The 108,589-nt window shown below is 39.4% G+C and overlaps 2 protein-coding genes and 1 long non-coding RNA gene across 11 annotated transcripts; 2 read left to right on the top strand and 1 right to left on the bottom strand.

The window, feature by feature from the left end:
• Positions 1-19,826: 19,826 nt before the first annotated feature.
• On the bottom strand, positions 19,827-42,535 carry HSPH1 (heat shock protein family H (Hsp110) member 1). 2 transcript variants are annotated; one of them, XM_048936970.1, is made up of 18 exons: positions 42,369-42,533; positions 42,010-42,067; positions 38,807-38,947; positions 36,967-37,089; positions 35,731-35,830; positions 32,377-32,510; positions 31,655-31,899; positions 30,538-30,766; positions 29,581-29,687; positions 27,987-28,120; positions 26,009-26,214; positions 25,119-25,250; positions 24,243-24,380; positions 23,731-23,856; positions 22,706-22,813; positions 22,472-22,591; positions 21,235-21,396; positions 19,827-20,693 (listed from the first exon to the last, which is right to left on the bottom strand). In XM_048936970.1, exons 1-18 carry the CDS (start codon positions 42,473-42,475, stop codon positions 20,493-20,495), a joined length of 2,571 nt encoding a protein of 856 aa, XP_048792927.1. In that variant the 5' UTR covers positions 42,476-42,533; the 3' UTR covers positions 19,827-20,492. The 2 variants fall into 2 exon arrangements, with proteins under 2 accessions (XP_048792927.1, XP_048792936.1); XM_048936979.1 differs by lacking the exon at positions 25,119-25,250 and having other exon boundaries at positions 42,369-42,535.
• A 274-nt stretch (positions 42,536-42,809) lies between these two features.
• Positions 42,810-54,090, top strand: LOC125689600 (uncharacterized). 7 transcript variants are annotated; one of them, XR_007375356.1, is made up of 5 exons: positions 42,810-42,902; positions 44,874-45,043; positions 45,137-45,210; positions 47,279-47,383; positions 49,771-51,812. It is a non-coding gene; the product is annotated as an uncharacterized LOC125689600 (long non-coding RNA). The 7 variants fall into 7 exon arrangements; XR_007375357.1 differs by lacking the exons at positions 42,810-42,902; positions 49,771-51,812 and adding exons at positions 42,913-43,430; positions 52,626-54,090; XR_007375352.1 differs by lacking the exon at positions 42,810-42,902 and adding an exon at positions 42,913-43,430.
• Positions 54,091-58,265: 4,175 nt separating this feature from the next.
• B3GLCT (beta 3-glucosyltransferase) lies at positions 58,266-105,376 on the top strand. Of its 2 annotated transcripts, none has more exons than XM_048936991.1 (15): positions 58,266-58,551; positions 65,037-65,098; positions 67,732-67,771; positions 71,739-71,848; positions 77,348-77,424; positions 79,763-79,874; positions 84,642-84,778; positions 85,359-85,422; positions 90,766-90,897; positions 91,833-91,902; positions 96,335-96,448; positions 98,055-98,154; positions 99,103-99,222; positions 100,919-101,063; positions 103,768-105,376. In XM_048936991.1, the coding sequence occupies exons 1-15, from the start codon at positions 58,464-58,466 to the stop codon at positions 103,933-103,935; spliced, it is 1,539 nt and encodes a 512-aa protein (XP_048792948.1). In that variant the 5' UTR covers positions 58,266-58,463; the 3' UTR covers positions 103,936-105,376. The 2 variants fall into 2 exon arrangements, with proteins under 2 accessions (XP_048792948.1, XP_048792959.1); XM_048937002.1 differs by lacking the exon at positions 58,266-58,551 and adding an exon at positions 61,205-61,247.
• Positions 105,377-108,589: the final 3,213 nt, after the last annotated feature.

Genomic DNA, 108,589 nt, shown 5'->3' with positions numbered 1-108,589 from the left:
GTAGAGGGAGAGATAACATTGCTTTGTAGAGGTGTGCAGCATGCTACCTTCAGATTTATTGACCTTTTTTGTGCCTGTGCTGTGCTAAATAGTGGAAAGAAGAGCACAGGTGGTACAGGGAGTTTTAAACCCCATAGGAAGTTCGGGAAAGAGGAGGTACTTGGATGAAGACAGCTGGTATCTGAGTAAAAGCTGCAGGATAATATTTAATAAAGTCCAATCTGGGGCCACCAGGCTCAAAAGAACTGTGGAGCATTCACAGATGGTCCAGCAGAGGATTACTAAGGTGGTCAGGGTCTATAGCACACAGCCTAGGAGGAGAGTTCAAAGAGGCTAAGGGCTAAGTTACCCTTGCCTAAGGCAGCCTACCACTGCCTGAAGGGCTGCTGCAGAGACCTTTGGGCCAATCTCTTCTTGGCAATGCCAGGCAATAGAAGCAGGGACAACAGCCAGGAGTTGTGGCCTGTGACTTTTGGGTGGAACATAAAAACTTCACCAGGAGAGTAGTGCAACACTATCAGTGCAGTTCTGCAGAGAGGGGATTCCCTGATCCTTGGAGATTTTCAGCACTTGGCTAGACAGCATCAAGGTCTGGCTTTGGTACCAGTCCTGCTCTGAGCAAGAGGCTGGTCCAGAGGTCCCTACCAGCCAACACATCTAAAATTGCAGCCTTGTCTGAGTTTTCTATATCTTCTCTCATACCTTTAATACTGAATAAATGAAGAGTAGGGACTGATCCCTGCTTCCATGGATAAGGGACACAGTCTCCTACCTCCCCTGTTTTGAACTTGTTTCTTCTGGAGCAGGCTGGCTGCTTATCTGTCACATAGCACTGGGCCCCATGTGTCACCTGGGTCCCATACAGTGCCTCTAAAATTTACAACATGGTTACTGTTTGTGGAAGATTTTTGCAGTCCTAAGTGCATGCAGTAACATGAAGGCAGCATTGAAGCACATAGTGCTGTAGAGTGGCAAGGGGGCACGTGGAGCTATGTGAAAGCCTGCTAAAATGGTGTTGAAGGATTGTACAGGAAAATAGGGGACAAATAAAGTGCAGTCATGTCCATGGGCCCTTTAGGAAATGATCTTCCTTTGAACTGTCCATTAAACCATCCCCAGGCATCACCTGGGAAAGAGCTGGTTGCAGTTGTGCAGACCAGAGCCAGGAGGGAGCTGGTGGTAGAGCAGAGGGGTCATCAGAGAGCTTTTGTGCTGGAGCTCCCTCTGCTCTTCTGGAAAGACCTAGTATTTTAAACTTGCCCTAAGTATCTTTCCTTACTCATCTGAAGGGTCTGGCACCACCAGTGACATCTCTGGGTCGGCAGGACACTTTCTTAGGGCAAGATGGAAGATAGGAAGAGGCAAGATGGCTCTCCATTACCTGTTGGAGGAGGTGTGGGAAGGGCAATGGAGGAGTATGAGCCAGACAAAAACATATCTGAGTGTCTGTGAAATTCAAACTTCATGCTCCAGACTCTGCAACAGGCAGATCTGCCCTGGCAGAGAACCCAAATCTTCCACCTTCATTTCGTGATGAACCAAAGTCTGCTGCTCAGACGAGTTGTTTCCAGACACCTGCCTGTGCCAGCCAGGCCACCAGCCAACAGTAAACCCATGGAGCTGAGAGAAAACTCTTTCTTCTGACTGAGATTTGCCTCCAAGGGATGGAGGAGAAAATACAAGGATGTGTGGGTGGCAGGTAACACTTTTAGATGGAGAATTGGGATGCCGGAGTCTGCAGGATTGCCTGAAGTGAAGAAAAGCTTATAGGATGAGCAAGCTCTGGCAGCAGCTACAGACAGACAGGTGTAGGATAAACACTGGATTGAATTAAGGGGAGGAAATCTCTATCGATGAATGTGGGCTGATTTGTCTTCTGAGCAAAGCCGGGTCTCTGTGGGGACACAAGAAGAATACAGGGGAATGACAATACTTAGGGCTGTGCGACACCCGAGCATGCGTGGTGCAAGTAGCAGATTTCTACGTCTGATTGCTGTGAATAAACACCTCTCTCATCAACCTGGTGTTATTTATTCCCTTTCAGGAAAGCAGGGTGAGAGAAAAGGGGAGATAGATAACAGATATTGGTATTCAGGAGCAGAGTGAGAATTTCAGTGCGTGCCTGCAAGTCAGGAGGCAAAACTCAATATAAATGCTAAGCATTGCATGCTCTTATGATGATGATTGCATAAATATGCATTGTGGCTGCTGGCGTGTGGAGTCTCTCTGATCATTCTAGTGCTTTGCCACAGTCTGGATGTACAAGAAAGAGCTGTCAGGAGCCAGCCAGAGACTCCCCCAGCAAGAGAAGCAGCCAAGGCTCGGATGGCTGCAATCTGGCGTTTCAACAGAGCTGAAGTCACATCTGGCTGAGATCTCTCAGTGCAGAGGATATTCCTCTCCCTCCTCATGCACTGGGAAATGAGAATCCAGGGCTTTTTCTCTATTCCCACTGGTGGTGGGGGAAAAAAGGGATGGGCAAGGCTGGGGAAGTCAGCTGAAAGTCCTACCAGCAGAAGCTGTGGTTGGAGCTGATGGAGATAGGCTCTCCAGAGATGACTGTACAGCTCTACTTGGGCAGCTCCTCCAGTGGAAAGATTCAAGACAGACTTGCATCTATTCCTTCTGCTCTCCTTGACAACCTTCCCAAAGCTTTCCTTTGCTCAGCACCCAAGTGTGTGGCTGGTCCATTGGCTGCCCTCACACTTCTTGTAGTACCTGCCCAGAGGCCAGGTCACTCAGTCAGCTCCAGCTCTAGGCTGGTTGTACAGTGCCAACAGTATGACAGCAGTGATCTGAATTCATCCTTGAATGACACTATCTGGAATAAGTATTGATAATGAAGTGCTGCTTGTTCCTTTGCTTACCAGCAGTCTGTTCTTGACTATTACTGCTCAAGGAGCATTATCTATGCAGTAAATTATTGATGAATGCAGCTCTGTGGAAATACAAAACTGCTGTCTATCATTCTGCTGAATAAATAGTGGTACTTGGAGCACCCGCAGCAAACCATGTCTCCCTGATTCGAACAAAGGGAGGGGAAAAGTAGTCAGATGCTCTTCCCCTGGATGGCTGCAGAGGCACAGACGTACCTTGTTTCTCAAATCTATTAGATTTTACTAGGGACCACATACAATTTAAGAAGTGTAAAAAGTTCCCAGCAGATATTGGAATCCTTATCTTGCAATGAGAAGACAGGTGGGTTAGAACGAGGGTGCTCCCTTCAAGTTCAGTGTTGAATCCTCAACCTCTTCAATAGGCGCAGGAAAGATTTTCGTTCAGGAGGGAGGTACAGATGGGGCCTCCTTTGTATAGAAACTGTACGTTTGTTTAAGAAAACAATCTCATAGGAAAAGGCAAAAAGCATCTGCTAATTAATGCAAAGCTGCCCCTTCTAGAAGCATGCACTCCAGGCACCTAAATAATTCATTACACAGCATTACTGCCTGCGTGACTAATAGTGTTGTGGGTGATGCTTTTTTTTTAACACTGCTTTCTTTTGTTACGCTGCAAAGCTGAGCAAGGAAAGACTCTGGAACATCTTCAGAGACTGAATTCTGCATTCCAGGTATGACTTTGTCAGGGAAATTGGTTTTTTTTCTCACCATGGCACTGATTGGAAAGATGTATGCTTGTATCACCCACAAAAATGGACAGAATCACACGCTGATTGGAGAGAAATGCTGGAGCAGGAATAACTTTTTGTATGCATTGTGCATTGTGTTTCTATTTAATACTTCTATTTGGCACATTCTTCTCAGTGATCATCGTATCTGGTCAGCTTGGAGCGGAACTTAAGGTGTATTTAAGGTTTGTGTAATATCAGTCCTTCACTGACTCTGAAACATGCATGTTTTACTGATGCCTTGGACTGACAGGCTCTAACAGCATCCTCAGAGCATGTTCTGAGCACAGGCAGCTCAGGCAAATCAGGAAGGTTGCTCTGGGGTCCTCAGACTCAACAGTGAGTACAAACACCCAGAGAGAGCCAAACTCAGCATTCCCAGTAACTGAGTGCACTAGGCAGGACTGGCTTAAGCAGTGCTACAGGCACCTGTGCTGCTCCAGCCCTCCTGGGCCATAGGGATGCCCGAAGTTGCTCCAGGCCGAGGTGGAGGGATGGAAGCTTTCTAGAGTGCCTGTCCAGCCTGTGAATGCTGGTGAAGTGTGCTTTTTGCTGATTGTAGATTGACTTTCTGTCAGTATGATTCCTGCTGTCTGGAGGAAGAAACAGCTTAGGACGAGGGAAGGAAATATGAGCTATGGTCAGGGATTGGAATCTCCACCTTCTTCAATAATAGGGAAAGAGGCAGTAGCTCTCAAAATGGAAAGATGTTTTCTGCTAGAGGAGGAAAGCTGGCACCCACAGAGAAGGAGAGGTGGCTGTAGGCTGGGCAGCCTGTGCAGAGGGGGATGTGGCACAGCAGAACAAGCAGTGCTATCTCTTTCTTCAGCACCCAAAGGGTTTGTAGTTAGGCAACAGATTCTTCTCTTGCTGCCTTGGGACTGGAGTCTTGGTACTGGGGGGTGCTTGCGGGGGTTCTGGGTGAGGGAGAGGGGATGATGTATCTGCCTCTATTCCTGGATGTGCTCCAGCTTGGGATGGTCCAGCCCAGCCCAACAGGGCTGCTCCTGCTTCTTGTCTGCCTCCAGTGCTGCTGGGATGAACCCCAAGTGCACCCTCAGCTCAAGGTGCCTGTTACAGGAAGCTGAGACCTGTGGTCCCATAGGACCCACAGCAAGAGCTCTCTGGATGGGTTTGCCTAGGCTTCACTATGATACATGGGAATTGCTGCCTTCCTTTCTGCACAATCCATTGCTCAGACGTACAGCAAGCACTGCTACCAACCTCCACCCTTTGCCATCCTCCCCTGCTCAGACAGGCTCCCAAACACATCACCCCTCCTGTCTAGACCAGTAACTGGATGACAAGCATGTCTATATCCAACTCGACAGCCAAAATCTTGATCCCCCTGCTCTGAGTGCCTTTCAGATAGACTGTCTCTATCAGAGAGGTGTGATGGAGGTTTCATCCTGGATGTGACCAGAGGGTTGCTTTTGGGTAGCCAAAAACATTGTCCCACATCTATACTTTGTACACACCTGATCCAAAATTTAACCAGATCCATAGCATTTTTAAAGCAGTTTGCCTTCCTTTTACAAACTTCTCACCAGCTGCAAACTGTGTTTGTCTCCACAATAGCTATATTTCTAAGGAGCCTGAAATTACCATAATTTGTTTCCCAGTACAGAGAAAGCCCAGGGTTTATTTCCTGGCTTTTGTTTTCCTTCATTATTTAACAGCAAAGATGCCATTGTATCCAGATGACTGAACAGTAGCCAAGCAGATTTGCATTTTATTAAATAGTAGAGTTAGGCTGCAAACAGCACAAGAGAAGAAACTCAGCTGTCACAATTTCTCCAAGTCAGGTGACAGGATCCATCCCAAGGTGCCAATGCAGAGCTGGATTTCTGGACTGCTGGAATTGTAAACTCTGTGTGGATTTAAGAAAACCATTGTATTTCTAGATAAAATTGTCCAGAACTGTAGGCTCACATTAACTTACTTATTATTCAGGGGGTTGAAGCTAGATGATCACTGTGGTCCTTTTCAACTCAGGACATTCTATGTTTCTATAATTAATAAATGATCTTTAAGCAAATCAAATGGAATCTTTTTCAGCAATGTTACATTTCTTCTATTGTCAGGAGCTGGAAAATAAGGGCTACAATTCAATGGGTGTAGAGGAGCTTAAGCAGGTAATGAAGAAGTACTTGAATCTACATAACACAGTAAGTGAGCAACAGTGTTAAAACGCCTGAAAAACAAGAGCCCAGTTTGTTAATACCTGGCTCTGCCCTATGGATGTAATCCTGCGGGCAGGAGAGATATTCAACAGCCTCCGTGCTGTAGAAGCTGGTGGATTTATCCAGAAATCCTACACAGTAACATTCAAAAATATGTACAATGGAAAGGCTATAATTGAAGCATATTGTTTGTGTCCATAGCGGCCATTTTTTGTGATGGTGGAAAGATGGAAAGAAGGCTGTTTGCTTTGAGTGAAACAAGAACACGTTGAAAGACAGTTCATGAAAACAGACCAAGTTGAGAAAGAGGAATTCAGGGGGATGGCTTTGGGGATCTTTAACTTTCTTTTTCTTTAATCTGGAGAACTTAGTCAACCAGGAAGAGGAACCACAGCTTTGGAAATCAATCAGTGGGATTTAAGTTATGTGTCAGTGGGGTTTATGTTATGTGATACTGAGGCAGTATTAAATGACATTCAAACAAGTACTGTATAGGTCCATGTTAATACACTTGATTGCAACAATCAGACTTTGTGAAGGCCAGAGGCAAAGGTCAACCCCACTGGAAGAAAAGTTGATGTGAAATAATTGATTTGTCTGAGTTATATGGGGTAAGCAAAGAGTTCATACTGAGTGAAGCACGGTGACTCTTAATTCTTCGTATCTTGAATGGAATGCAGTCTACACTGTGCTCAGCCTAAAGGAGATCTCATAAAGCTTGTCTTTAATCTCAGCAAGGTGTTTGAGTTCCTTAGAGGTGTCAGAGGTTAAACACTTATTGAGTTCAGGCTTGGCAGCAGCACCTTGTCATTCCATGGAATATGGGGACTGCATTGACCTCTCTTGCTGTTTAGAAGACCATTAAGAAGTCCAGCTTCTTTCTTAGAGCCTGCAATGGTAAGCACTGGTGAGCATGGCTGCTCTTTTTACCAGTCCCCCTTCAGCATCAGCACACTGCTCTCCCTCTTTTCTGTGTCACTTTCCACACCATTGCACCTCTCTGGCCTTGACAGCAATAATAGACCTATATCATACTTCTTCCACAGTCACCCAGTAGAAAACTGTATCATTAAATAAGTTATTCTCTTTTTGTTATAATCTTAATTTTAATTAGCCACATCTTTAGTTTTATAGAAGAGGAGGCTGAGTGTAGTCAAGCACTGGGAGAAGCTGCCTAGGCAAATGGTAGATCCCTTATCTCTGGAGGTATTTAAGACACATGCAGGTGTGGCACTAAGGGACATGATTTAGTGATGGGAGTCTCTAAGCCAGTTTGACAGTTGGATTTGATGATCTTGAAAGTCTTTTCTAATGTAAATGATTCTATGATTCCATTTTATGATATGCTTAGGTGCTTATTTAGCTTGAAGATGAACATAAATGGTACTGTAGGGTTGCATTACGGTGAGTGAACATGAAAGGCAGCTAATGATTGTTGAGAATCTGTCTCCAAAATATTTGGTACCTAGAAATGCTCGTTGCAGCTGATTGACTACACATCTTAGCCAGGTGGCTCCCAAAATTCCTCATGCCTGGCCACTCACTCGTTTATCCTGCTGGTGATTATGGGGGAAATGTGTTACATCTCCTAGAGAGACAAATTAGTTTGATTTCAGAATATTACAGAAGCATCTTTCAACTAAGGCATAATACATATGTGTACATTACACACAGTGTGGAGGTCAAACTCTTGTGATAAATTACTAGTCACACAGCCTGGTGAAGTGGTTTGATCCCAATCCCTGGGGCCATCTATGCAGTCTCAGGGAAGCCAACTAGAAATAAGTTTAATCCCGCTCCTTTTCACTTTGTCAGGTGAAAAAGTAGGGTGGGACCCAATGTGATAAAATATCCGTTAACCACTGAGTAAGGTACAGAACAGTTTGCTGTTGCAATAAAATATTTATAACTGCTCATGTTGTTAAAGGAAACATACATTTTTGTGCACCTTTTGTCATTAACAAGTCATTGTGAATGTTTCACACTTTATTGCCAGGTACTACTAAGATATAGAGTGAGTACCAACAAAGGGCTGCACATTTTAAGTGGTCGTACTGCAAACAAAAGCAATTAAGCTTTTGGGAAGCTTAACATTGTTCATTTGTAAACAGGAGTAAAGGTGGGACCTTTGCCAAACAGGAGGTTAGCTAAGTGAGATGATAAATCAATCAACCTTGCAGTACATGTCCTTGTGGAGCTACACTGAAGGGGACATTTCAGCAGACGCTTTAATGCAGCTGGGCTTTGGTGACAGATAAGGTTAAAAGAAACTAGGGTCTACCTGAACACAGTGATGCTCTTGCTGACACAAATGCTGCCAAGAACACTGAAACACTGATTTATGATCTGAGTAGCGTCACCCCAAAAGCTCGGGCAGCTTAAGCCATTTTCTTTCCAAGGTTCAGATGGGGCCATGCTTGAATGGCAGGTGTGTAATTCCCAACAACCCATGGGATTTGGCCTTCCTGTGAGTTAACCGTGCGTGGGACAGTTTGTGTCTTGCTTTGATGGCTGATACTGGCCCTGCTGGTTGTTTGAAAACCAATGGTTCGCACATATTTGTTGATTTTATTGGTACTCTGGGTTCTGCCTTTGCAAATTGCTGAGCAGCTTTGTGAAGCTGATGTGTGCCTTCAGCTCTCACTGCTGTAATCGCTGGTCCTTTGATAACGAGTATCTACAACATGAATTAGCCATCTGCTAAACACTGCCCCATTATATTTGTGCCAAATCCCTGCATCCTTGTTTGTCCAAACCTGCCTTTGAGGCAGTTTCTTGGCTCTTTCTTTTGTTTTTAGGACTGTGTCCATATTTGGCTTATGTCCTCTGCGGGAGAATTCCCAAGGTAAGCATTTACGTTTCAAACACAGTGCAAAAACAGGTGAAAAGGTCTTTCGTGTTGCTCAGATTAAATGCTAATAAAATTCTTGTGAATTGGCTTTCTTATCTTTTTTCCTGTACGGTTGGCAGGCTAAGTGATGCTCGTTGAACAGCCCAGCTCTGGTGAGGATCACCCATTCTATTGTTGCTCTGGTTTCTTTGTGTTCGCCCTAAAACTGGAGGCATAACAGCTGCAGAGACATGCAACCAGATGAAAAATTTCCTTTTTCACGAGGAAGCCAACTTATGGTGCTTACTGTCTGTGCACGCTTCTTTGAGAAACCCTATGGCAGTACCTGGCCAGTTCAACTTGTTCCTCCACTGCCCACTGCCTTATTTATGCTAGTCACCAGCAGTGAGCTATAAAGCTCTCAATTGCTTGTCACTTTTCTGAGAGCTGAAGGATTGGACTCAAAGCAAAACACGTCCCACGGTGTTGAGAGCTTTAGGATTTCAAATCCCTCTGCTTTTGGCTGTTTTCATGGAGTGTTTTCTCAAAATGCTGCTTTGCTGCCATCATAATCATTTGGGTTATTTTCTTTAAAATCGGAAGGTGGGAGGAGGAGGGGGAGTTTTATCATCTCCTTGGACAAGTTTCAAAATGCAACTAGCAGGAGCAGACTGTACGAGACAACTTACGCCTGGAAGAGGTTGCTGAGGCCCAGGGGAGTCTGTGCAAGCTGGGTTGATTCTCAGTGTGTGTTTATAGGAGGGATGCTTGAGACCTCTTCAGTCTGAACGAAAAGGGTGATAAGTGTAACAGAAAAGTACCTTGCTGAGTCTTTCCCAGCACCAGTGAAGAAGTGCTACCCATCATAGAATCACAGAATCATTTGGGTTGGACACTTAACTGGGCTGTTTTGTCAATCAGTGTGAAATATTTTGGAGGCAGATTCTCAACAAGCTTTAGCTGTCTTTCATGCTCACTTATCATCAATGGCTGGGGTGCATTCCAGTGCTATCATTTATGCCTAACTTCAAGTTGAATAAACACCCAAGTCTATCACTGAATCATGGAATCATAGAATATTTTAGGTTGGAAAAAGGTCTTCAAGATCATTAAGTCCAATCATCAACCTGACTTACTGAGTCCCACCTCTAAGCCATGCTTCTTAGTGCCATGTCCACACAACTCTTAAATACCTCCAGGGAGAGGAACTCCACCACTGTCCTGCATAGCCTGTTCCAATGCTTGACCCCAGTCTCCACGAAGAAATTCTTCTTATTTTTCAATCTAAACCTCCCATGAAGCAATCTGAGACCATTTCTTCAAGTCCTATTACTTGTAACCTGAGAAAAGAAACCAACACTCCTCCTCATACCCTTCTTTTGGAAGGTTGGTGGAGAACCTGTAGAGAAGCATATTAGGGCTCTGTTCAGGTTGGTCACTGTTTCTCCAGGTCCCCAGGTCTCACTTAAAGACCCAAGGACAAAGTTTCTTGCACTACTGGGTAGATTGGTAGATACTGGTAGATTGCTCAGGCATCTCCTACACCTCTTGGGAGCTCCGAGGGTGCAGGTTGCCTTGAGGGACAGCCTGGAAAGCAGAGTCCTAATTTGTTGCAGAACCTCATTTGATGATCTTTTTTTCCCCAGAACATGGGAACAGCTGCCTAAGGCTGAAAGTCTGCCAAGGGGTCATCTTGAGTGCACTGTTCTCTCTGCTGTTGTGACTTGAGTGGAGATTGAGTTATACGGGTAAAAAATAAAAATAAAATACATTCCTGAGCTGCACTGTCATTTGAGAAGCAGGGATGTGGGCAGGAGACTGAGGATGGGAGGCTCTGTCACACCTTTACAGCATCTGTGCCCATTGAAAGAGCTTAACTTGTTCTTATTTATTCAACTCTGTGTTTCCTTTCAACAGACACAAAAACAGAAAAGAAAATAGCTCTGGAGACTGCACCTTCCCGTGAGCACATCTTTTATTAAATTTCCTTCTCTTTCTCTCATTCTTTGTAGTGGAATTATTATGGCTCCATTAGAACAGTGATTTCCACCTCCAGCCATGACTCGACAGCTTTAGTAATAGGTAACAATTTTGCTGATCTTTAAAACCAGCAGGAACTTTGTTCAAGATAACGTGCATCCAATCTACCCTCCCTGTTTCCAAGCCTGCAGCCATTCCATGTTGCTGCAGCTCCACCAGCAGTAGTGGCAGTAGCCTGGAGTTTGAACGTGTCCTTTGATGGTGGAAGCAGGAGCAGTATTCAATTTTTCATGTTTTTTTTCTCTCTTTGAAGGATTCCATATAGTACAAGCACAGCTAGGTTTTCTACAAGGGAGAGGGGGAGTTTAGAAACACATCAAGGCTGGGTTGAAAGGGCATTAGCACTGTTGTACTGGACTGGATTTCTGATTGCTCTGGCCAGCACTGGCAGCTAACCCAGCTAAAAGGGTTGTGAGGAAACTGTGCTGCTCAGTGCCCTGCTCCTGTCTGCCAGACCTGCATCCTTGGCCGTTCTCCAGCCACTTTATTTCTTCCTGACTGCATGCTGGCACTCGAAACTTCAAGAAATCACAGAAATATAGGAGCTTTGTCTCAAACTGCCAACTGGTTCTTTTTATCTCACTGGCAATTACGCAAGACAGAAATCTCAGACTGATTAGTAACTGTATGATTTGTTCACATGTGAGTGATGTTGATGACAGCGTGAATCAAACAGTTTTCTAAATGATTTAGATGTGTACGTCTAGCCTTGGGCTGAGGAACCAGGGAATTCCTCTCAAAACCAATCTGCAAGAAAAAAACATGCGTGTTCAGTTTGCTTTCTTTCCTGTGTCTGGGGCCATGGTGCAGGCATGGTGCAGCTCTTGTTAGCAAAAGCCTGAAGTGCTCAGCAGATCCATGGCGCCATTTCAGGAAAGCACAAACAGCTGCTGAACACTGAGCTCAGTGGGAGCCATGCGGATGTGCTCCCTTGCTTTGATGGATTGAAGACACAGGAAGGTTTTTAAAATCTTTGGTCTTGGGAAGTCAATAGCAGAGCTCCTATTGATTTCAATGTGAAGAAAGCCCTTCAGAGGGTAAGTAAATGACTATAATTCACCTCTACAGAGATCAGCAGCACTCTCACAAGTTTGAAATGTGAGATGCTGAGCATCTCCAGCACTGCAGTGAGCTCTGTGGCACTTTGTCACGGTGTGCTTTATCACCAACCCAGACCTTCCTCCTGCCTGTCTTCATCTGCTCCCAGGAGCAGAGCACGAGGAGTCACATCTCCTCCAGGTCACCTTGGGTTTCCATGGTGACTCTTTGAATACAACTGTCTTATCAATCGGAGCCTCTGTAACTTTCAGAAGCAACTATAAAATCTCTTCTTGTTTCTATAGCAACCATCTTTAAACCCATATATTTGCTTTCTCTTGTCTTAGCTGAATTGTTGGAAATAGAGAGAATTAACTGCTGGTGAAATATTTCTTACATTCTTTTCCCTTAAGCTTTCATATACCATCAGCCAGAACAACATTTATGACGAGACTACAGTCCTTTTGTTTTACTTACTAAGGGATCCTCTTTGCTGCCTATGCAGAAGAATACCATGTCTTTTCAACCACCATTTTCACAAGGAATGTGCAAACTTGAAATCTGGAGAGTGTTTCCCTTCCAGTTCTCAGCCCCCATGCCACTCTGTTCCCATGCGCTCAGAAGAACAAGTTGTGCTGCTTTGTTATCCTGGATCACTTCTCGTGAGGATGTGCCAGAGCAGTAAGCTCAGTGCAAAGTACAGTCATCACCTAACTGCAATGCTGTGACTTAGTCAAATATTATTATCTATACGATATGAGGAGTGTGCACAAGGTTAACGGCCCGTCTACACTGCAGGCCCAATAAATGTCAGAAAGGTTTGTGTTTTTTTTCTTCCCCAGCCTAAATGTGATAACTGCAGACAAAGCTGCTATCGCACGGTCTATGGTTTCATCCAGCAGACAGCAGGCAGACATAAAGCTATCCGAAATAGCTGACACTGACACAAAGACATCTACCACCTTCCTTCAACGTCTGACTATCAAATGCACTGCTACTAGGGTGGCACTTCTAGCATCCCACTGGAACATCATTTATTTTCTCCTGTTGGTTTTAATGCCCTCTTCTCTGCTGGGTATTTAGCTGCATGTCCCAGCTGCACATCTTCCATGCAGCTGCTGCCAAGAACACAGTCTTCTTGTTTGTGCTGCTCCCTTTTCCACTGAACTGTGCCTGTCCAGGGCCCACCATGGTCTTTCCCTGAGATGAATGGCTCCAGTAGGAATGAAACTGGAGCTGTGGCTCCAGCACAGTCCTGCAGGGCAGGACCAGGTCCTGCAGATGTGGTGCTGGCTGTCCCCTCCTGTGACTCCCACTAGGGTCTGACCCAAGCAGCCTTGCATCTACCCAGATGCTAGACATCTGGAACCACATTCATTTAATAGGGCTTCGGGTACAAAAGCCCACTCAAACTCATCCTCTGGCCCTCACTGTAACACTGCTGAGACAGCTGAGGTCTCAGTGATGGTGACTTTTCCATGCTATTTCACAGGAAAAAAAGAGCAGAAACATGGGGACAGAAAGCTTGAACTCCTTTCCAGATTCTACATTTTCTGTGTCCTATTTTTCTTTCTAAAAGCAATTAAACAGTGGGATTTTGAAATAGGAAAGCACCTGTTGAAGCTCACCAATGCTTCTGGAGAAGTACCAATCAACTGTTTGACTTTTGATAGCAGTGGAACCAGGTTGCAATTAATGTATCTGTTACACTTCTGCAGGCACACTGCTGAAGCATGCAGCAAAGAACTCAGTCTTTCAGTTTGGTAACAGGAGGCTGAAATGGACACCTGAAGACGGTCACAACAACAGGTATGCTCCAGAGGCAGGTAAGCAGTTTGCTAACTTCTGGAAGAAAGAGTGGAATGCATCTAAATTATACAATATTGGGTCATGCCCAGCACTGCGTGAGCCTTGTCCCACAGCCAGATGCACCTGGTGGGAGTTCACACTGTATGGTTCCATGCTTTTCTGTGGGATGGTCCTCCCTTGAGACATCCCTGAAGGATTAGTCAGACTCGCACGCCTCAGGAATAAACGGGTACTGCAACTTCTGGAAGAAGAACTAAAATAAAGCTGAGCAGAGCTGCAGCATGGGACCAGGGGGCCGCCCGCATGGCTGAGCGGGCCCAGACTGTCCATGAGGAGCATTGGTCCTGTCTTCTGGAAAGGGGACAGCTGGGAAGGGTCTGCCAGCTGAGTTCCTCATGTTCATCCCCTGCTCACCTGCAGAGCCCGGGGCTGCAGGAAGGTCCCTGCCCCACTCTGTAACACCAGGGACAACCTGGTTCCCCCGCATCTGAGAAGGGCAAGAGAAAATGCCAGCAGCTGTCTTGCTCATGATAGGGTCCTGCAACAATCGTGAGATTGATCAGATCTGGGCTGATGAGCTGGATGAAAACAGTATTCCCTGGATCATGGATTTCACTTATCTTAGCTGATTTATCTGTCTCCTTGCTTTCACACATGCACACAAATGCATGCAAGTCAGATGTGTCTCTGAAAATCAGGATATCTGTGGCAGTGTGTGCTACGTCACAGACCACAACCTTGCTGTTTGTACAACAGCAGCCACAGAGCTGAGAGCCCGTTGCACTGAAAGCAGAAACAAGAGACACATTGGAACAGGCTGTCCAGGGAGGTAGCAGGATCAGCATTCCTGGAGGTGATCAGGAAAAGGGCAGGAGTGGTACTGAGTGACATGGTCTGGAACGACCACAGGCACTGGTTAACAGCTAGAGAGAATGGCCTTGTAGAGCTGTTAGGGCTGCAATGATCAATGAGTATGTGAACAAAAAGTGCACTAGGAAGAACAGAAAATTATTTTCACAGCATCTGTCTGAGGAGAAGGGGCCACAGCTGAATGTTTGAACTGTGTGTAAACACTACATCTACGGTTGGAGAAGTATGTTGATAAATCAAATACATCCTGAGCAGGCCTGAGCGTTCTTTTAGGCAAAGTGGGGCTGTTCAGTGGGACAGAAGAATAAATGTGTACTCTGCAAGTAGAAAGACTGCACATAAGTGAGATGATTTATTTGCACAAAACAATATTGTTTTAAATGAAGCTCTGAACTCAATATTTTGATATTCATAAAGAATAAAACAGAAGTAATTTTACCACCACAGGAACACACTGTTTGGACTCAAAACCAACAATGGTTCCCAGGCTTCCCTTCTGAGCCCCAGGAGGTACCAGCAGGCATCTTCCCCACAAAAGGGGTTGTCAGCATAAAGCATTCATTTGCTGAAAACAAATAGACTGGCTCCAACAAACTGAAAAATGGTGGGAATGGGACTGAATCTGAAAGAAAAAGCTCATAACGAGCGCCTGGCCATTCTGGGATGCTTCTTCAGCCTGCTTTTTTTCCTAAAAGAAAATGAAAATACAGTTCATTTTATCTAAACTTGGAAATAAAAATCAGAAACCTATTTACTATTTGTAAAGTGACATCCCTGAGCAAGGAACACGTGTGTGAGGACAGTGAGGACAAACCTGCAGCTATGGCCAAACCAGCCCAGCCTTTTTTGCCTCTTTGGTCCAGGGCAGGCAGATGAGCTGAATCACATTTCGAAAACACAACCCTCTTGGCAGAGCGATCCACTCAAGACTGCATTTCAGATGCATTATCAAACAAGAGCAGTAAGTTACAGCACAACAGATAAATATTTGATAAATGAGTTTTGTTTTGGGGTGTTAGTTGGGAAAATACCTCAGCTTTCCGAAGTCTTTGTGAAAGGAACATCAGAAAAATGCTGAGGAATATTTTGGCACTGCCATTTGTTTTTCAGCAGGCTCTTGCTGCCTCTGGAGCCTATGCAGCAGGGTTGACCTGCAAGCTTGCCTGCTGGTGCTGGCACACAGTGGTACACAAGGAGTGAAGCATTTTCTCTGCTACAGACACGCACCCCCTTTTCAGGTTTCTCAGACATCTGAGATGTCTGTGGAGCAGCTGGGATGATGTGTATGATGCAATTTACACCCATTTAAACTGCCTGTAGATATGCTATGGGTGTCTTCCCACACAAACTGTTTGAGGCACTCTGTTCATGCGTGCCTGAGCAAACGTGATAAGAGAAAATAAGGATTTTAGGAGAAAATAAGGATTTAAACAAGCATGGTTCTGCTCCTGATTTGTGGCTGTGTATAACATAACCAATCTAATCAAAATCCCCTCCTTTTCTCCATGTTAATCGCTTCTCTTCTCTTACATGTTCTCACCAGCTCATCCTTGGTTATGCTGTGGCTTCTGGTCAGGACAGCCCAGTTAGTCCCTGCGTAGTATTTCAAGTAAAACAATTTAATGGCCCATTGGCTAAATGCTGACAAGCCTACCTGGGATGCAGTAGGAGGTAAGGACCAAGCAAAATCTCAGTATTATCTCAGCTCAAAGGGACCCCTGCATTTTAGTGCAAGCAATTTACTGACATGGTAAATAGCTCAAACTGTGTGAAACCTACTTTAATGCTTTGTGGCATTAAAACGTTCCTGATGCAGGGATGTTACTTAGGTTTCAGTTGCTGGGTTTTGTGTGTGACCCCACAGAAAGCACTGCTTCTTTGCAATGTCACTAAGGGAAATAATTTTTAGTGACATGCTTTTGTGCATCGAATTCAGTAATACAGATCTATCCTCTCTATTGCTGCAAATAAGGGTCACTGGCAAGAACATAAGAAAGCCACATCACAAAAAGTCTTACACAGTGCAATCTGAATGGTGTGAATATCCACAATGCACACAGGCCCACAGACAGCAGCTTTTCAGTGGAAACATGGTTACCGAATTATCAGGTCTGCTCACTGCTATGGCCCAGAGGTCACTGAAAATGGTCACTTCTCAAATCTCAACAACTGACTTTGCTGATACCATTTTTACTCTAGACTCATCCAGCTACATCTTGTCCTACCTGGAGGTTCAGCTCCTGGCAACAAGCAGAGGGTTTCAGCATAAGCCATAGATGCAAAACGTTCCCAGCCGCTTCACAGAGTAGGTCTACTTTCCAAACATCCCTTGGGAGAATCCCTTTCCATCTCATTTCTCTGCAGGTCAATCCCAAGATGAGAGTCTGTATTCTGAGGTCTATCTTTAAAGCCACCCATCAGAGCTGGCAGTCTGGCACAGTGGTGTGAGAGACAGGCAGCATGAGATAGTAGTGTTGTGCCACGGTTCCTGGCAGAAGCCTGGGCACCCACCTGCTGCTCTGCTGTGGTAGATTCACAGTGAAACACAGAGGTTGCTGCCTTGCAGGATGGGTTCTGTCAAACCCTAAATGAATTATCTTGAACTTTCTTACTTTCTCATAAGCATCTTCACAGAATCACAAGGTTGGAAACGACCTGCAAGATCATCCAGTCCAACCATCCTCCCATTCGTATCAGTACCACAAGCACTAAACCATCTCTCGTAGCTCCTCATCCAGGCGCCTCTTGAACACTGCCAGGGATGGCGACTCCACCACCTCCCTGGGCAGCCATTCCAGTGCCTGACCACTCTCTGAGAGAAAAAGTTTCTCCTAATATCCAACCTAAACCTCTTCTGGATCTTACTATCTGAGAAGGAAGAATATGGTCAATCAACACTTAAAATTGACTTCCTTCAGCTAGGACTAGAGACCAGATTTTAAAACTTCTCAAAATCTGAAAATGAGGTGTTTTCCTCTGGGAAGCTTCAGCCAGCCAAGTTGAACACCCCATTGTCCCTAATGAAATGCTGATGTAGTCCGAAAGACAGCCCATTCACCTGGTGCTAGGAGTATCTTGGGGCTACAGGTCATCCACTCAGACCAGAGACCCAGTGTTTAGAGGAAACCAGTGCTTAACTTTCATGCACAGGCAGAGGTTCTACTTTGTGCAGAATAAACAAAACAAACACGAATACACCTCTGGTTGAATATTAACAGATTAATACAGAATCATAGAATGAATCATAGAATGGCTTGGGTTGGAAGGGACCTCAAGGATCATCAAACTCCAACCCCCCTGCCGTGGTAGGGTGGGGGGGGAGGTTACCTCTGGTAAGGCAGGACCCATTATCTATGCAGTACATATATCTGCTATTCCAGAGAGATCATCTCACTCTGACTTCATCGTTTTTGTGAAGCGCATCCATCTAGAAAGCAAGATCTGTTATTTACTGCTTCTTTCACTTTTGCAACAGAACATCTCACTGAAGGGAAGACCCCCTGATCAAGTGTTAAAAGAGTACACTGAACGCTATTAGCAATGCCAGAAGAGTAAAAACAGTTTTAACAGTTGTAAAGATTTTGTGTAATAAGAAATTTTAGAGAATGGTATAGCAAGTAAATATGAGAAGGCATACACAAAAATATTCTATCAAAAGGTTTTCAAAACCCTTCTGTACAGCAATCAAGTTTCCTTCCTTCAGATGGGAAAAAAGATTCAGATCTCTGTGATCACTAGCAGGCTAAGGCCAATAAATCTCAGTGCCAATAAGATTAACCTGATCAGCTAGCTACTCCTTGCACTGCTGAGTGTTGTTTCAGTACCCTGCAGCATGAAAGAAACCAAACACCCTCACCTCCCTGTTGCTGATACTGAGATGAAAAAGGAAACAAGTGGCTTTCACATGTGTCTGGTAAAAGATAAATTGGAAAGCAAGATATTCACTAAATTAGAGGAAGGGAGAAGCAGAATATTTAAATCACTGATTTCTGCCTTCATTATCTTTTTTTCCCCTACTTCAGACTAAAGCAGAAACAGCAAGTATTTAAATAAGCCATTTTAATCATTAGGGATCAACCGCTATTAGCTGCTGTGAAATGTGTTCCAGAAATCTGTGAAAAAACACATTTGTCTGTTCTCAGTACAGACTCCTTTTATAAAGGTTCATTAGAAGAAAAATAGAGCAGTACCTTCTCTAGAGGTAACAGAACGCATGATAATTCACTCCAGGGCCAGCAAAGCTGCTTTTTGTAGATCCAGGACTCAGCGTTCTGACAGAATTCTATTTAAAATGTCTTCACAAAGCATTTCTCTGATCAGGCTGTTTCCTGCTGTGGCATCCTACTGGTTTTGCAATGAAAGTTCTGGTATCTTAATGCTGCCAGAGCAACACCTTCCATTTCAGCAAGTAATGAACTAGCAGGCAGGAGCCTGTTAACCCTTGATGCTACCATTACACTGGCATCAGCAACACACTTCATCTTCCACACTTAAAGCTGGATTTTGAAATCTGACTACGTTTTTCTTTAGCTTTAGCAAAAGGATGGGGAAGAACCTAAGCGTTCCATTACATAAGCTACCTACTGTACACAATCATCCAGCAGATCCTTATAGGTTAAAGACGTGCAGATAACAGAAGGCTGTAACAGGGACCTGTGTTTTGATAATGCAGTTGCTTATTATCTGTGCTGAAAATTGGTCACTACCAGGTGAAGCTGCAGCATTGCTCCTGTTCCTGGCTGTGATTAGTCCTAGGGTCCAGCTAACAGTCCTCACTACAAGAAAAACGCTAGACATGAGCAAGACTGGCTGGCTCTAGAAAGTACCAGTCGTGTCCTGTGCTTCTATTCCCTCCTTCAGTAGCTCCAGTTTAAGAACAGACCTCCTTTCCTCCTTTAGCTCTGTTGCTGCAGATAAAATGCTCCTGCTACACAAAGTCTTTTCAAAACCTACATGATTAGTGACACTGACCTTTCAGCACCCAGTATCATGTACTTACACATGGAGTCTGTGCTCCAATACACCAATACAGGTAGCATCTTTGGAATATGATTCCAAAAATAAAAACCCTTACCTCCCAACTTCAGGTGCCTGATTCCTTAACACAGTTGAGTCTGAAGCAGGATCCTCTGTGAATCTGTGATTACAGTTTTTAACTATGCTTATCGGGTAACGCTTTCAACTCCCTGCATAACTGTTCCCAAGAACACAGAGCCATTTAGGCTGGAAAAGACCTTCAAGATCATCAAGTCCAATGCCAACACAACCTCACAAGTGCCATCACTAAGCCACGCCGTTTCTACACTAAGTGTTACCTTCTTTTTTTTTAGAACTTGTGCAGGAACAGTCATGGCCTTCATTATCTGTCATCAATAGTGGAAAGGACAACATGTCACAAGTACCAAAAAACAGCTAAATCCCACAAGTCAGGAAATACCAGTAAAATGAACTTTATTTTAAAGCCCATTAAAAGGCTTCACAATAACACGAACAGAAATAGCATTTCCTTCATTTTAAGCACCCCACATGAAAAATGTATTGTTTAGCAAGAGACGAAACGTAAGCGTTTCTGCATGCTGCTAACACATTCCATCATCTTATTATCTGATAAATGCTTTGGACTGCAATAATCAAAAACCTTCGAACAGAAAAGTTTATTCTGCAAAGTCCTTACGAACGGGACAGACACTGGCTTTACTGACATACCCAATCAGATGTCCAGATGAAAGAAAACTACCTTGGCATCTACAAATGCCTACGAAGGTCTCAAATACAACCTTTTGAAGGAGCAGTATATTTCAGAGCAAGTGCTTCTCTTCATCTTTAGTGATGCAAATGGTTAAATACTGCACAGAAGCTTAGTAGGAACTCACAATTCCACAGGAATCTGAAAGTTACCAAGGCAATTTTCCTTTTAGGATAGTCATGACCAACACTATTACTATTCTTTCCTCCCATAACACAACATATTCCAGACAAGTTTTAAGAAAAAATATAAATAGTTCCCAAAACAATGCATTCCCAATCCCGTGATCATGTACGACAGCAAAAATATCTTCTGTCATGGGATGAAATAACTTGCTGCAAGTGCAGTGGTTTAGTCCAAGTCCATGCTAACAGTGTTTTGATCACCTGGATGACATTCACCATTTTGTTGAGGCATGTCTGAATTTTTGTCATCTTCTCCCATGTCTTCAGTTTTATAATCGCCCTGTTCATCTAATGGGTTTTCTTCCTTAGGAGAGTCAACTTTTGGTTTTGGTTGTGTCACAATGGGCTCACAGATATTGTTCAACTCCTGAAAAAGAGATGGGGAGAAAAAGATGTGGTCAGAACAAGTGTTAAGGACAAATAAGCTTCACTAACATCAAGAGTCCTATGCCTAAAATGTTGTTTCAACTTGCTTCTTCATTTCCTGAGTCCAAAGTGATGAGTACACACTGTATTCTGAAATAAACTGATCTACTTCCTGAAATTCTGTAAGCAAAAAAAAAAAATTTTTTTTTTAATTAATATGTGGCTGTGGTGTTTTCCCTTAAGACCACCTTGTACTTTCCAATAAAAACTCCAACTGCCTTTCAACATTAAGGTGACTGAAAGACATGTAAAACACCAATAGCTCCACAGAATTGTAAACAGCATAGCACAGATCCTCTGCTTTCTGCTGAACCTCATTTAGTTTACAGTTTCTTACCCCCCTCTAAGAACATTGGAAAAGTAAGATGAAATACGAAAAGGAGTTTAGAGAAGAAGCAAACCAAGTCAGTCTGGCTCTCTTTTTTTTTTTTTTTTTTTTTTTAAAGTAATAGCCTCTAAAATTAATTTCTTTTGATATTTACCTGAAGCTTTGCCTTGATTTCAAAGGAACGCACAGCTGGATCCTGATCTAAGCTCTTCTTAGCCTGTGCACTCACAGCATTGTTCATCCACTCTATCACTTCGCTCACACACTTCTCTACTTTCATCATTTCCATTTCATCAATATGGATGTATTTTTCATCCTGCACAAATAAACTTTTTGTATTAGTTGATAAAGTCACAAAGTTGCATGAAGTTCCTGACAAGAATATCCCAATTTATCATCATCTTTACTAACTTTCAAAAATAAATGGTTAGGCAAAGACTGAATCTGTTACAGCAAGAGATAAGAGAATGCAAAAATTGGAGTAAGTTTTCAGTTGTCCAGTATTTAAATAGGAAATAGTTCACAGAGGGAACACAGACTTCACAAAGAAGTCTCAAAATAACAGAATGTTCTTAGCAAGGTTGCTTAAAACACCTTTCAGAAGAGCATTCCTTTAGATGCCACAGAAGCAGTCAATTGTTAACAGAAGAAGGACCTGCACTACAACATGACCTGTGACTTAGGCTGAGAATTCAGAAGATGGATTCAATGTACTTGAAATATCTAATATCACTGAATGCAGTATGTTTAAGATTGTAGCAGTACTGAACAGTTTCAAGTCATAATGATATTCTCATAATGCAGAGCTTCAAATAGATACGATTTTCTCTTGTGAGCCTCAATCTCAAACTAAGTAATTTTGAGCTGCCCTATTAAAACACTGAAGCTGATACCCAAGGACTAAGTTTACCAAAAGCAGGCATGCTGATCTAGAAAGTCATCTTTAAACAACAGTGCCGAAAAAGAAACATGTACATAGAAGCGCTGAATGCTTTAGTGAATCCTGAGTTACTTTTACAGTAAGGCTTCTCATCACTGCACAATATCCAGTTCTTCTGGGACTAAGAATGGAAGAGCACACCTCTGAAGAAACTAGATCACCTTTTAAAAGGTCAAGAATTAGACCATACAGTCTGACCTTCTGCCTTTTTGTCAAGTAATTATTATTATTATTATTTTTTTTGCTTGAAAACATCCAGAAGTATCAAGCAACTGAAGATACAATGCACTGTGTGAGGTTTTGTTGACTACTGGGAAACATTTGTGGTGTTATATTTGTGACCTATATAACAGTAGAGTATAACTCAAATATGGAACCTCTGCCAGCTGGTAGGCCCCAATGAAACCCTACCTGGTATTAAGCAAAAAACAGGTTCTTTGATGCCACTTACTTTGTTCCTGAATTCCCCAGCTATTGCAGCATAATACTGGAGCCTGTGTCCCAGTTCTTCTAATAGCTTTGGTCGCTCCTCTGCTTCTTGATAGCGCATTTCAATCGGGGTACCTAATTTCTAGAGAAAGCAATTTTTGTGCATTATACATTTCATTAACATTCATCAACTTTGTTTCTTGTGGTGCATTGGAAAGTTTGCAATTTGGGTTGTTTCACATCCTAATGGACCTACCTTTAAATCCTCTAGTTTGTCTACATACACCTGCTTAGCTTCGTCCTCGCCCTCTTCATACAGCCAGCCTTCTGTCTCTGTTAGGAGTGCAGAGAAGCCTTGCAGATCCTATGTGTCAATACAATTCAACATGTCAAACATCAAAACACGCTACAATTGATCGTGCTTCTCTTTAGTAATAGGGTACTGGTAAATACAAGACAAATCACATTTCTGCTGCAGCTTTCACCTAATTAAGTCAACTAACATCAGATTTTAACTGGGAGACGTGCGTCTACAACATTGGCAGCATCAGTAACTACTTGCCTGGATCTAGACCAACACCTGGGCTATGGTTTTTAGTTATGAATACAACACAGTTTCCCTTGCTATTCACAATCTTTATTTAGAAGCAAAACAGGATTTTGTTGTAAAAGGAGACAAGGGAGTCAAGTCCTCAGGGATATGCACTACTTGCTAAACCTGAGAACTTCAGTTCTGCATCAGTATCAGTCATAAGCTGGAAACAGGCTAAAGGAACTGGGCTTGCTCAGCCTGGAGAAAAGGATGTGGGAGACCCCTCACTGCAACCTTCCAGTATTTAAACAGGAGGGAAATCAGCTTTTTGCACAGGTACATATGACAAAACAAAGAGGAATGGTTTTAAATTAAAGGGAGGGAAATTTATATTAGACATCAGGAAGTTGTTTTTGTTTGTTTTTAACTGATTGGTGAGGTGCTGGAACAGGCTGCCCAGCGAGACTGTGGATGCCCCAACCCGAGGTGATTAAGGCCAGGCTGGATGCCTTGGGCAGCCTGATCTAGTACCTTCTTATCTAGTGGCTGGCAACCTTTCCTATGGCACAGATATTAAAGCCTGATAATCCTTGAGGCCCATCCAATCCAAACCATTCTATGATCATATACAAATGAATCTTAATCTATTCCTGCTTCCATGACAAGTATATGATGAGAAAAGTTAGACTAAGGAATACAGAATAGTTATTATCAGTGTTTTCAGGGAAGCTCCTGAACCTATAACCTACCTTTTCACAAACAAATTTCTCATATGGTCCAGACAACTTGTCCCTGAACTCATACACATATTCTTCCACTGCATTCTTTGCATCATTTCTTTCTTTTTCCAGTTTGTCTTGCATAATCATCTTACCCTGTGTGATCATGTAAAACATTTAATTAACACTTATGTTCAAACAAGTATTCTGTAAAGCACAGCTGCTATAAAACACAGAAGCAATGTGAGCTACAGCTTCTGGCATTCTCAAAGCTGCAGTGGACTCACCTGAGAAGATGGTGCATCATTTTCTAGATTCTTATTCTACAGATCAGTGCTCTGATGTTATTGTTATAAACAGCACTTCAGCACACTGCTTATTAGCATTTGTCAGTTACATGTTAAAGTTGGAGAATTACAAACCCACTCAATTAGTTGAGTCTACACTCTAGGTTTATATAAAAGATCAGAGGTTGCTCTGAAAAGCAGAGCAATTGTTAATAACTGCAATGAAAAAAAGCAGTCCAAACCACACTAACTCACCTCTGTTTCAATATACATATTGAGGAGATCTTTTCCTAACTGCCAAACCAAGTTAGCTTCGATAGGCAGTTCCACATTCTTCACTTTTATCTTGGGTTTTTTGGCTTCTGGAGGCTGATCGCCTTTCTTTTCACTTGTCTAAGTTGGAGAGAAGAAAAATAAGATACATTCCTGACTGACGAATTAACGCTATGATAGAAACATCCATAGGGAAGAACGGAGATGGTGTTCTTGGAGAATCCTCAACATGTACTTGCAAGGCACCTGTCCTCTCAAGGAAGTCCGCCTGCTATCCTAACCTGGCTACAGTATTTCACAGACAGTAGTGAGCAACAGGAAGGACATTTCCCAGATTTATCATCTATTTGCAGGTTTTCCAGAAGCACCCATCTATAGCTTAGCGCTTCACTGGTGATGCTGACAGCACCGGGATTTTAATCTAAAACAGTTTCTCATCTTACACAGATCAAAGAGCAAGCTACTAGCAATATCACACAGGCACATATTCCACACATTGATTATCTCCCTTTCAGTTCATAAATTCCCGACTCAAGCTTCTCTCAGCAGACCTAATGACTTTGGCCTCTAACAGTTGTTGAATAGATTGGAAATATCCCCTTTCCAAACAAATTAGCTGCACAACTCCACGTAAAGAGAGGCAAGGGTAGAGAGAACTTGCATCTAGCAGGAATTCTGCAAAATTTTTTATGAAAATCACCACAAGATACACAGATTATTTTTGACATTTGAAAAAGGTATAAAGGTAGGAAAAAGGGTTTTGAGTACCAAGTTCTTCACTTTTCTCCTGGAATGTTAACAATTTTAAATGCCACCATCAGAGTATAACAATTTCAACAGAGTTAAAGGGTCACTCACTTTCTTGACATCTGGGATTTTGTTTTCTTCAGAGGGAGGTTCTGATGAAGGGGGAGACTGTGACGTTTGCTGACCATCAGTTTGTACCTGGGACTGTGTTCCAGCCTCACTGTTCTCTTGCTGGTTATTTTTCTGAAATGAAAGCCCAGGCACAAAGGATGTAGAAGGCATGTGCACTGGAATTTATTCGAAGTTATAGGGCACCACTTCTGACACACAATACTGTACCAAGTGCCCTACAAAGCATTCTGTGCACACGCAAACACACGCGCTTTAACTAACTCTGTAAGAGTGCTACCAGTGCCAGGCTGGCAGCACAATACTCGCGTGTGTGCATTCTACCACCTTCTTTTACAAAAAGTGGCTTTGAATTTATCAAGTCATAGCTTTTTAAGGTTTTTTTCTTCTTAAAAAAAAAAAATATTAACACAAAATCCACCATAAAAGTGCTGCATTATTCCCCATTGCTCCCCTTTCCTTCCATGCTGTAGAAAAGGATCCAATTTTCCCTTTCACAAGGTTTCAAAAGTTCTCTAATGCAGAGCATTAGGCACAATTCTTCTTGAGACTGAGAGCATGGAGGACTCCCAGTTTAAATCAAGTTCTCCTAACTGGAACACTGATAATTATGGCTGTAAGCAATCCCACCCTCAAGGAAACCCACCTACTGCCACATCACATGATGCCTGATAATTGATTTTGAAATCCACACAATTTTTCAAGATAATACTTATTTCCTCCTTTTCTTACAAAGGTATCTTACTAATAACTACGCACACCTCAAAATTAACCTCATTTTGCTTCCTTAGAAGGTACTTCTCTTCCCAAGTATGTACCAGCAGAACAGTTTCATCAGTAAGGATATTTACACACAAGAAAGGCCAACTCACATCACTTGAATTTTCAGCAGGCATCTGGTCCTGAGTTTCCAATTCAGTCTCAACACCGACATCCTCACTATCTTCACTTTTAACTGGTTCTACCATGGATGCAGTGGACACGCTGAAAATGCCATGAGTATTGACACGGACCTTCACTTTAACTTTAGACTTCTCTCCATCTTTCTGAGCTGCCACATTCTGGATAACATACCTACCTGAAGTCAAAAGAATCTATATTCACTGTGTGTAATAGACTAGGTAACATTACAGGACAGTAACACTATGGGACAGGAGAAATACTACCTTCTTTGATACAAGCACTTTCTAAATATTTGACCCTGCCAATAATATATGTGCTAACCGCATGGTTCCCATATTAAATGAACACTGTGAAAAACAAAAGGGATGTTATTGTTCTACCAATCTTAGCTTCTAAATAGTGATGGAAAATGTTGATTTTCATCAGAGAGCAGATTCTCCTGTCACTAGTAACACAGAATCAATACAAAAAGTAAAAGCTCACTCTCCCTATGCTCGTGGTATCTGTGATACTATAATGGGATGAACAAAAACTAGAAAGATTTTGCCTAATTGAAATATTGTGGTGCATGCCTTTTTAGTTGTCCAACAGAGGAACAGGATTTCTAAAAGTGTAATAAAATAATAATGCAGTTTTGCCTTTCAGCTTTTAACATCCATATAAAGCCTGCCATTACCTTTCACTCTAGGGAGAACATATGAAGAGTGGGATTTCTGATACTCATTTACGAGCAGGTATGTTTTTCTGCCCACTGCATGGTTCTGTGTACATCATCACAACAGTGACCTGGAGACCACTCTGCTTCCCTGATATTCTCACAGGCTGGATACACACATGCTCACATGCACTGCTTCATCAGTAGATCTGATCTTCCTGCATATCAGCTTTTATCAGCTTACTCTATAGGCCAAAGAATATAATCCCCTGCTGGGTAAATCCAATCATACTGAAGTTGTGATCTGCCCTCATTCAGTAGTCTCATCAGAACTCCTGACTCACTCACATGAGCTACTAACACTGTTCTGAGCAAAGACTTAATTGGTGAGTAAGCTGAAGCCAATCAGATTTTCAAAATCCATGCTTAGTTTGCTGCACAGAAGTTAGCCATCTCATTTGTTAAAGCCATAGAAATTTAACTGGCACAAATTGCATTACTGGCCTTTAAAGGCAGAGTCAACATGAAAGCAAGTCTGCTGTTTCTGTGACTACAAAATATTGTGCTGGTTTCTAAGAAATGGAATTTGAACTTTGTGACTTGCTGTGAACCAACCACAGAATTCACTTCAACACAGGGAAAGTTAGCTCATTTTTTCTGTTGATAACGGGTACAGGTGACTTCATAGCATATGACATAGAAGCTGAAGCACTGGTAAATCAGATTGCAATGTTTTAGACCTATGTATTCTCCCAGTCATCTCAAGAATATTTATTAAGTTCATCTTTAACACGGCAATTCCAGTGTAACTCTCATCCAGGTATACAGTTAACCAACAGAACAGCTGCACCATGAAATGCCTACCCGGTCAATAAATCAAGGGTAAGACAAAAAAAAAAAACAACAACAAAAACAAAACAGAAAATAAATCATTTTTTTAGTAAGAGATTTTATCATTGCTTCCACCACCCTAAAAATACTGAGGTCTAAGTGCATAAGGATGCTTTAGTAGAAAAGAAAACATGGTAAGGAGTTCTCTCACAAAAATAGTCTCAATCTAGTCCTGGCTGTACTGTTACAGTTCCCTTCATTTCATCACTGGACTAAAACAACTTTTGAAGCTAATCAAATTTGGATTTTGTCCATCTATGGAATGAGATATTTGTTAACAACTGAGTCCTCCAGAGACTGAAAGCTACAGTAGTATAAACACTATTATTACAGAATTGATTTAAGACCAACACTGATATTAAACAATGTAAGACAGCAATATTTCCAGCACAATTACTTACCAATTTTTGACTCTGGATATGGGACTCCATTAGGATCAGAATAAAAAGCTTCTAACTCAAATGGACCTTTCCTATAGAAGGTAAGAACTTTGGAGAAAGGTGCTGCATGATTTCTGCTGAATACCTCATGAACCCTACAATCAGAAGAAAACATCACTTAGCAGAATATAGAATCACTCAGGTTGGAAAAGACCTTAAAGATCATCAAGTCCAATATCTGAGGTGAAAGACTGATTTAGCATCAGAAATCTTTAAAGAAGCATTGGCATATTTGCCCTCTTTAAAAATTCAAAGAGGCTTTGCAACCATACCACATAGACAGAATTACTGCTCTGTCCTGTAATCAGAAAAAAATCCTAATCCTATTTTGAGTCTCAGAAGAAAAGTTCAGGTTTAGGTGGCAACTGGTGACAGACCATCAGTAGACTTCCAGCATTTGTTTTTCCTTCCAAAGTTTAGGGCTACTGTTGAGTCTGGAATTGCATAACTGAAATGATGATTTGCACCCTTCCTCACTTAGCCTCAAAAAGCAAATTACAGCCCCATTACTACCTTACTCATTTACCTTCTGTGGCTCATTTGAAAACCCTGACACCGGATTATTATTCATTCCTGATATGACAGAGACAGCCAGCTTTAATTATGTTCTTTGTCTAAGTTCTGTCTACTGTTACATGCCTGTCTGATTCTAATTCATTCTAATTCCCAACTTTTTTTTTTATAAAAAAAAAATAAAACAACAGCTCCCCTAACTACAGAAAGTTACTGTATCCCATCTACAAATTCCGTGTGAGAAAACAAAAGCTTCACCTAAAACATGAACCCACAGTTTGCTCCTGTAAGCCTGCGAGGGAACAAATAGGTTCTGCATTTCCATGAGATTACATGAGATTAAAGACAAAAGAAAAATTTGAGCTGCAAAGAGCTTGTAGGGAAAAACAACAAAAAAACCCACACACACAAAAAAACAGTATGAAAAGTCCCCCCCAGCACTCCAGACTCTCCAAAAGAGAATTTCAGACCTTTCAACATCCTAGAAAGGAAGAACAACTTCTTTCATGCATATCACCACTAATAACATAGGTCAGAGACTTGAGGTGCTGCAATTGCAAGCAATTACTCTTAAGAAGCCCCAAGAGTTAAATCCTTGCTTCTGTTTTCAGCCAGATAAACAGTATCCATGCAAGTACACAATGTTTACATAGCGTACAACCTTCCTGCTGAAATAAGAATCTGGGTAGATGTCAGCAGAAACTAGCAACAGAAAAGCCAAAGAAGTGGTACTGGTACTTCCGGAACTTTTCTTGTTCACTTTATATTTCAAAACCTACCAAACAGATAAGAGTAATGCAAGACAACATTTGTTGGCAATTCAAAGTTATCTTTAAATTATTTTTATGTGTAAGGGTAATTATGACTAAAATCTTTAAACTCATGCCTTTACAACAGAATCTCCACCACCAACCCTCTCTGCTACACGATCTACAGACTTTCTGCATCAGAAAGCCAAGATCCTACTTTAAATGCAACCCAGAACACTGCCCTTGAACTGAAAGGTCAAATGCTTCAGAGAACAGCAGTTTGAGCTACCTACCCTTCAGTGTCCTCTGCTTCAGTGTTCCACAACAGAGAGATTGGGAATGGTGTAGCATCTGTCACAGAGAATTCTCTCACTTTAAAAGCTGGAGAAAGAATTGCACACTAGAAGAAAAAACACACACTTTGCAGTTGCTTAACTACTCTGGTACTTGTCCCCGTGAAATTTAAACATCCGTAAACAAGCAAATGAGAACTGCAGTGACTAAAGTAGGTGAACTGCTTGATTTCAGTGCAGTGTAATAAGAAAATAACTATACAAATATGTTCATATTGCTTAGGTTAGCACAACTTTCAGCATTATTCTTACTGCAGCTTGTGAAAAAGGCAGCAGTCTAAAGGAACAGTGGAAATGTAAAAGAACAGAAGCTCTGCATTACTTAGCCCTGAAAGAAGCCTTTGCTTTTTATGTCTTGCTTCTTCCCCTGCAGACAACTGACTGCCAGTAATGGAAAGCAATTGGTGAAATAGGATAAAGGAAAGTAAGTGAAATAAAAGAATGCACAGAGCAGAAAAGATGAGCGAATGAGTGGTTTGCCTGTAAAATGCAGTTCATTATGATCTGTAAAAATACCTTACGGATGGCAAGGGGGAAGGGAATAAAGTCAGTTTCATACTGATATTAGAATCATACTTGATACCAGAAAATGCAAATATGTAGTGTTTTTGGCTCTTCCTTCATATATATATTCTTGCACACTTTGTTGATAAAAACACTCCCAGCTTGTCTGTGATTATTAAATTTCTCTCATTAAATGGTTTGCTCTTCTGAAGAGTTGGCTGTTTAAGAACACACCCAACAGTTGGCACAGTGGCATTTTAAACTACTGCACCAAAGAAGAGTCTGATTATAAGACTCAGTGAACATGCCCTTTTGAATGCCTTTAAGGGAGCACTTCAGCTGTTTCTAAGGAAATGTAATTCTTCAGTTTTTCAAGTGCTGCCAGTACCATACCTGCAGAGCACAGCCTCTAGCTATGGCTTCATCTGCATTCAGTGTTGTACTGACATCTTTGCCAAAGAATTTAGCAATCCTCTCTTTGACAGCAGGAATGCGGGTTGCTCCTCCAACAATCTCTACAGCAGTCACATCTTCCACTTTCAGTTGTGTTTGTTCCATCAACGAAAGCAGAGGCATCTCTATCCTTTGCAGCAAGTCAGCACACAATTCTTCAAACTGGGACCTAAGGAAAGAAGTGTGTTAAACCAAACCTGCCCATTACACCACTAAGATTTCATTGTTTGGTTTTTTTCCCTTAACTGATTCTGACTGGGTTTGTTAACTACGCTGTAAGGCAAACAGCCTTAAATCTGAGTCCCTGTGAGTAGGCTGAATTGACAGCAGGAGACAAGGCAGTACACAAACAGCTGCATACAGATTTTCCTATGCTGCTATCAGGGTAGCACAGTAACATAAAGGTCCTGTTTGGGCAGGTGTTGTGTGTATGACTCTCAGCACAGGTTACAGATTAGAGAAAGCACTCATACTCCCTTTACAAAGAAGTTACTTTACCTGTTTTCTAAATAACGGGAAAACAACCAACCACATGACCCACTCAGAAATTAGAGGACTGACTAGAAATGAAGCTGTGCCTGTGAGTACATTCCAGGCATAAATAAGTCACCCCCATGGTACCATTTCTGTCCTTTATTTCTTTCCTAATACCCACGGTTCAGTAAGAGCAACAGGGGAAAAAAAATAAGACAGCAACAATTCAAGTTTTCTTTTAAGAACAGTAGGAGATTTAGGTTACCTAAAATATGCTGCAGACCTAAATATATGCAAGCCAACCTCCCCGCCCTGCTTTGCAGGCATCAACCTGTGATTTTAAAACTGTGCCATTCTACAGAAAGAAACCAAGGTTCCTATATACACATTATTACACTGAAACACTGCTCTGGTAGCTGAGCATTGTATCTTAGCTTTAGTGGTTGTATTTCTAAGTTGGAATAACTATTCAACACCCGCACTTAATTGTAGCACAGTTAAGTCTCTATTGAAATGGAAATAAACACTTGGTTATACAGTTGCTTGGGGGCCATATATCTTAAATATCTCCCATAGTGCTCACCTGTTCATTTTTCCAGATACATCAGTGTCGTTCATGAAGCACTCAATGTTTAGGGGAATGTCTGTGCTATTTGAACTCATTAGTTTCTTCAGCTTCTCACACTCCTGATACAGACGAAGAAGAGCTCGAACTTTTGATTTTGGATCCAGTTTGTACTTTGCTTTTATTTCTGCACAAAAGTAGTCTACTAGCTTTCCATCAAAGTTCCTTCCACCTAGGAAAGGGTCAAATGCTGTGCCCAGTACCTGGTTTGAAAGAACAAAATTATTCAGTCTAACACTCAACAGAAACCAAATAGAACAGAAGTCATCCAATATTGGCAAGCCTTTGTTTCAAAAAAAAGGTGGGGGACAAGCCAGCCTACAATTCTATGCACAGTCTTAGTATTTAAATCAGCCACATCTGTAAAAATCAGCCACATCTTCCATTCTACAATGGAAGTAACTCTAAGTAAGTAGGTGACAAACCTGAGCATTCACAATTTTAATCCATCCACTTCACTTGGATGATAGTAGTTGCACTGTATACCTTACACTGATGCATTGCAAAGCCATCTCCACTCTTTATCTAAAACCATACTAATGATGGATACTGAAAAATCTATACCTTCTATCTCTTTGCCACTTTCTATGTATGAGATTATTTCAGGATTTTAAAAATAAGACAGGTTTAAAGGCTAGCTTAGTGTCTCAAAGCCTTTTAATTTCAATTAATCTTAGTACCTTTAGCTTACTCTTGTTGAACGCGCAGGCAGATACTTGAAATGCAGAATGTCCCATATCAACAAATATGACTATTCGTGGCTTCTCTTCAGGAGCTGGAAGGTCTTGTTTATAAATTCCATAATTCAGAGCCACTGCATAAGCAAATATCAGATATCAGTGTAATCTCTATTGAGTCTCCATCTGTATGCCAACATATCCTGTAAACATTAAGCTATAGGATCAAGAGCAACCAGACAAAACCACATATGCAAAGTCTTACCCACGAGGAAGGTTGGATCCATTAACACATTGTAGGATCAGAGAAGCAAAAAACCTTCCTCAGTCATGTATATGCTCTATCCCTAAACGTGTAAGCATGTAAGACCAAGAATCGATTAACCTGTTTTAAATACTGATCTTTTTCAATCCGTTTCTTAACAGTTCACCTTTTAGCTTCTCATAGTAATCAAGGATGCAGCATTTGAATTTACAAAGTAATATCTCCCAGGCATGAAGATTATATCTGAGAATGGTATGAATGGTCAGAAGAGGCTATAAAATGGAAGAATTTCAATCTATGCACAGTACCAGGCAGGGACAGATTGCAAAGAGTACAACAGAAGCTAATGTGGCATGCAAGCATATGGTGGTCATATCAGAGGAAGAACATTACCAGTTTTGCTGCAGAATTCTGATCTGTAGCAGCGGCACAGGTAGGTAGGAGTTTGATGCAATAATTGAAGAAAAACTGAATAGAGTTTCATCTACACAGTTACATAGGAAAGCCTCCAATTTTGACGTGAGATAGAATACACAAGAACATGCATTTGTACATGATGAAGAAATCCCAAGCTGGAGGTCAGGCTACTGGTCAGATTATCAGGCAAGAGAATTATAGCATTAGCAAAGGTGCTAAGGAAGGCAGGAAACACATGCTCTCAAGAGCAATGTATTATAGTCACAGCCTTATATTAGGAAGGAGGGGCTGGCATCCCTGGTCACAACAAAACTAAACTACCTAGAACAAGGACAGCTGGATTCCCACTGAGTTTTGAGATTTATGGATTCTAGTATCTAGTGAAGTTCCCCTACAGCTGGTACTCTCATTCTCATCACTGCAGACTTAGGAAGGGTCTTAAAAAAAAAAAAAAAAAATTAAAAAATTCTGGTATCACCATTCATTAATCACTCCCATAGCTGAGTCATTAAGAGGTGCTTAATTAAAAAGAAGAAACTCTTATTTCATGGAATATATTGAAGTGCTATAACCTTGAGATGTAAATTTGATTGTGGCATGACTAAACAAACTAACACACAATGTATTTTTGAGTATGTTGAATAAGTTACCTTTGTTTCCAAGCCAGGCTTCAATGTCTTTATTGACAACCTGGATGAGGGCATTGAGTGCACTCCCAGTAAGTCTGCAGATGACACCAAGTTGGCAGGAAGCATCGATCTGCCTGAGGGGAGCGCGGCCCTCCAGAGGGATCTGGACAGCTGGGCTGAAGCCAATGGGATGAGTTTCAACAAGGCCAAATGCCGGGTCCTGCACTTTGGCCGCAACAACCTCAGGCAACGCTACAGGCTTGGGGCGGAATGGCTGGAAGACTGCATAGAGAAAATGGACCTGGGGGTATTGATTGATGCTCGGCTGAACATGAGCCGACAGTGTGCCTGGGTGGCCAAGAAGGCCAATGGCATCCTGGCTTGCATCAGGAACGGTGCTGCCAGCAGGAACAGGGCAGTGATTGTCCCCCTGTACTCAGCTCTGGTGAGGCCGCACCTCCAGTACTGTGTCCAGTTTTGGGCCCCTCACTGCAAGAAAGACATCAAGGCCCTGGAGCAGGTTCAAAGGAGGGCAACAAAGCTGGTGAGGGGTCTGGAGCACAGGGCTTATGAGGAGCAGCTGAAGGAGCTGGGAATGTTCAGTCTGGAGAAGAGGAGGCTCAGGGGAGACCTCATTGCTCTCTATAACTTCCTGAAGGGAGGTTGTACTGAGCTGGGGGTCGGCCTCTTCTCTTGTGATAGGACTAGAGGTGACAGGACGAGAGGGAATGGCTTCAAGCTGCACCAGGCAAGATTCAGGCTGGAGGTTAGGAAATACTACTTTTCTGAAAGAGTGGTCAGGCTCTGGAATGGGCTGCCCAGGGAGGTGGTGGAGTCACCAACCCTGGAGGTGTTCAAGGAACGTTTGCACATTGTGTTGTGTGACAGAGTTTAGTGAGAACTATTGGTGATAGGTGGATGGTTGGACTCTGTGATCTTGTAGGTCTTTTCCAACCTTGGTGTTTCTGTGATTCTGTGAGTAGGACTTCAATAAATCACAGCAGACTTTGTCCTTCATTAGAAAAAAAAAAAAACAAGCAAAATTTTCTTCTCTACCATACCTCAGAATTCCTTCTCCACAGATATTATCAAAGATCATAATATTTAAAACTAGAAAAAGCTGAACAGTACTTATTAGCCTTACAAGGTAAGGACAAGAAAATGAGAAATACTGTGTTACACTATATAGGAAAGCTGCTGGTGCTGCTAAGGAAATGGAAGGTTTGCATTTCTGTGAACAGTTCATCCTGTTGGTACAGTTTCTAAAGATCTGTACTTTACCATACAGAATATTCATCTGAAAATTGTTCTAGAAAAACATCTTGAAGGTACCACCTTACCAATACATGTTAAAGCTACTTAAATCCTTAATAAGCAATTCACTTAAAGGCATGAATCCAGGTGGATTTCACAGAAAACCCTTCTCAATTTATCTGACTAATATGGGAAGAAGAAAGTTGATTGTTCTCTGGTACAATTCTTACCCACTTTTTCTCTCAGGAAACAAATGCTAATCATTAAGCCATTTAAAAACATGGAAAAATGCTCTCTCCCCAGATGCCAACAAGATGCATGAAGACTTGGGACATGAACACTTGAATCAAGAGACCAAAAGCTCTTGATTGACTAATATGTTTTTAGAGTCTTGAAAACACTAGCAAAGAAGATCAATTGTCCAATTTTTCATTTTAAAACCACAAATATACTGACAAAAACTCTGAAATTAAGTGCTAACAATTAATCAGCAAATTTCCTTTAAGAGTGCCAGGAATTGTCTTCTCTTCCAGGACATCTGGATACTAAGAGAACAAGTAGTCCAGGCACATGTTGTAATGCCAAAGTACTCAGGGAGATATCTACCACTAAGGCTTCATCTCTTGCACACTTTCAGATAGAAGACATTAAAAAAGACTAAAATAAAGAAGCGTTTAGAACACTTGTTTAATGTCCTATTTTTTTTAAAGCCAGCCCAGTTTCCCAGAGTAACTAGGTGCATCTGCTACCAGTACATAAAATTTGAAGAAACTGCTGTTTTACAAAACCTACCAGCTGTCATGTCATTCATTAATCTAAGACAGTTTAATCCAACAATCTGAGCTGCATCCAGAACCGATCTCCTTTCAGCATCAGTGAAAAATGATGGAACCTGAAGAAAGCAGGTGAGAGTAGGAAGTTAGCTTCAGAATATGAGACTACACGCCATCTATTTGAAAATGCTCACACAAGTTGCATCTATTCCTCATGTTTAAGGACAACATTCACTGCAAGCACTTTGTTGAACCACGACTAAATATTCTACTTAGTCAAGCTGAGATGGAATTAAATGAGCATCAGTTATACAATCATACACTAGAAAGATGCAAATATTGTTTGTACACAAATTGTTAGGAACATGAATTACTGCTGCAAAATATGAGACTGGTTTTTAAGGAGAAAGAGACACAGAATAACCTCAGGCACCACTGGTAGATATTTACCAGCCAAGAAAGCAAAATAAAAATGCAGTGCTGCAATAGAGGTGTGAGAGACACAAAAACAACAATGAAAAAGTTAATTAATTAATTAAATAAGTATCTGCTTTGGACAAAATTACTTTGAAGAATTAGCAAGAGGTTCCGGAGGATTACGCTGTTGAAAATCTGCTGCAGATCTCTATCAGCTGCTTTGGACAGAGACCTGTGATATCCCTGCAGACTGAAACTAAATCATTAGAGGACATTAACTTTTCAGATTACTGAGTGGATAAACTCCTTTAAGGATAACAAACTAAAATATTTGTAGATACAACACGAGGTAGACCTGTTCAAAGAGTCAGTGAATGCACAGAGGCAGATACCATTTTATATTTAGGCTTTGCAATGCAATGGTTTTTCTTGTTCTGTGGTCATTTTCTCGTGCAGTCATAAATTGAAAAATGAACTGAAGTTAATTAATTTCAGCTGCCAGATGGCAAATTCTGACAAATAAAGGTATCTTTAACAAGTAATTTAAGTGTTTAGTCATGGGATAAAATTATAGAATGGTACACATCTGGATCCCAAAGGTGTTCTTTGTGCCAGAGTTCAGACATTTCCCAAGAAAATGAGCTCATGCAGTGGCTCAGAGACTGAAATATGGAAGTTGCCCTGGGATTTCTTTAAGTCAGGAGCTTTGAAGTTAGTTAGGATTAATCCTTTTCTAAGTGCTTATCTGGTGTTTCTATTCATGTACAGTGAAAAAGAACAAAATGTCCTCAATAGCTGAAGTTTAAGGACAGTGTTCCTGTGCACTACAATTACTTACAGAAATAACACAGTCAGTTACTGGCTTTTTCAGGTTACTCTCTGCAGTCTCCTTCAATTTTGTCAACAACATCGCTGAAATCTGTTCCACACTGAAGATGTGCTCCTCATCCATGTACATGACCTGGATAGAAAAAAGCAGGAAAAGTAATTCCATTATATCAATGAAAAGAATTACTTACAGTTATTACGTTTTTTGGTACACTGTTGACTAACACTCTTTGAACCTTGACGTGCTTAATTTGTTCTACAGTGAACTAGAATTTACAATTTCATTGCCACAGAAGCAATAATCCCATTTTGAAATTAAGCACTGAGAACCATACGAACACTATGGACAAAAGTAACAGCTGACAGTTTGCAACTTTGAGTGACTGAGTCTAAAACACAAATAAGACGTAGGCATATAGCATTACGTCAAAGCCAGTTGAAATAGCCCATTTCGTAATTGCTATCAACTACAGAAAAGTCCAGAATTACCTGCTATTTTCCCCTGACATTTTTATAAGCCTGCTCAAACATTTGCAGTCTCTCTAGAGGGAAAGCTCAAACTACAATTCAGATTATGCACATAAGCCAACTAAAAAGATACAGCTCAGAAAAAGTTCATTCTCATACTGTTTCCTTATCAAAAAGGGAACTTTGAATCACCAGTTTTCTGTGTAATAGCATAAATGCCAATGAAGTGAAAGAACACATTAAAAAAAAAAAAATTGATTCTTGAAAGAGTAACTGATTTTCATCTGCAACATTTCATCAGGGAAAAAAAAAAATAAAAAAAATCAGAGCACTTTTGTTTTAGAAGAAAAACTGTTCTCTAACCAATTGTATGACATATTGAATCGATTACATTTTATTTTTACAGCAGTTAAATTGGAAAAAACATGACCAAAAAAAATCTCCTAATTTGTTCTGCAAACAGACTAAGAACAAATAAAAGATAAGTAACACTCTTCACTCGCTACTAGACTTCACTTACAGTAAAGCACTCCTACATGCACTTGAATTTCTGTCTGGAACACATCTGTTATCATCACCAGACACAGTCAGCACAACAAAAGGCACCTCCTCTTTTATAAAGCTTGACTTCTCTGTAAATCCCTTCATTACCAAAGCCTGATCTACGCCTAAAATTTGATAAATCAGTTCAAAGTATGGAGAAAAGCATCAAGACACACCCTAACTAAGCTAGGGTTGTCACTACTGAAGCAGCATCAAGTGAATTTCACAAGCTTGGATATCAGTATTTTTGGTACAGGTCTGTAAATGAATTAACACTAAGGACACCTCTCGTAGGAAATGCTGACACTGCATAAGCAAACTACTGGTAGTGTAAGCAGGACTGGATCTGGAGTAGTTGTACAAGACAGGCAATTACTGTTGCAAACATCCTAGAAGACACCAGACAGCGCTCTAAAAACATGTCACTTATTTACAATCAAGGTTCTAATTTAGAGTTCATGCTACTTACTAGGCAGTATGTAACCAGGTGGTTAGACTGTTACAGAGCATTCCACACAGGAGTGACAAAAAGGTTAATACTTAAAAGCAAATCCACACAACCTCCAGATCATCCTTGACTGTAATGTTTGACCTGGATGCACAATTTGGCAACAGAGAAGCTCAGATTTCAGCAGTTATTGCAAGCAAATGTTAATTTGATATTTAGTATGCACGACTTAAAAATGGAAGCTGGCTATTTGCACAAGGGCTCCTCTTCAACAGAATGGTTAAGAAAAACCTTTAGGCTACTTAAATGGAGCCTGAATTTTCCTGAGTAAAAGCTGAAACAAACTTTTCTGTGTAACTAGAAAATTGAAAATATCATGTTCCAAGCATACCTTTACTCCAACTCCACCATTCTTCATAGGAACCAAATCATAACTCAACTTTTCCTTTTCCTTCTGAACGAACGGATCATTAAATGCACGGCCATGGAATCTCTTGAAGTTAGATACTGTGTTGTGGGCATGAGTGATTTGCTGTAAAGAAATACAAGACATTTACAAATCTATCCTTCATCAACCTGCAGTGTTCAGTGTTGCCCTGTATGCCCCAAGCATCAGTCACTATTCAATAAAACTGCTCATTTACTTGTCATATTTGTTACTGTAATACCTGTAATTATTATCTGGTATTTTGTAACAGCTCATCACTACAAAAAAAATTGGGTAGAAGAGCTACATGTCACAGAAGAGTATACATTAAGTACAGGCAGCACTATATGAGCATCTCTAAAACCTCCAAGCAATCAGGTGAGTAATATCACAGAATGGCCTGGGTTGGAAGGGACCTCAAGGATCATGAAGCTCCAACCCCCCCACCACATGCAGGGACATCAACCTCCCCATTTAATACTAGACCAGGCTGCCCAGGGTCCCATCCAACCTGGCCCTGAACACCTCCAGGGACAAAGCATCCACAACTTCTCTGGGCAGCCTGTTCCAGCACCTCACCATCTCTCTGTAAAGAGCTTCCCCTGGTATCCAACCTAAATCTTCCCTCCCTCAACTTCAAACCATTTGCCCTTGTCCTGCCATAATATGATTTACAGTGCCTACTACTTTACTCATCTAATCTAGATGTGATTCAACTAATTAAAAGCTTCTTTTTCAGGTGTTTGCCAGGCCTGTAACTAGCACTCAATTCACCAGTAACCTCATCACCCCCAAGGGTTCACTTGAAGCACCACTACAATGAGCACGCACACACATACACACACCTGAATCTTTAGTTATTGGCATTAGACTTCCCATTCATTTCAATACTTTTTCCCTGAGCTACTCTTAAAGAGGGTGAGCTGCCTCCTTGTGCTCACCTAGCAGTCACTCCAGTTCTTTGCACCAGACCAAAAGGCACAAACAGCAGAGAGAAACATGACATTACTTTGGTACCTGTTAGCTTGAAGTATATACTGAACTGCAGCACAAGAACCCCACAGAACCAATTGATCAAAGAGAAACATTCTTTATTAGGACTGCAATGCAGAACAGAAAGCAGACAGCTAGGCTATCCTAAAAGAGATACAAGAAGTATCTCAAAGTAGAATGAAACCTATCTGTTGGAGAGAAGCTCTGGAAGTAACTTTAGGCAGGCACCAACAGATTAAATGGTATTAAGTCAAATGATGAACATACTGAGGAACAACATGGAAGCAAAAATAATTTTTACGTAGCTGGCAGAGAAGCACAAACACTCTGGTGGCTTTTACGGCCTAATTTAGAATAACACTCACAGTCTCTTCCAAGGAACAATCTTCAGATATTTTTAGAGTAATTGTATGCCATTAGATCTGCAGCACATTTCAATATCTTCCTGCTTAGTCACAATTAAGGAAGCAGAGAATTATGGTCTGTTAACTAATAAACTGCTCTCATCTCCAGGCTACCAGGGTTACCTAAGGAAATAAACTCTCTGAAGATATACTCCAGCAGCAGCTCTCCAGGTCTCAAAGGACATCGACCCTGAGTACGATCATAAGCTCCTGCATACAATCACATTGTTGACTGGTGAGTTTTTCACTTTATAAAAAAGTTCTTAATAAGTAACTTCAAATGAAACAGATGGTTGTACTCCTTCATTTACGCATCTGCTACACTCTAAGGCACAGAAAACATAACTCAAGTTTTTCCACGTGAAGGAACTTCCACATCCAAGAAAGAAACAATGTGCCTGACGGGCAGTCAGCCAAAATGAACTGCCTCAGCAAGAGGAACAAATGCTCTGCATCTTTTAGCATTTAATGTACCACATGCTTTTCTTTTCTTGCAAAAACCATTCAGCTTCAACTGGTAGACAACCAAGCACAGAAGATGTAATATATCCACATAACCTAATGGTTGCTTCAAGTCATCTGAACTCACTGGCATTCATCCCAAACACAGTCCTTTAAACACAATTTCATACGTCACAATCTTTTTTCCTTTCAGCGTGCTTCAAGTTCTAGCATTTCATCAGCAAACAATACTAAGATACTCTCAAGAGCTTCCACATAGGATTTAGATCACTTCTATTTTGATAAATAACTCATTTTTGCACACAAGTGAATGTTGTTAGTTTCTAAATAAAAGCACATAGTAAGAAAACAAAAGAGATGCGAAAATGAAGTTTCTCTAAAGAAGGAACACAAATGCACGTAATGACTGTACTACTTCAAATATTAACCTTGAACCGAAGGAGTACATGTATTTGTGAATGTGTAAGCTATTCATATTCCCTCAGCTTCCAAAACTAAGGGAACTGTTACAGAGAAGGAAGTCTCTTCCAATGCTCTCTCCATGGAAACACACTGCAGTCCTTTCACCACAGATCTGCACAGCCCAGCAGAGCTGCAGGCTCCTCAGTCCTTTACCAGCTGTGGTTATGCAACAGATACAAGGCTTGACAATACCTGAGGATTTGTTTAACATCTATATTTAGCTATTCTGAAACGCTAAGAGGAGAGCTTAATTCTTGCGCATGAAAATACTACTTCAGTGAAGAAAACACTGTTTCTTTATGTACCTATCAAACTGCTCAAGCAATAAAACCAAGTTATTTATACTATAAATGTTAAGCTTTTGAAAAATACACAGGCATTTATCTTCCAGCAAAAGCAAAGGCAGTGAGATAGCTACACTGCTTTAGGAAACCTCAACTAACATTTCTCTTTCCCATCTAATTTTAAGCACCTCTACACAGCATTCAAACATTTTCCTTCAGACGCAGGAGAAAGCTATAGAGAAGCACCAGGAACACAAACCCGATGCTTAGGCCATCAGGAAAGGAGCGTGTTCTACTGGAAAATATTACCATTAAAGAAACAGCGAGCAGGGAAGTTCCAGCAGAACCACCTGCGTTCCTCCGAAAGCAGCGCAGCACTACAGCACATCATTTTTCTACCGTACAACACCCCGAGTTCAAAAGGACCCGTAGGGATCCTCCGACAGGTGTACCAACGACAGTTACCCGTTCCAACTCCAGCCCAGCGGCTCTCCACGCACCCCCGGCACCTGAACCGCCGGGCCGTCAGCCTCCCAATCACAGCCACCTATAAGGAACCCACCTGGTTTTTGGCCGAGACGCCGATAGCTCTGTTTTTGGAGCCGAACGAGACCACCGACCTGCAAAGCACAAGGGACTGCTGAGCGCGGCGTTGACGGCAGACTGCCCGCGTTCCAGCGGTGGCGGAGCTCCACCATCCCCCCCTCCAGCCCCGTTACCCTCCGCACAGCGTAGCCGTCCCGCTGGCACCGCCGCTCTCGGCCCCGAACTCCGAGCGGCAGACGCCCAGTTTCCATCCAAACCGCCCCGCTTCCGAGCTGCCTTTATTAAAGCAAGCTAAGTAATTTGAACGGCCGCGCACCCCGAACCACGGAAAGGCAGCAGCCCCCCCGGAGCTCCCGCCCCGGTCCCCTCACTCACGGCGTGCAGCGGTCGCTGAACTCGTTGGCCACCGTCTCGATGCCGCCGGCCCGCGCCACTGCAATGTAGCAGCTCTGGAAGCCCAGATCAAAGCCCACCACGGCCATGGCCGCCCTACCGGCGCGAACAGGCCCCCCCCACCCGACCCACTGCCGGTACCACCGCCCCGGTCCCGCTGCCGGCGGATGGGCGCGCAGAGGCGGGCAACTGGCGCCGCCGCTTTAAATATGACAATGAGGCGAAGTTTCCAGAAACTGCGGCAACCACTCACCGGCTCCACGTGCGGCTTCCGCTTCCGCCTTCGGCGGCATTCTCGAACAATTCCGACCAATCAGCGGCGCCGGGGCCCCGTGACGTCAGCTGTTCTCATAGCGACTGCCGACGCCACCGACTCAGAAAGGAGAACGAGGGGAGGAGGCGGGAAAGGGGCGTGGCCACGCGGAAGGGGCGTGGCCAGATGTGAGAGGCGGGCGATAGGGAGCGCGGGCTGGGCGCGTTTCGCGGCTGTTGGGCGCGGCGGTTAATGGCTGTTGGGTGCGTGAGAGGAGAGCGTTTGTTGCTGCTCGCGTGGGCGCTGAGGCGCTGTTGTGCTGTGGGGGGCGCGAGCATTGGGCTGGCTCGGACTGGCGGGGGGAGGGCTATCCCTCGTTCGGCGGTCCGCTGGGGTTTTAAGGGTATCACTAGGTGCGTTCCTGTGCTTGGCTCTCGGAGGGGTCTGTACCTTGCTGAGCCTGTATGTGTGGGAGAGGGGAAGAAAAGAGGTTGGCTGAAACAAAGTCCTTGTTGTAGCTCACCTGGGAAGCTTATTTTTGTACAGCTGGGGATGCCTAATGATAGGTGTTTCCCCTCCTTGCTGTTAGAAAACTCTCAGGAATAGTCAAAAGTGGCAGAGCAGGTTAGGTGTGTGTGTGCTGCATCGCTTGCCCTTTTAAAAGAGGGTTTTATCTGTCTAGTGCCATGTCCCACTGCAGATGAAGGTCTGCTATGTGCCGAGCTTGGGCTGTGTGTTCTGGGCGGGTCCCAGCCTTCAGCATTGCCCGTGGAAACACAGTGGGTATGCAGGTGAGATGTGTGCTGTCAGCGTGCCTCCCTTACCTCCCTGTGCCAAAGGGAGAAGTGGGTGCATTCAGGGTTCTCAGCCCTCCTCTGTCGGAGGGGAAAGCAGTATTTTCACAGAATCACAGAATCGTAGGGGTTGGAAGGGACCTCCAGAGATCATTGAGTCCAACCCCCCTGCCAAAGCAGTTTCCCTACAGCAGGTCGCACAGGTAGGCATCCAGGCAGGTCTTGAACATCTCCAGAGAAGGAGATGTTTTGACCCTGCTTCCTTTCTGCTGTGCTGTAGCAACCTGTCTCTGCTAAAGATTTGCTTCCTAACGGAGTAACGCTCAGTTTTCTGTCAGGCCCCAGCCTTTCTTGAGTGTATTATTTGTGAGTTTTTTTTAGTCCACTAAAAATAATGCTTCTGTCAGAGGAGGTAGAGAGCTGAAAATCCCCTCGGGCTGTTTTGTGGCTGTTAGCTGAGGCTGTAATTTCTAACTTCAGAATAAGCTGACAGGATGGCCAAACCCCTAGTGCCTGTTCCTGATGCTGCTGCACTTGCTATTTTCAGCAAGAAGGTAGATTTCTTCAAAGTATTTCATTTGCTTAAATAACCTACTTTTTATTGGATGGCATGGAAATGCTGAAAACACTTCTGTCTTCCTCACAAATGTACTAATTCCTTGAATTTGTATGTTCTTGAATCCTGGATTGTACTTCTTTAGGGCTGGGTGAAAATCCAGTCATGTTATTAATAATTCATCTGTACATCAGCCACAGCCCTATCTGGCAAGAAGCTGTGTGCTAGTATTTTGAGTGATTGTTTTGAAAATCCTGCTGTGGTGAATGATAAACATACAGCATAACCACTAGTTTAAGCGTCGCCATAGATGAAAAAAGTAGATACCAAACATTCCTTTTGCTTTTTCATCCTTTGCTGTAAATTGTTTATCCTTGAAGAGAAATACGGAAATCTTGACTGTTTGCCCAGATTTGCAGCTGGTCTCTAAAGGGAGAAAAATGTTAAACTCAACAGTGAATTTGGAAGTTGCTCTGCTGGCACCATCTATCTATCCGATGGCTTAGCGCAGTGCTGTGTGGTGCAATAAGCGAGCTTCAGCTTCAGTGTGTTGGGATGCCAGTAAAAGAATGAAGTTTTTCTTGGCCTGGAGCAGAAGTGTGTATTGACACAGTCTTGGTATCTGTGCTGCTATAGAAGGGTGAGTGGTGCTGGGAAAGTAGGGGGGGATGTAAGAGGTGACCAAAACCTTAGTTCTTTCTTTTTCTTATGTGATTGTCTCCCCTTCCTACCTAGAGATAGTATGGGTTATGTAAGGACACTTTAACTGCCCTGGGGTAGGGGAGGATAATGCTGTAGTTAATTTTCTTCGGGGCTTACTTTTGTTGCAATGCTTGTGAGTTTAGGAACTGAGAATAACCAATGCTATGCCTTCTCTTTGTTAGATCAGCACTTGCTAAATGGCTGTGGGCTGGACGAGGAACATGCTTTACTGTTGTCCCCTGTTGTACCTCCAAAGCAAACTGGCATCATAATGCTGCTGGAAGAGAAAGCTCCTGCTGTTGATATTATTGTTCAGTGAGACCTCGGACTCATACACATGGATACTCTGTCTGTATGTCAACCCTTGTGCTTTTGCAGTGTGCTAGGTTTTGCAGCTCGCTAGCAGACTATGGAAGTTGCTGACCAATGTTTTCATCTTTTAAAGGATGCCTTGCACAGACAGAATATTTTGGTAGGCTGATCAACATTCGTTTTACCTACGTAGATGCTTGGCTTATGGTAAGTGAGGTGAGTGGCTTGGTGAGTGTGGTATGTATTGTGGATTTTCCTTTGTTCCTCAGTTGTGTAGGTGCTCTTGTGGCTGTAACAGTTAAGGGTTTCTTTAAACATGTCCACACTCTAACTTGGAAAAAAACAATCTGGTCTTCATCAGCAGCGCAGACAATGTTTTAAAATAGTAGTTGATCAGGCCTTTAAAGAATTATTTTCGTATTCCATGCTGGATGTTCTGCATTGTGGCATCTACCAGAACTAAAGGCACTGATGTGTGTTACGAAACAGAATCTGATTTGGGAACAAGGTGATTTCATCTGTTACACAAGACCTAATGTTGGTAAACTTTCTTGTGTAGTTAGAATGACGTTACTGTATATACAAGGAATATTTCCATTGTAAAGCATTACTCAAAGAAGACTAGCTAATGACCCTGTGGATGGCCAAAGTGCCACAGAACACAACACAGGAATCTGTTGAGTTCCTAGGATTTCTGCTGTGTTTCCAAGGGCCCAAAAAACTGAGGTGTACAAAGAGCAATGCCTTTACTGTCCCAGTACTGTTCCGTACATAATCTTCATATCTTAAATAAAACAAGACAGGAAAGGCCGTCCCAGCACAGGCAGGCAACATCTATACTTTCCACTAGAAGTAAATAGGTATATCTGTATAATTTCTGTAGGGATTTCTTGTTTGTTTCACTTTCCGTTTGTGGGCTGAGCTTGCCTCCAGCCCATGCTATTTCATTCTAATCTATTTGGAGGCTGCCTGCCCCAGCTTTACCATGGCTGTATCTGCAAGCATTTGGCTCCTATGATAGTACTCAATGGACTTGCTGGTCAGTCTGAGCATCTGCACCATCTCAATCTCTGTCCTTCAGAGAAGGCCTTTAATGCAAACCTGATGAGATGAGGGTTCTTTTCCTCTTCGGAGCAAAGTTGAGTTTTAAAAGGGTAAAGGTCACTTGAGATCATTACTTCTGCCAGAGACAAGCTGGTATTCCTATAAGGTCGTGGTTCTCCAGAAGTATGACATAGATCCAGTAGTTTCCCTTCCTGTACAATGCTGTGCTGCAGCTCTTTTTAACATTTATTTTCATGTCACTGTGTTAATGGTGTTTGATATTCACTTTCATGTACATAAACACTTTGCAACTTGAGTGGAACAGATGAAAGTAATAAGTAAAATGCCATGGGGATTTGCAAGCACATACATTTTCATATCAATATTACATTATAACATGAAATATATATGTATATTATTATATCATATACTCTGTACTAGGAAATGCCAAACATTAATTCAACTATATGAAGCAATAAGTAACATATTATGCTTGTAAATAGCTAAGTGTTTTCATTTGGCCTTTTGCCTCTTCTGTATGTGAAGTATTCATGATAATGTTTGGTAGCATTATCTTTGTTAATGCTTTGATCCACATACTTATGCTGGAGAAAGAAAGAATGAAGCAGATATGTCACTGAGGTGACAGTGTAATCAGCTTAAGGCACAGCCACCAATGGGTACTACCTTCTCAAGGCTGACAGCTGAGCTGCATTCCTCAGAGCATCCCTAGTGTGGGGAATATCCAATTCAAACAAAATGTGCAGCTTCTGGAGTAAGGTAAATAAACTTCACTGGAAATTCATGTGACTCCATGGCTCTGCCCACGTTTCAGCGTACTTGAACACTCAGCATAGCATGGATCCAAATCCCAGTGTAACCAAGGGGGTGATGCTTTATCTTCCTGACGCTCTGGGTGAGGTTTTAACACAAGAACAGCTTTATAGTCAGAATACACGGCTTTCTGTGATCTTTTCTTTCTCCCCTCAGTAAAACTTGGGTTAAAATGGAGCAGGCCTTTCTTCTGAGACCAATGTGAATGCTTTAAAACTGAAGTGATTGTAAATGTTTCATTTGATTGCTGGGAAACTACCATTAATGTCTCTTTGGATTTTAAAACAGTGAACCTAAAGAATGCAATGAAGGAGAAGGTAAATTAAAAGTTATAGTACCAAGGTTATTGTAAACTTTTCAGTCTTATTTATATATATATATATAGATGTTTTTGTAGATATTTTCACTTATTCAACTGGATTGTCACAATGGAAAACGTGGAAACTTCAGGAAAAAGAACAATGAAACTATTTGCTTTGTACTTCAAACTTACTACAGTGTGGTAAGTGAATGCTTGAAGCTATACAATTGGGTTCAAAAGCATTCAAATAATAATAAGCCTTAAGTATTCATGAATCTCAAATACATTAACTTGAGTGATTGTCTGTTTGCATTGCCCTCATAATCTTTTATTTTCCTGTTGCTTGGACACAATAAGTGTTTTGAGTGAGAGAGAAGATGATCAGATTATGGTGCAAAACAAATTTCATGTAGTGACCAGCTGCACATCACTAATGGGAAGGAGTGAAGTGTTGAACAGTTTTTATGTAAATACAGAAATGGATTGCATAAGCTCTCTTGTGTCTAAATGCAATTAATAAATGCTTTTGGAAATGTAAAAAAGATCGCAAAGCCAAGAGTCAGTGTGGATTGAAAACACCAAAGTTTCTGTCAACCACTCAGGAACTGAATGTTATTTCAAAAAATAGAAATGAAAGTGGATATAATGACAATTTGGGAGGGATGTTAATGAAGAAAAAGAAGCCAAGTTACTTACTTGATCTGATAGCAAACTATTACTACTTGATCTGATTGCAAACCATCTGGCAATATGCTGCCAAATCATTATGTATCCTTTGTATGACTCAGTGCTAATGAGCTGTGCAGGGATTATGCAGATTTCTTGTGCTTTTGGCTTTGGTAGAGGGTTTTAAAAATAACACTTGCAATATTAGTATGACATGTACTTGCTATGAATTTCTGACATTAATCCAAACTTTGTTTTTTCATTAGAAAATACCCCCAACCACTTCAAAGGCAGTCCAGATTTTGATTTTTATGTGAACAAAATCAAGAAAACAGACAAATATCAGTGTTCTTTATACTAACAAACAAAGTTAGTATAAGTAGTTAATTTTTCTGTTTTTTTAAGAGCTTACTGAACACATACTGACTAAGTGGTGCAGAAGGGTAGATAACAAGGTACAACTACACTACAGTTTACAGTAAGCATGCTTGGAAAAAACATGTCTTTATTGCATCTGTAGTTAATCTTTCTGTGTAATAATCTTTCAAAGCGTGTGGGCATAGTACTGTGTGTGTCTACACTTAGACAAGTCCAACATTTTAATATATTTTTTTCCTAAGAATACACTATTAGATAGGCTATTTCTTTGCTGTCATTGTAACGAAGCAAACATTTGTCATGAAGAAATGGACTACTGGAAGGTCTTCTTCCAGCATTTGTAGCATGTCTATGGCCATACTTAGAATATATACTTAGTCATATTCATAATGGCTAATTTATTCTATCTTAAGCATTCTATCACAGAAAACTGTTAGTATATTTCAAGAATCAACTCTTTGATAGGGTAGATAACAGCAAGACAAGGGGAAATGGTTTTAAGCTGAAGGAGGGAAGACTTAGGTTGGATGTCAGGGGGAAGCTCTTTACAGAGATAGTGGTGAGGTGCTGGAACAGGCTGCCCAGAGGGGTTGTGGATGCCCCGTCTCTGGAGGTGTTCAAGGCCATATTGGATGGGGCCCTGGGCAGCCTGGTCTAGTATTGAATGGGGAGGTTGGGGCCCTGCATGTGGCAGGGGGGTTGGAGCTTCATGATCCTTGAGGTCCCTTCCAACCCAGGCCATTCTGTGATTCATTGAATTTAAAACTTCAAATTGTCCTTATTTAAAAAATCCACTGAGTATTATGTATTGAAAGTTAAAAATCAGCACACTGGATAAGTACTCTAACAGCTCTGATTGCTTTCTTCCTCCATCAGAAAGATCTCGAAGGTGGTACATCCAGGACTTATGAAAATGATTTATTTATTTTTAATAGAATATGCTTGACTAAGAAATACTGAGTATATTCTGGACATCAAGAGACTATCAAGAAGCTTCTTTATATGTTAAGTGAACAGAAGATTCAGTTATGAATCTGTGGTAAAGACAAAGTAATAAATCCTTAGCTGTCAGAACGACTAGTAAGCATGAATGAAGTAATATTGGACTTGGTCTCCTCTCACTGGTGATGGGTGACAGGATGAGGGGGAATGACCTCAAATTGCACCAGGGTAAGTTTAGGTTGGACATCAGGAAACAATTCTTTATGGAAGGGGTTGTGAAGCACTGGCATAGGCTGCCCAGGGAGGTGGTTGAGTCACCATCCCTGGCTGTGTTTAAAAACTGTTTGGATGTGGTGCTCAGGGACATGATTTAGCAGAGGGTTGTTAGAGTTCGGGTAGGATGGTTAGGTTGTGGTTGGACTTGATGATCTTTAAGTTCTTTTCCAACCTGAGCAATTGTATGATTCTGTGATTCTATTTGAAAAACTTCATCAGATCATCATATTAGAAATACAGATCTTAGAACAAGACTATTTCATATGATCTGGATGCTTGTGTAAATATGATTTGTTATATGCAGTTTCTTGTATTTACTTTTACAGGTGATTTTTATGAAGGTAGTTATGAGGATAGAGCAAAATTCAAAACGCAAGTGAGATGAATGCATTTAACTCTCGTTGATGATCTCCTGGTAGACTTTTCCAAAACTATAAACTCATCTGAATTCTTTATAGTTATGGATGGCTGTCTTTCTTAAAATAAATAAATAATCCTTTGAGCATGGGTTGAATTCAAGATTCAATGGATGAAATATGGATTGTCATGCAAGAGATCTGATTTTCATAGTGTCACATTAAAGTGCCTACAGTGTTTGGAACATGCTGAGAGATTCAAATTCTGTGAGCTCAAAAGGTGATGAAACTAAAGCAACAATGAACATAGGCAATGCTGGTAAATGGGTTTTGACAGCTTGTCTGACTCTACCTGAGCTATGCTAGTATCATTTTACAGAGAATTCTAGCTGGGACAAAAGAAATATGAAATATTTGGCCCTTTCTGAAATTTACCACACTTACCAATCTTACTTCTAAGTCAGGCATGATGTACAGGAATGATTATTAGTAAGCATTTCGTAGTTTTGTTTGGTTTTCCCTTTCTCTCAAATCAGTAAACAACCTTGTCTATAGCTTGTGGACATTGGGGGGCACTATAGCCTCACTAAACAATTCAAATGCCTTCTATCTTAAATTTTGCTATGTTGGCTCAGCTTCTTTTCTCCATGTAGTGTAACTATCTAAGGCAAGTGGAAAAACAAACAAACAAACAAAAAACCCAGAAGTAATAGCATGTTTCTTTTCCTTCATTTATTTATTTTTGTTAGTAATTGTTTTGCTCTAAATAGCAGTGGATTTCTGACCAAGAACTGATGTTGCTTAGGTTAAGGAACTCTTTGTTTTGAGTGCTAATCTACAGATTCTCTGTGAATCTTTTTACAGCAAATGGAAAAATGTGCTTTGCATCCAATCTGCTTTTGTGTGTTTGTGTCCCAGCCATTTGTAATGAAGTTGTCCACTAATGTAAAAAGCACGTTTTAGACCTGTGTAGTTTATTCTCATTTACTTCAGTTTAAAATGATTTCTGAGTTAAGAAATGTTTTTCCATTGGTGACATAGCTCACATGGATACTGCTATATACTTCTGTGAATGAAAAATCTCCTCTAAGTAGTTTACTTTTTAGGACACAATTTAGTCTATCTAATTGGATTTTAATCTTCATGTTACAAAATTTATTACAGATTGGGAGATATTTGTATGTACACCACATTCAAATTTAATGTATTACTGGTATAAGGTATACAAGTACCTCTTCTAGCTGCAGTATCTGTTTTTTTTTCCTTGGGTTAAATATATTGTACAGTACAAAATATTCAAATTGTAGATAACTACAAGCATTTTTTATTAGTTTAATTTTGCCAATAGACAGATAGCGCCTTTTGAATACTGACTGGCCATATGGTTTTAACTAGTGTGGGACAGAATAAACAAATAAAAAGGAATACAACATTTGGATTAATCTTTTTTTTTTTTTTTCTTCAGTTTATGACTGTATTTGAAACAAAAGTGCAGAACTAAGTTTTGCAGTTGTTTCAGTATGTCTAATAGTAGAGCAATGTCCAGTCAGTCTCCAAGCAGTGGCCACAATGGAAATCAGAAACACCTCCTCCTTTTCTTCCTCCAACCCAGTTTTTTTTTGTGGAGAATGAGGTTACATGGTATGAGATATCTCCTTGGCCAGTTCAGGTCAGGGTTTGCAGCTGTGCTCCCTCCCAACTTCTTGCTCAGTGTTGGGATGTGCTGGGTGGAAGGATGGCAGCAGATGGGCTCCTATGAAGAAAGTTAACTCCATCCTGGCCAGACCCAGCACACCAAGTCTTTGTGGCTTTTTAGGTAAAATTCAACAAATCAGTTGTTTTCTGTACTCCAGTTACTGGGCTTGACTGTACATGTCATAGGAATTTTCTCATAAATTGTGATTTTTCTTTTGTATTTTTTGTAAATAGTGATTTATGTTAAGTCTTCTTACTACAGTTAAGCAGCATTGCATACTGGCAATGTCCACAAAACAATTTTTTTTTTCCAGAGTCTTAATTGAGCTTTTTTTTTTTTTTTTTAAATTTATGACTGTATATTTTATTTCAGTAGGATTTTTTTTTATGGTGTTGGCCTCAGTATTCTAAACATCCTTTGACTTTATCTCATCTTTGTCGTTTATTTGATGGTGTTGTGCATAAGTGACCCTGCACTTGACATTGTGTTTTTTGTGCTTCAGTTCCACCTGGTTTTCTCAATCAAAAGCAGAATGATGTAGGTCTAAGTGAGCGGTTGCTCCTGGACATAATCTAAAACAGCTTGAGGCTAAGCTGGTCTGCAGTAACTGTAGTTGCTCTGAAGTGACACCAGACTGTAATGGCTCCTAAGGGCCATTTCATAACTGAAAATTCCTGGAAGGAGTGCTCTGGTTCCTACTGTAAGTTTTGCTCAATAAGTCCCTTATCTGAGTAACTATCCCAGGCCTTGTTTCCCTTTACCTATGTCAGTAGGGTGACACAGATGCTCACCTTAAGCAAATATCAAGATGCAGAAGACCTTTCCAGGTTATTAAAACTATTTCTGTAGCAAAGAAGATGGTTTACTTATGTCAAGGGAAGATTATCAGGTGATGTAAGCCATCAGGATGTAGGTCATGGCTAGCAAACTTAGAATTGCCGTGGAGACTTTCAAGGTGAGACTGAATCAGGCCCTGGGCAACCTGGTCTAGCTGTGGTGTGGAATTTTCCTTGCCACAACCTGTGACCACCTATTCTCTTGTGCGCTTTTTGAGCAAAATCTCTAGATTTCCAACTAGGTAATTGCAGACAGCAATTAGTCTTACTTTAGTTTTCTTTTTCCCTTGTAGTTTGAACAAACTCTGTTACCTGACTTGCCTGATGCACCGTGTACTCCACGGCCTTAAGCAACTCAGCAGCCATCCATGGATTTACATTGCTTTATTAGCCTGTCTTAAGCTGGTAGGCCCCACATTATACAAAATGCTCTAGATGCTGCCTCCAAATAATGACTAGGGGTACTAATCACTTCTTTGGACCTGATGATTGCACCGCTTACCAATGGAGCCTTTTGTACACTCAACCTTCATTACCACACGGAGGCACTGCTCATCTTGTCTACAAGGACTCCCATGCCTCTTCCAGCTGAGCTCTGTGGCCAGTCAGACCCAGCCTTCTGGTGTTAGATGAGGTTATTCTGACCCAGCTGCAGAATTCTGCATTTGTTTTTCTTGAACTACACAAGGCACTGTTTTAATGCTTGTCTAAGGCCTCTTGAATGGCAGCTTTCTCTCCAGGGTTTTGACTGTTACCCCAGCAAACTGAAGGTGCACCCCCTCAGGAATTGTTTGTGACTGGAAAGGCCAGCAGCTGCCTGTGTAGCCCAGAGTTATCAGTGTGAGGGTAACTGCTGTATTTTGTCATTTTATGTGATGCAGCTTCACATACCAGGGCAGAATGTAACACTAGGATGTCACTGTCAAAAGCGCTTTTGAGATCTATGAGGTTTGGACTCCCTCCTGTTACCTTACTCTATATGATAGTAATCCAAAGAAATGCAGCCGGAATTTGTATTCTGCTAAGATCACCACATGATCTTACTCTTATGTGAAAATACTCTACATGGGAAAATATTCCTGGCTGCTAATGATCATGGAAAAATTGTTCTTCTACACGCTGTTCTCTGTATCAATCCAAGAAACTCAGCAGGTGTTTTAAACTGCATGTGCCAGAATGTTATGAGCGTGTCTGTTCCTATAGAATGACATTGGTACTTAAGTTACTCAACTGGAGATGAGATTCCTCTCAAGTATCATCTCTAGTGTCAAGTTCTTAAGATAAAAATGAAGTATTTATGGAACAGTGTAGCTGCAAAGGTCCATAAGAAAACCATGCCTAACCTAGTTACGCAAAATGTAAAATGCAGTGACTTACCTGCTAGCAAATAAGCTTTTCCAACCCTGCTTGTTCTGCGGCATGATTATTGTGCACATCCAAGTTGGCTCATAGGAAAGTTATTTCAGTTAAAGAAACTAGCTCCTATATTCCTGCCATTCCTTGTGGTGATCTGAGCAGAATACAAACTCCTGCTGCATTTCTTTGGATTACTATCATTGAAAATTGTGAGATAGACAAACCCCAAAGTCTCTGGCATTATCATCTTGCAGGATGGATTTTTCCTGGACTTGAATCTACTTTGGATATTGCACGCTCTTTGGACATCTCTGGATGTTACTATGGCTGCTTGTCTGTCCTACTGCCAGGAAGTCTTATTATTCTTTTTTTTTTGCTGCCATGTTGGAATGGCATAGCAACTCTTGACTTTGTTCCTGAACTGTCACAGTTGGCAGTGCAAAAGTAGTAAAGTAATACAAAAATATGTGGAAGACATCTGTGAAAAGCATGACATGTTGAGGCAGTAATCCCAGTAGCTAATGCAGTTTAGTCAACGCTTGAATGAATACCATTATTTACAGCCCATCAAAATAGCAGAAAAGTTGCTATAAGAATCAGAAGATATTATTTGACTATGTACTGCAACATTCCTTCAGCAATTCACCTTGTTTTCCCCTTTGCCACTACGACTTTGTGCACAGTGGAAACAGGAAGCAATTCTACTCTTTGTTTTCCTGAAGGAATACGAGAAGGGGCATGTAGTCGATATGGCCACTAAGCTATTCAAAATAAATGGATGCATTCTGTTTCTACGTGGTTTTGCTCACTTAAATCCCCCAATGTTCAACTATATTTTTGCTCTTTCAATTGAAGAAGTAATATTTTTGTATATTAATAAAAAAAAAGATTATCAAGTAATTTAGAACTAATGTTTTCTATTTTCAATAGCTGTACTTCAGCAGGGAAAATACAGTGAGCTCAGATATGCTTGGTATAGGCAATTTTGTGTCAGATGGAAGCAGCAGGAGACAAAATAGGAAAGAGTATGAAGTCTGACAGTTCTGTTAGGCAAGCTGTTCATTTGACCAAAGGAGTGGGCAGTATGCCCATGGCATATAATCAAGGCTGAAAAGCTTCAGTCCTCCATACTTGCCTATGGAATTATTACCCTTGTTTCTCCTTGACTGTGTGCAATATAAAGACAGATGCATAAATCATCTTGCTCTCATCACCCAACAGTCTCAAGAAATCAAAATAATACATTTTCCCCACAATTTTAACATGACAGCAATTTGTCAGCAGATACAGATTCTGAAAGAGTTTATACTGTAGCTCTTGAAAAATGTTGGACTAAAATAATTTATAATTGAATCATCATGTCAATGTCTTATGGGATAAAAGCATTTCAAATAGTTAGTTCTGAAGCTAAGTAAATTTCTAATTAAATTATTCAATTTAAAAAATAATCTTATGAAGTAAAACCAAAGGCAACAGAGATTCCAAAAGTTGAGGGGTACAGGTGACTGTAGCCAATGTGGTGACTCTGGAGGAAGAATAAAAAAGCCACAGAGCACTTCTGAGGACATTCTGAAACACAGTTAGTTAAATTTAATGGCTGAAAAAATGTGCAAGAAAGATAAAGTACAAAATAATTTTCATATGTCTAACTTATTTATGTGTATCTGATGTGATTTCTTTGAGATTTACATTCTCCTCAGTTAATCTCAAAGATGGGACAGCATCAGTGTTACAGTTATTTACTGACATATGTAATGCTATCAGGAAGGAAAGCTTAGTGTTGCTCTGAACTTCTGTATTCCTTACCAGAACGTACATTATTTTCATCCCTTCTGAGATGGAAATTCCCAGAGGAGTGGTTACAAATAAACGGAGTTTATAGGCACAGTAGAATTGAAGAAGAAGATTTATTTCTTCCTCCTCCCAACCCTGAACATAAAATTTAAAACATTGAAGTGATCTTCTTCTTAACAGTTGGATAATATTACAATTCATGTGTGACTTCTATTTTTGAGTGAGGGTATTAGTGAAATTTCTCTTCTACTTGTGAGAAACCAAAACATTGATAACATCTGGACAGAAGATTTTTTTCTTATTGTCTTGCTGAGCAGGAAAACATCAAAAAGTGGGAAGTATCACGTTTAACCCAAATGCGGGCATGATTTCTGTGACAGGTAAAAAGAAAACCAACAGAGAAAAAGAAATAGGAGAAAGGGCAGGAAACACTTCTGGAATTTATAAAGAAAAACAGTCAACTGAGATACATGTGATTCACACATTTTATATATGTTGTTATGGATTTAGAAATGAAGGATGACTGAACACGTTCTTTTCCTAGTAATGAGCATGTGCATATAATCAGACAGAGAGACATCCTATGAAAGTGTCTGTTTCTTTTGCATAAGAATAATTATTCTTGAAGCCAGGCACTCAATCAGCAACAAGAAATTGTTCTGTAAGGCAAATAACGAATTGGATTTGCTCACTCTTGTGTCCTGTTTTCCCTTTCTCTTCAACATCCTGTAATATAAGGTGGATATGCAAATAGATTAAGCAAGTCTATTCCCCCAAGAAAGTCTGCCTGTTATATTTCTATTGATATATAAAGGGAAGTGTGATGTCTTCTGCTAAGTTACAGTGACATAGATGAACTTGCAGTGAGAGAGAACATTTATCACGGTGAAAAGTTTTCCATTCATCTTCAAAATCACTTCTCTGGCTTACTTAAGTTGCCCTATTGAATGCTTGATCTGTCAGAAAAGTAATGCAGTAAATCTAAAAGATACAGACTTTCTAGGAAAAGTTCAGGTTAGCTGTTGTGCTTACTGGTTTGAAAATAGAAAAGTTTATGGTTTACAAGTGAGATCAACATTTACTGAATAATTGGGTTGGTAGGAGGGGAGTGTGAGTGATGGAAATCTTCTGTATTTAATAGGAAAATGTGTATACACACACCTGACTGGAATTCATGACTGTAAGTACCCAGTATGAGAAATATTTCTTAGAATCATAGAATGTCCCAAGTTAGCACGGACCCAAGAACATCATTGAGTCTGGCTCCTGGCTCCAAAAAGAACCACCCCAAATCCAATTTCTATGTTGTTCAAGCGCTCCCTGAGCTCTGGCAGCTCGGGGCTGTGCCCACTGCCCTGGGCAGCCCGTTCCATGCCCACCACCCTCTGGTGAAAAACTTTTCCCTGACCCCCAGCTGCCCCTCCTGACGCTGCTGCATGTATCCTTGTTCCAGTCGCTGTCACCAGAGCGGAGATCAGCGCTGTCCCTCTGCTCCCTCTGAGGAGCTGTGTGCTGCCATGAGGTTTCCCCTCAGACTTCTCCCTAGAGGCACTGGGTGTCACACTCAAAATTGTGTTTGAAGGCAAAGAGAAACCATGCCTTACATGTAAGTGAAGCCAATCATTTCTTGTTTAGTATAAATGAAATGCAAATAATCTTATCATTATTATTACAAATCTGATTGTTACAGAAGGAGAAAGAACACTGCTTGTTCTCTACTCTTTTTCCTACTGTTAAGCTCACCTTTCTGTTGCTCCTCTGGGTCTGAAGGCTGGCAGTTCCTTTCTGATGGGAGGCTTGTCCAGCAAGCTGTCAGCCTGTGGAGTTCTTCACAGGAATATGTTTGTGTTGGTGGCTTCTTTATCCTCACTCCACAATCTGCAGGGGGTCATTTTTTGTTTGTGAACAAGTTTCGATATTTTTATCTTTCTTCATTGATCTGCAGCTGAACAAAGATAGGCAATTGTAAAATTGGTCTTGGGCACTTGTTCTGTTAGGAAAGGCTGTCTCAGTGAAACAAAATGAAATAGCGGTGCAGGCAGGTCGAGAAAGTGCATGTGGAGCAATACTGACTGGCAGCAGCCCCAAGGCCTTGCATATTCAATATATGACTGGAGGTCTGTTCCTGGTGAGGACAGTGCAAGAGCCATGTTGTTACATGGGTAATTATGAAATGGCTGCCTGAAGGTTTACAGATTCACAGTTGTAGGTGTCGGAAGGGACCTCTGGAGATCACCCAGCCCAGCCCAGCAGGTTCACTGCTGCAGGTTGCACAGGAAGGCATCCAGGTGGGTTTTCAATATCGCTGGAGAAGGAGACTCCACCACCTGCAGGCAGCCTGTTCCAGCACTCTGCTCCTGTTTGGTAATGGCATGAGGTTTGTTTTAGAGATGTATTGGGCAACTTGCTAATTTGGACCATGATCCTATATGAGTGCTGAATATCGTTTGATTGAGATTTAGATTTGTTAATGAGAGATGAAGCTAATAATAATTAAAAAAACATAAACATTTTGTTTAACAAACAAGCCTTTTTGGAGGATTTTCTATGGAAATTTTCCAGTTTCTTAATGTAGCACTAAGAATTAAAGACACCATGAATTGCTTTTGGTAACAGATGCTTGACGTTTGACGATGGCTATGGGAAGCTATACTTACTAGGAGGGGTTTAGGTTTCCGTGTCGGGTATTCAGCCCGTGACCCTGAACGGGGATTTGTTAGCGATTCGTTAGCGAGGCGGATCCACTGTAGCCCGCCAGAGGGCGCCGCAGCCGCACTCCGCCTCCCCTCCGCCTCCTCCCGGCGCTGGCGCCCGGTCCTGCCGGGCCCTGGTGGGGGTGGGAGGGGAGGAGGGAGCTGGCGGCGGTACCGCCACCCGCCGGAGGCCGCTCGCCCGCGCTCCTGCGGCAGAGGCGGGCAGCGGGCGCTCTGCGCCCCGCTCCTCCTCCCTCCGCCCCGAGCGGCTCGGCGGCCCTCGCCAAGATGTCTCGGGATCCCGGCCGCAGCCGCTGGCTCCTTTTGGCCGTTTGCGCCCACGTCTTCTTCCTCCTCCCGCCGCTCCGCACCCGGGGTGAGTGTGCGGGGCCCTAGGCGGGACGGCACGGCGGGGCGAAGGGGGGAAAGCTGGGGCGCGGAAGCGGGAAAGGGGCGCGGGACGGAGCCGGACGCGGGGGGCACGGCGGAGTCGCGGCGGCTTCCTTGCCCCGTCGTCCCGCCCCGTGTGGAGGAGGTGCCCCTTCCCCTGAAGTTTGTTGTGGGCCGGGCGTGGGAGCGGCACCCGTCTGCCCGTGCTACGGGTTGGCTTCGGAAGCGCCGCGGGGCCGCTCGTCCTCGTGTTGGAGATAGCGCCGAGAGCGGGCGGTGGGGGAACGCCGCGCGGTGCAGCGTCAGCGTGAAGGAAAAATAAAGCTTCGTACCGGCACATCCGTTTTCCAGCAAAGTAAAGGGTGATGTTTGGCTTTTTGGCTGCAAAACATTTTTCGTTTTACCCACGCAGACTGAGTTTTGGAGTCCTTATTGCTCTTCCTAACGCTGCATCTCACTCTTAGAGCAAGTAGTTTTGCTCCGGTGCTATAGCACACATAACTTCTGACTGTCAGAGGACAGCAGCTTCAATTTTCCCTGTGCATTTATGTATAGATATGTTTTTTTGTGGATACTTACAGCTAGAAGGCAGAAGTCTAACAGCTTGGCTTCTTGCTTTAGTTGATCTTACTATAGAATCCATCCACCTGAAGCTTTTTTGTAGTGTCAGGGCTTTCCTCTGCTTTAAAAATACTTAATTTTCAAATTCTCCCTTTAATAAATACCATATGTTTTTCAGCTGGCAAATTTGCAAAACTATCAACTTTGTGCATGGAAAAGTAATAATTTGGACTGCATTTCACAGAAGAGAAGCAGCGTGTCTGTTAGCAGTTAAGCCGTTGTAGAAAATCCAGCTTGCAGGTGGCAGCTTGCAGAACGGGAAAATGTATTCAGATGATTTTGTTTGTATAGTATTCAGACAATTGGAAGGAATAGTGATGATGCCTTTTCTTTCACAGCTTTTCTTGGTCACCTTTTATAATAATACAGGTGTATGCAGTGCTCACTGGCTTTTCAGTGGTTCACAGTGATGAATTCAGCTGCCTTCTTCATGAGCCTGAAGAAATACAGTAAAAAAACAAATTGAGTTGCTTTTATTTTATGAAGGGCTTCAGATGTGGATATTTGTTGCATCACCTCCTTTACTCCCTCCCCTTGCTTTCTCTCTAGTCTTCGCTTTACCTGGCTCCATTAGGGTCTTTGATGTTGTTAAGGCAGCATCAATGAAAATGTGTTACAAAAACTTGCGTGTAAATGCACGTAGCTAATTTATTTTGCCTCCTAAGGCTCTTGTGCTGTCTAATTGTGGAAGATCCTATCTCTTTGACTAACAGTGGCAGTGCAGATTTTCTCTGGAATCATGTCAATTGGTAGACTTATGTTCTTTGAAAATTAAGGCATGGGGAAACCATGAACCCCCAAACAAAACAAAAATAGGCTTTTCATTAAATTATGATTTGAAGTGCAGGGAGATTGTTTTAAGTATTCTGTTTATTGAGCACAACATATTTGACACTAGGTTGTTACTGTGATTTCTGTAGAATCATATAAATGGCCTGGGTAGAAAAGGACCACAATAATCATCTAGTTTCAACCCCCTGCTATGTGCAGGGTCGCCAACCAGCAGACCAGGCTGCCCGGAGCCACATCCAGCCTGGCCTTGAATGCCTCCAGGGATGGGGCATCCACAGCCTCCTTGGGCAACCTGTTCAGTGGAACATTTGTTGTATAGAAGTCATAAAATCGTAACTCTGTAGCTCATTTAAGTTGACCCACAGCCTGGTGGGATGGTTGGAACGACTCTGGGTTCGGACAGACCTGAATCAAACCATCAAAGAGGAAGATGCCAGGCACATGGTCTTTGTGCTGAAATGGATTTTGTCTATGGAATCAAAGGAAATAACTCAGTTTTTAACATCTTTTCCATATATAATTGTAGATACCTGAAAACTGCTTATGCTTAAAGGGGCACTGTGCTGAAAAAGGGGATTACTTCTGCATTTATAATATGATTTTGTAACATTATAGTTACACAATGTATTGCATTTTAGTGCTACAATACTTACTTGCACTTTCCTAGTTGTTGGCACATATTCCTGCAGTTCAGCTGCTGAACAATAAACGGTTTCCTTTCATCTTCCCCCCCCCCCCCCCATTATAGTGCCATAAACAAGTCTCCTAACTCACCAAAATTCCAGCTGAAATAATGGGACAGTTGAGAACAATAATTCGCAATTGAAGCTGCTTATATTTCATTCTCTGATTAAGCTTCTAGTTTTTGTGGAAATTGATTAAGAAATGTTGTCCAGCTTTTTCAGTTGATTTTATCCCTACTTCCAAATGAAATAAAGATAAGATTGAAAAGAAAGAGCTTTAAAATCTGCCTAAAATTTCTTTGCTTTCTTACTTTGCCTCAGTTCATGAGCAACTAGGAAGGGAGGACTGGCAGTTGACATGCTCAGCTTCTGGCTGCTTTTGCCAGTATGAATAGCTGTGTGTGCTAACAGACATCAATATGCACAGTGCATTAAATTGCCAAGTGAGAAATACAACATTACGATACTCAGTGTCTTGCTGATTTGTTCTGTTCTCCTCAGATAGCTTTGTTTGTGAGCAGTTGTACAGTTTATACCGTAGCCTTTTTCATTGCGGTGATGGCCACAGAGTCTGAACTTTTACCAGGTAATCGGTTTCTTCTTGTTAATAGACTTTGTATGCTCTTGGATAAGTCAGTGGCCCACTTGAGGTTTGTCTTGCACCAACAAACTCAAAGGGATTGGGGGATGTTCTGACTTCGGCAGACAAACCTGCAGCTGCAGAGGTTGGTGCCCTTCATAGGGAAGTCTGTGCTGAAAGAAATACCCATTTTTCTGAACTAGTAGTGATATTTGGAAAAGTTACTGTTTTGTTGTGTTGTTTTGTTTGTTTTTTTTTTAACATGGCATCTCAAATCTCTCAGACATAGGTTGTCACTCCTTGTGCTTGTGTAATGTATGCAAAATGAGAAAACATGCTTTCCACAGTGTTTGCAGTTTGTGTGTTACACAAGTTAGTGTGGTACTGCCTGCATGCATGTAGTTGGGATTGGAAAGTGGGTGGATGGATTTGTCTTAGAGAGGGTCATTGACTCCTAGGCTCTGTGTTTCCAGACTACCTGTGTTGGTAAGCATTACACCAGCTAGTCTTAAGAATCTTGTTACACTTCACCCTTTTTCTAGTAAATCTCTGGAAGAGGATAGTTCTTTCCAGGCTGATAGATCAGACTGCATAGCCAGAACACTTCATCTTGGTAGACTTGTTACCCCACAAGTGCATACCTGTGTAGTTCTGAAGACTGCTTTGCTCATATTAAATTATATTGTGTGAGCATAATGGATTTGCTGATAAGGTTGTAGAGGGACTGTGGCAAACTCATTGCTAAATAAAATCATATGCTCTGCCTGAATGAAAAGTGTAGTTGCTATTGAAGAGTCCTGAGGCTTCATGGTGCCAGTCTGATCAGTGAATGGTTCCTCAGTAGTTTAAAAATAATCAGAACAGTTCTTGTCTCATCTTCAAAATGTATCAGCTTGGGAAAAAATTACATGTACTCTTACATTTAACATAAAAGATAAAGAATCATTTCAATATGTTTATACATTGGAAAAGAGTGGGAAGCTGTTTGTCTGTAACCACTGAGAGTAAGAATAATGGCACATGGAGAAACTGAACCTTCATCACTGTCAGATTTCAGCTTAATAAATGGTATGTGTCAGTGTTGACATTTCCTTATATGTAAGGACAGCTACAACAAAAAACATTTTTAGCCAGGCTTATTCGTTGTGTTGCCCCTTCAACAGTACAGAAAGATGGATGTGGGAAGTGGTCCAGGACTGCTGGTTGATTTCCAAGGTTCACCTGCTGCAAGCTCAAGAGTGGTCCATTCCCACATACAGGGTGGCAGACAGAGATGACAAGAAGCCCACATGGGTGAGAAAGTTCATGGTAAAACTCAAAAAGGAACTATGCAAGAGGTAGAAATAAGGTCAGGTCACCATGGGAATACAGGGACGCTGTGTGTGCAGTGATTTGCTTAGGAAGACAAATGCCCAGCTGAAGGTGAGGGGTGTGGAAGACAAGAAGGGCCTCTACAGTGTATCCACAGCAAAAGTAACAATAGGGAAAAAGTGGGCTTGCTACTGAATGGGTGATGTGAGATGGTGAGAATGGGTGTGGAAGAGAATGAGGAACTCAGAATCTTCTTCTCCTTGGTCTCTACTGTTAAGACCTTCTGTTAGCAGTGCCAGGGCTGTGATAAAACTTGTGGGAGGGTCTGGAGCAAGGGAGACTTAAGGAGAAGTACCAGTTTAGGGGAACGTATAAGCAAATGGAACATACAGAAATCATGGGGCCTGGTGGGAGGCATCTGCTAATGCTGACAGAGCTTGACATTCTCAATGCATGGCAGCTCTGGATAGATGGCCACTTCTTGACTAGAAGAGAGCAGATATCATGCTTGTCTTTAAGAAGGTCAAGAATCTGTGTTGCTTTAGTGAAAGGGATGGAGCAAATAATCCCAGGAACCATTTCCAAACACATGAAGGACAATAAGTTTTTTATTATTTATCTGTGTCCTAGGAAATACTGTTAGTAGATAATGTTAGTAGATAATGGACAGTCTATTCCAGTTTACCATGCTTCGACTGGTGCAGTTGGACTGTGTGATCATTGGAGGTCCTCTCCAACCTCAGGTATTCAGTGGATCTGTGATGCAGAGGTGAAGTTGGTTATTAAAATAAGAAAAGGAACCTTTTCTTACGATTATGGGCTCTCAAAAAATAATAGGAATAGCTCTTTTTTTTCCAGGGTTATCTGAATATTGTTTGTTCTGTTTCAAGGATAGAGGACATTAATATTTTATAAACTCTAGAAGCTGTGTGACATGGGTTATTTAATATTATGGTGAGAGGCAGCATCTCCTGTCAATCATGGCTGTTTCAGGTCTCTGTATGCCATGCCTCAGATATGTAATAAAACCTGAATGTTGTGAAAATTCTGCTTACGTGCAGCTCTGCAAATAAGCCAAATTTATGGGGTGATTATTCTTCATGCTAATATTGTGTAATCAGTACATTTCCCAAAATAAGGGTGTTTTGTTTTGTTCTTGTAATTCGGATTGTGTCTAGTAGAACGTGTGGATCTGCTTTGTGTGAGGGAAGGTGATGATCAGAACATGCTGTCAGCAAGGGGTATAATAGTAAGATTGAAATATTTGCTGTGCCCTTTTGAAATAGAAGTACAAAATATTCCATGAATATTTTGACACACACAGCCCCTATTTGTACACTGTTTTCTTCTTTCTGGCTAGATGTTGTCTTGAAATTTGGCTGTGGTTAATGCAAGTCTACCGTATTACACAACTCCAAGGTATTTAATGAAATTCAGTCCCCGGTTGGAAGAGCAGAGTCTTGTAGGTAACCAGAGATGGAGCATCACAGGCTTTGAACAACTTCTCCCTTTCCTGTGTTTCTGTTTTCCAGTCTGAGGAATTGAGATTTGCTAGTAATTCACTTTGAAATCAGTTTCAAATGGTAAATAATTTAAAATTGCAGTGTAGCACTTTGTTTTAACGTGCTGTGTTTTTCTCAGTTTTTAAGAAAATTATGTACTTGATCATGATTAATAGGACCTTTAGTTCCTTTCAAGTGATGGCAATTAGCGTTAATTTGCGTATCTTTAGTAAGTTTAAGAAAAAGAATCCTTATGAAGAATCTTAGGTTTTCTTATTTAAAATAGAATTACTGCTTTGCAAATGAGCAAACTGAGACAAATTGCTGAGACTGCATCAGCAGGAAAGGAACAAAAAAATTATAAAACCTTTTCTTATGATTTTTTGTCTAATGCAATCCAAAAATATATGCACAGGGTGGTGTCAGTATGAAAGGTTTTAGATGATACTAGCTTTGTGTAAATGAGCTCTTTTGGGTCTCTTTTAAATATTTGTTTGGATCTTGAGACATCAGCAGCTGAACTTGTTCAGAGAGAGCATTCAAGATGCAAAATATCCATCTTCAAATTTGACACAGTTTTACCTCAGTGATATCGTATCTGTGATTCCATTTTGATAATCTGAACTTCAGCCTAAAGACAGAGAGGAATACAGATTCCTCCATGTGACAGCACATTATGCTGGTGTTAGGTGAATGACTGAACAGATGTGTTTTTTCTTTTTTTTATATGGGATTTACCTAACCAAGATAAATTGGCTTCACATCAGAGTGACTTCTTTTCCTAGCGATGCATAGGAATAGAATTGCCAGGTATTAAAAACACAGATTCTCACAGAATATTCATTAAGGTTATCATCAAAATAGTATTGTTTAATGTAAAAAAAAAAAAAAATAATAATAATAATAACTTTGCTTCAGAGCTTTGTCATGTATGAAAACAAGCTCCTATAATTTGAAAAAAAATGTCTGCTTTTTCTTTCAGGTTTTGCTTTAAGTGCAGTTCTTGAAGATGCAGAAGATAAAGCTGAAGTACCAGTGCTGCAGGTAATAAATTTTAACTGCCAAAGCAGAAACATATTACAGCCGTTATAAATTCATCTATAAATGTGCAGAGCAAAAAGTTTACATCCATGACATGGATTAGTTTGATCAGTGACTTCAGTGATATGAACTGCTGCTTTACATCCTTCTGGTGTGTCAGACTTCTTAAGATACCTTTTGTGGGACACACATTGTATATGTTACACTAGTCTTCCAGCACTGCTAGCATCTTATCTCATGGACTCTCAGTACTACTGGAATAAACTTACCACCTTTGATTCTTCCTTACGTTGCGTTTTCTGATTTATGTTGACATTTTTGTTAAGATAATTAGGTTGTTTGTTTTTTATTTGTGATGATGTGGAACAGAATAATAATTGAGAAAAGTTATTTTGTTTTTCCAAGATCAGCAGAGGAGTCCATTAGAAAATTGTAAGTAAAAAAAAAAACATCCAACCAAACTTTGCTGTTTTGTGTAGCTTCTACAGGCAGATTGTGCTGTTACATCTAACTAGAATCATTTTGAACACATAACTGTTATTACTTCAGAGATGGTTTTCCTTTCTTCTCCATTTTTGTTAAATATGCTCTGCAATGAAAGGAATATGGCTGTCCAATTGGCTGAATGACTTTTTGCTACCCATATTGCATCTCAGGTAAAGCTTGCATATGAAATTTTAGATTAATAGATTAGAAGAATGAATAGTCAGAAGGAGTCCTACTGTTCAGTTGAGGAGCATAAGGGGAATTGTGTGTGCGTGCATTCCTTTAACAAGCTTCTACATACAAGTTTTTATATGTATAAAATACACATATGCACATGTGTACATTTGTAGCAGATGTGTGTATACATAAACAAGATTTAAAGAGGAAAAATCAGAAATAGTGGCACTAATAAAAAGTTAGAATCTAGAAAAGCCATTTAAATCTAGATTTGATCTAAATTTGATCTTGCATCAAATGCAATAGTAGTATGGTCAGAGATGTGTTTTTTAAATTTGCTCTTAATGATGATTGCTGAATCTACAGTAGTTTACATGACTTAAAAAGATCCCCATTGCAAATTCATGGTCTGCTATCATATATCTGAGAGCCTGGATAACGTAATCCTGTTTTCATTACTTACATGTTTCTCTCTGTGAAATGCCAATGCTTCTCATTCCAGTTTAAGAGGAGCTGCATACTAGGGAAAATGTATCTGGAAGGGTGAGAATTGTGAAAGTGACTTGGATTTCTACTGGCTGCCTCAATTCAACATTAAGGTGTAATTACCACTTGAATAAAATGCTAAGGATGCTTAGGGTCTTTCAGTAGCGTTTAGTGTCTAATGTGTGTCTGGCATATAAATTTATGTAATTAATTATTTTAATGCTGACTCATTATACATAGATTTCCGTGCTTAGAACGAAAGGCCTTTCTGAACCCAACGGCAAGGGATTGGATTGTTACTTTTTTATTTCAGAGTGGAATGTGTGTAAGTCCTATGTATAGTAAGTTTACCTCATGGCTTCCAGAGATGACCAGACTTTCAGTTTGCTCTGGCCTGGATTCTGTTGCTGTGTGTTGCTGAGGGAGCAATTTTTTTTTGTTTTTTTTTCTCTCCTGTGTCTTTTCTGGGAGGTAATCTGAGAAATTTACTTTGGTTTGTATGTTACCTTAGTTACTGCTCTGCTCATAGATTACAATGTGTATGTAGTTGCTTTTCTGATTATTTATCAGTGTAAAATCAGATCTGGACAAAGGAAAAATCACCTGATGCAAGCAGAACTAAAAGGGTTAAATGGATTGGCATTAAAAAAAAAAAAAAAAGAGAAAAAACAAGCTTCTAAACAGTAATTGTCACAAGGATAGGAAAACTTTATTAAGGCTTACTCCTGGAGAGTGCTAAGTACAATATTTCTCTATGTGAAGGACTCAAAACACTTGAACTAAGATAAATCTTAAGAACATCCTTATGCAATTAATAAAGACAGTTTTGGTTTCACATTCAGACGAACAGAAGCACTGAGGTGCTAGCAGGAAGGCACAGGAAGGCAATAAAAGGAGACTCTCCTTCCTACAATTTCTGTAGGAAGTGTAAAGCTATTTCTCTAGTCTGATATCTCTCCCCCAAGTCATCAGTTCTTAAACAATACGTTTCCACCCAGTGTTACTGAGAAGCAGCTCAATGTACTCTAGAGATATTTTTTATGTCATTGTTTCCCATTTTCTGATACAAGGGCAATGTATGCCAGTCCTTAAACACTATTAAAATTGTGTGACAAATGGACCAGTATGTAATGCCTGACCTGAGTAAATCCCAACCTTTTCATATTTACTGTTTTGACATAAATTGCTGTTTGGGTTTTTCTTAAGAGTGATGCTTCGATGGATGTTTGATAGTGCATCACACATGAGTAGAAGTGTTTTTTTATACACGCATGTATATGTTGTACAGTTTCTTATTCCAAACTTTGTGCTTTGATCACAAAGGATATATATATACATATATAATTATGTGTATACACATATTATTTAATGTGTATATATATACACATTAAAAAAAAAGCTGAAATTGTTAGTGTTAAAAGCTCCAATATAAACTGAGTCATGGGTAAGAGTTCTCTCACTATTTTTTTCTGCTTTTCCCCTTCTAGAAGTCTGAAAAACGTGGAACAGTGAGTAAAAGGAACAAGGGTAAGTAAAATTGTTTTGTGCAAACTTGTTCTAAGCCAGTACTGAAGTTCACGCATCCCATTTGTTTTTTCAGTCTGTTTTTAACGTGGCTGTCTTTTTTGTATAAATAAAATAAATAAAATACAGCCATGCTTTGAAAAGTAACTGTGAACAGTGACTAAATGCTCAACAGCATTATTAGTGAGTTGCTGATTCCCAAATATGTTTTTCCTAACTTGCACAGCCTCATCAAACATATGCTTCTTGATCTGCATTTGTATTTGAAATTTTAGTGCAGTTAAGTTTATTTTCTCAAAATGTGCACTTGCACTATGAAATTAATGCATAACTTTGTGTAGTACACAGGTAGTTTAAAATCAATTTTCATGCTAAAAATGTGATATGAAACTGAATGCTACCAAATCTGCCAGGTTCTCATGGTAACTGTAGTAACTGGAACCACTACAAATTACTTGTTACAACCAGAAGCAAGTTTTAAAGAAAGATGTCAAACACTAACAGCATTCTGAATAGTGAAATAAATTTGAACTGCAGTGGTACTTCTCACTCATGCAAGGTTGAGCGCCTAGATGATCTTGTTTGATCATGTTTCTGTTGTAGCAGCTTCTGAGAATTTGGGAGTTCATTCTGACATCAAAGATGACCACCAGGAACATTTATCATGCTTGTACTGGAGTTGGTAATAGAACTCTTAATGGTACTGAGAAGTTTTGGGTTTTTTGGTTGGTTGGTTTTGTGTTGGACTTCTTTGGATTTGATTCCAAGCGGTGTCCCTAGTGCAGATAACTACATGGAAAATAATTAAATCCTTTATCCCAGTGATCTCCCATTTTACATTGAAAAGTCAGGGCCTTTTAATAGAAGGTTTTTTATTCTATTTCTCAGATTGCCTTTCCTTATGTGGTGTCCGACAAAATCCCTTTCCTATTTCTCTATGCTCTTTTGTCTCTTTCTGTTGAATCTCATAGCACAGCCACACAGCCAGGTTGTTGCCATTTGGTTCTCATTGTGGTTTTTTATCACTCCTTACAGACTTCTTGTGTCTCACTTCATAAAACATCCAGGGATGCATTGACAGGCTTTTTTTTTTTTTTTTTTTTTTTTTTTTTTTTTTTTGCTTTTGCCATAACTTTTAATATAATCTGAGTTTTAACAGCTTTTTATGTAATGCCATTTCTTAGGAAACTTATACTTAAAAGGACTATAATAAAGCATTAGTGATGTATCTGCTATCATCTGTGGTTTGTTGGTTTTTTTCTTGTGGTTGTTTCATTTTGTTTTGCTTAAAAGCAGACGAAGGTATTTTATGTGTTAGGTAACAAATTTTAGGTATGTGTTGCAACAGTAGGTTGTGGAAGCAGGCAATACTGGTAGTTTCAATTAAGGACAAATCTGTAAAGAGATGGAAAGAGAAGCAGCCAGTTATTCATCTTCCAGCATTTCCTACTGCAGTAGTTGTGCATGCTGGTAGGGTACGAGCAGCACTGTGTAAGTGAAGATTGTGCACTCTTCCCACATGATGTTTCTTATCACTGCTGTTGAAGACAATAAGCTGGACTTGATGGACTTGGTGCATCATTACCTGTGTTCTCTATCTTTTTTAAATGGAGACCCTACCTCTTCCTAAGAAAGGTTTTTTTCTAATTTGTATGTTGTCAAGCAGTTCTGTGGATACTGTAAAATAAAAGGACTTGGGACATTGTTTTTTTTTTCTTGATGGTTCTTAACTCCTGTGATTTTTTTCATTCATCTTTTTCAAACTGTTGTACAAGAAAATTCTGCTTTCTTATAAATAAGCTGTACCTTTTGTGCCAAGGAAGCAAAGTTACTATCTATAGTCTTCCTTTCAGAGATGTTAAAGGTCTTTGGAAATGTCCTTAGCCTAGACTTGGCAGACAAGTATCAAAATACTGATGTTTTAGTCACTGAGAAGACAAGTGTGTAATATGGTTGAACTTTGTGTTCTCATGGTCAGCATGTGATGCTGCTTTCTGGATTGGCTGGTGCTCAGTGAGCTTCTTGCACAGATGTGTTACAGCCCAACCATAAGACCACTGCCAGTGTTGCATCACCATTGCCACACCTTGGCAAAAAGTGGGTACATTTGACCCCAAGTGATAGCCTACATAGCTGACCAACACTATTTTCAGTTTTTAGTGTATCTCAATAACAAAAGCAAGTCTGTTCTGGAGGTAAGACTATTTTAAGTAAGTGTAGCAATTACTCATCTGTCATATGCTGAAATGTGATGGTTGGATCCTGGGAGTAACACTTCTTGCTGAAAATTTTGCAGTTGCATGTGTTTAATATACATAATGATTTCTGAGAACATACATAACATTTTGTTGGTGTGTATGGACAGAGTAGATAATTGAGCACATTTATTGAATACGTATCACTGTTTCAATAAAGTAGATGGCATTAGTATTGAAAATCAGTGGAGCTAATTACAGTATAGGGTCAAGACAGCGGAGTGGAAAGATCATTGGGTAAGCAGCATGTTGATTGGAACTACTGACTTCAGTTTCTTTGGGAACTCAAGGCAGCATTTAACTTGAGTGTTGGAACAGGCGTCCCGTTCACTGCAGGGAAGTTGGACTAGATGGCCCTCAGAGGTCCCTTCCAACTCTAAGAATTCTATGATTCTATGTTGCACAGAGTCAGTGCATACTCTAAAGTGCACGTTGCTGACAACGGGTTGTTAAAAGCTCGCTAACACTCCATTCCACTTAGCAATGAGATATAGCTATATTAAGACACAGAAGGTTTCAACCTTCCTGCTTCCTAATTTCGTTTTTTTTTCCTCTGTGAACTCAACCTGCTTTTCCAATCAGAGAGCATTTGAGATCATCAAAGATATTTTCCAGATATGGAAAAGCCTTAGGAAAACAAAAGAAGAAGACAATGAAATAAACCTAGTGCATCAGAGACTGCTGGTTACTAATCTTCCAAAAGACTCTGCTCTTTGTTTTGCTTGGTTGACTACTTCTCAACCTGAGAAACAATTTATGTGTACGATAAACAGTTTTAAATTATACATGCTTTCCACTGGTACTTTAATACTGTAATATATTTCCTCTTAGAAAAAGTGTCTGTAGAGAGGGAACTATTTCAGTGGGTTTCAAGCACTAATACAAAATTGGGTGTTAGATTACTCTTAGAAAGAATTCTGCTGTGGGATATCACAGCTGTTGAATGCACTGTAAGTGAAACTGAAGGTAATTCAGCTGTTTGCATATCTGTAAGTGTTCTGATACTACAGCAGTAATTGTATACTGTCTAGTTGTTGCTTTTTGTCTCTGGGGATATTCTTAATGTTCTACATGTAGATTTAACCCTTTGGCACTCAGTAGGATCAATTAAGTGTAATTTTAACTTCTGCACTGATTTTAATTTCTGCATAGGTGATTTAGTAGATTTAGTGCTAGTTAGTCAGTAGTTGGTATTCATATGATTTTATTGTGAAGGTTTTTTTAAGTAGTTTATAGAGTGAGTCAGAGTATGAGGGAATGCTACCTGGGCAAAAAAACCTGAAATCTAAGCATAGCTGTATGTCAGTGCTTATGATGTGTGCATAATTTTATACTTTCAGTGTTTATCTTGGAGAATAAACTAATAAATGGAGTGAAAAAGATATTGAGGAAAAGCAGAAAAACATTTAACTGACAACTTTGTGCTGTCATAGGTCTAACATGGCTGATATTATTGTGTGCTTAAGTTTCTTTGTTGCTTCAGATCTCATCCTCATGTCATGCTTTTTATAAGTTAATCTTTTAAAGGGACTGTTTTAGATTTGTGTGTGTGTTAAATGATGTCTTTTTACTATTTCATGAAATATTTGTGTAACTAAAGAAATTGCTTCCTTTATAATAAATTCCCCCACACATACCTGGGTTTTCAGTGCCCCGGGAGCGAAACTGAAAATAACTACTTTTATCTTGAAATCTTTTTATTTTCTGGTTCACAGAATTAAAAGAAGTTATCTTTGTCATCCAGAGTCAAAGCAATTCCTTTCATTCCAAAAGAGCAGAAGATCTAAAAAGAGATATTTTAAAACAGACTGCAGATCTTGGAAAGGTACGTTTAGATTATACAGATTGTATTTCGTTATGTATGTTTCTTCTGTGTATTAGTAAAAGAAAGAAAGAAAAGCTTTTGTATTTCACCCTTTTCTGACCTACTGTATTCCTTTTATTGTCTTCTGTATGCTTGTATAAAAACTGTTTCAATGATTATTCACTGATTTAATACCATAATTTATCACTGAATAATTTTAATTTGAACTATACATTTTTGTAGAATAACTTTTTAGGATTGAATGGCATTTGATATAGAAGTGATTAAAAAAGTGTTGAGGTTTACCTGTATTACTGTAAGAGTGTAATCTTTTGTTTTTGTTTTTAAGTAAAATTAATTAAAATATTTTTTGTATTAAAATTAATAATAAATTTAATCAAAATTAATTAAAATTGGTTTTTAATTTAAAAAAAGATAAGGTGCTTTCTTTACGAAGTGAACAACATAATCACTTTAACAATACTTGGAATAATTTTTAGGTAAGCACATCATTTTACTAACAGCAAATGAAGATGCTGTGATGTAGATCCTGTTAGAATTTTATTGCACATCTGTAGCATTGTGGCAGTAGAGCAGCAACATCACAGAATTGCAGGGGTTGGAAGGGACCTCTAGAGATCATCGAGTCCAACCCCCCTGCTAAAGCAAGCACCCTGCTATAGGTTGCACAGGTGGGCATCCAGGCAGGTCTTGAATATCTCCATAGAAGGAGACCCCACAGCCTCTCTGGGCAGCCTGTTCCAGTGCTCCACCATCCTTACTGTAAAGAATTCTTCCCGTATTGGTACGGAACTTCCTATGTTCAAGTTTTAGGCCATTGCTCCTTGTCTTCTCACTACACACCACTGAGAAGATCCTGGCCTCATCCATTTGCCTCCCACCTCCCTTTAGATATTTATAAACATTAATCAGATCTCCCCTGTCTCCCCTCAGACTTCTTTTCCCAAGGATGAGCAGATCCAGGTTACTCTGCCTTTCCTCACACAGGAGATGCTCCAGGCCCTTTATAATGTTTGTGACCCTCCACTGGACTCCTTCTTGGAGATCCCTGTCTTTTTTAAACTGGGAAGCCCAGAACTGGACACAATACTCCAGATGTGGCCTCACTAGGAATGTAAAAAACAAGAATGTAAGAAAAAGATTTTGAGAACGATGCTGTATAGTATTGAAAAGTAAAAATGAATAGCACTTACTTTCATATCAGCAATGGATGATGGGATGTATAAACTGCTTTACAGAAGCATGCAGTATTTTTACCCTTAGACTTGCTTTTACCATTAGATTTGCTACACTTAAGCAAAATCATGTATTTTGTACCATTTCATAGAAATGTTTGAGATTTTGACTGGTTCTTTTGAACACATACCCGTGCAACCTGTTGTAGAGTACCTGCCTGTTTCTGAGTTCAACTACCACTGTAGAGATTATTAATATCAGTTTAAGTGGTACAAGTACATTCATAAATGTGGAAGTGTACATAGAACACCTCCACACTGCTTGAGGCGATGCCTGTGTCACTTATGTCTTCACTGAATTTTTGTTCATATTGTCTCTTCATCCATCTACTTGTTTCCAGTTCAGAGTCTTTAAGTGTTTTGGCTAGGATAAGAACAGGTGACAAATGTTTGGAACATCCTATTGTTGTGTTCTTGCTTATTTATTATCTATTATTCGATGTATAATCAGATGCCAGCTGGCCTGTGCCATTGGTCTGCACATCAGAAGTTCTGTTTCTTTGTTATCTGACAGGTTCGTGCTTCCAGAAGGTTCTATTTTTCTGTTTCCGGCTCTCTTTGACCATATCTGTTTGTAGCATCTGCCTCTATAACCTGGTGAAGCCTCTTGGTGCCTATCTCAGCTTTACTGTGCCTTTGAATCATGGACACAATATCTGTTGTTGATTTGCCAATTGCTGTTGAGTATGGCTTTAACTGCTTTAAGAATCTGCTGCTTTTAATTGCCTAGGCTATACTGACAACAGCACTGCACTGTTTCAATGCACTGAAATATTTCCTTGCTTAAGTGTTGAGGAAGGGGAGGAAAAGAGACTGAATAGCTTGCTTGAATTTTAATATGTGTATTCACCATATTCCTGTCTGAAATGATCTGTCTCTAAATTGCTCTTTCTCACGTTTTGGTCGTCTGCAGGAAACAATTTTCAGGGGTTTTATAGTGGGTATTTTTTCTATGTTTCTTAATTTACCGGTGGGACATGCAGCCCTTTTATGGGTGGATTAATATTTTCTAAAGTTCTCACTAACTCTACTTCCACATCTGTTTTCAGATTCTTGGGAGAAGCTAAGTGAAGCTGTGTTGTCCAAAAATGTCCTTAAATATTTCTCTGTTCTGCAATACACTATGAGTTCGGACATCTGTATCTCACCTGAAAGAAATTCTAAATACTACAACATAGAAACAGTTTTCAGAGTTATTTCCATTTGCTTTGGGCTGTGTTAGTACTTTCCACATTTTATTCCTTGTTAAATGTGTTCCACAAATGAACAGGCATACTTTCCTACAGATCTGTGTCAAACTCTACAGCTAGAATATTTGAATGATTGTTGAGTATTGAAGTAGGTCTGAACTATTCAGTGTTTTACTTCTCTATAAAGCATAGTAAATCTGTGGTTATAAAATCTAATGGACGTAATTCCTGATCATTGCAACTTAGTTGTTTAATCTGTACATTTAGAAAATCAGCATATTTAGAAGAATATAGTCTTAATTTGCTTGAGACCTTTTAAAATAAATGCCATCAATGCAGTGCAATCTGTACTGCCTCTGTTGTTTCAACATACAGATTTCTTGCTCAAATTTTAGGTTCTATTCTGAAAAGCTTTGCTCCTGCTCTCCCTTCTTAATGGCTTCCCATCCCATGGAAGCTTATTCCAGCTGAGACTAGTCAGTCTTTTGGGATCTTGTAGTTTTAATGAGGTTTAATGGATTATGTTTAAGTGAAGTGTTGTATTACATTCAGTCCTGCCCGGTAGAAAAATTTGTCCTTATGGGTAGGTTTTCCTCAATATCAACATGAATCTTGTTTTTATTTGAACAGATCTGTTTTATACATCTCTTCAAATTATTTTATTTCCCAATGTTATTAGATCAGTTGTTTTATGGTTTGGTCAAGTGTTAGCATATAGATCCATTTCATTCCTATGAATGGCTTTCTTCCAGCTGTAAGGATTTATTTATGTCAAGTAAACCCTTCACTGTCACAAAATGTACCTGTCACATTCATTCTTAGAATGTTTCTTATAGTTCTTCTAGTAAATATGTCCTTTTTTTTGTAAGAATTACAATACTCATTTGAACGTGGGGGCAAGACCTCTGAATATTGTTCAAAACTCAGTAATTACAAGAATGAAGTTAATTAGCTTTTTATATTGTCCAGTTCAAAAAGTCAGTTGCCACCTCTGCTAGCAAGTGTTAATGGAAGACTCCAGACTTCCTTTTGATCTTTGAAACATGAAGCCCAGTCTAGTATAAAAATCTATTAAGTTAGAAATGGTTTATGTTTATAGCCTTCTTTTTGTGGATTATAGATTGATAGGCAAACGTTTTGAACTTTGATTTTATATATGTGTATTTTATATTTTATATTTTTATATTATGTATATTTTATATATATATATATATTATATTTGATTTTTTATTTATGTGTGTGTATATATATATATATATGTGATATATATATATATCCTCCCCTGGTTTCAGTGGTTTTTGTGAGTCTTCTCATGTGCTGGTAGTCTGAATAATGATATTCAAGTTTTCATCTACAAGATTGGAAACATGTTGATGTCAACGCATTTCATGGTAGAGGAAAACATAGACATATTTATAAACTCTACTGAGTTTATAAGTGAGTGTTTGAGTGACTGTTTTTCAGTTTGCTGCAGGAGACCTGTCTGTACTAGCATTTGAGGGAAATATTGTGGTGTTGTGACCATAAGGCGAATGAAACAAAACTTGATGACTACTGAATCAAGTAAATTCTTTTTAAATCACAAAAACCTCAGCAGACTTCTTATTAATTTTCTATTGCTGGAACTCTAGGCAGCATGCAAGCAATTTCCAACCTTGTAATAAGCATGCTGAAATTTACTCCAGTTACTGTTGAAGAATGGCTTTTTAAAATAAAATAAAAAAAAGCAATGGCTACCATCATCTTTCCCACGTGAAAAGCTTGCAGTGATGATTATTGTTTCTTCAGATAAATATATTGTTGCAGAAATCTTTATTTGATGACAAACTAGATGTAAAATAAGTCCTTCTGCAATAAACTGCCTAAAATATGTTTTCAGATACAAATATTTATTGCATCTGTTTTCCCAGACACTGAGTAGCTGGATGTAGCATGTGGGCACTCAGGAATCAGTGCTTTGGTTGTACATTTAAGTGCACTTGGCTGGCAGCAAAGTTGTGTTTTGAGGACTGCAATATAATATACAATAGGAAAATGAATAACATTACTTTCTGTCTCATTGAAGTTTTTTCTTCTCTGTGCCTTGCACCTCAAGTTATAGTCAGAAGCACTTCGCTTTAATTTGCAGTTGGTACCTTCTTGCGATTGGCTAAATGCTTCCATCTTTGCTTTAATATAAGACCATCTGAAGGCAGATGCATACACATCATTTTCCTCTTGATTTATGAAAATTGAGTACTGCTGTGGCCTTTTCCTGAACCCTTTGAAATGGCTTATAAAGTCTGAAGCAAGCCTGGTGCTTTTTCAAAATGGTAATCAGGCATCTGAGCATGGAACAGAAGTAGAGATGAGGATGACTTTTAATTTTTAGATTCAAGAATCAGAATTTATATTTCCAGATCTCTTGCTGATTTACTGTGAAAACTGAGCATGTCACTGTCGTCCCTGTTACTGTAACTTGTATAAGCAGTACTAAATTATTTTAAAGATGCATTTTATACTGTGATTTTATGTCATACGTGATTTTAAAGCAGGAGGCTGTGTCAGTGCTTTTGAATTGGTTGGAGACCTGACTCCTTTAGTCATGTATTGCTTAGTTTTTATTTAGCACTTGCAGCTGTAGTGTGTGGCAGCTGTTGCAGCCCTCAGTGTGCTGATACCACAGGTGACATTTGGGCAGAAGTGTTCTGCGCTTTATTTCAAGCCTCTAGGTATTCCCTTCATAGCATGATGTTTTATGATAAGGAGATGAGCATGATGTGTTCCTTAATTGATTACATGGGGTCTGTGCAAAATATTTTACTTCTAGTGTATTAGCTTCGTATCTAATAGAGAATTAGGAAATCATGAATTGTAAGAAGCATTTAGGTCACCTTGTTTCAAAACACTGGAAGTCATTTATTCTGCAGGCCCGCATGCTGGTAAAAGTAATGAAGAACCCAGTAGGCAATCCAGAATAGTTTTATTATTATTATTATCATTATTATTACTATTATTTTAAGATTAATTGGTGATTAGGAAAAAGAAGTGTATATTATTTATGTTTAACAAGAGTATTTTTATTTTCGTTAAAGGAATTACCAACTGTGCTGCTTATTCATCAGATGGACAGGCATGAAGGTGCATGGACCATATTACCACTAATGAGAGAGTAAGTGTAATCAGTGCTGGTTATTTTCAGATATTTTTAAGATTTTTTTTTCAAAAACAACAGTTTTTAGATCAGAGCTGCTAACTTCTCTTTTCACTTGCTTGCTCTTCTTTTTTTTCAAAGCAATTTTCTGTTAAGCTTCATTAAATCAAAGGAGTATGTTCTAGACATAATACCAGCTACCAAAGAAATAATATAATGTAACTGAACAACTACCTGCCTCCAATAGGTATGGGTTTTAAAATTATTAGAAAAATAAAGTAGTCAACAGAAAACCATTTTAAAATGTGTATATTTTCCTATTTGCTCACAGTGTAAGGTCTGTGAGAAGTATTTCAGAACCTTAGACTTTTCAGTACTTGACTGAATGAAGAGGATTAAAAAAGAAAAAAAAAGGTAGTGAATAATATCTGTATTTAGTTTGTATCTTTTGTTGCTCACTGTGTTCCTAAGAGTTAAGACTCCTCTGCAGAGGAAAGATGTAGGTTTTAATGTATTTTTAGAAGCTTTTTTTCATCTTAGTATGGTTGGAGGACAGAATTTCAAATGTCTTTTCTTAGCATATGCAAATTGCTCTGAGGAAGACTTGCTGCATTTATGTGGTAGGAAGCTGCAAATAGTCAGGAAGCAATGACTTTTATTTGTGAAAGTTCTAAAGCTTCAGGGTACTAAAAACTGAGCAGTTAGGAAAATTTAAACCTTGCATAAAAATTGCCTTTAAAAGCAATTTCAGTGATTCTGCAGCCTCTTGAGGTTTAGTTTAGTTAATATTGTTTCTCTGATGTGCCTTTATTGCATCAGATTGATAACAGGACAGGATTTTCACACCCTTCTCTTTTCTGCTTTCCATTGCTTTCTTTATGTGCAGAAATATGAAAATGGTGATATGTAGTGGCCATGTTTCATGTATATATAAATTGTGAGAAGGTGCAGAAGGAGAATTGAAGTAAATTGAGAAACTGGAAGATGATGTTCCAACTATGTCATCTATTTTTTTTCCCTTTCTTAGCTCTTCTTTCAGTGACCTAATGTCTCCTCTTTTGAATGATGTCCCAGTGCAAAAGTTTACGCGTATAGCTCTTAGAAGAGAGCAAAACCTAAAAGCAAAAATACAGATACTCTTCTGTGTGATAAAGTAAAAGAAATTTCATGAGGAATCAAAAAAAGAATCTTAATTGGAGGATTTTCATCTTAAAGAGAATTCTGGAATATCAAGTTTATTGTGTCTATTTCTTATACCATTGTTGATAGAACAAACACATATGAGAAATACGTTTGTGTTTTGTGGCTAATAACACTTAGACTTTTTTGACGTAAAGAGGAGAAAGAGGAGAGATTCAAGGGGGTCAGCCCATTTTGCAAGTTCTATCTGTGCATCAAAGCCTTCAGTCTTTACTGGGCACTGAGTACTGTGCACATTTAAGAGTATGACGGTATTAGATGCTCATTCAGGTACTTGTTTGGCATGTTTTACAAAGAATCCCTTGGAAATGCTGAATTAAATAGGCTTTCCCAGCTGATGATAATTTATTTGTTGCCTGAATGACAGCGTTGCCCTGGACTTCAGTGGTGAGAAGACAATTATATGCTTTTGCAAACTGAAAGGATAAACAAATCATGTGTTCTTCTAATTATTATAGTTAAGCAGATTGAGTATCATAAACAGAAAGCAGTGAATAGCATTGCAAGACACAGAAGAAAGGTAGTTTTTGTTAAATTGTGGAAGAATTCAAACAGGATAGCAGATAAATAAAAGATGAGAATTTCCTGAAGGATTAAGGAAATCAGTATCAAGATTAGTGTTGGCTATGAGGAAGGTGGAGAATCCCTTCAATCTGTGTAGTATAACTGTATTAAAAGAGCTAATGAATGTCTTAAGTTGGGGACAGTTATGATCATATCAAGCAGTCATGACAAAGGATGTCATTAGGCAGTTTCAGGTTTATTGCAGCCCAATAGCAAGGCTCCTTGGGAGATAGCTGAGGCACAGAGGGGATGGTAATTGGAACTGCTGTGTACATGCTTCTGAATTCATAGATGGCTATACTAGTAGTGCATATACTTCTTTTTTTTTTTTTTTTTGAGTAGATATTCTTTATGTATGTCTGTTCCTCTCTTTCTAGAATAACTAGTGCTATAAAAATAGGTAGCAGCAGAGGCAGTATCTTTATCCATTCACTGCAGTGTTCAGGTATGTAATTCTACGTTAATAGTAACAGTTATGTGTGTGTAAATGAATATTTAATTGCAAAGTACTTATATTTGAGGAATGGGGATTGAATCTATCATTCAATTCATAAGCCAGTAAAGCATAGTAAATGATAATTTCTTTTGTTAGTTTCTCTGTTGCCTACGGTAGGAACTCCTCATGGATTTTCTTCTGTGAAGAAGATACAAGAATACAAGTTGTAAAGCTGCTAGAAATACTTAGAAGATTTGACACCTCTAAGGTGAAGTAAAAAAGTAGATATTTAACTTTCTTTTAATGCACTTTAATAGATTTTTAGATGAAACAGAGGGGAGGAATCATTTTACTTTTAAGTACAGAAATATGGAGTTCCATGTTATGAAACATTCTACACTGACAAGAATTAAATTTTTAAACACCGCTTTATGGCTTACAGCTCCAGGCATTGGAAAATACATGTCCAAACAGGTACTGAGGCTGACAGCGAGCAAGGTATTTAACATGCAGAACCATGAGAACGTGTATAGCTTTTGAAAAACTGCTAAAATTGAGCAGAAAAAAATCATGAATTGTGTGTATCCCAGAAATGATGTAGAAACAGTAAAAAGATGGACATAATCTACGCTGTGTTCTCCTCCCCTTTTCCTGTCATCATTTTTGATCGTCATCAAGTAGAATGACTGTAACTAGTCTGTCTCTGATATAATATGGTATCATATTTATTTGCGTTCTCCTTCTGAGCTGTATTAGTGGTGAGAGGACAGAAAAACATACATGTTTGAAAAGAAAGAACAACAAAAGACTTACAGAACAAATGAAAAATGCAGTCACCAAGGCACAAAGTAAATTTGATAAGCCAACTAATAAGAAAGCTGCTAATACTTAGAGTTCTCAATGCTCAGAAAAGAAAAAACATGTTAATGTCCTTTTGCCTGAAATAGAGGAAGCCAAAAGCTCTGAGAAATGTGCTTTGCTTCCTTATTGTTACTTTGACTGAGTATTGAACTCTGCTTCAGGTCTCAGTGTAGAATATTTGCTTCTATTTCAGGCTTATGACTTTATCATATCTTCATACAATTCTTTCCTAAAGTAGTAACAATAGTAATTTAAATATCCTTCTCTTTCTAAACACACAGTTTTCAAAATGACGTATTGAGTATTTTTAAGCTGTTGGAATATCCAGTTATTTCTGTTTCAGAAAACACCTAATTGATGTTTTCTGAACAGAAACAGAAGATCTGTTCTAAACGCCGTTCCGTGCCAGTTTTAATATCTCCTATGCAGTATGTGCAAATCCTTTTACAACAGCAAATTATGTTTTACCCTGCTTTAAAATGAAAATAAAATGTTCTGCTTTTGTACAGAGCAGTGGTCATTTTAGTGTGACAGTCCGTAACCAATTCCTTATATAAAATAATATCCATTGTTTACATAATTTAAGATGAGCTAGACTAGGGTGAGCTCATTCATAATTCATTCTTCCATGTCAGCAGTCTGCATAATAAAAAGCTGGTATACATTAATCACAATAAAAGGTCCAAAAGGGGGTGTGTGAATAGCTGATGAATCTGCAGCTTTTCAGTCTCAATATGTAGAGTTTAGTAACAGAACTATTGAGAGTGATATGAATGTGAATGAAAATAGGTGTGTTGAAGCACCATAAGAGAGCATGGAGGAATGGTAAGAGTACCTGTATTGATAACCAAGGACATTGCTAACTGCAGTAAAGCTAATAAACGTTGAGGAATATCTGGTTTACATAAAGACCACAAAGCCAGCACTCAGATGATGAGCTGTGTCTGAACACAAGGAAACACTTCTTAGTATGAAGATGATGAAGCACAAGTTGAGCAGGGAATCTGTGGATCCTCTTCCATGAGGATCTTAAAAAGCTGCTTGGATGTGGGCCTGGGCATCCTGCCCTGGGTGTCCCTGCCTGAGTAGAAGGCTCCCTTCCAACCTCAACTAATACTAAGGTGATACTAAGGTTCCACAGCCAATTGATTCAATCTGTGCTTTCATAATGAGAAGCAACAGCAAGGTTAAACCAAATTGTATTTGCCTCTCCTTTCATCCTAATGGAATGAGAAACTGCAGCCCCAAAGGCATGCAGAATGATGGGCTGATGAGCAGCATGACTTAATGGCTATTGATAGTAAAATGTATAAAAGATGGCTAAATAAGCAGTTTGTATCAGAGAATCTTACCAACTCAGAAGGCAGAGCAAGGATGTACAAGCTGAAATCACCTGTCTTCTGTCTTAGGCACAAGTCTTGGGCAGATGAATTTGGCACTGTTGTCATGGTGCTTGTGAGCAAGTAGATACAAGGTGGAATCATGTTGCTTTGCAACTAGTTATCTGGCTGTTAATAATCTGTACTGCAACAAATCCTTTTTTCTTCTTTAATCAACCTTTCCTGACTGTATGCAATTTGAATACTCTCATTCCTTGTGTAAGTTACTTTATGAGTTCCTTAGCGTACAGTTAATTTCATCTTGTAAAGGCGTGTTCTGCGTATCAGTTTAGTAAATAAACAATGTTGTGAGCAAACAGAGCACTAAACTGGAATGCCTTCACTGCGTTTATTTGAGCCTTAATTTTGCTAGAAACTATACTCTGTGAAAGCCTGAGAAGGGTGTATGTGTGCATTTAATATGCTGTATTTTATATAGAAAGGAAAATAAGGTTATTTTGAAATTAATAAATTGTTATGATGTAACTGAATTAGAGTACTGAATTAGAGTAAAGATAAAGGATTTCACTTTGTAGCACAGCAGAATGATGGTACTGTCATGAAAATATTAATATTTATTACTTATTTCTGAAATCAAAGAGTGCTTGTGTTTTGAATGTTTCAAAATCTTCAGGACTCTGGAAGGTTTCAAAATTCTTTTGCATAAAAGCTTCTAAAGAATTACTTTGAATTTTTTCTAGGCAGTCACCTCTGTGCATAAAAAGTAATGTTTGCCTGTTCTCTTTCATCTCCCAACATTTTGTTTTTAAATCATTCCACTGAACACTACTGAATCCTTCCAGTGAAGGAATAAGAAAACAGGCTCTGTTAGGATTGAAGACATAAATGAAAGGAAGAGTAAATAAGAACCAGTTAGCATCTCCTACGAAACTGATTTTTAAAAACTAGTGGAAAAAGTCTTCATCCTTCTATTTTTCATCTATTGGATAGTGTCAGTTTAAATGTGGCTGTTTCCTCAACTGTTTCCTGAACAGCACCGAGCCTGAGGAGACATATGAGGACTATGGAAGCAAACAACATTTGTTGCTTTAAGAAGTAACTAGTCAAGTACAAGCTATATTCAGTTTGGTTTTATTGAGACTAATTGATCAAAGTAGAGAAGGGAAGTGTGCAGAATCTGGGGGAAGGCACTCAGTACCTCACACACACATGCATACATATGCTAACCATGTTATACTTGCATTGGTCCCTTGGAAAGCCAGGATTCTTGTTAAGGATTGACTCCATTGTCTTCAATTCATAGCTGCTGTATGGGGCCAAGCCACAGGCTGGGCACACCACAGGGTCCTTGCAGAGATGGAGTTCTTGTAGCAGGCAGCATTCCATAGTTTTGGCTTGATGTATGTGGCAACATTGGTATCCCCAGCAGCTCCTGTCTTTTTATTGCCTTCTAGACAGCCAGGTGGATGCTAGAATGTCCTGTAGGGCAGTCATGCCTATGTAGTCCTGCCAGTTGATTTTGGCTGGAGGAGTTTGCTGATGTATGCAGGCTTCCCTTGTCCTGTTTACTGTCAGTCGTTCTTCCTCATTGGCCCTGGGGAATTACAAAATGTGGCGCAATTTAAATAGCAGGCATTTGTTTGGAGGTAGGAGGGTGGCTGCTGAGAAGGGGGATCCGATAGCTGTTAGACATTTTTGGTGAGGATGAATGTTGGGACTGTGTCTTTACTTGAACATTTTCCCTTTAGTCACAATTCTGTATAAACTTTATTTGCTCTGTGTTAAGCTTGTGCTAGTGCTGGTTAGATATTTTTTGTTGTTGCTTACAGCAGCCTGTTTAAAGAAGGGGAAATATCAGATATGGTGGGAGTATGGAGAAGGAGAATCTTTTGTGAAAAGTTGTGCGCTTGAATGATTTAATATAGCCATTAGGGTGACTGAGAGTTATGTTTCATCAGTTGTACTGATAGGCATGAAAATAAATTTTTAATACATATATTTATGCTCATAACAGTCCTTTTTTTGCAAAAATACAGAGCTGTATTTATTCTATATCCATTCCAACCAGAAATATTAGGAGAACTTATACTAATGTTAAAGAAATATTTTTTAAGTTTCTTAAATATTTTCAGATACAGCAGGATCAGTGGTGAATTCTTAAACACATTAAATACTCTAATAAAGATAATACTTGGTGGGTTCTTTTTTTTTTGCTAGTTTTTTTTTTTTTTGCTTGTTTGTTTGTTTTTGCTTGTTTGTTTGTTTTTGTGGGGTTTTGTATTTTTTTTTTTTTTTTTGGCTTTACAAATGCATACTGGAGAACATCTTAACTGTTTTGAAGATAAAGGTATTTAAATGTCTTTGCTTATTAGGTTCCCTAGTAGAGAAGCATCTAGACAGATGGAAATTTGAAATGAATTTATAGGAAGTTTCTGAAAGCAATGCAGTGCTTCTAACTGATCTGCCTGATCAGTAGTCAGTTTGTGTGGTCAAAGCCTGGAACAGATGGCACAGGGAGGCAGCTTGGTCTGGCTGACCCAGCTTGAGCAGGGTGACTGGACATGGTGACCTCTAGAGGTCCCTTTCAACCTCAACCATTCCGTGGTTCTAATTTGAACAGGTGGAATCCAGAGTGAAAATAGTGTGCTTCTGAACTTATAGAACTGCTTTTAGTTTCATTTCTTATCAAGTACGATTTTTGTCTGTATTGTTGTGAACTATGTACACCCCTTGTTTCTGTTTTCAGATTTGCTTTATTCAGAATGAGTGCAGTCATCATCTTTGCTAAAAGGATGCTGTAGATGAACAAAATTGTTTCATATGTTCCTTTACAGGAGTGGTTTTTAGGTAAAGCATTACATGATGAAGAATCTACAATAATTCACCACTATGCCTTTGCTGAAAATCCTACAGTCTTCAAATTTCCAGATTTTGCTGCTGGTTGGGCACTTAGTATTCCACTCGTTAACAAGTAAGAATTGAATTTTTAATTACTTCTGAATTGTTTGCTTATAGCAATGAAGTTTAGAATTAATAGTTTTTCTAGATGCTATTATTACTTTAATGAGTTATGATTTCAAACATAATACTTTCTTAATACTTTTATGTAAAAGATGTACGCCTACAGTGTACAGGAAGGTAAATATGCAAAGCTAAATTCAGATTTTAATTTTGAGCTGTCTTTGATACTGATTGCAGCTGAAATCCACTGAAAACATTGTGCCAGACTGTTCTCATCTTTTGCAGATAAAACCTTTCTTCTTAGCCAGGAAATATGTGTCGAAATGTATGTGCTGAGAACTGATATTATCACCACTATATCATATATCATATGATATATCATCACTCTGTGTGCAAAAAAAAAAAAAAAAAAGATTGGAAAAAGAAATACAAGTTGTTTTTTGAGGCAGTATATGGAGAATATATCTTTTCTTTTCTTGTAAATAGCTGGTCAGAAGTACTGGCCACACTTTGCTGCATACAGGAATGATTGATTATTTTTTTTACATGCTTTCTGAAGAGAGTAAATGTCTTCATCTTTAATTGTACAGGCTTGCAACTAAGTTGAAAAGTGAACCACTCAAGTCAGACTTTACAATAGATTTAAAACATGAGGTAAGCAGTGTTCTGTATTTCCAACGTAAGTAAAAAAGAAAAAAAGCTATGAAATCTATATATTTGAGTACTGATAAATTCACAATGAAAATAAGAGATTGCTAAAAATTTGGAATGCAGTAACATGTTTAGTTTCTTTCCCTTGCTTTAAGAATATAATAACATAATACTTTAAAATTATGTTTCAAGCATAGAAGAATTCATGATAAAACTGCATTTATAGCATGTATGGTTGTATACAGTGAGGTATCTTCAAAGATTTGTTCTGTAGAGAGGCAGAGTGGCTTCTAATTTGTAAAACACTGGCACAAATAATAACTCAGACAATGGCAAGCCTCATTTACTTTCTAAATCAGATTCTTAGAATTAGGTGTGAGGAACTTGGGCTGAAGTAGCTTCAGGAGTCGAAAATGTGTCAACAATTGCAGTGTGATAGTTTAGAAATTTCATTGCCTTTGGCTGCTAATGGTTTTAAAAGGCAGCTACTGGAGAATAGATGAGTTGGCTGAAGGGAATATGAAAGGAAGGAAAAGGGATCTGAAAAAAGGTCATTGCTACCTTCTCTGCTGCTTTTTTGTATTTTCTGCCTTCAAAATGTTTGTGCAGCCCAGGGTTTAGTATTTGTCATCAGATTGAACCATGGAGCAAGAATAGGATGAGTCTGGAGTAAGATTGCTAATTTGGACCTGAAATGTTGAATTAGTGTAATTTTTTTATACTCTCCTAAAAGTCAGCTATAAATTTTGGCTCTGGCCCAGATGGAAACAAAATTAAACTACTGTTGCTCTTCCAGATCTTTGTAATAGTTAGAAGGCTTTTCATTTCCAACACAAATCTATACTGCATTTTATAGAGTATAAATCAGTAGCATATTTAAATGAATTTGATTTTGTGCCAATACTGTTCTTTCATATAGTTTTCCCTCCTTGACTCATGTATTTCTCAAAAGCAATTGAACCCCACTCAACTTCCATTTTGTTATATGAAACAGCAATAAGCTGTTTCTTTCCTAAATTCAGTCCTTTCTTTCCTAAATTCAAGACTTAAATTCACACTGTTAATCCTGTTTCTGTAACTTACCTCAGAGTCACTTGGATATTCCTAATATTCTAGTCTACTTCAGCACTCACAAAGCCTTTGCACATACTGTCATCAGAAAAAGTCATTAGCAGACTTTTCTTTTATGTGCCACACATTAATTCATGAAAAACAATTGATCACTTGGCTTGAAAAATTATTTCCATCCCCTTCTTATTCTGTTAACAGTTCTTTGCATATATTTCTTTTCAGATTTATTGCCGTTGATAACCTGCTTCAGCTCTGTAGTTATTCTTTCTGCACAGACTCGCAGCTCCCTGGAGACAGTTCCATTCCCACTCATTTATTTTATAAATCACCATCTTCTCCTTCTTAAATCATTTTTATCTTGCTACAGCCTTCTTATATGAATCAAGATTGACTACAAATCAAAGAGTATAATCTGCGATCTTTAGTGATAGTGTATACTGTTTAAATTTATGAAGGATTATAAATGTTTTAAGACCTATTTTAGTTTGACAAGTCCCGATAATGTGCTCCTTTAGTCCTTGGTGTTTTACTGTGCATTGTGTCAGTTTTTTTCACCCTATTGCTTTCCTAAGTCCTTATTTCTTATATCCATAATATTTATATCCCTTTCCACTTTGCAAATATGGTCATGCTGTTGTTCATTTGCAGATTTCTTATTAGACATTTTGTAATTGCATGCATGGTATATGTCCTGATATTCAAAACTGGAAGCAAATAATAGATTTTTTTGGCATATGTAACATTAGATTTAATCTAGAACTAAAACTGTCTTCAACTTTTTATTTTATGTATGTTTCCATTGGTTTAGGAGCAGTCTGTTATCTTGTTCAATAACCAAAAGGGCAGTCTATTCTTACTTCTGAAATATGATGGTTCCACACTAGTCTAAGGGTTTTCATTCAAAAATGCATTATTCAGTAGGAAATTTTAGCATGTTATAAACTTTCATGAATAGTTAATATTAATTTACAATTCTTAAATGTTCTTTGTGCAGCAGAAGCATTGCTTTTTTGTTGGTTCACATGATAAATGTTCATTATGACTAGCTTAGGTTTGGATCAGTGGAATTACTGCAAGGTGTTTTTAAATCCTATCTCCTGTTGTTATGTAGTCTTCCAGCTACAAGATGGGATCTAGAACCATTTACATCCTGTAATGTGACTGTAGTGGCAAGGCAGAAAAATAACTTTGGAGATGTGATAAACAGCAGGCAAGAAACATACACAAGTGTGTATGTGTTATGTGTTGTTTCCATGGTCCTCCTCTACTCCAGCCACCATTAATGGCTGAACTGCTACTTGTGCTTTCATCTTCTTCCATACAGAGGGGCCCATCCCTTTAGTACTCTGTCAAACTTACCTATAATGCTAAAGTTATATGCGTTTCCCAAGCATTACTAAAACAGCAAAGAGACAGACCACTTAACAATAGTGATGCTTAGAGAAATAAGAATTTGCAAACTACAGGGCTGCCATTGACCTAGAGTGATTTAACAATTCACTGCCAACTGAGCACTGGTAGTTTACATTCACAGCTCCCAGTCATCTGCATCCCTTCAATTACAAGGAAAAATACAGTAATTTAAATTGTAAAACTGTAAACTAAAGGCTAGTAATTTGCACTGGTGATGATCTGAGTGCATTTGTATTATGGCAATTACAAGCAGCAACTTCTAAAAAAATCCATCAGTTACTTGTGCTAGTATGTTATTGTACCCTAGTTGTTTGCTATCCAAAACTTGTTAAATCTAGAAGCTTAATTCTCAAGAATATGATTTTGTTCTCAAACCTGCCTCTAGTGCAAGCTGTGCACATAATGATCTGGCAGTTTTGTTTTATTCCTGCTGAGTTCCCAAAAAGCTATGTGTAGGTTTTAGGGTTTGTTTGTTTCTTTTCTGAGGATGTTGAGTTTGCTGAACATGAGTTGTTAATGTGTCCTTTCTGCTAAGGAAGCTAACAGTATTTTTGACTGCATTGCCTGGATGCCTACCTGTGCGACCTACTGTAGGGAACCTGCTTTGGCAGGGGGGTTGGACTCGATGATCTCTGGAGGTCCCTTCCAACCCCTACAATTCTGTGATTCTGTGATTAGGCAAAGCACTGCCAGCAGATCAAGGGAGATGATCCTTCCATTCTACTCAGTGTTGGTGAGGCTACTTCTGGAGCACAGTTCTGGGGCTTCCAGTGCAAGAGACCAGGACATACTGGAAAGGGTCCAATGAAAGGCCACCAAGATGATGAAACTACTAGAACTCCTCTTCTGTGGAGAAAGGCTGAGAGAGCTGGAACTGCTGTGCCTGGAGGAGGCTCAGAGTGATCTAAATTTCCATAAATACCTGAAGGAACAGCGTTAAGAGTCCAGAACAAGGCTCTTTTCAGTGTTAGTCTGGCTTAATGCCAGGACGAGGCAATAGGCACAAACTGACACGCAGGAAGTTCCCTCTGAACACCAGGAGACACTTGTGTCCTGTGCAGATGGCAGAGCACAGTTGCAGATTGCCCAGAGATGCTGTGGAGTTTCCTTCTTAGAGATCTTCTAAAGCCCCCACCCTGCTCTGGGTGTCCTTGCTTGAGCAGAATGTTCCTTTTCCACCTCAGCCATCCTGTAAACTCTGACTGTTGGTCAGACTGAGACCAGAAGTCTGTGACTGGTTTGATGACATGGGCATGACCTGGGCACGTCTGGACCATACGTAATGCTCTTCTTAGCTTGCACCAAGTTCTTCCCAAACACTGGGCAGGAGGAAATATTTTACCCTCTTGATAACAACTTAATGACTGAAATGAGGATCTGCTTTCTAGCCACTACATTGCATGAGGATATTTAAAACTAATGATTTTTACTTCCCAAGTAGGCATAAAACAGTGAAAAGGAGATCATTTTCATTGCCTTTTCTGTGTGCTGGGTCTGGTCCCATATTTCAGTGAAACACATACTTACTTTTCATGCAAGAATTATTGGGAATATTTGTAAAAAAACATTGGAAATAGAAAGTAGAAACCAGGATGGATTTTTCCTGCCTTGAAGGAGACCTGTTACAGGGTAGAGTGGGGTTAGAGTCAAGCTCCATTTTGCTATGCTGTTAATTCCACAAATTTTAATTCTTGCACGGTAATTCAGTTTCATGAGGTAGTGTGGAGTGTCTTTCACTGAATATTTATGATTTGTTGGCGTAGGGTCCCTTCTGAAAACTAAAAGCTGTAATTTTGGAATTAGCTAAGTGGAAGCAAACCGGGGTCCCAGAGTTCTGCATTGTGAGCTCACGCAGCTCTCATAACACGTGGAGGATTTTTCCACATCCTTGACCTATTTTTGAGAGAGACTAAGAATTCAGAGTTGGGAGTGTACATCTGCAGGTCAGAAGCTTTGAATAGCCATACTTAATGAGGTGCTCTCTTCTGCCTTTCAGAAACTTCTTTTTCTTTTAGAAACTCTAACAAATTTTTGAATGGTTTTGTATGATGTGAAGTTATTCTTTTAAGTGGTCTGGGGGACACCCAGTCTGTAACTATTCTTTGTGTATTTTTAATCAGGTAAAGTTATAAGCCGTCCAAAAGATTTGTGATAGAAATGTTGAGCAAGTCTATATAGACTGAAATATTATAAATTTTATTACTAATGAAATGAATGTAAACACAAAGAGTTGCTTCGCCTTCTTCATGCATCACTGATTCGATTCTTCCCCTTTCTCTGAACGTTTTTGCAGGGATTTTTTTGGTTCTTGAATTTAAAATGGACAAGAATCTAGTGTAGTGTAGAATACCTGTTACATTATCCTTCAATGTATTTTACATTTTCTGAGTTTCATTGCTGATTTCAAGCACTTTAAATTATCAGCAGAGAATGCATCTATTTTGAAAAGTTGAGAAGTGCTCCATATTCCTATGGAACTAGACCTACCTATTCCAAATCATGAAAGTAGTTTGAAAAGAGCAATAAAGTTTAATTCAAAGGAAGGTGCAAATATTAATTCTACTTTTTCTTACAAAAGGAAAAGATTGGTTCTTTTGACATACTTGAATAAATGAAACTAACTAAATCCTTCAAAACTTGAGTATCTATAGGATTTCTGTTACAGCAAAAAATAATTAGATGTTAGCTGTGAGCAAAAGGTAAGGTATCCAGCTATTAAATCAACTAGGACACAAATCATCTGCGTCATCTGATATTTTCCATTTTCTCTTTTGATTTTATCTTGTAGTATGATTTCTTTGTAAGCCTTGAGAATGCTAATCCAGTTTTCATTACTGATATAAATGTCTTCCATTTTGTTAGATTGCCCTGTATATTTGGCAGAAGGGGGATGGACCACATCTTACTCCAGTGCCTGAATTCTGTACAGGTGATGTGAACTCAGATAGGGTTGATCAGTGTGCAACAACATTCAGTAGCTTTCTTCCACTTTGTGTAAGTACCTCATTTTAAATATCACTTGCTTAGTAAAGGAACAGTTCTTAATAAATTAGTAACATTGGTTTTAAAATATCTCAAACCGTGAAAGAATATTTTCCAATAAACAAAAAAAAAGGTTTGTTGTGGCAGGTATTTATAGTTATTTTCAGACTTCTAGGGCACAGGATATTTCCTGACAAACAAATATCATATATACTTTAATTGGTCTTTTTACCACAGTGGTTGAGCAGCTTATGATCTCTAAAATAATTCTCTGTATATTTCTCTGAGATACTGAAGTACAGATTTTCTTTTTCCACAGATGGGAAATTTAATCTTGTTTAGGCTAAAGATAAAATGTAACACAGCACTGATGTAAAGCCTATTGCTTCCGTCTCTAGGAGAATGCGTTTATGATGTCATGGATTAACTCATCAGAGGCGAATAAGTGTTCAGTGATTCTAGGACAGCAAAGTTCTAGATTATCTGGTTTCCAAAAGGGAAACCAATAGGGTGATTAAACAATTTTATTTTAGAGATGAGGAAATTCAGATTTGTAGTGTGTAGACTTCAAGTTTCTTTTTATGAATATCAGAGAAGTGTTAAGTTTCTCATAGTGATTAGTTTAATTTCAAAGAAGTTAAGGAAACTTCTTTTTTCAGATGAATCATTCTTAATGCAACAGTTCATTGTCTTTTTCTAACAATAAGTGTTTAGTTCATGTTAGAATATTTTATCAATGAAAAAAGTTAATGTTATTTTAGGAATTTAAAACCAATTTTTGGCAAGAGACAAAAATTTAGTTTCAAATGCATTACTAATATCCTATTCTACTTGATATGCTGTACAATGAAAAGATATCTTCTGTTCTATTACATATATGGACATACATATCCTATAAATTTGTTAAAGCCAGAGCCTGCAATTTCATTTTTGTTCTATCCAAATAGGGAGAGCCAGTAAAAAAGGAAGATGTCTTTGTTGCTGTAAAAACATGTCGGAAATTTCATGGAGACAGAAGTAAGTTGTTGGTTAGTCAAGTTAGTAGTTCTGTACAGTATAGTTTATGAAATTAATATTTAGAAAACAAGCTGATACGTGCTGTCTGTGCACCTCTTGGACCAAATATTTGCAAAATCCACTGGGAAGCACAAAAACTTCAGAGTTCCTCAGGTGGGTTGCAGAATGTTTAAGGCAAAGTTATTTGGTGTTTCATCGTTAGCGATTGGTTGACAATATTAAAATGGAGTATCTGAACTGAACATTTGCATAAACTTAGTTTATATGGTGGAAATTGGAGCTGTGGTGATATTAGCGATATTAATATTGCTACTCTTAACACCCTTCAGTGTGCTCCCCTGGATAGTCAGTTTAGTTCTGTTCCTTGTATTACCAATGTCCCATGTGACTGCTTCAGAAATTAGAGCAAGCTGAAAGCTCTGTCCTCTGGTACTACCTTGTGTATTGCCCTTCACCCCAATAAAAGATAGTTTGTGCTCTTATATTGCTTTAATCACTGGAAGCAGTGATGAGAACAGGGTTTTTATAGTGCTTGACATAGAATATTTTCTTTCTTGTAAAAATCTGGTCAACATAATACTTTGTCAAAGTCTGGATCAGTAATCTGTCAAGTGTACAATGCTGTAGTGTTTAATTTGGAAATGGATGTTCTACAACATAGTTAACATGGTAATATGACCATGACATCCATGGCAAAAACAGTAATCAAACAACCAACCGACTAGCAAAGCTCCACCAAATCAGTTCAGTGGGTTCTACCTTCTTTCTGAGAGACAAGGAAAATAAACACGTGGAGATACCCAGCTTCACATAATATATAATAAAGCTCAGCTTTATTATATATATGTTATATATATATATATATATATTTATATATATATATATATATATATATATATATAACATATATATAATGTTATAATATGTATTTATATATATATTATATACATATTATATATATATATAAAATAATATATATATTTTATATATATATATATATATATATATATATATATATACACATATATATATGTTATATATATATGTTATATATCAGTGTATATAACAGTTTGTGGACTTGGGATTTTCCTTTCCAGTTTAACAATAAGCATTCTGCCTGCTTGGTGCCACCTAACAGTCCATTCCAGTTTACTTCTAGACATTTTGTTAATAAAAAAATTGGAAATAGATTTATTTCCATTGATATATTTGAATTACATGTGCCCTTGAATACTACAGGTATGTAAGCATTGGCATACTTTGTTCATAAGTTTAATTTAAAGTGACTATTATTATTAAAAAAAAAAAAAAAAGGGCTAATACTGGTATTATTTTGGTGGGGGGGGGGGGGGGGAAGGGAGATTGCCACATCTTATGTCAGAGGATAGGAAAAAGATCCTTTTGTAACTAAATCCCTGTTTGCTAATGTATCCGAAATGGTAGATTCTGCCATTTTAAGATTTAGATGATTTTCCAAGTGTTGTTTTTTCCTTCAGGATAAGATTTATGTAGTTCTTTTCTTGGTGTTGTTACTGCACTTGGTGAAGGCCCTATTCCACTATTTTATACTAGTCTTTTGGAGATCTTCAGCAAGTAGCTTTTGACAGAACAAAATTGACTGTCCTGTAATTGGAGTTCACTGAAGACTTCTCCTTTCTGGATCCATGTTTAATTTCTTGTATTAATATTGAAATGAAACAAAGCAAAACTAGAAAGTCAAAAAGAAAAATAAAGCTTCAAAAAGATAGCATAATAATCTTCCAAGAAGCAGCAGTTAAAGACTGAGGAAAATTCTTGAACTTTCCTCACAGTTTCCAGTGTTATGCAATAGAGGATAATCTTACTCAAGATTTTGAAAGATTAGTGGATGCCAGCTTCAGAGAGCTCCTTTTACCTGGTAAGTCATTTTTTATTGTATGCCAAAATCTACATTAGTGCAGCAGGAAGGTTTAGTATTTGATGTGCAAAAGCAGTTCAAGAATTGATTTCAGATAGAGCTCTCCCAGCACATACTATGAATGGTAATATAGGAAGATTTCAGGACAGGAACAGTGTTCTAAAAGTGGCACACTCAGATAAAGAGCTTGGAACTGACCTGTTAATCTCTCTGTAGTGTGGAGTTATGCCTGCCGTGTGATCATTAGTATTACTAGATAATAACTATTTGTATCAGTAGTTGGTCAGAAATTTTCAGATTTCTGTTCTTTGTTTAGAAAACGAGCTGTTAGAAATTGGAAATGATTGAGGGATTCAGTTTAGGCATTAGTCTGGATGGTGACATTTTCATTAAAACTAGGAAGGAAAGGAGAGCAGTGCTTGAGCTTTTAGCTCCCTTATTAGGCCATTTAACTGTGGTGAGACTCAGGTCTCTGCTTCACTGAACTCTTTTTTCATTTATGCAAAGAAGGGGGGATTCCACCAAGGAAGCTGAGAGGCTCAATCTCCAGTAGTAAATAGTCCTTTGTATTTGTACTGAGGTTTAGTTCCTTGGCTGGGGAAGAGTAAAAATGCCCTTACAGGTGTGTTTCTGCTACCAGGTGAAGATTGGAAGCATGATGTATTTCTGTGATACTTCAAATTTGGTGGCTTGGTTTCTGGAAACTTTCTGCTTTTGTTCTTGCAAGAAACAATTTTTTTGAAATGGAACTTTTTCACAAAATTCGAAAATCATTTCTTGCCAACTTGTTTTTTTATTCTAATTGGAAAAAAAAAAAAGATTACATGGTATTTTCTGCCAATTAATGCATGATTATGCAGTATTTACATGATCTGATACAATTTTTAGTACACAGGAGAAGAAGAGTATTGTGAAATTCCTGAATTTGCACTTCAGAACTCCCCTGTAACATTGCATGAACATATTTTTTTGTACATAATTCCCTATGGATTTTTAATTCAAAAAATTGCTTGCAATTTTATGTAAAACCTTTAAAAGCAGTACTATCTACACATTGTTACAGAAGTAGAATTGCATTTTTCTTCCAAATTTACAACTTTTTCTATTAGTGACTTGTGTTCTTACTACTCTATCCTACCAGGCACCCTTTAATTCATTTTAACCTCACCCAGCTGAGAGTTGATCAATCAGGAATCCTACAGTTAAACCTTATGTGATGGGATTAGAGGGAAGCAAGCAACTAGGTGGGCAGCAGGCATTTAGGTGAAGAGCAGTTCCAGCAGGGGGCTAAAATCAGTTATTCACGGACATCAAAGTTAAATAGCAGCAAAAGGAATTCATGTAAATATTTCCTCCTAGTAGGAATATAATTTTTTGAGTGTGAGGAATAACTTAAATTTTACCTCTGAAAAACGTGTAGGATTTGGGTCTTTAGCAACCATAGATAACCATAGATATAGATATAGATAACGAGCTGCTGCTAATGAGATTTGGTGGGTGGTGTCAAAATGCACAGGGCAAAATGAACGAGGAGAACAAAATGCATGTTGTTTTAGAGTGGCTGCTCACCTTAGGCTTGCCCACTTCACTTTTAAAGTGAAAGAAAGATCATTGATATTAATCTGATCGTTTTCTTCCAAACATCCTGCAGGTGTGCCTACCATTCTGCTTGCTGGTGGGTTTTCTTTTTCTTTTAATGTTACTCATAATTTATTAACTTCAGAAAATACAATAGTTCTAGTTAGAAGGAACTTAGAAATTTCGTCTAGTCCAACTGTCTGACTGTTTGGGGCTGACACTGTTGAAACATTTGTAGAGTAATCACTAGAATTCTGTATATCTACTTGAAGTATTTATGATATTCATGTCAAATGGCAAACTAATAAGAAAAGGATTGCTCTTACAAACAAGTGTTAAACAGTTCTCCTTTGAATAGAATCTCCAAGGGCTACAAGCTGATTGTGTGATATCAGAAATGTTCTTCTGTGAATGTGACTCTGGAGACAGGTGCTTTTGAGCATTAACATTGCATTGCTGACAAACACTGTGTATATGGCACGAGTGAGGCATTTCAAAAGATGCATTTGGTCTGTTCATGATTCAGAATATTTTGTATGCTGTGCAGTTGGATGTGTTGTTTCTAAAATGTAACATTTTCAATACTGGAAGAGTGATTGATCTCTAATAGATGTGTGATACAAGTCCAACATAGCAAGGGTAAGAATAATGAATTCCATACTTTCGAATACAAATGTAAACATCACAGTCCTCAGTGTCATGTGAATGAAACTACAGACATATTTTACAGAAATTTTGTTATAGCATAGATAAAATTGTCCTGGCTGGCTTTCATGAAAATGTAAATCGGTTTCCTTAAATACTGTAGGAAAGAAAAAAGAGTGAATGTTTACAGCCATCGTGCTGTACTTGAAACATTATTTTCATGACAGTGTGATTGAATGTGTCGGTTAACAGGGACATAAACATTTCAGTTTAGCAGTTACTTATATTTCAATGTCAACAACTGTTTTGCAGTACCAGTTGTAAAGCAGACTTGGGAAAGAGAAGCTGCACTTATTGAATACTACAGTGATTACAGAGACATCTCCATTCCTACTGTAGATTTAGGTGTACCGAATACTGAAAGAGGTAAGTTGTTGACTTACCTCTTGTTGGCAGTTTGTCCCAAGTAACTGTGTAAAGGTTGTATGTTTTCAGGACAATGCATGTATTTCATGTATATTTATTTCAGTAAGACGTTCCTGCATCTAAAACTAAAAGAATACTACTTTCACACAGGAAAAGGTTGGAGAGTACAGATCACCTATGATTATTGTATTTTTTAGTAGAAAACTGAATACTTGTAAATATAATAAAAAGGCATGCAGATTTACTGAAAGAGACAGGAATTGGTGTTATGATGCTGGGCCTAAGATTAATTGCTGTAGTGCGTCATGGATTTGTGACAGAAGGCCTCAGACCAAATGGTTACTGAATGTGAACTACTTACTATATGGTATTCAAACATTGTATGCTTGTGTCTAATATGTCTGTATTTAGGCACAGAAACTAATTGTTAACTTTGGAAGTTTTTTTCTTTCTTTATGACAGATGTGAGTTTAGAGTGCTCATTTGCTTTATGTTCGAATAGAGAAAAATAAGGCTGTGATATGATGGCTACAGGTTATTGGGTTTCTTCTTCCATTGCTTTTAGGCATATTGTATGACCTTTAAGCATTTTTGTGTAACTCTAGGACTTTTGATCTGCTGGCCTTCTGAACAAAGTAAACTATTCTGAATTTGCTCCAGTATTGTTTTTGCATCTTTTGTGGAATGTTATACAGAAATCTTGGATTTAATTTTGTAAATACTTGTGTATCAGTCTGCATTAAGTTTGTATTTTCACAAAATTAGCAAAGCCAGGATTTCCTTATCTCTTAAGCAGCAAGTTAGTATTAGTTTTTTTTTCCAAAATATTTTAACTGAAAGTAGCTTCAATTATAATATTTCATCCTTCCTTTTAATGCTTGTTTAGTAACCCTAGTATTGATAGCAATACACAATACTGATCTGTAATCTAGATGCTTAAAGACTGTTTTCAGTTGGATTTTTCTGAGGTGTAAAAAAGATTCCATATAAATCTGAAGTTGTTTTTTTTTTGTGCTGCTCATTATAAAGACTTTTCACCTTTTAAAACCTACTAAAGGGTTTTACCTTTCAGTTTCACTGTAATCTTACATTGAGTGTTAAGATCTCTCTTCAGAGAAAGTTATCAGAACCTGAGCTGCAGCACAGTAGATCAATGCAGGCATGAATGTTGACGTGCAAGCAACAGACCTGATGCATTATGAAGTATTCAGGAAATATCTCAGAGTACTTTGCAGAAGGAATATCTATCATCATCTCTTCATTTTTTTTTAGTGTCAGAAATTAAGAGTAGCAGTTTGCCCTGAGTTGTCCAACAGGTTAATAGGGTAACTAGAATGTAGCTTGTTTTCCAGGTTTTCATTATTCAAAGACTGTTCATATTAAAGCATGCTTCAAAATTTTGTTCTTGCATAGAAAGCAGTGACCATTTATGCAAACACCATTCAGTGTAATGAAGCAGATAATTTAAGCTTGTATCTCAGATATTTTTCTAGTCATTTCCAAGATGTTTTAGTCCAGTGAGCACTCTTTTAATTCAGTAATGATTGACTTTTACGAAATGTCATGATATTTAAATGTATATGTTCTGTTATTCCTCTCCCTCTAGGTCACTGTGGGAAAACTTTTGCCATTTTGGAAAGGTATTTGAATCATAGCTCTCCCAGAACTCCATGGTTAGTCATAGTGGATGATGACACACTGATAAGGTACAAGTTACAGTATTTCAGGGATTACTGCTGTTGATGTTGGTAGGAATTTTAGCAATATTTGTCTCTTTTCCTGTATTTAAGATATATAGCTTTTTCATTTGTTATATTTAGCTTTATATAGTTTCCAGGAATAAAATTATCACTTTTTGCTCAGCATTTTGGATTGATATTTTAAAAAGTGTAAACTTGTGATTTAATAAAAGCTATGCATAGTGTTACTATCTAATCCTGTAGTCTCAATATGATAAGGTCACCTGCTGTGATTCTTCAGCGTAGGCATGTATGAGTTGATTGGTTTTAGTAATTTGCAATCCACTTTTTCAGCTTATGTTCCTTGCATAAAAGAGTCAGAAGGTTACATGGTCATTTGTCAGAGCCACCCAGGACTGTATTCAGGGACTTGACTTTGTTAGGAAATGAGATCCCATTTACCTGAAAACTGACACTGCAGTATAAGAAAAACAAGGCACATTGATCAGCAATCAGGATCAGTGGTTCAAGGAATACTTCACATTAAATTGCAAAAAAAGGAGAATTTGGAAGAGGCTGTAACTGTACAAAAAGCAGTGTTTGTAATAATTAAAACTTGTTTTATTGTCTCCTGATGCCTGGGCTAAAATGATTATTTGCAAAGTTCTTATTATGATTTGAGGGGAAAAAAAAAGTTACACGTTTTCTTCATGGGACTGAATTGAGAAAAACATATTTTAACTAATTGATTCATTGATTGATTTGAGCAAACGCAGCAGTCATATCTCATAGTAAATAGTCCATTGTAAATTTCTGTTTAAAAGTTTGTATCTCTGCTTTCTGTAGAATGTTTGGATTTTCTCCGATCATGTTTTTGCTGTTTACTAGAATACCATTTAGGCTAGCAGTGTCATTTTTGAAATAAATGTCTTTACGATTTAATTTTTTTCTCTTTGATGGATTTTCCTCTTTCAGTATCTCCAGACTCCGAAAACTGCTCAGCTGCTATGACCCAAATGAGCCAGTATTTCTTGGAGAGCGTTATGGTTACGGCTTGGGAACAGGAGGATATAGTTATATCACTGGAGGAGGAGGGTAATTTGTTTCAGCTCCTGCTGAGATCTACATTAGTTCCTGGTTTGAATGCTAATGTTTTGAATTACAGTACAAATCAGTTGCAGCAGAATCAGTAAAGTTTCCTAGTACAATTAAAAAGCAGTGATGCTCAAAGACCCAAATGTTTGTTACAATAAGTTGTGCAGCTCAGCAGGAACAGATTTGTAGAGCAAAGTGGTTGGTGCTGAGGACCACGCATGTTTAAGGGGGTTTGTTTTGGTTTGATTGCTCCTGTGAACTTGTGTGCCCGTTACCAATTATCAGCACCACATGTTGTTTTGATGCACATCATGCTGCATTGATTCATCCGACAGAATTCATTCTGCGCACACACAGAACATCTGTGTGATTCAAAGTATCCTCAGCAGAGACTGCTGGGATGTTTCCCTAAAAGAGTTTGTTTCTGATCTGAACTGTGGTGGAGTTTAAGGAGAACCTAAAGAAGCACATTGAATGATACAGATTGCTGCAGTGAAACTGCTCTTTTCTTGTTCTTTGTCTTTGTCCAAGCATGGGTAAAAAGTAAAACCGCTGGTGATTTTTGAAATTCATGCAGTCATTTATGGAGAGATAAATGAGGAAGGAATCTTATATTCTTTCCTGGTAAAAAGTCTTCTAGAAAGTGCATTGTGGGTTAAGCTCATGCATGAGAAATATGGACCACTGTGATTGTGTGTAGAAATTGGTTTAAATTAACATTTATGTGGTATTTCAGTTTGGCTTGTATTACACTGAGAACCATCGTAAGAAGCTTCTTCTGTGTCTAAAGCAAGTCGTGTCTTTTGCTTGCCCTTAGCATCATTTCATGTGAAAATTAATGGCTAAATAAGGAACGACTGAATAAAATAAAAAATGAATTAAGCTCCCTAATTGTTTTGCTTAGTTCCATAAAATCTTGTTTAAATAGTGTATATTCTTGAGCTAAGAAATATACCTTGCATCTTGTTGGTCATAAAGTGAATGAACTCATGAAGCTGTGTAGAAGATTTGAAGCTTGAATTTCTGGAGTGTGATTTGTAATAGTTAGAGCACCCTGTACTGGACTAACTGAATGATGTAACCTCAGAAAAAACAGTCGTGGAATACTCTACAATATTCCCTCAGCTGCTGAATTTAAGACAGCATCATGCTTCTGGTCTATTGGAGGCTTATTTTATTGATAATAACCTACAGACTCCATGCTCTTGTTAGATGAGCAAGAAAGAAACAAGAAGCCTTTCATATAGCTTCAAGGAACATTTTTTCTTTATGGAGAGAACTCAGTATAGCAAAGGATTCAGGGAATGACAGTTGAGGTTTAGAGTTCTTTTTTTGTTTATATGAGAGCTAACTAGAAAATATATTAGAATAAGATAGAAGAGAATATCCCTTTAAAATCCTGATGAAATGTAGGAGTAATTGTCAGTGGTAAAAAATAAAGGCTAGCTAAGTAATGGTTGGAATAGCAGCATAATTAGTTTTCATTATGTGGAGTAATTATCTTTCAGAAAATGCCTTTTGCATTACTTACCAGTAATGACAAATCCTCAAATTCCAGATAAGTTGCATTGGAGAGCTATGTGTTGTCTTGCAACTTTACATCAGTTAGCAACTTTTAATCATTTTAAGTCATTTTGTTACTTTAGTACTTATTGCACATTGCTTTTTGTTTGCTTTTTTTTGTTCTCCTCCTCAGGATGGTTTTCAGTAGAACAGCTGTTCAGAGGCTGCTTGCTAGTAAGTGCCGGTGTTACAGCATGGATGCACCTGATGATATGGTCCTGGGGATGTGTTTCAGTGGCTTAGGAATCCCTATAACACACAGTCCACTATTCCATCAGGTCAGAAAGTTGTTTTTACTAGTGCTTAAAACATGTTTTGTTCTTTTAATTGCATGCATAAAATAAGACTCATAAATATTACCAAGTGGACCAGTGTGTAATAATCATAACCAAAATGCTGCTACAACAACTCACTTCTCTCTGGAACATTTGACCAGCAATTCAAAGCATGAATTATTACACGTACAGTAATTGTTTATAAGTTTATAGCAGTTTGTAGGATATTTCATTTACTCTGTAACAGGGGTGAGCCCTTTGAAAAACAAATAGAATGAGATGCCACGTGCTTTGAATACTTGTGGTATGTCCTGGAATCATAGAATGGTTTGGGTTAGAAGGGACCTTTAAGACCATCTAGTTCCAACCCCATGCTATAGGCAGGGGACACCTCCCTCTAGACCAGGTTGCTCATAGCCTCATCCAGCCTGGCCTTGAATGCTTCCAGGAAGGGGGTATGCACAGCCTAACTGGGAAAAAAAAAAACCTCAGAAAACTAAACAAAACACAACACAGAATTTTTTTTTCTTCAGGAAATAGAGACTTGATAATTTTTCAGGGAATTTATTTTCTCTGCTTACTCCAATCACAGAATCACAGAATGGCCTGGGTTGGAAGGAACCTCAAGGGTCATGAATCTCCAACCCCCCTGCCACGTGCAGGGCCACCAACCTCCACATTTAGACCAGGCTGCCCAGGGCCCCATCCAACCTGGCCTTGAACACCTCCAGGGAGCGAAGAAGCACTTGTGATTTTTCCAAACTGTGTAAACCCTTCTTTTAAAAAATCAGCATTTAAGTCAGTGCAGTGCCGGATGTTTTTCAGATGTTCATCTTGCTTAAAATTTGGAAAGATTGGTGTAGTTAAATATAAACTAAGATTAAGTTGAAAGGCTGCTTGAAAATTAGTAGAGTACCGAGTAATTCAAAGCAGCTGCCAGGGTCAGAGAGGAAGTTAGGTAACTAAATTATCAGTGTTCCCCACATTGACGTTTTTTCCTGATTACATTTACTGTTTAGAGAAATGGGAAGACCAGGATGCTCCATTCAGAATTTTAATTCCCTGACCACATAAGAAGAAATATACTGATTTCTTTTTCTGCTTTATTTTATCATCACTTCTTTCAGCATAAATATGAAAGAAAGCAAGTAATGCATCTTAATCAGCAAAATTATAAAATAATTTGCTTGTGGAAGTTTGGGGGGTTTCCTGTACAGGGGTTTTATTTTATTTTTTCAAATGAGAGATTGAAAAACTAGAGCTCATCTCACAGATGTGTAGGAGTGGCACTTAAAGAACAAAACAAAGCACTTATTTGTAATCCTTAATAATGTGCACTTGATTACTGATTCACTTAGAAAGTGAAACCCTAGTGGTTTGCAGAGAATTACACTTGAATTGTAATTCATTTTTACCATCTCTTACAACAAATCCTAATTTAGTGTGGCTTTAACAAAGATGAAGTCTGAGAAAAGAACTCCAGTTTTGAGTTTTGAGCGTGCTGTGATTCCCACTGTTCTGTGACAAATATTGTTAAAGCAAAGAAGCCAGAACTGGATTTTTGTGGCAACTAGAAAATTATTTTGGGGGTCCTTCCTGGTCGTACAACTGGATTTCTTTTTTTAATAAACAGTCTGTGTGTCAAAAACACATACTCATATTTCTTAATGTTAGCATTTTCTTTACTGATTTTGTGCTTGCAGCGTATAGGAGAGGGCTGGAAGAATGCTGCCCATAGAATTCATTACTTGAGCCATCAAGAGGCTGAAATGTACAGTATTCAGTCAGTTATGAGCTTAGGCATCAAATCATTGATTCAGTGTCCTAATCACCCAATTTTCTTCTTTTGTCTTGTACCTAAAGAAAAAATGAATGCATCTTCCCACATATTAAAAAATATTTACTAACACGAAGTGCTTCCTGAATAAAGTTCTGAATGTCTTTACTGCATTTCTATAAAAAAAAAAAGTTATTTTACCACAGATCACTGCAGAGCGGGCTTTTTTTATATAGAGATGCACTTACATGCCATTAAATTGTCAGATGAGATGAAACATGCTTGGCACATTAGAATTGAGCTGCATCATGAGAGTTTGTTGTAATTCTGTCTCTTCTGATACAACCCAATAAAGAATAATGCAGTTTTCTGGCACCATAATATTTCTTGCCTTTAGTAGTCTTTCCCTGTCATAAAACTGCATACATTCCAGCAGCTGTATTTGGGATCCTACCGTCACAGTGCCAGGGTTAGCATCTCTCAGGAGGAGGAGAAGAAAGACAATACTGCATACAATGATTTTCTTATTATTGGACACAAACAATGTATTTAAACAGGTGTGACACAAACAGTGCTGCTCACTGCTTGCATTCATAGTGGTGGCCATTTCACCCTGAGAAATAGGACACGGTTAATTCCAGTGTGCTTCATAGCATGACGACTGCAGTGCACAAGATCTAAACTAACGCCTATAATTTTACAGAATAATATGAAATAACCTCTGTTGTTACCCTGTATGTTTTTATATTTGTTGTGATACAGAGGCCACTGAATGGCGGTACTCTCTGATTATATACTTCTTCCTTAGAAGCTTGTGGTAGCAAGAGTAATGGGAGGATGTTGGACTAGATGATCTTGTAGGTCCTTTCCAACCTTGAGATTCTATGATTCCTTGTTGAGTACAAATGGTTTTGGTTTGTTCTTCCTTAGGCACGGCCAATGGACTACCCCAAAGACTACCTTTCTCACCAGATTCCAGTGTCATTTCACAAACACTGGAATATCGATCCAGTGAAGGTGTATTTCACATGGCTGGCACCAAACACAGAAGGGGCACTTAATGGAAAGAAAGTTGAATTTAACAGAGAGGACTTATAAGGAGAAGAATTAAAGTATCAATTAATGTACTGCAGGTGAGAGGCAGTCACTACTGTGATTTTTGTGTCGTTCTTATACTGATGATCTTTTTGTGACATAGCAGAGAATGTTTTGTTCCCGTTACTTCAGAGCAGTGGATGAAGGCTTGTAATCAACTTTTGGATTGTTTTGTTATGCTTGGTTTCTTTTTAAATATCTTAGAGCTTTATACATCCGTGAACTTGCCACACATTCAAACACACACTACAACTTTGTCTGCATTCTGTTTTGGTCTGTGAATGGTACAGCATCCATTTGCATTTCCTTCATTTGCTCTTGCAAAAGCTGCAGTTCTTTATTTGGGAGCTTAATGTTGAATATCTGTTAAATGCTCGTTGAACATCGTGTCTGATTGACCTTCAGGAAACAGTTCTCTGAACTGTTCTGAAGAGGTTTCTGGTGAATGAGAGAGGAGACAGGACTTTATTTCTGTGACCAGGAGCTGGATTGTTTGAAAGCTTTGTGCTCCTTTGTGCTCATTTCAATTGGAAACTGGAGGTTCCTGGTGGACCAAGTGTGAGCTGCTCGTGTACCTTTAAGCTCATCAGAATTTCTGACAATGTCACCTTCTAAAGAACTGGGATTTCCGAAGCGGCCACGGGAGGTCACTGTAGCTCCTCTAGAAACCTAAATTGTGGTGTAACTCTTTGGCAAGTATAAATGGGACTTAAGGATTTTTGAAGATCTGTCGCTTCACTGTTGCTGATGTGTGTTTCCATAGTACATGGATGCCAGCTTTAAAAAGTTTGCAGTGTTCCTAATTTATATCATCAAGATAAGTAATTTTGTGCTTACAGTATGTAAAAAGTGATTCATATTTAATTGTTCTTCATTGTTTTCTTTGAGTAATTCCGTTTTGTAGAAATGTTTGTAACAAAAACTGGCTTCAGTGTGTTTTAAACTAATTTTTATACTGCAAAACTTTTAAGGGAACAGTATATGACACTTGTATGCTGTTACTTAACTTCACTTGGTATATTGTAACCAAATACAGGGTCTTAAAGCCATACTGCTGAGGTCATTTGTGGTTTTGCTTTGGTTTTTGGTAGGTTAGAAATTGGTTCCATTCCAAAGTAATGCAATACTTGCTCGTATGTCCAAACAGGGGAGCCACTGATTCCAGTTACTGAAGTTGTAGAAACACTTGTTTGTGAATGTAGCTTGTGGTATTTTAAGCATTTGAATAGCAAGCACATATTCCTAACAGATTCACGTACTGATTACATAGGAGAGATCCACGTTACGTATTTTTTTCTTTTTTTCTTCCCACTATCAGTGCCTTAAACAGTAGACATTTACTGATACCAGGGCTGTGTTCTCTGGCACCGTGGATGTATTGTCAATTGTGTTTACTGTTTAGAACTGTGAGAGCTGAAAGCGGAATAAAAGCATTCTTGTCTAACCTTTTGTGCCTTCTTCCTCCTTGCAAAAAGCAGAGTATGGGATTCTTCAGACCCTTTGTCATAAGTTTATCAGCTGAATGATATTCTGTGGTCAGTTGTGCTAAAAAAATGTGTGGGTTTTTTTGTTTTCATATTCTGACCTTACATGCTTCCCTTTGAAGTTAATTTTCTTCCCTATTTTTGTGCAAATTAAAAATGCTTTTCTGTTGGAGTCCTCATGAAATTGGGAATCTTAATGATATCACAAAATTCTCTGCACAATTATGCTATCATTGTGTTCTCCAAAGGTCTTTCCATATAGTCCAATCAACTCCTGCCTCAAACTGGTGATATTTCATGTCTTCTTGGGCCATGTAGAGGATGAATAGTCAGGCAAAGCTGACAGTCTTTGGATCCACACTGTGTTGCACTTGTATGCTTCTGTCTTACTTAAAGATTGGAATTTGTTCACTGCTTAGCTACACAAACTTATTCATCTGATGTGATAAATACATTAGCAACTCATAAACTTCATTTCATTTTCTGTTGCTGTTAGCTCTGAGCTGTGTTGCAATGATTCCAGACGTATTACCAAGCATAAAAATTGTGATTCCAGTCTTTGTGGTTTTGAAGACAATGAAGCGGTAATTTGCTGAGCATCCCATCCCCAACACTTTCTGATTTTTGAGATGTAAGTAATAATGTGCAGACAGCAATATGACAAAAGTGACCCTTTATCCCAAGAACTAAATGTAGTTGTTTTTTTTTCTTCTTTTTCAAGCAGAGGAACCCAGTTTCTGAAAACAAAATGTGAAACCTTCTGTATTGAGTTTAGTTTTAGTAGACTCAACAAGACTGTTACTATTGGAAATCTAAAGATAAAACTGGGCTGTAATGAGCCTGAACAGTAGTACTGCTTTTCAGGAGAACCAAGAGGAATGTAAGTGTTATAACGTCAAAGAAAAGCAAGAGAAATGAAATTCACAAACTGCTTTTATAGCAGACATTAAAATGGAGCTGCAGAGTTGATTACATGAAGTTCTAGAACTGTGTTGTGAAAAGAAACAAACAAAAACAACTTGGAATCATTATTAACTGTTTGCTTTGAATGTGTTCATAACACACACAAAAAAACCCAAACATTGGTTAAGCTATTTATTTCATGGAATTCTCTTTGATAATTTGTGTTCAGGAGCCCAAAACAATCTATCTTGAAATATTGATGTACTTAACATAGCAGGAAAAGATGAGTGATGAAGAGTTTGAGTTCCACCATGGACTGAATTTGAGAATGAAGGCTATGAATTCGATGTTTCATAGCATTGCAGGCTGGTTGAGGTTGGAAAGTGCCTCTGAAGAACATCTGATCCACTGCCCTGCACCCAGAGCAGGGTGCCCAGGGCCACGTCCAGGCAGCTTTGGAAGGTCTCTAAGGAGGAGACCCTGCTGCCTCTGGGCAGCCTGTGCCAGTGCTGTATGACTGCACAGCACAGAAATGCTCCTGCTGTTCAGATGGAACCGTCTGTTTTCCAGCTTGTACCCATGGCCTTTTGTCCCAGCCCCCACGGAAAAGAGCCTGGCCCACACTCACTGCACCTCTCCCTTCAAGTATTTTTGGTATTGGTGGGGTTACTCCCTTGAGCCTCTTGTTCTCCAGGCTGAATGGTCCCATATCTCTCAGCCTTCCTCATAGGCTGTTCCAGTCCTATCATCACCTCGGTAGCCCCACATTAAGACCCTTCCCAGCACGTCCAGACCTTTCTGTACTAGGAGGCCTACAGCTGGACACGCAGTATAGTGGACAAGTGGACACAATACTCCCAAGTGCAGCCTCAGCATTGTTGAGCAGAGGGGGAGGATTGCTTCTCTTGACCTACTGATAACACTTTGCCTAATGCAGCCAAGAATACCATTAGTCTTCTGAGTAGCACAGGCACACTGTTGACTGATATTCAACTCTGTGCCCACCAGGACCCCCAGGACCTTTTCTACAGAGCTGCTATCCAGCTGGGTGCCGCCAGTCTGTATCAGTGCCTGGGGCTATTCCTGCCCAGGAGCAGGGCTCTGCACTTCCTGTTGAGCTTCGTAAGATTTTTGTCAGCCCACCTCTCCCACCTGTCAAGTAATTGTAGCAAATGCTGCCTTTGATCTTCACGTTCCCTACAAGCCTCTCCTTTCATTTGCATTTAGAAACAAATTTGGCTGAGTTTATCAAAGAGATTTCTCTGAGGTATCTTTCACGTGGAGCAGGTCAGGAGCACTGCTCTGGGTGCTATGCTTTGATTCAACCCACCTGGGAGTCCCGTGGCCTCCTCCTGCCCTTCATGCAGCAGTTCTCAGTGTTTCTCTTATCCTGATACACCAAGTCATCATTTGTTCTCTCTCTTCCCGTTACAGTTTGTTTACACAGTAATCTTCCTGTTAATGGATTATAAATTAAACAAAATGCTTCTATCTTATAAATGCTAGCTCTGGAATTACTTCACACTTAATAAACAATGAAGTACATTTCTAACACAACAAAATGTGGACAGTCATCCCATAATCACCAAGTTACTTCTTGTGAGGAACTCTAATCCAGTGTCTGACAATGACTGGAAGTCCTATCAGAGTAAGGTATGATTTTGTTTTGCAAGAGCTGACCTGTCCCTGCCGTGGCTTGCCACTTGTACACGAAGTGGTGTAATTAGCACTTCAACAAAAGCTCATTTTAGAAGCATGCAAGTGCCCTGCCAGTCTTTCAGAATCTGATACAACATTTCATGTTCTTCCAGCATCCTGGTAGCCACTGTTAGTGAGAGTCAGTGATCCTTTGACCTTTGCTTGTAATTGAACTGCTACATTCTTAAAATCTTTTTCCTTGCTTGAATGATCGTCCTGGAATGTCAGGTGGGTTATGATGGGTAGGATAGAAGTCGTAGAAATGCAGGAAGTAAAGGAAAGAGATACTGGGGTCAAGCTGTAAAAATATAACATGGTCTATGCAACTTTCATACTCTCACCTTCACTTGTGCTCAGATTTTAGGTCGTGTTACATTGGTCTCACCAAGCCTTTCTGAGAAGTTTCCATTGTACATATCAGCACTACCACGATGGGCTGTGGATTTACCTTAACTGCAGACAGCCTCCTGCAGCAATCCATTGCTTGCTTCCTTGTGCATAAATTTACCCTCACTCTGCAACCTCTGCAGAGCTCAGACTCCAAGCAGAGGTGAGTCATCTCCCACCCTGAC

The sequence above is a fragment of the Lagopus muta genome, chromosome 1 (genome assembly GCF_023343835.1).
Source record: "Lagopus muta isolate bLagMut1 chromosome 1, bLagMut1 primary, whole genome shotgun sequence".
Classification (NCBI taxonomy): Eukaryota; Metazoa; Chordata; class Aves; order Galliformes; family Phasianidae; genus Lagopus; species Lagopus muta.
Note: the sequence above shows the minus strand (reverse complement) of the source record. Positions and strands in the feature narration are given on the sequence as shown.

What these genes read in the sequence shown, in the direction of transcription:
- B3GLCT (XM_048936991.1), top strand. Translation starts at nt 58,464, where the DNA reads ATGTCTCGGGATCCCGGCCGCAGCCGCTGGCTCCTTTTGGCCGTTTGC. An exon ending in CCCGCCGCTCCGCACCCGGG is followed by an intron (nt 58,552 to 65,036) that starts GTGAGTGTGCGG and finishes TTTTTCTTTCAG; the next exon opens with GTTTTGCTTTAAGTGCAGTT. An exon ending in GATGATGACACACTGATAAG is followed by an intron (nt 98,155 to 99,102) that starts GTACAAGTTACA and finishes TTCCTCTTTCAG; the next exon opens with TATCTCCAGACTCCGAAAAC.
- HSPH1 (XM_048936970.1), bottom strand. Translation starts at nt 42,475, where the DNA reads ATGGCCGTGGTGGGCTTTGATCTGGGCTTCCAGAGCTGCTACATTGCA. An exon ending in AATGAATGACATGACAGCTG is followed by an intron (nt 32,511 to 35,730) that starts GTAGGTTTTGTA and finishes TTGCTTATGCAG; the next exon opens with TGGCTCTGAATTATGGAATT. An exon ending in ATATCCAGAGTCAAAAATTG is followed by an intron (nt 26,215 to 27,986) that starts GTAAGTAATTGT and finishes TTTTGACTTCAG; the next exon opens with GTAGGTATGTTATCCAGAAT.